The sequence below is a fragment of the Musca domestica genome, unplaced genomic scaffold (assembly GCF_030504385.1).
Source record: "Musca domestica strain aabys unplaced genomic scaffold, Musca_domestica.polishedcontigs.V.1.1 44, whole genome shotgun sequence".
Taxonomy (NCBI): Eukaryota; Metazoa; Arthropoda; class Insecta; order Diptera; family Muscidae; genus Musca; species Musca domestica.
Genome location: NW_026712334.1, coordinates 3,371,673 through 3,515,851, shown reverse-complemented (window position 1 = coordinate 3,515,851; position 144,179 = coordinate 3,371,673). Strand labels below are relative to the sequence as shown.

At 33.6% G+C, this 144,179-nt stretch overlaps 4 protein-coding genes and 2 non-coding genes across 9 annotated transcripts in view; 5 read left to right on the top strand and 1 right to left on the bottom strand.

Moving 5' to 3' along the window:
* Positions 1-45,148: 45,148 nt before the first annotated feature.
* On the top strand, positions 45,149-58,553 carry LOC101896821 (branched-chain-amino-acid aminotransferase, cytosolic). Its single transcript, XM_005182917.4, has 6 exons — positions 45,149-45,681; positions 55,088-55,519; positions 56,277-56,507; positions 56,576-56,882; positions 56,951-57,105; positions 57,169-58,553. Exons 1-6 carry the CDS (start codon positions 45,652-45,654, stop codon positions 57,355-57,357), a joined length of 1,344 nt encoding a protein of 447 aa, XP_005182974.2. The 5' UTR covers positions 45,149-45,651; the 3' UTR covers positions 57,358-58,553.
* LOC131804461 (U4 spliceosomal RNA) lies at positions 51,349-51,488 on the top strand. The gene has a single exon (XR_009343148.1). It is a non-coding gene; the product is annotated as a U4 spliceosomal RNA (small nuclear RNA).
* LOC131804462 (U4 spliceosomal RNA) lies at positions 54,698-54,848 on the top strand. The gene has a single exon (XR_009343149.1). It is a non-coding gene; the product is annotated as a U4 spliceosomal RNA (small nuclear RNA).
* Positions 58,554-66,572: 8,019 nt separating the features above from the next.
* LOC101896523 (NCK-interacting protein with SH3 domain) lies at positions 66,573-104,230 on the bottom strand. 2 transcript variants are annotated; one of them, XM_005182915.4, is made up of 8 exons: positions 103,362-104,230; positions 99,919-100,103; positions 73,100-73,249; positions 71,068-72,216; positions 70,693-70,999; positions 69,353-69,562; positions 69,113-69,285; positions 66,573-68,566 (listed from the first exon to the last, which is right to left on the bottom strand). In XM_005182915.4, the coding sequence occupies exons 1-8, from the start codon at positions 103,363-103,365 to the stop codon at positions 68,375-68,377; spliced, it is 2,370 nt and encodes a 789-aa protein (XP_005182972.1). In that variant the 5' UTR covers positions 103,366-104,230; the 3' UTR covers positions 66,573-68,374. The 2 variants fall into 2 exon arrangements, with proteins under 2 accessions (XP_005182972.1, XP_005182973.1); XM_005182916.4 differs by lacking the exon at positions 103,362-104,230 and adding an exon at positions 100,260-100,344.
* Positions 104,231-106,708: 2,478 nt separating this feature from the next.
* On the top strand, positions 106,709-120,608 carry LOC101896345 (uncharacterized). Of its 2 annotated transcripts, XR_002194543.2 has the most exons (3): positions 106,709-108,951; positions 117,781-119,168; positions 119,282-120,608. XR_002194543.2 is itself a non-coding variant. In XM_005182914.4 (2 exons), the coding sequence occupies exons 1-2, from the start codon at positions 107,635-107,637 to the stop codon at positions 119,095-119,097; spliced, it is 2,634 nt and encodes an 877-aa protein (XP_005182971.2). In that variant the 5' UTR covers positions 106,709-107,634; the 3' UTR covers positions 119,098-120,608. The 2 variants fall into 2 exon arrangements, 1 of the variants encoding a protein (XP_005182971.2); XM_005182914.4 differs by having other exon boundaries at positions 117,781-120,608.
* Positions 120,609-135,912: 15,304 nt separating this feature from the next.
* LOC101896067 (neurogenic locus notch homolog protein 1) overlaps positions 135,913-144,179 on the top strand; it is a 10,534-nt gene continuing 2,267 nt past the window's right edge. Inside the window, exons 1-4 of one of the 2 annotated variants that reach the window (XM_005182912.4) lie at positions 135,913-136,071; positions 139,845-139,995; positions 140,496-140,734; positions 140,902-140,983. In XM_005182912.4, coding sequence (XP_005182969.2) covers positions 136,069-136,071; positions 139,845-139,995; positions 140,496-140,734; positions 140,902-140,983 — 475 coding nt within the window. In that variant the 5' untranslated portion in view covers positions 135,913-136,068. Of the gene's footprint in view, positions 136,072-139,844; positions 140,077-140,495; positions 140,735-140,901; positions 140,984-144,179 lie in introns of both variants that reach the window. The other variant, XM_005182913.4, reaches the window with a different exon arrangement.

The following is a 144,179-nucleotide window of genomic DNA, read 5'->3' as shown; positions in this document are numbered from 1 at the left end:
CAAATTAGTTAAAGTTGCTATTATTCCAAAATTAGAGAACGAAACCTGATGGTTTTCTTTTATTATTTGTCACAATATCTTGTGGAATTCTTACGAGTATCTCGCCTATATAAACTGTATCACTTATTATAGTGTTGTAGGGTATTCAACGGTCGGCCCCGCTCGACTGTAGCCTTTGCTTACTTGTTTTCATTTTATTTAATAAAAGCAAACAATGTCGGAAATAGCATTAAATTTCTTCGAATTGGTCACCTTTGGCACGAATAATGGCCTTCAAACAGCCAATGAAATCGTCACATGCTGCCCAAATTTCGCTTTGCGGTATTTTGGCCTATTCCTGGCGAAGCGCTTGCTTGAGGTGATCGACACGTTGGTATTTTTTAGTGCCAACCTTGCATTCCAAAATACTCCACACACTATAGTCCAACGGATTGGTATCCGGAGATTTTGGTGGCCATTGTGCGCTGGAAATGAGCGAGGAACCTCATTTTGTAACCATTCTTGGGTGGCACGTGCTGAGTGTGACGGTGCTGAGTCCTGTTGGAATGTCCAAGGCCTGCGGCCAAAATGTTTAATACACCCTCCAGAATATTTTCGCAACAATATTCGGCATTTATTCTGATGCCAACGTAGATTAATACGAGCAGAGAGCGACCATCGGCTGTTATGGCCCACACCATCATCATGGCCGGCGCTTGAGTTCTGGTGCCCAACCGAAGGTGCACATTATTAGCTGACCTCTTTGGCAAGTAAACACGATCATTTTGTTTGTTTACAAACTGCTGGACAACAAATGTTTTCTTATCAGAGAAAACCAAGTTCGGCAGTTCACCACTTTCGGCCAAGCGAAGCAACTCTTTAGCTTTTGAGTCTATTTTCTTTGTATTGTGGTGTAAATTCTTGCACTTTTTGCAATTTCAACGGCTTTACCCCGAGCTCATTTTTCAATTTTTCCCGAATGGAATATTGCGATATGTTCAGCTTACGAGCCTTTTTTTGGCCACTGCGACCCGGGTTTCGATCAAGGCGCTTCTTTACTATTCAAACCATGTTGATGTGTTCTTCCGTCCGTTTCCTTGACGTCGGGCTACGCCAGCAGTGATGGTACGAGACACAAATGATTTGTTCACATTTAAATTGTGGAGTGCTCTAACGATAGCCACTTGTGATTCAATTAAATTCTTGAATTCCATCACGAATAATTTTTTGTTGTACGCTAATAAAAAATAGTCACTGGAATAGTTTTAACAGCTGTCGGACGAGTGGCTTAGAAATGACAGCAGTCTGAAGTTGGTAGCATTTTTATACCCTCCACCATACTATGGAGGGTATATTAATTTTGTCATTCCGTTTGTAACTCCTCGAAATACTCACGTCAGACCAAACAAAGTATATATATTCTTGATCAGCGTAAAATTCTAAGACGATTTAGCCATGTCCGGCTGTCTGTCTGTGTGTCTGTCTGTTGTAATCACACTATCTTTCGAACAAATTGAGATAGAAGGCTAAAATTTTGCACACATGTATATTTTGCCAGTAGGCAGGTTAAGTTCGTAAATGGGCCATGTAGGTCCAAGTTATCATATAGCCTCCATATAACGGTACCTCCCGATATTCGGTATTTTGATGATTTTAGCGACATTATTCACCGGAATTGTTTCAAATTTGGCATTTGAAGTTCGTAATGGATACTACAGCCTAAGACAGAAATTATCTGTGCAGGTATACTCCTTCGTATAGCCCCCATATAACGGTAGCCCCTATATTCGGTATTTTGATGATTTTAGCTACATTATAAACAGATTTTTCTTCAAGTTTCGCATTTAAATATCGTAATAACTTAAGTTGCCTATGCAGGTCTACGTCGTCGTATAGACATTCGGTATTTTTAAGATTTTAACAGAATTTTTAACGGATTTTTTTTATTTTATTTATTTATTTATTTTTTTTTTTTTTGAAATTGCCAAATTTGTACCAAATGGTGGAGGGTATTAAAAGTTCGACCCGGCCGAACTTACAGCTTTTTTACTTGTTTTCATCTCACCCTGTACATTTGGATGGAATTTAGCACATACGAAAGCCTAGAAACATGTATATCAAATTTGGTGAAAATCGGCTCAGATATAGCTATAGCTTCCATATATATTGGTTATCCGATTAGTTATATTTTTTCTCCACAGCCGTAATATGCACTTCTTAACATCGATTTTCGGGGAAATATATCATATACAGCTCAGAAATACCTTCGATAGAAATACAAATCGATGAGAGGAATATCCTCCAAACATTAGATCCATTGGACTTTAAATTATAACTTTAATCATGGTTGGTATAATTTAGTTCTCACAAATTCCCCATAAAACATTTTTTTATTATCTGAATCTCTACTATATATGCAAAGAGGTGTAGGATATCGTAACGTGGGCCTTTAAAACAGTAAAACTTTTTTTTACTGGTTTATGATGGCTCTTTATAAGAAGCCTATCAAGTTATTATGTTTTTTTTTTTTAATTTTACACAATTTTCCAATTAACCTACTGGTAATTCAAAAGGTAGGTAGGAAATCTTGTAGATGACCTCTTGAACTTCCTTCAGAAAGTCGGGTTTCTTATAAAATATCAATACATTAAAAAAATATTTTTCGAAAACACATTTTCTTTTTTCATGTCATTATCATTCTTCATTAAGCATGATTCTAAATCGCCAATAACATCTATTCTCTAGACATTTCTATGTAGCACGATTGATGATACTCACCACACACACGCAATTTTCATGACAATTGTTTTCCAGAGATTTCTTTCGAAATTGAAATCACCTCAATTGCATTACAATTCCATTTTCAATTTCTGTTGTCTGATGTGTGTTTTTCAAACTTAGTCAGTGCATCTGGAAGATACTCTGCATTTATTTGTGGCATGCCACAAACACTCGATTGTCTTCTCTGTGTCACAGATGCATCCATTGGGCATTGTATGTTGTGGCATTAAAGTGCAATTATGAAAATTGCTCTCAAGAAAAACTTAAAGCTTGTATAGTGTTCGAGAAGCTTACCAAATCAAAAAAAGCAACAACAACAAAAATAATAATAATGGTGCAACAGAAAACCGACAAGAAAACCTGTTTAGACACACCTCCTTAGTCAAGGCTTTACCAGTGAGTCCAATGACCGACCGCATTTCATTTCTGACAGCAATCGATCAACACAAACATCAATGTAGCCAATATTCAATGATGCTGGTGATTTTTGGAATGAAATTATTGTTTTTGTTGCTGACATGTAAACAACAATTGAAAGCTGTTCTGCGAGTTCCGTCAAAAACCCCTGAGTGGGAAAACAACTTCTATTTTCCACGGAAAATTGTGGTAAACAATAATTGCGGCAGTCAAGAATTCAGAAACGCTTTTCAGAAAAATGTCGGCTCGGGAATTGTCTTACGACTTTATTTGTGAACTACGCTTTGAATTCGCTTAAATTTGGTGTCGAATTAAAATTTTATAAGCATACATAAATACTATAGACGTATAAATAAATACAATTATAATCTAACATTCCGATATTATATTAGTTCGGACATTGTATTCATTATTTTTTGGATGCCTTTGAAAGATTGGATTAATACAACACCAAACTATAAATTGCGATGCGTCTATTTTAGTCGAAATCGGGAAACATACGAGCATTAACCATATTTATATATCTAATTAAAGTAGATATTTCTTCTCATTATCAGCATAAAATTCTATGTCGATTTAGCTAATAACGGTACCTCCAAATATTCGCTATTTGGATGATTTGTGTCACTCTCTTCACCGGAAATGTTTGAAATCTGCATTTTGAAGTGCCTAATGGGTACAACATCATATGACAGAAAATTGCTCAAACAGGTATACGACTTCGTATAGCCCCCATATAATGGTATCTTCCTTCATTCGGTAATTTGATGATTTTAGCGACATTATTCATCGAAATTTTATCATATTTTGTGTCAGAATTCTAATGGGTACTACAATCTGTGACATACATTTTTTATGCAGGTCTTCGTATAGCCTCCATATAGTAGTACCTCCCTATATTTGGTATTTTGAGAATTTAAGCGAGTGATGTCGAATTGTTTTAAATTTCGTATTTGAGGTTCCTAATGGGCTATGCAGGTTCACGTCTTCATAGGTAACTCCCTATATTCCATATTTTTATTGTTTTAATAGTTTATATCAACAGTTTTTTTTTTAATTTGCAAATTCTTTATAAATGGTGGAGAGTGTTAAAATTTCGACCGGGACAAACTTTTTTTACTTGTTAATATTCTGGCGTTTAGGCGAGACTTAGATTCTTGATGTACTCTTGGACGTATAGATGAATTTTATGGCAAATAATTGTAGAATTTTTCACTAGTATACCGTTTAAATGGAGTGTTCTACCTTATATTGAAAAAAGACCAAAAAGTCGCCTTTGGTCACTTGATTGAGAATCTCAAACAAAACTTCTAAAAAAGCATCTAATTTCGGCCGGGCCGAACTATCATTACCCTGCACCATTTGTAAGAAATTGCTGAATTCAAAAAAGTCCCTTAAAAATTCAGCGAAAATTTTCACAATCGGGATATCACGTGTTACATATATATAGTGTTCTATATTCAATTATCTGCCAGCGTGGGCGTGTATTATTACAAATTCACAATTCCAAGTTTGAGATAAAACTGTTGAAAAATTTAGCTAAAATCAGCAAAATGCCGAACAATGGAAGGTACCGTTATATTGAGGACAATTTTGTGTCACAGAAGGTTTTATCCATTGCGAACTGCAAATACCAAATTTGAAATAATTTAGGCGAAAAGTTTAGTTAGAATCATTAAAATACCGAATATAGAGAGATACCGTTATATGGAGATTATATGGAGACGACGAAGCAAATTTTATTTTATACAAAATGTTATCAACCCACTGGAGTGATATCTACAGAAGTACAGGCTGAATCGACATAGAATCTTATGCTGCTCACCAATATATAATTTGTGGGGTCTAAAATGCTTATTTCAAGGAGTTACAAACGGAATATGTAAAATGTAAAGAACATCGAACACTTATTTCCAATTTTATTTGAATAGTCGTTAATCAATAGTTTAACCCTTTGGGGGGAAGCTCCAGAAAGAGTGGGCTGATAAATTTCATTGCCACATCAGATCTGTGGTTGACAAAAATATTTAGATATATCATGTTAGAAAATTACTTATTTTGCAAGTCAGCTCTTGCGCTCGTAAATGAAAATCAGATTTTTTTTTCGTATTTTATGAGCATTTTGGTTATTCAAAATGTTGACCCATTTGTGGGGAGGTACCAGAGGGAGTGCCCCGAAATATCCCATCTTCAGAACAGATCTTTTGTTAATGAAAATATTGGGATGTGTGAAATTTCAAAAGAATCAGAAGCTTATTTCTTTAGCCACTATGTGAGGGAGGTAACAGAAGACGAGTACTGACATATTTCATCTTCACATCAGATCTTGTATAAAATATTGGGATTTCCAAAGTTTGCACGAAAGGTGCAAGGTAAAGGTAAATTATTTTCTGTGAAAATTTTAAACTTTTGTGGGGGACATACTAGAAGGAGTGAACCGGCATCGCCCATTTCCGAACTCAACCTAAGTTTGATAATAATGTTACAATATACCAATTTTGGACGAAATCGGATACTACCTTCGAGAGTTATCGTTCGCACCGGCCAGGCAGATGGTTTTGGTCCAAAGAGACTTATTCTAAAACCGTTATTTCATTGAGACACGTTTTGGCCGTTTCAAATGATGTATATCTTCTGTTGTCGTATGACTTAGGGTATAATGAACAATATCAGTCAACATTTGGGTGTAACTTCCCATATAACGGTATCTCTAGATTTTATATATTTTAATGCTCTCAACCACAATTTTCAACTAAATCGGTATAAATTGTGTTTCGGATTCTAATTAAGTAGAGTCTGGCCTTGTATCCAAATATCTGTTCCACCATCTGGTCGAAAACTCAATGTATTCTAAAATACGATATGATAGCGAAATCGACTAGAATCTAGGAATAAACCATTATTCTCAACCTACTTTTTATGGGTTATATGACCCAGCTCCGAGCTCCCATGTTTTTTTCTGGGTAGATTTTACTAAATTAAAATGTGACTCATTTATTGTCGAACGTATTGGGAACGGAACTATTTGCACCTAAATTTATGCCTGGCGTCCCTATATATGACGTACTTTGTATTTGTTTACCAAGTTCTGTGACCTTCTTTTAAATATTATACAATATTCACTGCGGCGTAGAAAGCTTCGGGAACGGGAGAACACTGGATCAAACCAAACAGAAAAAACACATATAAAATATCCAAGACCTTGTGGGTTTTTGGAAGCAACAAAACAAAGACATTTTGCGTATAGGTAAATGAAAGTAATGCAGATGGAAAAAAACAATTCGCGTAAGACTTCATCAACAAATTGCGACGACAACGACGATACACAATGTGGAAGAACGGAAAAAATCAAGAAAAAAATTAAGAAACTAAAGTTGCGATCGTACGATATCGAAACAACAAAAAAAACAACCCACTTGTAGAAAAACACACAAAACTCAGTTCGTTCACAAAAAAACACTGTTTTTTGATCAGTAAATGAACAACAAGAAGAGGAAAAAACGCTAACAAAAAATACAAAGAAATTCGTATATTCGCACATGCGTTTATACATACAACAGAAGAAACGTAGATATATATGTTTCTATATGTATTATATCTGCTGGGGGCAAATGTGGAGGCACATACCCATTATACATACATATACACACGAGTATACTTATGTGTGTGAGTATATTGTTGGCCCCTGTGTAACACAATGGATCGTGCTACCACCACACATAAATGCCATTAAAAACTCATAAATTATGCTCTGAGCATCCATCCCCCCAAAGTGAAGGTGGACTGATAGTAAATAATTCTTCACTTGGTTACTCAGCAAAATGAGAAATTCACACAACGCACGAGGGAGAAAGAGAGATCGCACATTTATATCAAGGCTATATAAAAAATCGGGTACTAAAAAATATTTGCCAAACATTGATTTCTGTTCTCTTCTGCTCTCGTTGTGGCGCTCTGAGCAAAACACAAGTACAATTTGCAAGCAATACAGCGCCGAAGATAAAACAAACAACAACAGCAACACCAACAACGAGAGACACGTTTGTTGTCACAGATAAAGCTGCCAACACCACCAATCCATCTAAAATTGGATTGGTTGATTTTCTGGGCTCGTCTGTTGAATATTGGGGGGCCCACTTCATGTGGGTCAGAGCCAAGAAATGTTGCGTCAGCAGCGGGCAGGGTGTGGAGGGAAATTTGAACAAAAACTGGAAAAATATTGTTTGCTGACGTATCTCTGATGTTCACATACCAAGTTAGGTCTTTTTTTTTTGAGTCCCATAATTAATTAAAAAATCATATATATGTATGAAGAACAAAATTGGGCGCAGGTAACTAGTTCTTGGCTGTGAAAAAATAGTCTCACGTGGTTAGAAAACTGGAAATTTTGCTATAATAAAAAAAACGCCGAACGTTTGATGCCCTACCTTCTATTCTACATTAATAAAAACTCTTTTAATGCCAGTCGTGGAAAATATTATTGAATTCCTATCACGTTCCATAAATTGTAAGCAATTTTCATTATTAGTGATTCATCTTTTATCTTAATCAAATATTGTACCAAAATCGACTTTTTTAGATTTCCGGTTTTTTGAATATAATATTGTTAGCAAGCTATTAAAAATGTTCGTAGACTAGTCTAGAGAAATGAATTGCAAAAAAGTAGGACAAAGCTCATATTATTTCGATACAAATAAAGTAAACCAAACCAGTAAACCGTTATTGTTGGACCTATAATGATTTTTTTCCATAATAAGGCCTCAAGGTACGAAAATTTGGCGAAATTAAATGGAAAATATGGCTAAAACGTAAAAAATACTTTAAATCGGATTTTTTCCGATATACGATTTTATACCAAACAAGTAAGCAAAGGCTACAGTCGAGCGGGGCCGACCGTTGAATACCCTACAACACTGTAATAAACGATACAGTTTATATAGGCGAGATACTCGAAAGAATTCCACAAGATATTGTGACAAATAATAAAAGAAAACCATCAGGTTCCGTTCTCTAATTTTCGAATAATAGCAACTTAAACTAATTTGCTCATTTCCAATTTATTGGTAGATGTTGCACGTAAATGGTCTTCCTAGATCTGGAACCAATATTTTTTGGTCCATTCCAACCCCTAAATATATGACGATCATCTCCAAAAAGAATAGGCTTTTATTCTGACCCTCATCTTATCTCCATGCAAAATTTCGTAAGGATCGGGCCATAAATGCGATCTGTATATGATATCCTGATATCCTAACTACTTAGTTTTGTTAGCTGTAGAAATATTAGCAAATGTTTAATTCAAAATGAAAATATGCCAAAAATATGACAAAATTGAAAAATATATGAGAAAATTTTACAAAATCAATATTTTCATCTTTAGAGAGATATTATATGCGATTTTTTTAGGCGTTTTTTCTTTCCTGCCAAGAGGCCATTCTGAATTAATGAGAACTGTCGAAATCAGTTCAGCCGTTCTCGACATATAAGAGATTTTTCAAGCATATCTTCTTTGATAAACATATATATCGCACATATTTTCTATATATCCGTTTTGTTGGATGTTAACATCAATGTAAAGATCAGAAGTAACCTTGTCATGGCTTTGTGATTTCGCCGGGATTTAAAATATTCGCGGTTTAATGAAAAATTTTGAATTTTTTCAACAAAAAAGATATGGTCTATTTTCCCGCTAAATATAATCCGAGGACCACCCAAATGGGTAGGCTTCTTGCCAGCCCCAAACTCTAGCTACATGCGAAATTCCGCGTCGATTGGTCTATAATTGCAACCTGTAGAGCAAGTGCAAAATCAGGAATTTTTTCAGTTTTTGGTCCATTTCAACCCCTAAATATTATGCGATCATCACCAAAAGAAATAGGGTTCTATTCTGACCCTAGCCCCACCTCCATTTTAAATTTCGTGAAGATCGGACCATAATTGCGACCTGTAGAGTGATTACAAATTAACATGGACAGACGGACAGACGGACAGACGGACGGACGGACATACATAGCTAGATCGACTCAGCTCGGCGAGCTAGGAAGATCCATATATACTTTCCTATGTGGGAAATCAATATTTCGTGGTGTTACATAATTTTTGGCCCAATCAAACTTATAATACCCCCAACACATAGTGTTGTAGGGTATAAAAATGTGACAACATGACCTATTTTTAAAAGTTAACAATTCTTGGAATGTACCATTTAACTGCTTAATAATATGGCCCATACTATCAATTCAATGTATTCCTAAAACTTTGCTATAGCTCTTAAAAAATCAACATTGATTCTGACTAAAACAAAGTTTTATTTAATAATTCTAGAAAAACATAGGAAATATATATTGACACCAAAAAATCTTCAAAATATTTCGCTTTGAAGTTCACAGAAGAGGATGTTAGTGAACTCATCGCACAATTGACCCACATCCAATTTTCTGTCCAAAATATTTTTGACGTCTCCAAAAAATGACCTCATCATCAAATTTCAGAATTGCATCTCTATCCCTTCATCCGATACCAAATTTAGTAAAACAATCTTTTGGCACTCATTTGCAAACCCGTTCCATATCTTAATCCTATACACCTTATGTCCAAATCCATTTTGAAAGAATTCGCTTTTGAAATTATGGCACCAGGGACATTTGCCCAATATTTACGCACACCGTCGTTCTTTTAATTGTCTGGTCCATTCTACAGCTAAATATAATCCAATGGTCATCCAAAAGGCTAGACATCTTCTTTGTCCTTAACTCTCTTCTCAGACGTGTCGATTGGCTTCAATTGTGTAATCAAAAATATTTTTCTGGTTTTGGTTCTTTGAACCCCGAAATATTTTGCGAAAGTAAGAGGCCCCACTGTATCTCCAAAATTAGACTCATCTATATGATATGCTTATCTACGATATTTGGCCATATTCGCCAACGAAATCAGCAAAAAAAAGCCAGAAATTCGCATTTTGTGTATTTCGGATATCGCCTGAAATAATGTTGGTAATTTTCTACACAAAAGTAATGGTCCATTCTACCCGCTGTCCTTAACTCTAACTTCATGCTAGATTTCGTGTCCATTAGTTTCTATTTGTGACCTTTATAACGGCAGAAAAATCAGGAACATTTTTAAATTTTGGTCCATTTCAACCCCTTAATATTATGCGATCATCTCCAAAGCAATAGGGCCCTAGTCCCACCTCCATTCTAAATTTCGTGAAGATCGGGCCATAATTGCGACCTGTAGAGTGATTACAAATTAACATGGACAGACGGATGTACATAGCTAGATCGACTCAGCTCGGCGAGATAGGAAAATCCATATATACTTTCCTATGTGGGAAACTAATATTTCAAGGTGTTACATAATTTTTGGCCCAATCAAACTAATAATACCCCCAACACATAGTGTTGTAGGGTATAAAAACTGCAACAAAATCAAAAGCCATAATTTTTAATATGTTTTTAACTTTTATTGAATTAATGCAAAAAATGTCGGAAATAGCATCCAATTTTAGAATAGGTTTAGATTTGATCGAATTGGTCACTTTTGGCACGAATTATGGCCTTCAAACGGCCAATGAAACCATCACAAGCTGCTCGAATGTTGCTCTGAGGTATTTTGGCTCATTCCCGGGGAAGCGCTTGCTTGAGGTGATCAACACTTTGGTATTTTTTAGTGCCAACATTGCTTTTCAAAATACTCCAGACGCAATAGTCCAACGGATTGTTATCCGGAGATTTTGGTTGGAGGATCCTCAGGATCCTGGAGGAACCTCATTTTGTAACCGTTCTTGTGTGGCGCGTGCTGAGTGCGATTTTGCTGAGTCCAGTTGGAATGTACAAGGTCTGCGGCCAAAATGTTTGCGTGCCCAAGGCTTTAATACACCCCCAGAATATTTTCACGATAATATTCGGCATTTATTCTGATGCCACAGTCGAATAATACGAGCTGTTATGGCTCCGACCGACTTTAAGACTTTCTTTACTGGTTTTTCAATATTTTTAGCAGTATTTTTATCTCACCCTGTAGATTGTCCGTTTATATTACTAATTTATTCATTCTTAAAAGGAGTTTCACAGCACCCAGATAATTTTTCTCTTGGTTCTCATTTGTATTCCTTTCTTTCTTCCCACTGCGTCAATAATAGTAAAAATCGTATTAATATTTTTCTCATTTCAGACAAATTTACGTCATTACCATTGTGTTGCTCAATTTGCAATACTTTTACATTCATATTGACATCTGATCCATATCAGTAGACTTGTTTTTGTTTGGTGTAAGGAAAAGGAAATGTTTTTAAAATGAAAAAATCTTTTAAAATATTACCATTTTTTTGCAGACACCCAAATTCTACTGTTTCCATAAAATAAAGCGTGATAAGAATAAGCATAATTATTACCAGTAGCAATGGTAATAATTATAATTATCAGTATTATAAAAAAATTTCCACAATCTAAATAATATTCTAAAATTAAAAAAAAAAGTCATTATTAAAATTTTTATGGATCTTCTAAAATGTATATGGCTTTTAAAAAATATAAATGTTCCACCTACGAAATCTCAATTTCTTAATTTCCGATGCATGCGGTGCTCGAAAAGAAAGACTTTTAATATTAGTATCTAAAACAACAGCAAATCCAATATTGAAACCAAATTACTTAAAAGCTTGGTCAATATTCTAAACACTTTTTTGTTTGATGTATATTTTTGCCTTTTTTTTGCATTTTTTATATTTAAATATTTTTTACGAATGACATTTATTGGTGGTTAGTATAAAATATATATGTATAACCTTGATACTGAACAAAGAACCATAAAATCATGTGAAATATATAAAATCGAATTCATTAGCCTAAAACGTAATTCTATTTGCATCTTTTTAAATAAATAAAAAATCGAAACGCTTAGACAAAAATGTGGGAAAAAGTAGATATATATTCGACGTCATTGCTCGGTCTCTGCGATATGTACACAAAAAATGGATTAACCAGACCCAATAAATTACGCTGAACATGCGTGTCTGCATTAATAATAATGCTTGTGGGGGAGGAGGTCAGGCGTCTATGGGCTTTAGAAAAAAATTAACAAAAAAAACGAAATATTTCACATCTGAAAGAAAAGCAGAAAGACGTAGTACAATGTGCAAATAGGAAAATCATGGGATCTTTGTGGAAGAAAATTTTTCCAATTGTGATTAGGTGCAAATTGCAAATTAACTGGAATAATAAACGTGTGGTGTTTATTTTTTGCCGAAATATAAAAGAAACAACGCTTTAATGCTAATTGTTTAAACTTAATACCTGCTTCTTTTCTGATAATGCCTTTTTTTTTTTTGTTAATTTGCATGACGAATGACTGCGTACATTTCCTGGAGGCTTTGTTCCGATATGATAATTTTGATGAAGTCTTGTGACGAATAGCAAAAGCAAAACAAATATCTTTAGCTAAATGCTTGTGGCAATTATGTGCTTTAAAGAAATCAAAAAAAAAAAAGATGGTCACAGGAGAGTTTAACATTAAGGTGTTTAAAAATAGCACAAGTTTTTATAGAGCCCAACATGAAGAAAACCACAATTTCTTAAATTTTGTATCGGACTCTTTTAACATGGTAAACCCCTATTACATAATATTATTATAAAAGTTAGACCGCGCTCGAAGATGGGTCCCGACCTTCTGGTACCTCAAAGAAAATAATTTACCGCAGTATCATCTGATGTTGTTCAATCTTTATAAATCCCAATATTTGAATCAGTACCAGGTCAGGTGCAAAAATATACAATATCGGACCACTCCATCAAACCATAACCGACTAACATTCGATTTAGTGTAATAGTGGGATATACACAGGGTGAGATGAAAAGATTGCAACCAACTTCAGACTGCTGTCATTTCTAAGCCACTCGTCCGACAGCTGTTAACAAGTGGCTATCGTTCGAGCACTCCAGCATTTAAATGTGAATAAATCTTTTGTGCCACGTACCGTGATACTGGTAGCGTAGCCCGACGTCAAGGAAGTGGACGAAGGAAAACAGCAACATCAGCAGAAATGGTTCGAAAAGTAGAGAAGCGAGTTGACCGAAACCCGCGTCGCAGTGGCCGAATAATGGCTCGTGAACTAAACATATCGCAATATTCCACTCGGCAAATATTGAAAAATGCCATTAAAATTCGAAAAAGTGCAAGAACTTACACCGCAACAGAAAGAAAATAGACTCAAAAGAGCTAAAGAATTGCTTCGCTTGGCCGAAAGTGGTGAACAGCCGAATTTGGTTTTCTCCGACGACAAAACATTCGTTGTCCAGCAGTTTGTAAACAAACAAAATGATCGAGTTTACTTTTCAAAGAGGTCAGCTGAAAATGTGCACCTGGCCATCAGAACTCAAGTGCCGGCCATGGTGACGGTGTGGACCGCCATAACAGCCGATGGTCGCTCCGCTCGTATTAATCGACCGTGGCATCTGAATAAATGGCGAATATAATCGCGAAAATATTCTGGATGGTGTATTAAAGCCTTGGGCACGCAAACATTTTGGCCGCAGACCTTAAACATTTCAACAAGACTCAGCGCCATCGCCCTCAGCACTCGCCACCCAAGAATGGTTACAAAATGAGGTTCCTCGCTTCATTTCCAGCGCACAATGGCCACCAAAATCTCCGGATACCAAGCCGTTGAACTATTGTGTCTGGAGTATTTTGGAAAGCAAGGTTGGCACTAAAAAATACCAAAGTGTCGATCACCTCAACCAAGCGCTTCGCCGGGAATGGACCAAAATACAGCAGAACAACATTCGGGCAGCGTGTGACGGTTTCATTGGCCGTTTCAAGACCATTAAGACCATGCCAAATTGACCAATTCGAACAAATCTTAACTTATTTTTAAAATTTGATCCTATTTCCGAAATTTTTTGCTTTCATTCAATAAAATTTAAAAAAATGTAAAAAAGATTGCGTTTGACTTTGTTGCAGTTTTTTTATGTCACCCTGTATGAAAAGGAATAGAGCAAAACTTATGAATTCTGCTATGGGGGTAACTGTGAGCTAGACAAGGGAACGTTTTTGGAACGACATGCTATATAGTGCTAAATTCGGAAGAGAGTATAAGAACAGAAGTGAAGACATTAATGTTTGTACATATTAGGATCATAATGAAGATGTAGCTTTTATATATGTCTGGGTCTATTTGCAAATGCGTAATAAAACGTGTACGAAAAATACTAAATGGTACTAAATTTATAGATGTAGCAGGAAAATTGTGCATTTTTGTATTAAGATCGCCGTGAAAAATACGAAATACATTTATTTTTTACAAAGGAAGTGAAATACAAAACTATATGTACCTATGTACGGTTTTGTAAACGTATGAATTATTTATATGCAAGGGAACTATTTTCAAGGTGTATTGAAATTAGTCGTTCAATTTATAACTCGAAACTAAGAAAATTTGGTCTTTTATAAAAATGTATCTGTTTGGGGTAAAAAAAATCACTCATAAATTAAATAAATACAAAATCCTTTTGTCCGTGTACGAAGTAGCGGGCATTTCCTAGTATATACATAAATGAATGGTGGATATTACGGGTGGGATATTACCAAAATTGTATTTTGGGTTCCATACCCATACAACATTAAGCCTTAAAAAAGTTATGCCTAAATTCAGAAGGTCTACTTGAACTCGTGTTCTTAATTAGACACCCAATTGAAGGTGGTGGTCGGGCTTAGGGGAAAAAGCCTATCGAGTAACCTCATGTTAAAAATGTGTTAAATTATATGCCTATTATTGTGCAAAGTCCACACCACAAATTCACCAATTTACAAAATTATTATCTAAAAATCTTTCGTATAATTGTAAAACTAATATTATAAATTAGATAAGTAAATATGACCAAAAGCTTTGTTGTTATTGCTATTTGGCTGCTCTTTTATGTTCGGTCACAAGATATCAAATATTTATTTTTTCGTTAGGCGCGTGTATGAATTTTTTACACCAACATTATGTACTGCTAGCTAGAGGGCTTTTAAAATGCCATCAACATACATATCTCTGTATACATATATATACAAACGAATGAAAGTATACACTATTCAAATGAGAAAGCAAAAAATTGAGCAGATATTCACATTAGTTTGAGTGTACATATTTACAAATTCAATTGTTTAAACAATTATTTTTTTTTGGCTATAAATGCTAACCGCATGTGGTATTTATTGTATGAGAGTGCCAAAGAACTAAGTGTTCTCTAATGCGAGTGAGTTGCGAGGGGAAGAACAATACAAAAGATAAATTCTTATTTCTTGAAAATATTTTAAAAGAGAGATACCTACACCACCAAGTGTATTTAATTAAACAAATACAAGAAAAAACATTTTAGCTTCTCAAAGAGGGTGTGTATTTCTGCTAATTTTTTTTTTTTTTTTTTTTTTTTTGGCAGAACCTGTACTCTAGGTTGAGATCACATAACCAGTTTGAACTGGTTTCGTTCGAATCTCACAATGTGATTTTAGAAATGAAATTCTTGAAAGAACATATCTAGAAAATAACATTTTGGAGTGCTTTACACTTTCTTCAAACAATTATGTCATAAGTCCCAATAGTCATTTACAATAATTTTGAAAAAATTGTTTCAATTTAATTTCGGTAAACTTTAATCAGGAAAATTTAATAACAAACTTATAAATATCTAGAATGAAGCTGTAGCATTATTTTTTCCTTCAATTCAAAAATTTGTTATTAATTTGATTTTCAGTTTCTTATGTATAAAAAAATCCTTCCATGTTAACTATAATTCCCCGCAGCATAAGCTGAAATATGCAATGTGTAGTTTGTGAACATAGTTTCATGTTTGTGCTATCCTCAATAAATCACCTTGTTCGTTACTTTTCAAGCCTTAAATGTTCGAATCCACTAAAATTTGGTTTTGAAATTTGAATATATTTATGTATGGTAAACAAGTAAAACACATTAAGTTCAGCCGGGCCGAACTTTTAATACCCTCCACCTTAGGGTAATGGAAACACTAGAACCAATTATGACCCACAAATACCAATTTTCAGACAAATCCGTGAAAAAATGTTGTAAAAATCATCAAACCGTGGACCCTTACATGCACAGTTTCACCACCGGAGCTAGAACGCATTATGACCAACAAATACCAATGTTCAGACAAATCCGTGAAAAAGTGTGGCAAAAATCATCAAAATACCGAATATCGGGATGTACCGTTATATGGGGATTATAAATATAAATAAACGTGGACCGATATATCTCATTTTCAATACCAACCATCCAACGGAACTAGAACTCATTGTAACCAACAAATACCAATTTTCAGACAAATCCGTGAAAAAATGTGGTAAAAATCATCAAACCGTTGACCTATACATGCACAGTTTCACCACCGGAGCTAGAACCCATTATGAACAACAAATACCAATTTTCAGACAAATCCGTGAAAAAGTGTTGCAAAAATCATCAAAATACCGAATATCGGGATGTACCGCTAAACGTGGACTGATATATCTCATTTTTAATACCAACCATCCTAGACACAATAAAAATTATTCTGCTAAATGTGGACGTTCTACGTCAAATAATGTGGGCTGTATCGTAATTTCAACAGACAGACAAATGGACATCGTTAAGTCGTTTTAGAATTTTATGCTGATTATGAATATATATACATTATGGGGTCTACGACGAATATTTAGGGATGTTACAAACGGAATTACAAATTTGTGATCATACCCTCCTTTCCAAGGTGGAGGGTAAAAAAACAGTATTTAATTACAAAACCGCATCCTAGCCACTTATTTTAACATGGATATGTCATTGGATGTAAGTAATTCCCACACTTCCAAAGAAATTAGTTAAAAAAGCAATCATTCCGTTTTTAGACCACTAGAATGGAATTTGAGCTTCATTTAATCACACTTCACACTGAGATTTTTGATTGATGGATTAAACTGGCGATCTTCTAATTGGTAGTGTCGCACAGAAACAAATTGGTAAAATTATGCGCTCATTTCCGATGTACACCTTTTTCCTAAGTACCTAAGAGAAGAGATTACAAATAACTAACTGACTGAATCAACGCCCAGACGAAATGTATAAAGCTAGAATTTTTAAATTTTACACGAGAGCCTGTCTTTGTGCGTAGGCGTAAATTCGTACTAAAAGGTTACGAAAAGTACTTAAATCTACTAAGAATTATATAATTTGTATTAGACAAACGGAATGAGCTCAGAATTCTGAAACTTGGATTGAGAGACACTGATGGAGTGTAAGATAGATGTACCAAAAAGTTTTTGAAAATTTCGAACTTTAAGGTAACGAAAAGTTCTAGAATGGTACAAAAGTTTTAAAATGGTACCTTTTGGTTTTTGTGAACGGATAGAGCAAAAGACTGGAGAATCCAGGTTGAAGTCGGTTTTGGAAATGTGTACTAAGTGTGCGAACTGTACTAACTGGCATTAATTTGAAGCAGTTTGGTTTAGGGTGAACGGATGAAGCTGGAATTTTGAAATTTTGTATTGCGGTCCCTGTTGCTGGTAGGTTTTTAGGTGGTTTTGGAAATATGTACTACAAGTGCATGAAAAGTATTTAATAATACTATTTTTGGTACAATCTGGTATTGCGTGAACAGATAGTGCTCAAAATCTGAAATTTGGTATTAGGATCGCTGTTCATGTATAGCCTGAACATATGGATGGGGTTGCGAAAATGTGTACTAAAATTGTACGAAAAGTACTGAATGGTACCATATTTAGCATTGGATAAAGATAGAAAAAAATCTTAAATTTAATGTACTGATCATAACGGTATTTGAGATTAGGCGGTGGTATGGAAACTGCGTTTGGTCTGAAAAATTGGATATGGACTCATTTTGCAATGATTTTACTAACCTCTAACTAACCTCCTCTGTAAACTTCAAAGTGAAAGATCTTGAAGACTTTGTGTTGTAAAAAGTAAACTTTTTCCTATTATTCTTTCTGAACAAGGAAGAAACTTGAATAATATAAAAAACCTTGAAAATCTGAAATACGATCTGAATCTGAAATACGATATACGATGCACAACGTTTTGATTAAAAATTTGCGTCGAAATGAACAAATTGTACATTTTGACGACTAAACAGACCTTAGACGAACTGTTGGAATGAATCTAACATTTTGTGGACTTTTTGCAAAGGAAAACGCGGGCCCTTGCTAGTTACCTACATAGCGGTATCTCCAAATATTTCGTATTTTGGTGCTTTTAGCCACATTTTGATTAAAAGCATTTTTTTCAATATTGGTATTTAAAACTCGTAATAGATAACAACTACTGTAGTAGAAAACAAGTAAGCAAAGGCTATAGTCGCGCGGGGCCGACCATGTGATACCCTACAACACTACAATATGTTAGAAGCCCCTTTAAGTCCAAATCCATTTGGATTTCCATCATGGAAATTTGCCCAATATTTACGCACTGCGTCGTGCTGTTAGTTGTTCTAGTCCATTTTACAGCTAAATATAATCCAATGGTCATACAAAATGCTAGAATTCTTCCCTGCCCTTAACTCTCTTCTCAGGCGTGTCGATTGGCTTCAATTTTGTGATCAGATTTTTTTCCGTTTTTGGTCCATTTCAACCCCTAAATATATTGCGGACATCTTTGAAAACAATAGGTCTAGTCCTTCTGTGCCTAACCCTACCCTTTTTCGTGAGGATCGGACGATAATTACAGACTGTGTATAATAAACCCAACCTGTGTTGTAAGGAGAAATAATATTACAAAATATACACTCCAATATTATAAGTCAAATTGAAAAAATCGCATGCGATAAAATAAATGAAAAAATAAAAAAATGTCACAAAATACTACAAAATCCATATTAACATTATTATTGGTTTCTGTTTATGCGATTTTTTTAGATTTTATTCTTTTATGCCAAGAGGCCTTTCTGAATTGACAAAATTTGTCGAAATCTGTCCAGCCATTCTTGAGATATAAGCATTCTAGCTAAAATCCCCTTCCTTTGTATATACACATTGTACATATTTCGCTATATATATCCGATATATTTAATATCGGCATTCACGTAACGGTCAGAATTGACCTGTTCGTCTATTTATGATTTCGCCGGGATTAAAAATATTCGCGGTTTAATGGAAAATTTGACTTTTATTGAACACAAATGTTATGGTCCTTTTCACCAACTAAATATTACCCGATGACCATCAAAATTGGGAGACTTCTGCCCAGTCCTGGGCTTTAGCCCCATGCTAACTTCCGCGTCGATTGGTCCATAATTGCGACCTGTAGAGCATCTGTAAAATCAAGAAATTTTTCAGTTTTTGGTCCATTTTAACCCCTAAATATTATGCGATCCTCTCCAAAAGAAATAGGGTTCTATTCTGACCTTAACCCCACCTCCATTCTAAATTTCGTGAAGATCGGGCCATAATTGCGACCTGTAGAGTGATTACAAATTAACATGGACAGACGGACAGACGGACGGACGGACATACATAGCTAGATCGACTCAGCTCGGCGAGATAGGAAGATTCATATATACTTTCCTATGTGGGAAACCAATATTTCGAGGTGTTACATAATTTTTTGCTCAATCAAACCAATAATACCCCCAACACATAGTGTTGTAGGGTATAATAAGCACCATGGACTTTTCGGAATTTTGACAATATATAACGGTACCTTCCATATATTCGGTATTCTGATCATTTTATCCACATTTTTAAGGAATTTTTTAATGTATGTTATCACAAGTTCATTATAACGATATTTCGAGAGAAGTCCACCTGTCTGTCATTCGATTTCTCTGTAGAACACTTTTATCTACCACTTGTGATAAAAATGCATCTGGGTCGACGTTAAATTTAAAGTAATCTCTTCGGAACTATTCTAGACTCAACGACAGACAATTGTCATTATATTGTGTAAATAAATAGCCAAGCATGCTGATCTTGTTCGCCAGCACAGTCTCGACTTTTCACCGCTAACATCAACCTTACATACGACAGATATGCATACATATATCAAGCACCCTCATTCACAGTATTCTGGCATATATTTTTATTTTTATTTGCACAAATAAACATCAGTGTGTGTGTGTGTATGTATGTCAGAAATGTGTAAAATAGTTTAGTCGTTACATGGTCATTCACTTTTCGTTCATTCACATTTTTGCGTTGTTGTTATTTTTTTCACTTTCATTGATTTTGAAAAAAGGGGGTGTGCTCTGTAAGACAAATAAACAAATAAAACGACAACGTGAACGAGAACAGTATTTGCCTCCAAATGACGTCACATTTTTTGTTTTCATTGAAAATTTTACGTTTTACTTTCTCGTTGTTCTTGCTGTTGTTGTCATAATTTTTCAATAGTACTACGAACACCACTACCACTATGCGGGATTGATAAATTATTACAACATTGACGTTTACAACAAGTTTGAAGGCAAAAACCAAATCAATTAGATGTTGGGGTAGGACGTATACATTATTAGATTTCATTGGGAAAACGTATGCGTAATGATTACAAACATATAATAACAACTATGTATGTATATTTTTGCGATTTGTAATCAAAGCTATATTAATTAATTAACAATAACAACATATATATATTTTGAGTACAAACAATAACAAAACGTCAAAATCATGGGAAATTTTTATAACCATCAAAACAATTCCATTTGCGTAGAGTGCAAATGTACTTGCCAATGTGTAGATGATGTGAATGAATATCACACTGAATTTATTGTTGTTGTTGTTGATTTGGGAATGGTGGAAAACGTCATATACTTTTATGGAAGATTGGGGTTAATTTGAGATCATATCAGATGATACACACGATGTATGAAGCTATAAGGATAGGGAAATAAAATTGTGTTGAATATGTATTACAAGCAGGTAACCATAAACCACCTGATCAAATCATATTCTAATTTTTTAAGCTTTAGCTGACAACTGACGATATTTATATTTTATTTCTCTCCCTTTTCTGTAAAAAGACAGCATTCATACGCCGCCTGGTATTTATTGTAACACTACTTATTTCAATGTAAGCACATTTCGCCCCCTTTTTCCGTAAAAAGACAGCATGTAGTGACATTTTATTAGAATTGAATACAGAAATTCGGGTTTTTATTTCTCAAATATAGAACTATCCTAATCTGACTTTTAGTTGTAATTTCGAGATACCTTGCCTGGTGTTTATTGTAAGAATATCACATCTTACAACTTTTTAGTAACTTTATGTATATATAACAAATTTTCGGGATTTCAGCTCTATGTAGTACTTTTCGCACAATTATAGTACACATTTCCACATACATATTTCAATTCCAGATACCGACATAGAGTTCAATTTTAAATTTGAGCATTCCAGTCCTTTTTCAATAACAAATTTAGTACTTTTTGTACAATTACAGAAGTACAATCTCAAAAACACCTCTATGTCCCAATACCAGATACCAAAAAACATCTCAATATAAAATTTTGGGATTAAAACTCTATCCCTTCACCCAATACCAAATTTAGTACCATTTAGTACTTTTCAAAAAATTATAGTACACATTTCCGTCCATATCATAACCACAGACACCAACAGTGATATCTATTTCGAATTTCAAGATTTCAGTTCTATCCCTTCACCCAATACCAAATTAAGTACTATTCGTACAATTATAGAACACACTTTGATAACCACCTCCATATCCCATTTCCAAATACGAAGAGAAACCTCAATATCAAATTTCAGGATTCCAGCTATAACTCTTAACCCAATACAAAAATTTAGTACCATTCAGTACTTTTCGAAAAATTATTGTACATATTTGAAAACCACCTCCATATCATAACCACAGACACAAAAAATGATATTTATATCAAATTTCAGAATTTCCGCTCTCTTCACCTAATACCAAATTTAGTACTATTAGTACAATTATAGCACCCATTTGGAAAACCACCTCCATATACCATTCTCAAATATCAACAGAGACCTCAATATAAAATTTCAGAATTTCATCTCTATTCCTTCATCCAATAGCCAAATTTAGAACCATTTAGTACTTTTCATAAAATTAAAGTACACATTTCCAAACCATCACCAAACTCACTTTCCAATCTTGATTCTCATACCAAATTTCAAGTTTTTACCTCTATCCATTTACATAATACCAAATGGTACCATTTTAAAAGTTTAGTACCCTTTGGTACCCCTTTGGTACATCTATTTTGCACTCGATCAATGACTCTCATTCCAAATCTTAAAATCCAGCTCAAATTTCCATTTTCCGATACAAAGTATTTAATTTTTAGTACATGTTAGTACTTTTCTTACCCTTTTAGTACGAATTTCCAAAAACCCGTAACAATACAAATTTTACTCCCACTCGAAAACGAGCAAATCATTCGAGTGGCATAGAAAATCCTCAATTTCTATTTTTATACAATCCACCATAGTATGGAGGGTATATTAAGTTTGTCATTCCGTTTGTAACACCCCACAAAGTATATATATATTCTTGATCAACATAAAATTCTATGTCGATTTAGCTATGTCCGTCCTTCTGTGGAAATCGTTCTAGCTTCCGAACGAAATGAAGTAGATTGATAAAATTTTACTCAAATGTATATTATGTCTGCAGAACTTTTGGTATTGAAAATGGGCCATGTAGGTAAACGTTTTGGTATAGCCCCCATATAATCATCAAAATACCCAATACCGAATATAGGGAGGTAATTCGGTATTGGGTATTTTGATGATTTTAGCGTTGATTTTGAAGTTAGTACTTAAAGCCCATGACAGAAAATTTTCTGTGCAGGTTCTCATCTTCGCATAGCCCCCATGTAATAGTTCAAGTTTCGCGTTTAAATATTTTATTGGCTTATAACAAACGTTTCTTATGCAGGTCCACGTCGTCGTTTAGATCCTAAATAACAGAATTCTTAACGGATTTTAATTTTTCCAAAATTGCCAAATTTGTTCCAAATGATGGAGGGTATTGAAAGTTCGGTCCGGCCGAACTTACAGTTTTTTTTACTTGTTTTATGAACTAGAGTACTGCCACTCGTTCTTGAGTAGAGCAAAGAAATGTAGTCCCAATACATTCTCAACACATTCTATGAGTGTTGCTTTTTAGTGTTATTATTTGGGAAGGGAAGTTGATGTTTTTTTGTACGCAACGTCGAATTTGAAGAAAAAATATTAAAAAAAATAAAAAAATAAATTTTCACTTAAAATAAAATATTATTAAAAAAAAATAAATTTTAATTTCTAAATTTTCATGAGACAAGAATCCTCCCTTTAGTTTATATATAATCTCATCATGTCACCCTTTGTTTTTCTTTGTGTCAAAACTTGTCGGTAAATATTTATTACACGAAAAATCTAAATTATATTATAGTAATTATATTATATAAATAATTATTTTTTCATTATTTTCAAAACAAATCTGACGTAAATTAATCTATATTACCCTAGAAATTATATAAATAGGTTTTTCAAATCTGGTATTAAAATTTGTTTAATATTTCATTGTTTCCAAGTGCTCTATTTCTCAGTGGATGATGACATGTACAAACACCGTGTTGTGATCATACGATTCGAAATGAAAATTTCTAATCTTCTGAATAATATATATATATTTTTTTTTTTTTTTGTTTGTCAAATACCTTGAGTCGCGTTTTGTGGGTTATAAGAGCTAATCGTTGATGTAAAAAATATTTTATTGGACATTTTTTTTTAATTTCAAAAAATGTTCCAAACAATCCTTCAATATTAAAATTTTCAATTTTGATTTATTTGTGAAAATTCCTGTATATTAATTATTAAGTGTGTTTTATTAATGAACACTTTTTAGATTTGAAAGGAAATAAATAATACTAAATTTGTCACTATGTATATTCGTTCATTAGATTTTCTCTGCCTTTTTCTGGGAATTTCAAATCAGGAAGATTTTTCATAAACTACCATGCAAAACGTTTATTTTAATTTATTTGTTTTGCTATCAATAACAATTTTTAATATGAAAATTTCAAACTATATATTTCTAAGTAATCAAGGAAATTATCTAACAGGAAATTGGTTTGAAGAAATATATACATATTTGCTACGCCCATAAACACATGGAAAATTCCCATAATTCATATGAATGTATTATTCTAGAGAACGTCCTTGTAGCCAATATTGGCAAAGTAAGCTTAAATACAATGTGCCCATAACAAGTTTGAGAAGCTTTGAGAGGCATTGTAGCCTAATACAAAAACATACATATTGAATTCGCGTTAAACAAATGTCTATGTATCTATCACAGCGACTATAAATTCTAAATCCTTCAAGTTTTAAGAACCAATGATTTAGGTTCTCAAAATCTTTTTTCAAACGTCCATCTAAATTTAATTTCCATATTGTTGTCATCGTTTTAACAAAGAAAAAATCTTCTTTCGGATTTCTCCTTAAAAATACCCTGCCAGACATAGCCCACTTTCAATCAAACGGATATTTGAAAACTACGTCTTTTCGATACTATTTTGCCATATTTCTGCAAATTTTCCAACTATTTCCCAAAGCTTATACTACAATACCTCTCAACACCTGATAACATACTTGGGCTTTGGATGAGTTTGTTTTTTTTTTGTATTTTGTTTTTGTTAATGCGTTTTTGTTGTCAATCGGACAAGCCTCCACGAAACCAGAAAAACCAGAAGGTAGTCCCCCCATTTATTGAATTGTTTACTTGGCGAAACTGGCGAAGAGGTAAACAAGTTTTTTGTTGTGCCCCTATTTTTTTGCGAATGTAAAAAATTAATAAAATTGTTTTTCAAAACGTGATATTATTGTTATTTTGTTGTTGTTATTATTATTTACTATGACAATGCGTAAACAATAAACGACGAAAACAAAACTTACAACATACGATCAAATCAAATGATGAAAGCGGTGGGAAGGTGGAATCGGGGGTATTTCTTCAGAATTGTATGTGCGAATTTCCTTGAGTATGTTTTTCAATGGAAGTATTGAAAAAAAAACGTAAAAAGATATTCATCAGCGAAGACGACCATGTGATACATCTACTACCATAAACTACCATTTAATGCGTAAAAACGGATGTCGGTATCAATGCGCCATAAGATGAATGGTATCTTCCGAGCAAAATTTCCCATTATCAACTAACTTTTTGGCTCGTGACATAATAATTGCGTTGAAACAACTTTGAAAATAAATTGCGTTGATATTTAATTTTGAAGTAATAGAGAGGGATATCAGTAAAACCATTGGATAATGTTCCCATATCCAAGTTTTCTGTCAAATTTAGTGACATTTAGTACGCTTATTCAAAATAACCTACACCTCTGACAACTACAGGGTGTGATGAAAAACTGCAACAAAGTCAAACGCCATAATTTTTACATTTTTTTTTTAATTGATTGAATGAAAGCAAAAAATGTCGTAAATAGCATCAAATTTTAGAATAAGTTCAGATTTGTTCGAATTGGTCACCTTTGGCACGAATTATGGCCTTTAAATGACCAATGAAAGCATCACACGCTGCCCGAATGCTGCTCTGCGGAATTTTGGCCCATTCCCGGCGAAGCGTTTGCTTGTGGTGATCAAAATACTCCAGACACAATAATTCAGCGGATTGGTATCCGGAGTTTTTGGTGGCCATTGGGCGCTGGAAATGAAGCGGGGAATCTCATTTTGTAACCATTCTTGGGTGGCGCGTGCTGAGTCCTGTTGGAATGTCCAAGGTCTGCGGCCAAAATGTTTGCGTGCCCAAGGCTTTAAATATTTTCGCGATAATATTCGGCATTTATTGTAATGCCAAGGCCGAATATTACGAACAGAGAGCGATCATCGGTTGTAATGGCAGCCCACACCATCGCCATGGCCTTGAGTTCTGGTGGCCAACCGATGGTGCACATTTTCAGCTGACCTCTTTGGCAAGTAAATTCTTTTACTTGTTTACAAACTGCTGGACAACGAATGTTCTCTCATCGGAGAAAACCAAATTCGGCAGTTCTCCACTTTCGGCCAAGCTAAGCAACTATTTAGCTCTATCTATCTATAATTCTAAAGCCTATTTTCTTTCTATTGCGGTGTAAGTTCTTGCACTTTTTGGAATTTCAATGGCTTTACCCCGAGCTCATTTTTCAATATTTGCCGAATGGAATATTGCAATATGTTCAGCTCATGAGTCATTTTTGGCCACTGCGACGCGGGTTTCGATCAAGGCGCTTCTTTACTTTTCGAACCATTTCTGCAGATGTTGCTGTTTTTTTTTTTTCGTCCACTTCCTTGACGACGGGGTACGTTACCAGTATCACGGTAACGAGTGATGGTACGAGACACAAAAGATTTATTCACATTTAAATGCTGGAGTGCTCTAACGATAGCCCCTTGTGGTTTTCCAGCCAAATATAAAAAATAACTTTTTTCTGGAAAGTTCTCTCCAAAATGCTTTTGTACGCTTGTAAACAATATAATGAGCTGTAACTGGAATAATTTTAACAGTTGTAGGACTAGTGGCCTGAAATTGGTTGCAGTTTTTTTCATTTCACCCTTTAGTACCTCAATATCAAATTTCGATATTCCAGCTCTAAAATTCACGCAATACCAAACTTAGTAACTTTTTTAGTACTTTTCGTATAATTTTAGTACTCATTTGCAAAATCGTTCCATATTTTAATCCTAAATAGCAACACTTGTGGCAATAAAAAATTCAACTCTATCCCTTCATGCAATGTCACATATAGTTCAAATTAGTACTTTTCGAACAACTATAGTACGCATTTCGAAGCCCACCAAATCTCAACCACAGATACCTGTGTAGTTATTTAATATTATATTTCAGAATTTTATCGTATCCCTTCCACCAGGACCAAACTTTTGTTAAATTATGTCAATGTCAACGTTACACATTACCAAATAAGTCTAAGAAAATGTTGATAGAACTACTTTATTTAGTTCGGCAGCTGCAGTGATTTCCACAGACGGACATACGAAAAGATATCGCCAAATAAACATAGAATTTTATTTTTTATCAATATTTCCAGGTGTTGACAAACTTAATGGTAAAAGGTATAATAATGAGTTACGCTTATCAAAATAGCAAAGCAAAAGAACTTACTTTTAAAATACCAAGTAAAGAGTAACGTCGGCACAGAGTGAGTGGTTCGTACACTACTGTACACTAAAAATCTTTAATTTGGCCAAGAACTTCATTCCATAAACATATTCCAACGGTTTTAGGCCTCATGTATCTTTGGATGAAATCTGTTTCAGAACATTTGGAGTTGATCTAATCATGACTGTATTTTGGCTTGATTTTGATTTAAATCCAATATGTTTGAAATTTGGTACTTCGTAAAATTTTTGTCAAACTTCATATTGACTTCAAATGCAAAGATTGTACTTTTTGCATTTAAAATTTATTATTGTACGAGTATCATGTATTTTTTATCCAATACTTATCCAAGGATTTCGACATGTTAATACCCTACACCACAAGGTGGTCAGGGTATTATGTCTTTGTGCATTTGTTTGTAACAGGCAAAAGGAAACGAGATAGACTCATAGTTCCTTTTGATGATCTGCATAGAATCACTTTCTGAGTTGATTTATGCATGTCAGTCCGTCTGTCCGTCCGTCCGTCTGTCCATGTATTCTTGTGAACAAAATGTAGGTCGCATTTATTATCCGATTGAGATGAAATTTTGCAAACAACATTTGTTTGGCCCAAGGACGAACCCTATTGAAATTGGAGATAATCGGTAAAAATTTAGATATAGCTCCCATATATATCTTCGTCCGATTTGCCTTTTATTGTGCACCAAACGTGTAATATCATCCCGAATAGTATGGAATTTTGCACATACAACCAAATTAGGCCTGAAAATAAGTATGCCAAATTTTATCGAAATCGGTTCAGATATAGCTATAGCTCCCATATATATTGTTCATCCGATTTGTTATTTTTGTCCTCCGCAGCCGTAATATGCACTCTGTAACAACAATATTTGGGAATATATATCAAATGCAGCTCAGAAATACCTTTGCTAAATTTTATCGAGATCGGTTCAGATTTGGATATAGCTCCCTTATATAACTTCGTCCGATTTACAATTTATTGTGCACCAAACGTCTAATATTTGTCCAAACGGGATGGATTTGGCACATACGACCGAATTTAGTCTAGAAGGTAGTATGCCAAATTTGGTGAAGATCGGTTCAGATATAGTTATAGCTCCCATATATATTGTTCATCCGATTTATTGTATTTGTTACCTACAGCCGTAATATGCACTCCGTAACAACGATATTCAGAGAAATATATCAAATACAGCTCAGAAATATATTTGCCAAATTTTATCGAGATCGGTTCAGATTTGGATATAGTTCCCATATATATTTTTATCTGATTTCAAATTAATTTCGCACCAAATGGGCAATAAAAGTCCGAATTTAAATGATACAAATGCTTCGGCATATTTAGTCCTTTGAATTTTAAATTATAATTGTAATCATAGCGTGTATGATTTAATTCTCCCATAAAAATTCTCCCGCTCAACTAAATTAGCAAAGTGGTGTAGGGTATCATAAAATCGGCCCCGCCCGACTTTAGGACTTTCTTTACTGGTTTTCATTTAACATCCTGACAAAAATCGTGGGCTTTTAAATTGTATTTTTAAAATAACTATCATATTGTGCCACGTCGGACAAATGATAGAGTCAAATAAAGGACGCTTAAAAAACATTATTTAGAAATTCCTTCTATATGAAAAAAGGGACTTCTGAAAATAGAAAACTTGCTCGAGTTATTTATATCCTCTTACGAAAATAAACTCTTTAAATACAATACCGTCAGTAGGGCAAAATTACTTCAAAACACATTGATGCAGATTGTAAATATTATTAATCATGATAACAACTATTTGTTTACATTTATTGTGGCGAATAACGTCACACATTTGAAAATGCAAAACAACAACATCAAATTTTCAAGAGTACTGTATTCTCAGAATAAAAACAAAACACACAAAGTAATTAACTGCACTCTTCCATGCATGCGTAGAATGCAGTCTCAATAATTTCATATTTCCGTAAGAGAATATCCAATATGAGAACTTTGGTTACAAAGAGCTGGCTCTATGAGGTTGTCGGTGGTGTACTAAATTATCTGGGAAGTTGTAACGCCACATGTGTGTGTGTGTGTGAGTGCGTTTGTTTATTTACATTTATCTAGCTCTTACAGGTAGATAGATTTTGTACTAATTTACTGCTTGTACTATGAAGTATGTTCTGCCAGAAACGACAACAACGTTGGCTTAATGACGCAAGCAGAGACCGCAACGTCAATGAGATTATTGACTTATCTATGTAAACAATCTCTCGACCTGAGAGCTGACAATGCGTTGTGCGTACCGAGGAAAACCTCAAGCGGTGCGATGTGTTAATGTGCGTAAGAAGTTCACGTTGGAAAAGCGTGATGCACCATCAACACGTGTTGCATCAGACAATTCACACGACAAAAAATCCAATGGACATGCTCATGTAGTTTGTTGTTTTCTTTTTGAGAGATTTAAAAAAAAACCTAATATGGTTGACATTGAAGTTTTTTTCTCTCCCTAAAATATTTAATGACATTGGATTTACACGTGTATTTTTGTTGTTGTAGTGCAACAGGTTTTCTTCTCATCGCCTGTTGTGATTGACTATTAAGAAGACCTATTAGCCAGGCAGAGACATAGGCAGCAAGTCATTGGGTGTCTTTCGATGGCGCAGTGAAATTTTGAAAAAAAAAAAAACACAAACGACAAATTATGATTTAATATTAGGTGTGTCTGATTACCCTAAAATTTGTAACAATTGTTACAAATTGTTACTGGAAGTCGTCTGTTAACCCGAAAGTTCTGCAAAAGAGAGCGGTTGGAGAGAGAAATTTTTGACAATTCTTTCAGTGATGGACAAATTTCTTCTTGCAATCTCTTGCAACTCTTCTTCTTCTCATTCATCGACATTCAATCAGATGTTTTCTATTGTTTATTTATTTCTTTTTGTGATTTTAATTTGAAAATATTGTTTTGGAATTAGCAAGACTAATTGTTTTTGGAGAGCAACTTTACAAAATGTTGGAACACATCATATCTATCTTCCTTTTATTGCTCATATTTTTATTTTATTGTCAATTTCCTTTTTATTTATAAAACTTGTGAAATTGGTGGTGGTTCCTTTCGTTTAATTCTTTCAATGGGGGACAAATTGCTTTATTTTGACAAATCAGCTGATTAGTTGCAAGCTTCTGCAGGAATACCGTCTGTTTACTTTTCGCAATTTCCTTGCAAAAGAGAATAAAACTACCTTTCTCTCAGAAAGATGTTGCTGGACAATTCCTGCAGGAAAAGTAACCTGACACACCTATTACCTGAAATTATTACACTCAGAAAATATGTTATTGATATGAACTTACGACAAGTAAAGCAAAAAATGCATTTGATGCTCTGCGATTGTCAGATCTCCGATTGAACAACAAAACTCTAATGGGATTTCAATAGGATTTTTATGAACAGACGACCTGAAAGAAAGGCAAAATACCTTAAAATGGTTTTGCGAGACGTTCTTATATACATCTTCGATGAATATACAGGGTGAGATAAAAGTCAAACGCCATAATTTTTACATATTTTTTAAATTTTATTGAATGTAAGCAAAAAATGTCGGAAATATCATCAAATTTTAGAATATGTTTAGATTTTGTCGAATTGGTCACATTTGACACGCTACCCGAATGTTGCTCTGCGGTATTTTGGCCCAATACCGGCGAAGCGATCGACACTAGTATTTTTTAGTGCCAACCTTGCTTTTTAAAAACTCCAAACCCAATAGTCCAACGGATTGCTATCCTAGATTTTGGTGGTCATTGTGCGCTGGAAATGAAGCGAGGAACGTCATTTTATAACCATTCTTGGGTGGCGCGTGCTGAGTGCGATGGTGCTGAGTCCTTTTGGAATGTCCAAGATCTGCGATCTAAATGTTTGCGTGCGCAAGGCTTTAATACACCCAAAAGAATATTTTCGCGATTATATTCGCCATTTTTTCTGATGCCACGGTCGATTAATACGAGCGGAGAGCGACTATCGGCTGTTATGGCTGCCCAAACCATCACCATGGCCGGCGCTTGAGTTTCGGTGGCCAACCGAAGGTGACCTCTTTGGCAAGTCATCGGAGAAAACCAAATTCGGCAGATCACCACTTTCGGCCAAGCGAAGTAACTCTTTAGCTCTTTTGAGTATATTTTATTTCTGTTGCGGTGTAAGTTCTTGCACTTTTTAGAATTTCAATGGCCTTACCCCGAGCACATTTTTCAATATTTGCCGAATGGAATATTGCGATATGTTCATCTCACGACCCATTTTTCGGCCACTGGCCAACCGAAGGTGACCTCTTTGGCAAGTCATCGGAGAAAACCAAATTCGGCAGATCACCACTTTCGGCCAAGCGAAGTAACTCTTTAGCTCTCTTGAGTATATTTTATTTCTGTTGCGGTGTAAGTTCTTGCACTTTTTAGAATTTCAATGGCCTTACCCCGAGCACATTTTTCAATATTTGCCGAATGGAATATTGCGATATGTTCATCTCACGACCCATTTTTCGGCCACTGCGAAAAAGCGATCAAGTCGCTTCTTGACTTTTCGAACCATTTCTACTGATGTTTATTCTGATGCCACGGTCGATTAATACGAGCGGAGAACGACTATCAGCTGTTATGGCTGCCCACACCATCACCATGGCCGTCGCTTGAGTTCTGGTGGCCAACCGAAGGTGACCTTTTTGGCAAGTCATCGGAGAAAACCAAATTCGGCAGATCACCACTTTCGGCCAAGCGAAGTAACTCTTTAGCTCTTTTGAGTATATTTTCTTTCTGTTGCGGAGCAAGTTCTTGCCCTTTTTGGAATTTCAATGGCCTTACCCCGAGCACATTTTTCAATATTTGCCGAATTGCGAAATGTTCATCTCACGACCCATTTTTCGGCCACTGCGAAAACGCGATCAAGTCGCTTCTTTACTTTTCGAACCATTTCTGCTGATGTTGCTGTTCTCTTTCGTCCACTTTCTTGACGTCGGGCTAGTCGGGTCAGTAACGAGCAATGGTACGAGACACAAAAGATTTATTCACACTTAAATGCTGGAGTGCTCTAACGATAGTCACTTGTGGTTTTCCAGCCAAATATAAAGAAATCACACACAGTCACACAGCGGTCTGAAATTAGTTGCAGTTTTTTCATCTCACCCTGTAAGCCCTTGAATATACGTTGATGCGAGCCACACACGATACAACTGGTTGTACAACTTGAAGAGGTTGTATTCAAATTTGTATCGTTTGTGGGCGGTTGTACGAAGTTGTGTCTTGGTTGTATCAAATCAAAATTTGTTGATATTTGGCATGCTGTACCAAAATATGCATCGGCATTTTGACAGTTCCGCCCACATTTAAATTTTTGAAAATTATCGCGTTAAATACTTTGGAATCTTTTTATTTTAGGTATTACTGGAAAAGCCCAGGGAATATTTATTTTAACAATTTCACCCTCAGTCATATTATTAAAGGAGAATTTTAGGTAATTTTCTTCAAAAACTCCACTAAGCTGTGATTGTATCAGACTAAAATATCATAAAATTTTAACATAGGTCTTTAAACATTATGCTTAAAGTCCTACCCCATCTAAGTTTATGCAAGTACAGGGTGAGATAAAAAATAACTGCAACCAACTTCAGACTGCTGTCATTTTCAATACACTAGTCCGACAGCTTTTAAAATCATTCCACTGACAGCTTATTATATTGTTTACAAGCATACAAAAGGATTTTGGTGAGAATTTGCCAGAAAAAAAGTTATTCGAAAATAGAAAATATTATTCAATCTTTATAGTGTGATTTCTTTATATTTGGCTGGAAAACCACAAGTGGCTATCGTTAGAGCACTCCAGCATTTAAATGTGAATAAATCTTTTGTATCTCGTGCCATCGCTTGTTACCGTGATACTGGTAGCAGATGACAATCCTTGCAGTATAAAATTATCTATGGGGGTTCCCGTTTTGGTATGGCCCCCATACAACGGCCTCACCCACTTTATGGTTTTTTGAAAAGTTTAACAGCATTATCTAAACTGTGTTGCTGGTATTTGCAAATCCTAATAGTTTTTTTTTTTTTTTTTTTTTTTTGAGTAATAGGTTACATCAATAAACAATATCGGACCACTACATCAACATCAAATGAATAAATATAACTCTCATAAAATAACAATATAACTCTTATAAAAAAATAAAAAATCCAATTGTCTTTAAAGTTTGCACATCTTAATACTTCTACTCACACAAGATCTGGTAGAACGGATATTGCGAATGACTCCCTCCCCCTCCACAACTGGGCAAAATTTTGAATAACCATCAGGAATTTAAAACGCGTAATAAGCATTAAATTTCCTATATTTCCATCAATAGAAGATCTGGTGTGATGGGATATATCGTGCTATTCCTTTTGGTAACTCCCCCACAAAGGGCCAACATTTTTAATAAATATAACTCTTATATAAAGTGTCCGATTCCTTTCAAACTCGACACATTCCAATATTTCTATCGATACATTATCCGGTGTGAAGATGGGATATATCGGCCTATTCTTTCTAATACCTCTCTGAACAAATTTTGCATATTTCAATTTTTTTATTAGAATATACAACCTTTTTCAAAAATTATCGAATATCTCATGTAAAGTGAAGGAAGTAATCGATCTAGTCCAAATTTGGCACCTTGTAATATTTATGTCAGATTTATGCCTGGTACAAGGACAATTTTGGCCTATTCCTTTCGGAACCTTCACTTCAGTAAGTAGAACAGCTTGACAGTGACTCGTTTGGGTGCACGTCAGATTTCGAACCCTTTACTATATAGATGGCGGAATGAGGAATAATAAGCACTCCATTCCATGAGTATTTTCATATCCAACACCAATTTGGTGAGAGCGTATTATATATTAGCTTTGGTCCAGAAATTTATAACGTCCAAATATATCGTTACTGTTACTAAATCTGTCATATCTCGACGAACTAAGACTCTCTACCTTTGTCTGTTTGTATATCCGTCCTGCAATTATGACCCAATTCCTGCGAAATTTTATATAAAGTCAGAAGAAAAGATTTTAAGATGATAAAATTTTTCGGGGAATTAAATGCATCAGAAACATATATTTTCCTAATTTTGCAGTATCTCCAGTACGATCGACGACATATTTGGCAGTAGATTAGTGTATAGGACAAAAAAGTAGCCCACCATTTGGAAAATGAATAACATTGCCCATTTAAGGCTTAAGTACACAATTGGTTTCAGATGTCTTCCTCTGCATGGTATAAATTAATTATATTATTCAATTAGAATTGCATTGTTAATGGACGAGCCCTTTTATTGCATAGGAAGACATAATCGAACATGCGATTTAAAAATAAAATTTAGAATTAATTATAAGGCAATAACATTGTGCTATAGCCTAAAGAAATTTCATCAGTTTCAGGTAGGAATATTAAGTTTGCCATTCGATTTGTAACCCATCGAAATGGACTAATCTTACCACATTGCCGGCCGGTCTGATTGAATGTAGTTATAAGGTCCATCTTTTTCCATCAAATACTTGAAGGATCCCAGACGAATCGCCTATAGTATGTTTACAATTTATTTAACAAATTGGGAATAGGGTGAGTTGGACCCAGGTCCCCACTGAAATACTTTTCTTATAAAATTCCAAAAAGTCAATTCAAAGTTCATCCGTGAACTGATTAATCACTTGACTTTCTAAGGTGTTATATAAAATCTATATTTTCTTCAAAACAATATGGAAATTGGAAAAGGGGCAGAAAAACAGCAATTGAAGTCGAATAACTTAATTGCAAAAAGAAAAACGACACGCGTGCAATATTTTTTTACCACATTATTTGCTAATTCAATTTCGAATAGGTGGAATTGTTAGGTGATTTAGTAAACAATTGTTTGAATTAACCAGAAAAATGTCCCACCGTTGCCAAGAGGAAAAGGTTACAACGAATGAATATGGAAATTTCGAGGGGATCTTGGCAACAAAATGAAAATTAATTTTCTGCATTTGATCGAATATACTTTGTTAACAGGAGCCATGGCCGAGGCAGAGTTGTTTTTTATACCCTCCACCATACTATGGAGGGTATATTAATTTTGTCATTCCGTTTGTAACTCCTCGAAATACTCACGTCAGACCCAACAAAGTATATATATTCTTGATCAGCGTAAAATTCTAAGACGATTTAGCCATGTCCGTCTGTCTGTCCGTCTGTCTGTCTGTTGTAATCACGCTATCTTTCGAACAAATTGAGATAGAAGGCTAAAATTTTGCACACATGTATATTTTGCCAGTAGGCAGGTTAAGTTCGTAAATGGGTCATGTAGGTCCAAGTTTTCATATAGCCCCCATATAACGGTACCTCTCGATATTCGGTATTTTGATGATTTTAGCGACATTATTCACCGGAATTGTTTCAGATTTGACATTTGAAGTTCGTAATGGATACTACAGCCTAAGACAGAAAATTATGTGTGCAGGTCCACGTCTTCGTATAGGCCCTATATACCGTACCCCCCGATATTCGGTATTTTGATGATTTTAGCGACATTATTTACCGGGATTGTTTTAAATTTCGCATTTGAAGTTCGTAATGGATACTTCAGCCCATGCCAGAAAATTGTCTGTGCAGGTCCACGTCTTGGTATAGCCCCCATATAACGGTACCCCCTATATTCGGTATTTTGATGATTTTAGCTACATTATAAACAAATTTTTCTTCATGTTTCGCATTTAAATGTTGTAATAACTTATGACAAAAGTTGCCTATGCAGGTATACGCCGTCGTATAGACATTCGGTATTTTTAAGATATTAACAGAATTTTTAAAGGATTTTTTTTTATTTTATTTATTTATTTTATTTTTTTTGGAAATTGCCAAATTTGTACCAAATGGTGGAGGGTATTAAAAGTTCGGCCCGGCCGAACTTACAGCTTTTTATACCCTACAACACTATGTGTTGGGGGTATTATAAGTTTGATTGGCCCAAAAATTATGTAACACCTCGAAATATTGGTTTCCCATATAGGAAAGTATATATGGATCTTCCTAGCTCGCCGAGCTGAGTCGATCTAGCTATGTATGTCCGTCCGTCCGTCTGTCCGTCTGTCCATGTTAATTTGTAATCACTCTACAGGTCGCAATTATGGCCCGATCTTCACGAAATTTAGAATGGAGGTGGGGATAGGGTCAGAATAGAACCCTATTTCTTTTAGAGATGATCGCCAAATGTTTAGGGGTTGAAATGGACCAAATACTGAAAAAATGTCGGATTTTGCAGTAGCTATACAGGTCGCAATTATAGACCAATCGACGCGGAATTTCGCATGTAGTCAGAGTTTAGGCTGGGGAACAAGCCTACCAATTTGAGTGGTCATCGGATAATATTTAGCGCGTAAAACAGACCATATCTTTTGTGTTGAAAAATTCAAATTTTTTATTAAACCGCGAATATTTTAAATCCCGGCGAAATCACAAAGCCATGACATGGTTACTTCTGATCTTTACATTGATGTTAACATCCATCAAATCGGATATATAGCAAAATATGTGCGATATATATGTTTATCAAAGAAGATATGCTTGAAAAATCTCTTATACGCCGAGAACGGCTGAACAGATTTCGACAGTTTACATTAATTCAGAATGGCCTCTTGGCAGGAAATAAAAAACGTCTAAAAAAATCGCATAAAAATATCTCTCTAATGATGAAAATATTGATTTGGTAAAATTTTCTCATATTTTTTCAATTTTGTCATATTTTTGGCATATTTTCATTTTGAATTAAACATTTGGTAATATTTCTACAGCTAACAAAACTAAGTAGTTAGGATATCAGGATATCATATACAGATCGCATTTATGGCCCGATCCTTACGAAATTTTGCATGGGGATAAGATGAGGGTCAGAATAGATGCCTACTCTTTTTGGAGATGATCGCCATATATCTTCATATATTTAGGGGTTGAAATGGACCAAAAAGTGCAAAATTGTCAGCAGGTCGGAATTATCGACCGATCCTCACGCACATTTGAATGGGGGTTACCGGACATTGCAAAGCCAAGCAGTTTTGGATAACCATCCAAAAATATTCAATTTTTGAAATAATTTGCCAACTTTTGTAGACAAAATACGAAAAGGTCCATTCCAGTGACTCTTTGGAGAATTCACAAATACAGGAAAGACGCACTTCTGACTATTTCGTTAACGCTGATTTCGTTGGAGAATATAGTCAAATGTCTGTATCTCATATAGATGAATTTCACTCAAAAACCAATAATAAATGTTAATCTTTTGCCACTTCTGAGAGATTATAGATCTTTGGGAAATATTGGTTCCAGATCTAGGAAGACCATCTACGTGCAACATCTACCAATAAATTGGAAATGAGAAAATTAGCTTAAGTTGAGAACGGAACCTGATGGTTTTCTTTTATTATTTGTCACAATATCTTGTGGAATTCTTTCGAGTATCTCGCCTATATAAACTGTATCGTTTGTTATAGTGTTGTAGGGTATTCAACGGTCGGTCCCGCTCGACTGTAGCCTTTGCTTACTTGTTTACTTGTTAACCTTAGAAAAGGGTGAGTAAAATTATTCTCTTTGAATGGCTACGTGAAGAAATTTAACATATGTGTGATATGTATGGTAAGTTCCCGATGGGCCGTTGCGATGGAATTTTCTGGACAAGACATTTGATTTTAGTTTTCTTCTAACAGACAAAAGTTATGCAAGCTTCGCTTGAAGTATGGAGTTGCTTTTTGACCATTTGTTAATCTTTTGGTATCAATTCGTGTGCCTATTTGACAAGAATTGTATCGTTTTGGTACTTAAAACCTATATATGATGTGTTAAGGGTATTATAATTAAAAGTCGATTGGGCCAAAAATTAAAAGTCTCTCTACTCTAATTTGATTGGGCCAAAAATTATGTAACACCTGGAAATATAGGAAACTATATATGGATCTTCATATCTCGCCGAGCCGAGTCGATCTAGCTATGTATGTCTGGCCGCCCGTCTGTCCATGTTAATTTGTGATTAAACTACAAGTCGCAATTATTGCCCGATCCTCACAAAATTGAAAATGAAGATGGTGCTAGGGTCAGAATAGAAACCTATTGTTTTTTAGTGGTCGAAATGTACCAAAAACAGTAAAATTTCCTGATTTTTCTGTTTCTCTACAGATAACAATTATAAACTAATCGACTTATTTTGCATGGAGTTAACCTTTATGTCAAAAAATACAAAAGTTTTCACTAAACCGCGAATATTTTTGATCACTTCTGACCATTACAGTGATGCTGATAGCCAAGTTAAAGATTAAATAGAAAAGTAGGTGCAATACATATGTAAAAGAAATATTCTGCTTATAAGTCAAGAACCGCTGGACTGATTTTTACAATTCTCATCAATTCGGAATGGTCTCTTGACAGAAAAGGATAAAATCTAAGAAAATAGCGTAAAAATATGACAATACAAAAGTTAATATTTTTTGTTACATTTTTTACAGTTTTTGTCATATTTTTTATCGCATGCGATTCTGTCAATTTGACTTACAATTTTGAATTGTACTTATTCTAAAGTTTTTCTACACCCTGCAACACCACGTCGTAAGGTCGTAATCATCGTCCAATGCTCACGAAATTTTTCATGGGGGTAGGGTTAGGGTCAGAATTGAAGCCAATTGCTTCTGATTCAAATGGGGTTCAAATGGAGCAAAAAAGATTAAAATTTCACTAAATATTAATATCCCTAAAAATAACCCCAGCAATAAAGTGGAAATATGATCTTTGACATTAGGAAAAAATTTCGAACATAATCCCCACAAAGAAAGCAAAACTTAAGTTGATTTTAAACTAGGTTCCGGAGCAATACAAGAATTTTCCGGAACTTTTTGAAAGACCCCTGTACTAAGTTTACGAACTGTACTAATCGATACTAAATTTGGAAAAAATTGATTTAGGGGAAACGGATGAAAATGGAATTTTAAAATTTTGTTTTCAGAGTACCTATAGTTGTTAGGTTTGTGATAAAGAGGTGGTTTTAGAAATGAGTACTACAAATGCATGAAAAGTACTAAATAGTATTATATTTGAAGCAAATTGATACTAGGTGAACAGATTGGGCTTGAAATTTGGCATTAGGATCGCTTTTCATGTGTAGCCTGAACATATGGTGGTGGTTTCGGAAATGTTATATAAATTGTTGGGTGAAGGGAGAGGGCTGGAATCCTTAAATTAGATATTGAGATCTTTGTTGGTATTGGGAAATGTGTTTTAAAATTGTGAAAATTGGATAAGTACTGACTTTGATATTGGGTAAAGAAATAGAGTTGAAATCCTAAATTGGATATAGATGTCACTGTTAGTATGTATGTGGTTTACGAAATGTGTACTAAAATTTTTCGGAAAATCCTAAGTTTTACTAAATTTTGCATTGGGTGAAGGGATAGTTTGGTTTCCTCAAATTTGATATTAAGGCCCCTGTTGTTATCTTGAATTGAGATATGGAGGTGGTTTTGGAAATCTTACACATTGTACGAAAAGTGCTAAATAGTACTATGGTTGTCACATTGGATATCTGTGGTTTAGAGAAGGAGCTGGTTTTGGGTATGCGTACTACAATTGTACTAAATACTACTAAATTTGGTAATAGAGGAAATAAAAGAGCTGACATTTTGAAATTTAATATTAGGGTCACTGTTGGTATTTGAGGTTGAGATATAGAGATTGTGTTGAAAATGCGTACTATAATTGTTCGAAAAGTACTATATGGTAATCACTGTTGGTGTCTGGGATGAAGAGATGTAGAAAATTGAAGAGTAATTTATAGCCTAGGAAGGATATCATATACTTGAACACATTCTGCATTTATATATGTATATTTCTTAAAATCGTTAGGTGAATGTTTGATAGTAGTCCATGTATGTGTTTCCCACACATCATTCTAACGCTAATGATAGCAGAGAATTGATATCACCAGTTATCTTAAATCCCAAGCATCAAAGGGCAGATTTTTGTTTCTTTATCGGAATAATCGTCTGTCATCTGTCTGCTTTAGATTAAATGCCATTCTCCAGACATATTATTCATTTTTATGATATCCAACGGTAGACCACATAAACTTATGATCTCTCGTGACAATGCACGTTCTCCAAAGTGATAAAAATATATGTATATGTAGCAATATCTTAATTGAAGGTACCAAAAAAACCATTGGACTTATGATGTCGAATTTTTTCTTCTACTGCCAGAACACAAATTTGTTTAATTCTAGTAATTTAAATACCTAAATGTCATTTCTTTTCGAGCTTGCCAAAAAACCAAATGCGTTGGCGTATTTTCCCATTTCAAAAATAGATAATAGATAAATGTGTGTATGTATGTTGGTTGGTTCGGTACATTCGAGCCATTTAAGAATTTTGTTTGTACACATGTTGAAAATCTGACGCAGTTTTCATGTTATTGTTTTCTTTTTTAGATCTAAATCACTTTCACTTTTTTTGTTGCTCTTATCTCTCGAGATTGCGATGGGTGTTTGTGTGTGTAGATTTTATCTCAAGATTATTTGGCAAAAAAATATGAAAAAAAAAAACAAACGCGAATGTCTAGGAAAATATATCATATTTAATTTTCGTTTACGTCGTTTTCTCACAAATGTAGATACATAATTATGTATCATAAATACATTGAAAGAGTCGAATGTTATTTTAAAAAGACGTAGTAGATAGAAGCTTCAAAAGCATAATATCAGCAATTGAAGTAGAGTCGACCTTTAATTATCGTCTTTCGATTTTTCCATTACAGATTTTTGGTAGATTTTTTATTTTTATTCTAAACAAAGATGCTTTGTTTCGGCAAAAAACGTCCTCAAAAAATCACCAATTGCTGAAAAATCTAAAATTTAAATCGATTTTCGCCGACTTTGGGTTTGGAACAAAGATTGATTTTGAACATATCTTCCATACAATTTTCATATATTTCTTGGAAAAATGAAAATGAATTCTTGGACGAACTATAACGGACTTTATGTGACCTTTAATTTGATGATATTTCTTTCCTAAAATGATAATATTTACCATTTAAAAAAAGTAAAAAAGAACGAAAAATACCGTTATACCTTTATACCTTTATACAGGGGCTATACTAAGACGTGGACCTGCGTAAGTATTTTTTCACAGGCTGTAGTATCCATTAAGATCTTCAAATTCGAAATTTGAAACAATTCCGACGAATAATGTCGCTAAAAAATAACGAATAAAGGCAGATACCGTTATTTGGGAGCTATACGAAGACCTGGACCAAATAAGTAATTTTATAGGCATAGGATGTAGTACTTCGAATTACAAACTACGAACTTCGTGGAAAGTTCGTATGTAGAACTTTTTAGGCATAGGCAGTAGTATCCATTACAATCTTCGAATAAGAAATTTCAAACGATTCGGGTGAATAATGTCGCTTAAATCATCAAAATACCGAATATCGGAATATGAGCTATACGAAAACGTGGACCTACATGACCCATCTACAAACTTAACATGTATACTGGCAATATACACGGACAGACACACAGACAGACGAGAATCTATAGAATATATATACTTTGCTAAGCTAATATACCCTCCATAGAATGGGGGGGGGGGTATAAAAATCGTCGAAAAGTCGTGTATACAAACTCCTTACTGTGTCTATGACATCGTCGACGACCGTCGATTATTAACAATAAAACCAAATAAGAGCCACAACAGATTTGAATATTTTAATCAATAAAGTCAATAACACGTTTCCACCTGATTCACACATTTTATTGTCATAGTTATGTATATATCTATCTGTGCGATACGAAATTTTCTTGTTTCAAGATGCACAAGCCGAAGAATATGCGGCACGTGATGATTATTAAAAAAAAAAAACTTGTTTTTGTTTCTTCTTATTTTACGCACCCACATTTTAAATGAATTCTCTTTCACACAAGGTGTCAGTTTATTGCGTATTTTATACGAAATCCACAAAAAAAAACAGGAAAGAATAAACCGAACACAATAACGGTAAACAAAATGATGAAAATTTTTATTTAATAATTTTGTTTACAACAATTTAAAATATATTATTAACGAAGTACGCAGACAACAAATGTGAACCAATTCAGAAAACTTCACGGACGACACACGACATATTTGACAGCTCAGTGTTGCATCAAAGAGAGAGAGAGAGTTCTCTTTTTGTTTGTTTGTTTATCGTAAGATACAAACTCCGAGAATTTATTCGCACATACAAGAAACTTCAATTACACCAGTTTACAAAAGTTGCCTCCAGCCCCCTCCCCTTTTTCGATATTTAAAATTTAAAATTATCCCCAAAACTTTGATGATTTTTCAGTCGGAAAGATTTCTACCTTCGAAGAAACTAAAATGCAAATATTCGACCAAATCGATTGGAAAAAATAAATAAAGTGGAATATATGACTAATAAAGTGAAATATATGTACCAAAAAGTTATCCGACATGATCCATTTTTTTACCCTTTATAAAATTTCAAAGCTATTATATGTTCCAATTATATCTCAAAATGTTGGAGTCCTTTTGTATATGATCAAGGCAATAGAAACACCCTCAAGAAGCTTGGCATAAGAACCCGAAAATCTGTTGTGGTTTTGATCAACAAACCGAATATTACCAATACCGATTGGTATTATCCACAAGCCAGACTGGAAAAGATAAATAATAAGAAATTGAAACGTGTTAAATTAACGGTAAACCAGTCCGACTTAACGATACCCACACAACTATGCATGTTAATGTGATGTGGATCGTTTCTTTTTTGAATGCGTATGTAGCTTCAGAGCAGTTTTAATTTCGAATCAGGGGAAAATAATATATGGGTGGTATATCCAACTCTAAATCGTTTGCCATCAAATTTGGCGGAGTCATTTATCCCTCTCGTACCAAATAACATTGCTGAAGAGTGCATTATATGACTTTGAGAAGGATCATATTAACTTGTTTAATATGATCCTTCTCAAAAGGAATAAATGACTCCGCCAAAGCACCATGTTCTGCCGGGTCGAACTTTGAATATCCTCCACTATTTGGAACGAATTTTTTGGAATATTATTTCATGGAAATGTTGACCACTACTGCGTCCAATTGGTCTTTTCCCTTAGTCCAATTTTGGCATACTCTCTCTAACATTTCGGTCGGTATCTCACGTGTAAATGCTTCAATTTTGACTTTCAATCTGACTTCAATTGAAGAGTTTTCGTCTAAATATGTAAACATGGGTTTTAAAGGCGTTGAATTGAACGATCTATGAGGACAATTGACCGGCCCCGAACGTGATGTAAAATTTTCACCGAACTCACACCTCCAAGGGTCCACATACGGAAAAATGTGGCTAGGATCATCAAAAAATGGAATATTGTTCGGTAAAAACAAGTCAAAACGCAGCTAAGTTCGGCCGGGTTGAATTTTTAATACCCTCCACCATTTGGAAGGAACTTGAAAAATTTCAAAAAATTCAGAATAATAGTAGTACCCATTAAGATCTTCAAATACGAAATTTGAAACAATTCCGGTGAATAGTGTCGCTAAAATCATCAAAATACGGAATAAAGAGAAGTACCGCTATATGAGGACTACACGAAATTTTTAGGCATAGGCTGTAGTACCCATTACAAACTTCGAATACGAAATTTGAAATAATTTGGGTGAATAATGTCGCTAAAATAATTAAAATACCGAATATCGTGAGATACCGTTATATGGGTGCTATACGAAGACGTAGATCTGTATACGAAATTTTTAGGCATAGGCTGTAGTACCCATTACAAATTTCGAATATGACATTTGGAGCAATTCCTGTGAAAAACGTCACTGAAATCACCAAAATATCGAATATCGGGAGGTACCGTTATACGTGGGCTATGCCAAAACGTGGACCGACATGGGCCATTTACGAACTTAACCCGCCTACTGGCAAAATACACATGTATGAAATACTTACCCCGAAAATACGGGATTGGAAAACTGATAAATGTTCCAAATTTTGCACATCATACAATTCCGAAATTGACAATTCGAAATTTTCACAAAAACTTCTGCTATTCAAAAAGGCAGCTATCTTAAATGCTATTTTCGGCAGACTGAGATCAACTATCGCAAAATTTGTAAACATTAATAATTACAACTATATTATAATAGAATGTTTTCGATTCCGATGTTAATCTACGTTTATATATTCGTCAGATAATTTGTCTAACACAAGTTTTCTCACGAAATGTTCATAGTAAATATTTAAAGATTTCTATTCTTACTAACTGAGTTAAAAAAAATTGCTGTATGCTGGTGTAAAACAACGACCTAAAAACCAACAAAAAACGTGTCACACATCGAACAAAGGCAATAAAATCACGACAAATTCTCTTAGAATACACCAGCTAAATACAACAACTACATAGATAATTGTACTAAAAAAATCATCTCATAGATACTCTACAGCGAACAATGGATGGGCCTCCTATACCTGCAACAATAGATTTGCCAAATGATCATAACTGACAGAAACCATGCGATACTAGTGGGTACGAATGCCTTTGTCATTTCGTATTCACCGTTGTTTTCTGATTAAAATTTGTTGTTGTTGTGAGTTTCTCCGATCAAGCGATGTGCGAGTGTATTTGTTCGCTCTCGCCAAAGAGAATGAATTGCGAAGTACGAGAGACGAATGTGCTGTGACGCGTTGAGTAAATATTACTGCTCGTGTCATTACCACATCGTATTCGTGTGCCGCAACGACAGTCCCAGAAGCCTATACATAGAGCCCGCATGCTAGTCGAAATTTCAGTTATTGCCGCAACTTGGAGCTGTTAAGACGTATTCGAATTCAAAAAATAGCAACTAAAGTGCATACTTTTCACAGCAACTGTAAGCAAAGTAGACGACGACGAGAAGAAGCAACACTCGAATCGTGTGTGTCGGATTTGAAAGAAGAATCTATAAGGAAATACCAGTGGAAAGAAGTAGAAGAAAAAAAAGAGCAATTTTAAAGCAGCTTTAAACGAAAAAATATATTGAAAAGAATTTAAAGCTTCAAGAGGCAATTAAAAAAAGAAAAATAATTATTTTTCTTTTTTAACAAATTATAAAGAACTGTGCAAAAATTGGGCAGTTTTTTCACAAAAAATAGACTTTTACGAAAGCCAAAAAAAAAAAGTAAAATAGATCCAAGTGCCAATTAAGTGGTGAAGAAAATTCTGGAAACTAAATCCATTTAAATCGATTTTATTCCATTGTTAAAGTTTGAATTATTTTAAAAATACCTACCATCAAGATGACAACCAAAATGGCCATTAATGCTAAGGTAGGTCAAATGATTTTTTTTAATTTAAATATTTTAATATTTATAAAAACGAAAAATACGATTCATCAAAATTCGTAAAGCCATAAAGCAGAAGCATGTAAAACAAAGTAAAATTGAAGCAATGAGAGCGAAATTGAAGATGAAGTCTTGTAAATAAATAATGGAAACAGGTTAAGTTATGTATTTCCTTACTCAATTCGCAAAAAAAAACAACTAAAGAAAACAATTTTATTTTCAATTTTGAGTTTTTTTTTTTTGCAAATTCATTTTTAAAAATTCAAAAATTAATGTATATTAAATACTTCATTTCATATGTTTAGCATTTCCCGCCAAACCCTCAGTTTTTTCGATTTGGTAATTTTAAAACTGTTCTCCTGCCGATTAAATATTAGAACATATAAAAGATTAATGATTCGATATACAAATTTTATTAATGATTTAGGTGTATTAAATTATTCATTAGGAAAATTTTAGTATATCCTTTAAAGCATGCAAAAAAGACCGGTTTTACCCATAAATGTCTTCAAAATTATGAAAGACGCGAAATCGTTTTTAACTGGAATATTTTGTACCCCCATGGAACAAAAATTTGCATAAATAACACACGGCATTTTAAGTTAAAGAAACGTTAATTTATGCATCTCTCTAAGGTCTATGTAATTCAAACAGTACCTAGCAACCAGGTTTAAAACTTTCAAATGGTTGGACGGCTAGCTCAAGCCTCAAAACAAAAACGTACCCATTTATGTCTTTAAAATGTTTCAATTCATATAAATATTGTCGGTAAAGCTTTCAAAAATTTTCTAATCGGAAGTATTTTCTGAATATTTTTTCACTCACTGGGAATAGAAACCAACAAGTAAACTCGGTAGTTTTGTGATGCCGTGAAAAAATCCAAACGTTTTTTGATTATCATTTTTTTGCAAAGGTGTGTTCTACCCATTTAGACTTCATGCCTTACTCTCTTTGGCTGAAAATATGGCTAGGTGCTTCAAACACCCAACATAATGCCGTACCGCTAAAAAAAAAAAAAACCGAAACTAAAAAAATAAAAAATATATATTTTATGACTCCGACTCTATTGAAGAATACTTTCAATAACAAGCCTTGATCATCATAAAGTTAGGACATAATTGAAAATGAGTCGGAAATATTTATATATCGAAAATGCGGTGGACTTTTTTTTAAATTTTTCTAGGACCTTAAAATGCTAAAATACAAGTAATATGTTTGGAAAACTAAAATATTTACATATTTATTTTATGTTGGGCGCCACAAACCCTCAGAATCCATTATAGAATATTTTAGGGGAGTTCCAAATTTCTGCCAAATTTTATAACAATATTTAATGATCTTGCATGTTTTGAAGGAAATCATTTGCATACCAAACTACAACTATTTTATTTGAAAAATGTGTCTGAAACATTAAATACATCACAAATTCCGAGATACGTCTACATGGAGCAGTATTGCAGATTTTTACAGACATAGTCTACAAACATTGGGAAACATTTTTATTTTATTTAGAAATTCGCTGAAATGCTGACTGCGTGTCATAAGTTTGTTGCCAGAATAGCCTATTTACCCAAAAATACAAATTTGTGTTAATAGAGAGTTCATTTTCAATTAAAATGTATTAAAATCATCGATTCTATTTTTTTGGGCGCCAGATTTTTGATTTTCAGAATAAAAATTCGAAAAATTTTTAATTAGATTTCGGGGGAGAAAAGAAACAGTTTTTTGGGCCAACCCTGAATAGAATTTTTAAAAGTCTTCAATTGGGCGCCATCAAGTCCAATTGCCTAAAAATCGACACTTATTTTAGGTAAAAAGCGCACAAATCTCAGTTTCGCAGACATGTACAAATTAGATTTTGTTATTACTAAGTATCCTAAATGAGAATGTGAGTGAATTGCATTGTGAAACAAGTATGGAGGTTAAGGAGTTTGTGTGTCAGATTATCCAGCCGACGGTTCAAGGCTCGGCAACGTCAAGAAGTTTTTTATTCTCGACCACTTAAATTTATACATTTATTATTAAATTATAAATTTTGTATTAGCTATGGAATGATCACAAAATTCTGCTGATAATATTGATTTAAATTTTTATAAATAGGGGTCTTGGAAGGAATATTTACAAAATGATAATATTAATAATTACCTGACATCACTGCAACATAACATCCGTATAATTTGCATTACTTTCCGTAACAGAAAAGTCAAGTAATGAGGGATATAAATATATGTATGGGGAACTAAAATAGATATTTTCCGTATTTTAACAAATTTGAGGAATTTCAAATAATTTTGCACTTTTGCAATTAAAGATATTTATTTATTGTTTTTTTTTTTTTTTTTTTTTTGAAAATTTAAAAAGAAGACTTCTATACGGGAAAACAGTTTATATGAAAAATTTTACAGACGAAATATTCTAAATGTCATAAAACAATAATCCAGCCCCTAATCAATATTTGAATAGCTCTCGTATGTTCTGGAACACCCTGTTTTGTTTACATTAATACATATATCAAAATTAATAAATAAATACGCAGCAAAATACATTTTTTAGCTAGACATTGTCCAAAAATAAGTTATTTTTAGAACAAATATGTCTGCAAGTGAGTGACAGTAACCAAATGATTCAATTCAAATATCCATCGATGCCAAAAAAAAAACAGCAACAACATAATTCATTGTCAACATCAAAAAAAAAAAACAAACAAATTTTTTGTATTGTTGTTTTTTTTTATTTAAAGTGAAAAACAATTTCCCACTGACGTCAATAAGAAATTTGAGAGTTTTATAAAATAAAAGGAATATGGTGTGTGGATTAGAAAGAAATAACTGCGTCCTAGCAAATTTTAAATTACTTAAAAAAACCCCTAAAACATTTTCATTCTCCACAAAGGTATTTTTGGGATATGTCATGAACAGCAGATTTTTGAGTTTTTTTTTTTATTATCAATTGTTATCAAACTTTAATAGTGCGGCTATTCCCGTTTTTACTGCTTCCGAGTAGTTTAAATTTTTTTTTATTTCTGTCTGGTCTATTTTTACTTATCGCCATAGAAATAGTTCCGACTAACATCACATGCTGCAATAAAGCAATGCCATTTAATAATTAAATATGTCGGGAAGTTTGTGATTTAATTAGAATAAAGAACAGATGGATTTACAGTCCATAAAAAAAAATAATCTTAAATTCACTTTAGAAATCTCGTGTGTTTCCTAAAATAATCCATTGATAATATTTTGCAAGTGTTCCTAAATATTATATTGCAAATATTTGTAAATTTAATATAAACTATATTTTATAAAAAGTGTACAATATTTACGATATAGTATATAAAAACTTTATATCTAGAAAAATGTATAAAGATTTAAAATAAAAAAATAGGTTAAAAGTTTAAAAATTAAATTTATGTCTTCAGATATTTTAAAAAAATCCCAGTGAAAGTGTTGTCAAATGTTAAATGATAAAACAAAAATTGAATAGTGTGACAAAAGGTACAAACAATTCGTTGCCGAATATATTTATTCCTAAATATTTTAAAGTTGTGTGAACTTTTTATTTTTGCTTTTATTGAAAAGAATTTCATTTTTTAACAAATAAAAAAAATTGAAAATGAAGAAAATTCACAATTTTTAAATGAAATGTGAAAAAAAATGTGTGAACTATTTAATTCTGAACTTTTTTGTTTTTAAAATATTTGAATAATTTGTGAAATGTTTTAATATGAAAATATGTTCGTAAATTGTTATTTAAATCTAAATTTTAGCCAAATTTGTTACATATTGGAATCTGAAATACTCGTACTCTTATACCCGTTACCCCCTTTAGACCGAAATGAGTTTAACTCGAGTCCATATCGTAGAGTCGAAAAGAAATTTAATTAGCATTTAAGCAATTTAAGAACTATTTTTAAAGATTTGGATTTTTTCCGAAAATAAAAATTAAATTAATTTTCCGTTTTACAACCTCAATTATAGTATGGAGGGTATTTAAAGATTGTCATAAGGCGAAGAAAATTTCAAAAAAAAAAAAAAAATATTATGCGAAATCATTGATCCCCATTTAAAGTTTAATGTCCGATAAATTGCCGCCCATTGCAGAAAATTCCTTTAAAATGTAAATTGCCTTTTTTGGTTTAAAATTGTGTAAATTACTAATTTTCAAAAGGAACAATTATGTGCGTATTATAAATGTAATTTTCTTATATTTTATTCTTATAAACAAATGTCTTATTTTTTTGGCAATATATTTCAGCGCAAAAAAAAAATCTTTCCACAAAGAATTGGATAATTTATCATTTGTGATATTTTAATGGACAATTTAAATACTTTGTGATCGCCAAATATTTGTGTATAATGAATTATATACTTACATACATAGTTGTATTTAACATAGTATAATAGGAGGGAAAATTTTTAATTTGTATTGTTTTTGCTATTAATGAAACGAGCACAAAGAGAAAACAAATGTCACTGACCTATGCCGAACCGAAAGATTTTCAGAAAAATAAGTCCTGGGCAGTATTTGTTAGAGAAAAATATAAAGGGAAAATAATTAAAAGCCCATTTTTTAGAATATGATTTTTTTTAAGAAGCAATGTTTTTGAAAAGTCATACTTTAAGGAAAAATTAAATGGAAATAATTTATTTTTTTTTTTTTTTAATTATTTTTTGCCATAAAAACCATATCAAACTAAAAAAATCGGAATCATTTCTAAATGGCTTTTAAAACAAAAAAATCACTGCACGTTTTGACATTATCTTATCATTAAATAAACATAGGTTAGTAACAAGATATACCTATTATTTATACCTACATACATATGTAAACACTGCATCAGTAGCAGCGATTTGAAAAATTCATTCATAAAATTGTGACATTTTTGAATTTTACTACGCATTTTTATTGGCTATATTTAAGTTAGTAGCAAGAAACCACAAGTGGGCTCATAAAGATAAGCTATACAGAAAAAAAACTTGAAATGGGTTGATAATAGGGGGGCTCGCATAAAAAATTTAAAAATAAAATAATTTTAATTTAAATGAATGTCTGTCCGTCGTTTAAATTAAAATTATTATTTTTAACATTTTTTGCGAGCCCTCCTTTAAATTAGTGTTTGAAAAGGCTACAAATAGAGATGATCAGGCAAAAAGTGATTTCTGACTTGTTTTTACTTTAATATCCACCATTGACCAGGAGTACCCTTATTACATTTACACTCCCCACTTTTTTGTTGAGAAAAGACACAACAACAAATCTGCAAGTAAATGCAGCACTAACAGTCATACAGCATCTACTGCACGGCAAATTGGATGCAATACAGCATTTGCATTTCTATCTCAAACTTAGCTACCAATAAAATGCATTCAAGTACAAAACACTAAGAACAACAACCCTGCATTTTGTTAGTCAGTCGCACTTACACACAACTTGTCCCAACAACAATTCTACACTGTTCTCATACCTTTAGGCAAGGCACTCCGCAGCCTACTAACCAACCACCAAGATTTGAAAGAGAACAACACACAAAAAATACACACATTGTTTGTTGATTGTGGGTTTCGGTGTATTTCATCGTTATGCCTTTGCATTAAAATTCTCATTCACATTGTAGTGTTGTCGACGGAAATAGTTCTGATTATCGCCGAAATCTTTAGCTTTGCGCAGAGGCGATATCGTAACCAATGAAGTTCTACTGAGGTGCGATTATTGCTAGTTGAAAACTTTAACCAATACCCCGCCATGGGGACGTGAAATACCGTCCACTACGGCAATTTTTGCAAGCCCGAGAGGGCTAATATTTGAATAGATTTGAAGAGGAAAAAAAAATAGCAGTGGTTTGGAGAATAGAGTTTGAAATATTGGGGGAGTAAGTAATTCAATTGCGATAATGTAGAAACGATTTTGTGATAACATTTAACTTCGGGCTTGACTGTGATTTTACTTAATTTAATAAATTATTTATTGTATTAATTATACGTTCGTGGAGTCAAATTTGAATAGAAATGAATAATAAGAAATAATTAAATTTTTCAAATAAAAAACGTTGAGCAAATATGTGGAATAAACTCTTTCCACATATTCTCTAGTTTTGAGTGGGCTTCTGTGTATAATCATAATATCGAACATAGTGAAGGCTCGTAGTGAATTTCGGTAACTTTTTTGAAATGACCGGCAATCGGTAACATTTAGAAAAGTAAAATGTTCATGATAAAAGTGAAGTAAAAATTTGAGCAACAATCTGCTTTCGTCGCTTACTTTTGTAAAAATGTAATCAATTCTTCCTTTGTGAAAAAAGATTGCAAAACTAGAAGATTCTTGCAAATTCTGGAACAAATTCTTTAACTTTCGAAACAAATTGCTGTTATCGAAAATTGTTACTATCAGTTTGAGTTATAAAAAGTGCATTAAAATCTTATGACAGATTTCAAAAGAATATTGCATCATTTTTTATTTCAATTTTTTTTTTAAAGAAATTAAGCAGAAGCTTCGAATAGTATATATTTGTTCTCGCTTCGTATTATCAGATTCGTATGATTATCGTCGTTTTTTGCAAAAGTCATTACTTCTGGCAAAACAAACAGCTTGAAACAATCGGATTTTGAAGGTATTATTTAACGTCACAGAGATTATTGGCGTTGATTGTAATAATAAAAATGTTTTATTCTTCTATCTATGATTTAAATTATTTGTTTGATCTGAATTCGTCCCATTTTTGTTTAAACATTTGCTCTTTTCCCGAACTGTAAGAATGTAAGAGTTTTTAATACGATAAATGATTTCTCCTTAATAGCTTAAAAATTGCAAGACTTGTACGTTCTTGCAGGTCCTCGAATAGAGCAACTGTTTCTAATCCGGTTCTAACATACTAAAAACAATGAAAAATAGTTGTCTAATTTGAATTTTTCCAGTTAGCGAACCCATTTTCTTTTTTTTTTCCTTCCTTCGCCTCTACTTCTCTGTGTAAAAATTATGGACTTTAAATCCTCACTATATTTGAAAAAGGTTCAAAATTATTTATTTGTCTAATTTGAATTTGTTCGATTTGTGAATCGATTTTTTGTTAATTAGAACACTTTTGTGTTCTCTCTTCCCTACTTTGGGAAATTAATCACCATATCTTTTCACTGCGCAAAAAACAATTGACTTTAAACCCTTTCCTACAGTTCAAAATGGTCAAAAATATTTGTCTAATTTTAATTTGTTCGGCTTGTATTAATCGTACTTCTTACGTTTCGTTTTGACTTTTGATAAAATTACAAATCGGACTTTATTGTCAGTTTTATATTTTAAATTCAACAGGAAGGTCTATGTTATTCAGGTTCTGAAGCCTGTTGCTTGAGGTGATCGACACTTTGGTATTTTTTAGTGCCAACCTTGCTTTCCAAAATATTCCAGACACAATAGTCCAACGGATTGGTATCCGGGGATTTTGGTGGCCATTGTGTGCTGGAAATGAAGCGAGAAACCTCATTTTGGGTGGCGCGCGCTAAGTGCAATGGTGCTGAGTCCTGTTGGAATGTACAAGGTCTGCAGCCAAAATGTTTGCGTGCCCAAGGCTTTAATACACCCTCGGCTGTTATGCTTGGAAATGACAGCAGTCTGAAATTGGTTGCAGTTTTTCATCTCATCCTGTATAAAAGTATGGTATACATATTTTAAAAATCCAAAATCTGGCTCAAACTTTTTTTGCTGTAAACCTCTTTTTGATTCTTATGGTATCGATTTTGAGGCTGCTGTTTAGAAGGCCTTGCAACATTTTTTTATTTTTGTTGTCAAAACTGGAACTAACAATTATGATACATTTCACAGCAATATTGCATCATATTTTCGTTAACAAAAAAATCAAATAGAAATATGCCTACTATATTATTAAATCAATTAAATATAATTGAAAAAATATAACCCAGCTAAATGATAAGCCGAATATCATGTAATCTGAGTATGGCCAGTGGCATAAGAAATTACAAAATTTTTTCTACAATTAATTAAATTCAATAAAAATATGTAAACTTAATTCCAATTATTCCCCTTATATTTTTTCTGAAATTACTTGACAAAATTGAAATGTGCACTTCGGAAAGGTTATCAAAAATTACATCAGTATTTTTTTTCATTAATCAAACATCATCGAAATTTGTAACACGTATTGTTAAAGATTATATTTCTGGATGAGATCAGTGTAAACCAGATGTTTTTTTCTTTTCAAAGGAAAATAGTTTTGAAACATTTAAACGTTTATTTTAAATATACATTTTAACAATGAGACAATTACCAATCAACTCTTTCATCTTCATCCGACCTTTTCTTCATTACAAATCGTAATTCACGGTTCTTCTTATGTTGTTAAATAAAATTATAATTTCTCACTCAGTTTTAAAAATAATTAAATATTTCTACGGGTCATTGTTCTGTTGTTTCCAATTGGAAAGAAGAAAAAAGAAAACAAACAGAAAACATTTAATTATAATGCAAATAATTACTTTCAATTTCTTTGGAATTGCCATTAAGTCACGCATAAATTCTAGAATTGCCATAAATATGTATGGGAAATGTCTGGCATAATTAAAATGGCTAAAATAAAAACAAAACGAGCAAAATATATAGTACTGTTATACAAAATTAGTACAGTTTGAAATTTCGACGATGAAGGCGCCGAAATTAAAATCAATTAATAAATAAATGTTTTATTGTGGGGATCAGTTTTTTAGCCAACATCAGTTTTGGTCACTATTATGATTTTTTGGATCTTTTCAGATGATAAGTGGCAACACTGCGAGGAATAACACCTATTCAATCATCCCTTTCTACCTAACTTCCTACTCAAATCATCTGAGGGATGATCTTTAACACACACACAAAGTGATCTTCATCAATTGTGCGTTCACTTTGCCTTTATAATCATTACTTTCATTAAATTCCCATTCATTTATGTGTGAATATAATTCGCATTCACTCTGTAATGACTGAAATAGAAATATTCGAGTTTTTTGCTCAGATCTTTAGCTTTGCGCAGAGGCGATATCGTAACCGATGAAGTTCTACTGAGGTGCGATTATTGCTAGTTGAAAACTTTAACCAATACCCCGCCATGGGGACGTGAAATACCGTCCACTACTATGTTCGTTATATGTTAGAAAAAGCCAACGAAATATTGGGAACAAATTTAAACAATTATTTTTCTTTGCATTTAAAAATAATCAGACGGACAAAGGGCGATATGAAAATTTTGCAAACCCAATTAATTTGAGACCCTATCTAAACAAAAGAGGACTGGCTCAAGATCCCAGTTTAATGACCACAAATGATTTTCTGCTTTTTGAATTTTGATGAACAATTCTCTCTCTTTTCCGTTCCCACCTAATAAAAATTTCTCCTTTCGTTTTATTTTCAGGAACTTTTCCGCAACCAACACCGATTGATTCGAATTATTGAACAATCAATTCGTATGTGCAGCAATCAATCCTTGAACGCAGCCCAACAACAAAAATTGCAACAACAGAAACCTCAATTGGATACCGATTTCAAAATTACCAAATCGATAGCATCAAAATTGATCACAGCCGCACCCGAACCCATTGTACACGATGAAGAAGTGGGCCAACAATTTTCCGCCTCTTCCCTGTCCGTACGATTGGCCATGCCACAGCAATTGCAGCCCAAACCCGATATCGATGACGAATTGGGCTTTGGCAAACTCTTCACAGATCATATGTTGAAGATATACTATCACAAAAGTTTGGGCGGTTGGCAAAAGCCCGAAATTACACCATTGGAAAATCTAGTTATGCATCCCGCTGCCAAAGTATTACATTATGCTGTTGAGGTGAGTACGAAAGGGAAAAAACGACCAAGAAACTTTGTCGAAATTGGCCGTTAAGGATGGGGTTTTCAAATATCTGTCTTACTTTGCAAATTTAAATTTGTTTATTCAAGTGTTTAATTTTCAATAAAATTAAACGTACTTTAAATTTAAATTTGCACAAATTATTCATCTTCAATTATTCATGTTTGGAGCCATGACAATATAATACAGCTAACCCACAGCTGATGGTACAATGAATTGTCAAATAATTTTTGGCATACCAAGCTTCAAAATTGGTGATGCATCTACATATATTATTCTAGCATTGTTGGAGGAATGACCGCTTGTCGCTTTTTCTTTATTTTTCAATCACAAAGTAAAATAATTCAAAAACAAAACATTCTGAAAAGTACTTCCTGTAAAAATTTAGACTATTATTAGTTCAAATCCAAACAAAAATTTGCTTGTGCAGCGAAAAATTCCGATTAAAATTACGATCAGTTTACGTGTTTTGTCTCCTGTTATCAGTTTCAGTTTTTACAAAGCCAAAGTTTTTTAAACCTTAATTGATAATGCCATAACCCCAGTGTGAAAGCTATTATCAGTTCGATGTTTTTGTTTTGTTGTAACACCAGGAGATTTGGTGTCATCATAGGCTTTTATAATTGAGTAGATGATGGGAAAAACACCTTTGTTTACGTTAATTAAACTATTTACATAAATAACTTTTAATACTATAAACAAAAAACAATTAATGAAATATATTTTTCCATTGCAGCTTTTCGAAGGCATGAAGGCCTATCGTGGTGTCGATGGCAAAATCCGTATTTTCCGCCCTGACATGAATATGCATCGCATGAATTTAGCTGCCAAACGCTCCGGTCTGCCCACATTTGAAGGCGAAGAGTTCATCAAGTGCCTGTGCCGATTGTTGTCAATTGATTCCGAATGGGTACCCCATACCGAAGCTGCCAGTTTATATATTCGCCCCACATTGATTGGTATTGATGTGAGTATTAATTTGAAACCACTTTTCTCGATCTAGATCCTAACATATTTCCATGTTATCCTTTATAGCCTACCTTGGGTGTTGCCGCCTCCGATTCCGCCTTATTGTACACAATTCTCAGTCCAGTTGGTAGCTATTTCAAGAGCGATAGCACCGGCGCTGTTTCCCTCTTAGCTGATCCCTCCTACACAAGAGCCTGGCCAGGCGGTGCTGGTAATCGTAAAATGGGCTCAAATTATGCACCCACCATCAATGTCCAAAAAGAGGCTTCCCGCAAAGGTTTGCAACAGGTGTTGTGGTTGTATGGTGATGATCACCAATTGACCGAAGTTGGTACCATGAATATTTTCATGTTGTTCGTCAACGAGAAAGGAGGTGAGTTCAAACAAAATCCATTAGTTTTAAAGAAATGAAAATTAAATCATATTTTTCTCAAATTGCAGAAAAAGAACTGAGAACCCCACCCCTGAATGGCCTCATCTTACCCGGCATTACCAGAGATTCAATTCTTGCCTTGGCTCGTCAATGGGGCCAATTCAAGGTAACCGAAGATATTTTCACCATGCCCGACATTAAACATTTGCTGAATGAAGGCAGAGTAAGTAAAGATTATTCCTACAAAAGAAATTTAAAAAATATTAACCTCTTGTCTGCCTTGCAGTTATTGGAATTGTTCGGCACCGGTACCGCCTGTGTGGTTAGTCCGATTAATCGCATTAGCTATTTGGGCGAAGATTTGTACATCCCCACCATGGAACAAGAGAAACCCATTCACGAAACGATTCGTGAAACTTTAATGGACATTCAATACGGCAAAGTGGAACATCCCTGGGCAGTAACAATTGATTAAGGCGGTCACACCCATAAAACAACAAAATCAAAGGAGAGAAAAGATTTTTTGACAACAAGAGATCATTTTTCATCACAGCACCCACATTTGTGTATTAATAGCTTTTAATTAGCTCAACATTAGTTCATAGCATTTAGGCCAGTAGCGAATAGTTGTCTTTTTTAGAAAGGCTATACGGGAATAACAGTTGTGGTCGCCCAGACATTAAGTTAGGTTAGTTATTGGGAGTAAAGAAAGTAACAAGCGATAAAATGCTCGAATTTTTTTAAAATGCATTTAAAAAGCAATATATTTTTAATAGTTAGTTGTATATGTATATAAGTTAGTTGTACTATATGTAACGACAATGGGACAACTGTTCTTCCCAACAACGAGTTGGCTTTTCTAAAACAAAGGACCCTACCTATTTATTTATTTTATCAACGAAAATCTGTACATATTAGTTATCTATGTATGTGACGTACTGTTAATTGTCCTTTCTTGACACTTCCTCGCCTTTGGAGTCGAAAAGTCAAATTTTGTCTCGAAATTCCGAAATTCAAACTCGACTTCACAGGCCAGCAGGATTTGTATTTGTTTTGTTATACAAGCCTCTATCTCTTGGTAAACATCACATCACTTTTTTTGTACATATTCGTACATATATCACAATACATTTATATATTTATAATAATTTAGTTTTATATACTCAGGGGCTATAATTTGTATGTGTAAAAAGCATATTATAGGGTAATTATTTTCTTTTCCTTAATTAGCCATTGGTCTTGAGAAACATTTTCAAAAGACTTTACGTTTAGTAGACAAAAAAAAAAAAAAAAAAAAAAACGAAAAAAAGAATCCCTTTTGAAATTTTCCTAACGTACCGGAAAAAGTGCATTTATTAACATTTAAGTTCAAAATTCTTTTTGTAGTCTTGGTTATCTCTGAATCCACTACCTACCCTATTTTTTAAATACAAAAGAAAATATATCAAAACATTGTTCATTTTTTCCCAATTTCGCAAAATATTAAGCGTATTTACACATATTTATTGCCAAACTAAATGAAATGAAGTATATATATATAAATAATTGTAAAACAATTGATAATCGTCTATTTTGATAAATTGTAAGATACAAAAATATATAAAATGAAGAAAATATACATATAAATAAATTTTTGTTCGAAAATTGAGTTTTCAACAACAGTAAAATCAATTCAGTTTTTTTCTTTTCATGGGATTAAAATACTAATGTAGAATCGTGCCTTATACATTTTAAGGCTATCGGACTAATCAAGACCTGGTTTACTGTCAAAAACATAATTGTGATTTGAATTTCGAAGAGTGTCCAATCACAATGGCGCAAAATCTACTAAGTTTATTGTCGAATCGTTGTCAAAAGTAGTCTTCATGGAGCTTGGAGTTTCAAAAGAATATGATTTTATGGACTAACAGACCAATAAATTATAAAGAATTTCAGATCGTGGTTTTTTAAAGAAGGACCAACAGGCCAACAATCTCGGATTTTTAAAGAACAAGTTTTCAAGGACTGACAAGCCAATAATCGGGGATTTTTAAATAACATTTTTAAGGACTTGTGGCCAAAAATCGTAAAAATTTAAGTAATACATTTTCTAGGTCTAACAGACCAATAGACGTGGATATTTAAAGAATATAATTTCAAGGACTAACAGACCAACTGTCGTGGATTTTTAAAGAGTATTACCGATGATTTTTTTGTACCCTCCACCATTCATATAATGGAGGGTATATTAAGTTCGTCATTGTCTGTTGTAATCACGCTACAGTCCAAACGAATTAAGAAAGATATCGGTCCACGATATCGTATAGGCCTCATATAACGGTACCCCCCGATATTCGGGATTTTGATGATTTTATCCACATTTTCCAATGGAATTATCTGAAAATCCACACAAGGAGTTTCTTGTGAGCACTTTTTCCTTCGGAAGATAATTATTCATGTAGGTCTACGATATCATATAGCCCCCATATAACGGTACCCCCCCATATTCGGTATTTTGATGATGTTAGCCATATTTTTCAACGGAATTCTACACAAGGAGTTCTTTGTGAGTACTTTACCCCCTGAAAGAGAATTATCTAAATAGGTCAACGACATCGTATAGCCCCGATATAACGGTACCCCTGATATTAGCAATTATGATGATTTTAGCCACAATTTTCAACGGAACTGTCTGAAATTCTAAATTTACCCGCAGACATAGATCTGTATAAATAGGTCCACACTATTGTATATCCCTCATATATCGGCACCTTACAATATTCGGTATTTTTAAGATTTTAACAGAATTTATTTGTTTTTTGAAAATTTCCTAATTCGTTCCAAATGGAGGAGGATATTCAAAGTTCGGCCCGGCCGAACTTACTGCTTTTTTACTTGTTTTTTTTTTGAGGCTTACTACTCTAAAAATCGTGGAAATTTAAAAAATACCTTTTCCGAAAAAAAGACTTGAATAATATATAAAACCTTGAAAATCTTTATGATTAAAAAAATCTTGTCAAACTGAATAAATTGTGCATTTTGAGTACTAAAAATATATTATTAAAGTTTTTTCTTTTTCGAAAAGAATAATGGGAAAATATTTACCTTTTACACCAAAAAGTCCTCCGAATCTATCATTTTGAAGTTTAGCGAGGAAGATATTAGTAAAACCACTGCACAATGTGCCTACATTCTGTCCAAAACTATTTCAACGTCTCCATAAATTTCGAAGATTTTACCACTGTCAATTGTAAATCGTACCAAATTCATTGCATTTTAATACATTTCGTACTTGTATTGTTAGACTTTTGAATAGTTTGTCTATCCTACAAAATATCAAAGACTATCACTCAAAATTTTAGATTTCCAGATCAATTCGTTCAACCAAAACCAAATTGTACAGTTGTTGCCATTAGCAATCATTTCCAAAAACACCTACTTATATCAAAACCCTACTTCTCAAATAATTTTTACACCAAATTTCCAAAAACCCAGCCTTATCTCACCCTTAAAAATGAAAAAAAAAATATTACTAACATATCAAAAAGCCTGGATTTTTAAACAATATTTTTTAAATAAACGTTAGATATACGGGGTGAGATGAAAAAACTGCAATCAACTTCAGACTGCTGTCATTTCTAAGCCACTCGTCCGACAGCTGTTGAAATTATTCCAATGAGAGCTCTTTATATTGTTTACAACCGTACAAAAGCATTTTGGTGAGAATTTTCCTGAAAAAAAAGTTATTCGTGATGGAGTTCAAGCGTGATAGCGTGATTTCTTTATATTTGGCTGGAAAACCACAAGTGAAAATCGTTAGAGCACTCCAGTATTTAAATGTGAATAAATCGTTTGTGTCTCGTACAATCGCTCGTTACCGTGATACTGGTAGTGTAGCCCGACGTCAAGGGAGTGGACGGAAGAAAACAGTAATATCAGCAGAAATGGTTCGAAAAGTAAAGAAGCGACTTGATCAAAACCCGCGTCGCAGTGTCCGAAAAATGGCTCGTGAGCTGAACATATCGCAATATTCCATTCGGCAAATATTGAAAAATTAGCTCGGAATAAAGCCATTGAAATTCCAAAAAGTGCAAAAACTTACACCGCAACAAAAAGAAAATACACTCAAAAGTGCTAAATAGTTGCTTCGCTGGACCGAAAGTGGTGAACTGCTGAATTTGCTTTTCTACAATGAGAAAACATTCGTTATCCAGCAGTTTGTAAACAAACAAAATGACCGTGTTTACTTGCAAAAAAGGTCAGCTAAAAATGTGCACCTTCGTTGGCCACCAGAACTCAAGCGCCGACCATGATGATGGTGTGGGCCGCCATAACAGCCGATGGTCCCTCTCCGCTCATATTAATCGACCGTGGCATCGGAATAAATGCCGAATATTATCGCGAAAAAAATTCTGGAGGGTGTATTAAAGCCTTGGGCACGCAAACATTTTGGCCGCAGACCATGGACATTCCAACAGGGGTCAGTACAACCCAAGAATGGTTACAAAATGAAGTTCCTCGCTTCATTTCCAGTGCACAATGGCCACCAAAATATCCGGATACCAATCCGTTGGGCTATTGTGTCTGTGGTTTTTGGAAAGCAAGGGGTTACACTAATACCGCAGGACAACATTCGGGCAGCGTGTGACGGTTTCATTGGCCGTTTGAAGGTCATAATTCGTGCCAAGGTGACCAATTCAAACAAATCTAAACTTAATCTAAGATTTGAAGCTATTTCCGACATTTTTGCCTTCATTCAATACAATTAAAAAAATGTAAAAAAATTGGCGTTTTACTTTGTTGCAGTTTTTTTTTATCCCACCCTGTATATTCTTAAATTTTTAAATCAAATTTTTTAAAAGAAATATCAGAGCTACATCCCTAGATTTTTACAGAATATTTTCTGAACAAATATCAGAGTTATAATCGTGAAATTTTAAAGAAGATTTGCTCAAGAAATATCAGAGCTATAATATTAATTTTTATAACATCACATTAAAATCAAGGCAAATAGCTTAGATTTTTCAACTCCCGCCATATGTTGCAAGTTTTAAAGTAAAAGTCTTTGCATTTTAATTTATATATTTAATTTTGTTTTCTTGATTACCTTAAAAAATTACATTTCTTGGTTTACATAAAAACACAAACAAAAAATACAAATAATTTGATACATATTTTGCTTACATAAAAAGTTATGTAAAATTCTAAACTTAATAATGATTTTAAATCTCGGTTTCGTTACACTTCTTTGTTTTTTTCTCTTTAATATTCTCTCTTTAAGATTTGTCGTCATACATCAACAATTATATCATTACTACAATTCGTTCATTTATTTTCTTTTATAACACTTGTTGGAGTAGTTTAATACATATATATATATATGTATATATATCGTGGAGAAAAGCCTTAAAGGATTTCCCATTCATTTCGCATCATTTTCCTGGTTTGAAGGAGGTGAAGGGGAAAAAATAATTTGATTTATTGCAACATTCAATTATTTTGTATTTATTTTCTTAAAATAATAAAACACTCTACTTTTGAAGGTACACTGAAAAATTGTCATTTGTTGTTGCTGTTTTGCCAATTTTATTGAATTTGATTCTTTGTTATTGTGTGTAATTTTTTTTTTGTTTTTTTTTCGGTTGAGAATAAAACAAATTTATTATTTTATAACAATTAAAATTGAAATCAATAATAAATAACATTTTTACTATTAGAGGAGTTTTTAATTATTATTAACAATTTGTCTTTTTTATATGGTAAATGGTAAACAAGTATTTTGATTGTGATTCTTAGTGTATATAATTTTAACTCTTTTGTTATTTTGTTTATTTTGTGCTCGATTTTCAAAAAAGTGCTTCGTGTTGAGAGGTTCTTGTTGTGAAACTTTAAAATTTGTTTAAATCTCTTGTCTCGAGAAAGAGAGAGAAAGAGAGGGGTTTCAATCCTTGAGCAAATTGGTTTTCCTTAACAGACGGGGTTTCTTATTATAACGTGTAATAAAAGTCATCAATTGTTTTTCTTTAAATTTGTATTAACCAATATCGGTGTCTGTAAAAACTTAATGAGTTGTTAAAATAGTAAAATTCATTTTTTATCTTAGAAATAAAAAAAAACTCACTTTTTAGGAAAGATAGTGGTTAGACAAATGTTTAAATGTCAAATTTCGCCTTAATATATGTAGGCCAGCATGTGATCGTACGATTAAAACTAAATGTCCGGTTTTGCGGCAGGACATTGTTGTGTTCTCAACGTGGAAACAAATGAAATATGTATATAATATTTTTAGCATTCTCATCAGAGATTTTTTTTGTTTGCTATATTTCATTTATGATATATTTTTTTAACATTTCTCAAACCAATATCTCTCCTTTCTCAATATTCTTTATCATACCATTTTGGTTTTTACTTTAGTTCAGTTCTTATTTCTTAACATTTATTTTAGAATACTTGATGTTTTTTGAATTATTATTTGTTCTAGATCATTTTTATTTAATTTATTTAAAAAATGGTTTTATTTTTTTTAATTAAATTTTGGCTTTCTAGGATTATAAAAATTCATTTGTATTATAATCAATAACATTTTTAATGGGTTCGGTTTTAATAGTAGCTTTATTGGGACTTGGATATTAGCTAGACAAATACAAGATTTTTTTCACGTTTGCAATCGAAGTTAATTTTTTAAGATATTCAAAACTTTTATTTCATTATTAAATATAGAATGCATAGAAACTTATAAAGGTGCAGAAGTTAAACAGAGAAATCAAAGAGAAAACGGAATTCGTGTTATCTGTGTTTAGTCGAAGGATTCTTAATCAATTAAAATTTTTAATACCTTGACCTTGTATCAAGCTCTGTGTTCAACTGGACATATTCGAAATGATCCTGGATTTTTTTTTTCTAAGAAAACTGTTAAATTTTTTTCAACATCTTTTTTTAAGGATTAACAGACCAAGAATCGTGGAATTAAAAAAAATTAAGGACTGACTGGCCAATATTTTATAGGGTCTAAACGGTAAATTTCGAGGTGATATACAGGGTAAGATAAAAAAACTGCAAGCAAATTCAGACTACTGTCATTTCTAAGCCACTCGTCCGACAGCTGTTAAAATTATTCCAGTGACAGCTCATTATGTTGTTTACAAGCGTACAAAAGCATTTTGGTGAGAATTTTCCAGAAAAAAAGTTATTCGTGATGAAATTCAAGCGTGATAGTGTGATTTCTTTATATTTGGCTGGAAAACCACAAGTTGCTATCGTTAGAGCATTCCAGCATTTAAATGTGAATAAATCTTTTGTGTCTCGTCGTTCGTTCGATAACGTAATGCTGGTAGCGTAGCCCGACGTCAGGACGTGGACGGAAGAAAACAGCAACATCAGCAGAAATTGTTCAAAAAGTAAAGAAGCGACCTGATCGAAACCCGCATCGCAGTGGTCGAAAAATGGCACTGGGCTGAACATATCGCAACATTCCATTCGCCAAATATTGAAAAATGAGCTCGGGGTAAAGCCATTGAGATTCCAGTGCAAGAACTTATACCGCAACTGAAAGAAAATAGCCTCAAAAGAGCTAAAAAGTTGCTCGATTGGCCGAAAGTGATGAACTGCCGCAGCTTGTAAACAAACAAAATGATCGTCTTTATTTGTCAAAGAGGTCAGCTGAAAATGTGCACCTTCGGTTGGCCACCAGAACTCAAGTACCAGCCATGGTGATGGTCTGGGCCGTCATTTCAGCCGATGGTCGCTCTCTGCTAATATTATTTGACCGTGGCATATTATCGCAAAAATATTCTGCAGGGTGTAAGGGGCACGCAAACATTTTGGCCGCAAACCGTGGACATTCCAACAGGACTCAGCACCATCGCACTCTGCTCGCGCCACCCAAGAATGGTTACAAAATGAGGTTCCTCGCTTCATTTCCAGCGCACAATGGCCACCAAAATCTCCGGATACTCATCAGTTGGATTATTGTGTCTGGAGTATTTTGGAAAGCAAGGTTGGCACTAAAAAATACCAAAGTGTCGATAACCTCAAGCAAGCGCTTCGCGGGAATGGCCAAAATACCACAGAGCAACATTCGGGCAGCGTGTGATGGTTTCATTGGTCGTTTGAAGGCCATAATTCGTGCCAAAAGTGACCAATTCGAATAAATCTAAACTTATTCTAAAATTTGATGCTATTTCCGAATTTGTTTGCTTTTATTCAATAAAATGTAAATACAAAATATATAAAATTTATGGTGTTTGACTGTGTTGCTGTTATTTATCTCACCCTGTACACTCTATACTGGGTTGGAGGGTATAAAAGCATTTTTATCATTTCAAATTTCACAATTTAGACACTACAATCTTCGTTTTTTATAAGGGATCCATTCATAAAATTTCATAAATATTTCTTTTAAGTTCTTCTTAACCGTTAAACCATTCAGTATTTAAATTAAATTATGATATCTTCATTAAGAAGAAGAAAAATTAATAATCTATTTATCTGCTTTGTGTACTACACTCAATTCGATTTTTTACAATTACACAGAGAATTTAAAATCCTGTATTTGTTTAAGCTTTTTTCTGTTGCCTCAAAAAACATTTTCTCTTTTATTAGTATATTTTAAAATTACTCTATTTAAGATTTCATAGATTATATAGACAAATTTAACCAATTTATTTAATTATATTCTTAGCATGATAGTCTAAAATGTTATTGATTTATTTTTTCTTTTGGTTTCCATGCATTTGTTTCGTTGATACATTTTTAAAATGTCTATCAATGAAAGAATGCACTTCCTTTTTTGTCTTAAACTATATATATTTTTTTTTTGTATATGACTAGAAATTCTAATAGAATATAAATAATGGCTGTTCTACGAATTAATCGTAAATAAAAAAAAACTACTATAAATTTAAACGCTGTTGTTTTGTTATAAAAAAGTCTAAAAACATAAATTTAATTATGAAGACATTTTCCTAATAAAAGTATTTTTTTATTAAACACTAATTACTCTTTTTTATAATACACCATTAAATGCAATTGAAAATAACAGGTTTTATTTAATTATATTTAGGAAGTGCTTCTATATACGGCGATTGTTGTTTGTTTTCTTTTTATAGGACCAATATTTTCTGTTAACTATTTTGTTAGGATTTTGTAGGTTATGTTTTGCATTATTATGTGAATAAATATTTGTTTGAGTTACGTATGAAAAACGAAGTTCGATTATTTTTGATGTTGATTATAGTAGTAGGTATTTAGGTAGGTATATGAGGATTATTTGGAGTCTTATGTGTTATATATGCATGTATATGTTTTTGTAAATAAAATATGATTGGTTTATACTTATTGACGAATATCCCTAAATCCAACTTGTGATTATTGATTTGTGTTCAAAAAAAAAAAAAAAATACAGAAACAACAACCATAAAATGGCTAGCTTAAATTGGACGATACATTTCATCCGACAGACTAAATACATTAATACAAGAAAATAATGGCAAAATAAGCAACAATTTTAAAAGGTGATGTAAAATACTTGTTTATATTTTTAAAAGTCGATAAATCCCTATTCTCTTGGAGTATTTAAATTTACATATCATAATCTTATATCAAGTAATAATTTATGACATGGATATTTTTAGAGTTTTACCTCAAGATCTTTTCTCAATGTCTTACAGATATTGGCATTATTTCTTGAGGAGAAGTTTATTAATAAATGTTCATCAGGGCAATAAATGTGAATTTAAAAAAAATATAGTCCATCAAGGCAATGAATGTAGATTTTTTAAGAATTTTTTCTCAAGGTCCAGTGAATGTGTTTCTTAAAGATTTTCTTTGCAAGGTTTATCAAGGTAATAAACGGGGAGATTTTCTTAAGATCCTTTAAGTCTTTTGGATTTTTTAAGTTTTTTTTTTCTCAAGGCCTACCAGGGCAATAAACGTGGATTGTTTAAAGATTTTTCTTCTTAAGGCCAGCAAATTAAATTGTTTTTTTTAAGTATTTTTAGTAAAGGCATTTTTCATTGAGCTATTTTCTCAAAATCAAATAAAGTCAATATAAGGAGATTTTAATGTCCATCAGGGCACTGAATGTGGATTTTTAAAAAAAAAAAAAATTTCTTAAGGTATATCAAGGCAATAAACGTGAATTTTTTAACATTTTTCATTAAGACAATAAACGTGAGTGAATGCTGATTTTTTTGAAAATTCTCTCAAGGTCGATCCAGGCAATAAACATGATTTTCGTTCTCAAATCCCATCAATTAATTAACATCAAAAAATTAAAAACTACGCATTGTTTTACCGTTCACTATCTCGTTAGTTAAGGGCATAATCCGGCTTTATTACCGGAATAATACTTATATAAAGAGGGGCAAGATACCATTCTATTGTCAGGTTTCCATACATGTAATCATTTGCTATGAATCCTAAGTAGGCAACCGTGGTTTTATGGATAGGAAACGGAATTTATAATCTAATTTAAAGAGCATTTATGAATTAGACCCTATATTGGCGGAATGTTCAGTCAAAAGTTTGAGCTCAACCATGAGTTGTTTCGAAGAAAAATACCGGATACATTTCAATAATTCGAACAAGTTTAAAATTCAAATTCATGCACAATTGATTCATAATTCATAGTAGAAAACTATTTTTGAAACAATTTTTCGGGTAAGATAGGTGAGAAAAATGTAGATGCCTCAACTCCTCAAAAACACGATGATAATTGCGGCAATTTTAATTTCACATTTAAATTCTGATAAAGATAGAAAATGGAAAAATGTATATGATTTGATCTTCCATGACCTTGAATCTAGAAGCTCTATGCTTTAATTTATTTTCGAAAATCCACGAACAAAAAGTTAGGTTCTCATTTTGGCCAATTTTTTATGTACTAATGTATATTCTTTAGTCGTATGAGATCAAAATATCATAGATGTAATCTCAATCTCAATTGATGTGTATGTATGTGAGTTATATTGTAATAACTACCAGATTTTTTAAGTTTAACTAATTTTCCATTAGCGATACAATCTCAATGGAGATTTTCAACCATATGTTATGCGTACATGTTTATTTACGTGTGTGTATATAAGATGTGGTATTAAATATAAATAAATGTTTTCATAACCAAAATCAACAAATGTTATTAACATAATATTACGCTACAAAGTTAAGATCGTGATTTTCATTTGAAATAAATAGTATTATCTTAAATATAACAGGATTTTTTTTTTATAAACCAACATGGATTAATTTCAAACTATTTTTTTAATTATAATATTTAAATTGAATAAACAAAATATTGGCATTTACTTTGGTGTGATTTCATAATTGAAAATTAAAATTTCCAAACTAATATCATTATATTCAAAATGTTTCTGAACCTCAATATCCTTATATTATAACAACAATGTCATGACATGTCATCCATGTAAATATAACTTAATAATACCTTACTTATACATAATTAATTGCTTACGTTCGCCATTCGCAGTTGCCTTCATTTTTTGTTGTGTCCTAACTTAAGCCTTAAATATTTGGGGAAATTCATTGGCTATTTCGCGTACTAACTTCTGATCGGAGGCACTACATTCGGTTTCCTCGCAAAATATTCGTGTAAAGATTTTCATAAAATCTTGTTTACGATGCTGATGTTCCTGATAGTCGGTATTGCGTAGAATTCGTCGACATAGTTCCAAGTAACAGCGTCTCATCTAAAAAAGAAGAAATATTATTAATTGTTGATTAAAGTATTCACTTTAATTAGTTGTAAATGACGTAAAACATCCCATTTCAATCAAAACTTAAATACAGTTCATTCAAATCGATATATCTACGTGCTTGTTAAAGATATTTTGCAAAGAATCTTATCATATAAACCTAAACACTAGAGATTAATGACCTATTTCTCTAGGGCAATCGAAAGGCTTCCTTCGATTCCACTTTGAAGGAAATCCAGTTTGGGTTCCAGAAAATGTCTTTTTTTTCTCTTTACTCGAATGGTGACAAGCATCGACAATTCAATAAGATAAGCATTTTTGTCATAAAAATAGCTTTTAGCAAACATTTTTTTCGAAATTTAATATTGAATTTATTTACTTGTGTTGTCGACTAGCATAACGTAAAGTCAGTCGAAACTATTTAAAGAAACTTTATTTAGCTCGATTTCAAGTGACTGCCATCGAATAGTTTTTATTTTCTTTTGCCTGAGTAAAACTGGACACATGATCCATTCTCGAATCGAAGCAATTTGTACTCACCGAATTTCCAGCACATAAATCCGTCAATTGTCTCACAATAATGTCAATTAATACTTTGGTATCGTTGGTGTAGAACATTGCTGCCGTCTCGGCTACACTAAAGATATCAATAAACATTTTCAATACTGAATTCATGCAATCCGTTGAATGTTTTAGAACTTTAATGGGATCCTCTGTAAAATATATATTTTTATTATAAGAACATAAAATATTGATTGAATATCCAGCATTATTACATACCTTCACGATTCAATAATAATAGAATTTTCTCTGTAAAAACTTTGGCCGAGGGTAATGTTTGCATTGCTTCCACCACAACGTTATGATTGCTATCATTAAATTGTAAATTAAAGGCTAAAACTAGCGATATAACCATGTCAACTAGAATTTCGGGGTTATTGCCTTCGATAATTTCCAATAGGAAGGAGGCAAAATGAACGCCAAGATAATCTAGAAATGGAATTAGAAAAAGAATAAAGAATGATTAAGTTTTTAAAGAATATATTGTGGATTATTCAAAAAAAAAATACAATTTCGACATGTGGGGAGGCGAAACATCTCTTAGAAATATAATTTAACCCGCCAAATGTTTTTTTAAGCATGTCGATGGCCCAATGAAACCATAATAATATAATATCTATACAATTCAATTTATGTGTGTGCGTGTGCATGTTCCTTACTGACTCGAAAACGGCTAGACCGATTTTCCGACAATTTTTACAGAACGTTCAGGAATTTAATGATGTGAAAATGGATTATTAATTGTAAAGGAGCGTGTTACAATTCACTCGTCCCACTCAAGTCAAACTTTTTCTAGGGAATGTAAATATATATACATACATAAGGGGAGAGATCAAAGATGGGTAGTGTCGATCCCGTCCCTATATAAGGCTAAACCCTGATTTCAAATATGTTTTTACGTTTTAGTCATATTTCCAATTGAATTCACCAAATTTTGTATTTCGAGTTCTTATTATAAAAGCCAAGTTGCATGTTACGTTAAATACGTAGAAAATAACAACTATTATGTAAAGTTTTATATGTGTACTAACTTAGAGTTGTCCTTTACACATCGGAACTATTTCTTTCATGTTGTGCAGTGTTAAAAAATTAAAAACCACAAAAATTAATGCAGATCGCTTCATTTTTCCTATAATATGACCTATAATATGACTTAGAGGATTGTCATATTTAACCTGGAAAATCCTAATTAGTTTAAAGTGTACTTTTAACTCGCTTTCCATAATAAGATTTTGAAAAGATATCATGACGTCATATGGATTATCTTACAGATTTCTCAGGACGTATAATGAATAAACCGCATTTATATGATATGATAAAATACAAGGAAATATCAATAAATTTGGTTGAACAAAATCCTTGTATATCTTAAAAATATTAATGTGAAAGCATTCATCTGTCCTAATAAGAATTAACATAGTACGAATTGTAATGGATTCACTTGAATAAATAATAATAAGGACAAAGAACTTAAAATTGAATCTTGAATTTCCATTTCAGTTTGATTTCTTTCCAAAATATCAATCAAATTCAATATAAAATTGAGGCACAATGCTTACCCTGATGATTAACTGGCATCGGTTGGCCCAATGAAAATATAATTGTTAACATTTTGACTAGTTGCTTAAAACGATCTAAATTTGCAAAATTTGTTTTCATATCTTCCACAATTTCCAGCGGCAATACCGACGTCAATAAAATATCGACAATGATGTGATCCAAATGACAGGCTGCCGTAAAGGTTTTCAGCAATAGACGTTTTATGTTCCATCGTGTTTCCATTTGATAGTATTGTACCAAATTGACTAGGGCCTGATACTGGTCACAAGACATTTCATAACAACAAATCGTTTCATCGGCATTGCTCTGCAAAACCAAAACATTAAAAATTGAGTCATTTCAACTACAAATCGAAAATACGTGATCCCACTCACCAATATATCAATAAGATCCTCCAAAAATTGTACAATATCATCTTCATCCTCATACAACATCCATGTGCGCTGTTCCGAATCATTTTTACAATCGGCCAATTGTGAGAAAATATATTGCAGCTTTTTGGCATCGTGTGTCATACCGAGCAGTTCCTTGGGCGTTTCCACTTTCTCGGTAACGTGTATAGCCACAGCTTCAAGATAGGGATTGATGGCACCATTGTATAGTTGTTCCAAACTTGTTAGAACTACACGTAAAGCTTCGCAGGATAAATCAAAACTTAAATTGGTGTTACGTCGAATGACATCAACAATTTGATAGACATCTGATGACTCCACCTTTAAATTTGGTCTTGGATAGCCTCCAGTGTGGGCCAAGGCGGCTGCAGCAGCGGCAGCATGCAATTGTTGCAAAGCAGCTGCACTATCTTCACTGTCCAGGGCTTGACTGTTGTCATTACTGTCACCTTTTACGGCTGAGCCATTGGCAGCATTTCTGTCATCACTGCCACCATCGGCCCCCTCACTACCCTCGGAACGGTCGTTAACAGTCTTATCATCCTTGTCAGCAATGCCGTTTTGTGTCTTAACATGATTCCGACCGCCGTCGGCCTCATTATTTATTTTTGTGGGTTTTTCTTTAGACTTTCGTTCTTTGGTCGCCGTCGTCGATGTCGACGTCAATGACTCTTTGTCCGACGACTTGAGTGTTCCATTTTCTTTCGAATGTGTATAGGAAGCTGAGGAATCATTTAAACTTGGTTCTTTATAGGTGGTGATTACATCTTCACTTGTTGTTGTAGTTGTTGTCGTGGTCTCCGAATGCTCGGAGGTAACACTATTATCTTGAGCTACATCATTGACTTTATTTTGTGCTGGTGCAGGTGATGGTGATTGAGCTTGTTGTTGTTGCTGTTGATTTTGTTGTGTCTGAACTTGCATCGAACCCATACTGGGCGATTCGGATATCATTAGAGGCAATGTGGTGGCCATGGAAGGACTTGATATTGATTTTTTACTACTATCCAAACGTTTCGAATGTGGTGGACTGTGGGGCCGATGTTCCTGGGCATGTGGTGCACTATGTTTGCCATCGCCAATGCTCTGTGAAAATGATAACGAGGAATCGGCATCTCTTTCGGAGTTGTCCTGAAGGAAAAACCAAAAAAGGAAAGAATAATGTGGGAAATTTTCGATAAAGCATGAAAGCTCATAAGACTGAAACATTTTCAGCTATTTGGAGAAGGCCTGGATAGGGTTTTCTATATGTAGAAGATTTATATTTCTATGTATAAGAGATATAAGGAATTTCTGTAAGTTCTGATCTAAGTAGAAGAGACATAGAAATCATCTAGAAGGCCTTTTATTAACAAAAGAATCTAAAATAAATCGTGGATGTTCAGTAGACCTAGCATAGATGGCCCGTTCGACAGATTTATAAGGTTTTTGACTGTCGACAAGTTGCAAACGTCATATACCTGTATAAAACGTAGAAATAGTACATAACGCCATAAAATTCTAAAATATTGTAATATCTCACATAATATATTCAAAGTTGGTTGATAAATATAATACCATTCACTACTTTTCATACAATTATAGTATACATTTCCGAAACTACCTCCATATGTCTAGGCTACTCATGGAAACCAAACCCTAATACCAAATTTCAGATTTAATGCAATATATTTTCATCCAATATTAAATTGTAGTAAATATAGTACTATTTAGTACTTTTCGTGAACTTTAAGTACACCTTTCCAAAACCACATCTTTATCACAAACCTACCAACAACAGGGACCCCACACAAAATTTTTAAATTGCATCTTCATCCGTTCACCTTAAATAAAACTGTTCCAAACTAAGTACCATTTAGTACAGTTCGCACACTTAGTACACGTTTTTAAAACCACTATCATATATGAAACTTACTTTCCAGCTTGATTCGCATGCCTAATTTCCCCGTTTCTGACAGCCGCTTCGTTTTGGAGTTGATTCCTGGCAAGTCAGTCAGTTATTTCATTTACTTACCAAATACATTCTCTCCATCGATATTTTCTTTTCTCTGAGTCTTTCGAGCAGTTCCTCTTTAGGCATAATTCCATTTATTTCGGTTTCTTTGGATAGCTCCAGTGATTCAATGGAAGAATTTAAGAAACTTATTAGAAAGTCTGGTTCAACCTAAAAAGTAAAAAAAAAAACGAAAATATTAAAAATATATTACCAACAAGTTAAAAAGTATCAGTCGGTATTGCCGACAGATATATACCCTCAGCCTATGTTCGATTAACTAATCGAAATATATTTGACTAGTGTTACAATTATTCAAACGTTTGACCCTAGAAATATTACCTAGAAATATTGAGATGTACCAAGTCTAAATGGAATCGGATCTTAATTTGGCGTTTTATGAGCTTGGGTATTCAAAATTTCGACACTTTGTGGGGGAGGTACCAGAAGGAGTGGACCGATACATTCCATGTTAACACCAGATCTTGGGTTTATAAAAATATTGGAATATGTGAAATTTGAAGACGTTCGGACTCTTACATCACATTTTATAAAAGTTATAATTATTCAAAATGTTGACCCTTTGTGGGGGAGGTCCCTGATGGAGTGGACCGATATTGTCCATTTTCGCACCTTACCTAGCACTAATGAAAATACTAGCATTTGCAAAGTTCGAGCAAAATCGGATTATCCTTCCTTTATAGCAAAAAAATATTTTTTGAAATTTCGACCTTTTGTGGGGGAGGTACCAGAAGGAGTGGACCGATGTATTGCCTCTTAACACCAGACCTTGGGTTAATAAAAATATTGAGATATGTGAAATTTGAAGACTATCGGACCCTTACATCACATTTTATAAAAGTTGTAATTATTCAAAATTTTGACCCTTTGTGGGGGAGGTCCCTGATGGAGTGAACCGATGTTGTCCATTTTCGCACCTGAACTAGAACTGATGAAAATATTAGGATTCGCAAAGTTCGAGGAAAATCGGATTATCCTTTCTCTTTCTGTGCAAAAAAATTTTTTGAAATTTCGACCTTTTGTGGGGGAGGTACCAGAAGGAGTGGACCGATACATTCCATTTGCGCACCAAACCTTGTGCTAATAAAATTATTGCGATGTATGAAATTGGAAGACTATCGGGCTCTTACATCACATTTTATAAGAGTTGTAATTATTCAAAATTTTGACCCTTTGTGGGGGAGGTCCCTGATGGAGTGAACCGATATTGTACATTTTCGCACCTGAACTAGAACTGATGAAAATATTAGGATTCGCAAAGTTCGAGCAAAATCGGATTATCCTTTCTCTTTCTGTGCAATAAATTATTTTCTATGAAAATTTGGACATTTTGTGTGGGAGGTACCAGAAGGAGTGGACCGATATTGCCTATCTCTGAACTCGATCTAAGTTTGACAAAAATATTGCGATGTACCAAGTTTGGACCAAATCGGATACTCCCTTCGAGAGTTATCGTGCGCACCAGCCAGCCAGACAGACAGACGGACGGACGGACATCGGTAGATCGACTCCAAATGTTCTGAAACGGATTTGATCCAAAGAGACCTAGGGTCTAAAACCGTTATTTCGACTAGGCACGTTTTGACCGTATCAAATGCTATATACCCTCTGTAGCCATATGGCTGAGGGTATAAAAATATCAATATAATTTTAAAACAAGTAAAATAGTATCAGTCGGTTTTGCCGACAGATGTATACCCTCAGCCTTGAGTTACGAACGTGACAGATTTGGACTATATCGACTACTTCTTGTACTTTATATGAGGTATGTGCACCTTTTCGGAAAATGGAAATATGCCTCAGGTAACAGATACAGCGGACCGAAATATTCCATTTTCACACTTCATCTAATACAGATAAAATACATCATCCTAGTTTGAATAGAATCGGATGATAATTTTGCGTTTTATGAACTTCATGGATACTCATAATTTTGACCTTTTGTGGGGGAGGTACCAGAAGGAGTGGACCGATATATCCCATCTTCACACCAGATCTTGAGTTAGTAGAAATAATGGGACGTGTGTAATATGAAGAGAACTGGATGTTTATTTCGGATTCTTTGGAATGGAATCGTGTTCAAGTGTTTTAAGAGCGTGATGAATATTCAAAATTTCGACCTTTTGTGGGGGAGGTACTTGATGGAGTGGACCTATGTTATCCATTTTTGCACCTGACCTAGAACTGATGTAAATATCAGGATTTGCAAAGTTGGAACAAAATCGGATTATCGATTCTCTTTCTGTGCAGAAAATATTTTTTTTTATATATTTTATTTTTTTGAAAATCTTGATCATTTGTGTGGGAGGTACCAGAAGGAGTGGACCGATATATTCCATCTTAACACAAGACCTTGGGTTAATATAAATATTAAGATGTGTGAAATTTGAAGACAATCGGACTCTTACATCACATATTATGAGAGTTGTAATTATTCAAAATTTTGACCATTTGTGGGGGAGGTACTTGATGGAGTGGACCGATATTGTCCATTTTCACACTTGACCTAACACTTACGCAAATATTGAGATTTGCAAAGTTGGGGCAAAATCGGTTTATCGCTTCTCTTTCTGTGCAAAAAATATTTTTTTTTGAAAATTTCGACCTTTTGTGTGGGAGGTACCAGAAGGAGTGGACCGATATTGTCCATTTTTACACTTGACCTTGCACTTACGCAAATATTGAGATTTGCAAAGTTTGAGCAAAATCGGATAATCGTTTCTCTTTCTGTGCAAAAAATATATATTTGTTAAAATTTCGACCATTTGTGGGGGAGGTACCAGAAGGAATGGACCGATATATTCCATCTTAACACCAGACCTTGGGCTAATATAAATATTGGCATGTGTGAAATTTGAAGACAATCGGACTCTTACATCACATATTATGAGAGTTGTAATTATTCAAAATTTTGACCATTTGTGGGGGAGGTACTTGATGGAGTGGACCGATATTGTCCATTTTCACACTTGACCTAACACTGACGCAAATATTAAGATTTGCAAAGTTGGGGCAAAATCGGTTTTACGCTTCTCTTTCTGTGCAAAAAATAATTTTTTTGAAAATTTCGACCTTTTGTGGGGGAGGTACCAGAAGGAGTGGACCGATATTGCCCATCTCCGAACTCGATCTAAGTTTGACAAAAATATTACGATGTATCAAGTTTGGACCAAATCGGATACTCCCTTCAAGAGTTATCGTGCGCACCAGCCAGCCAGACAGACAGACGGACGGACGGACGGACGGACGGACATCGGTAGATCGACTCCAAATGTTCTGAAACGGATTTGGTCCAAAGAGACCTAGGGTCTAAAACCGTTATTTCGACTAGGCACGTTTTGACCGTATCAAATGATATATACCCTCTGTAGCCATAAGGCTGAGGGTATAATTAATCGTATAAAATATGCTGAGCGTACGTTTATGTTCCCACCAGGAGATTATTACCTATACCACACAAGCATGTAAGGATAATATATGTTTTTACTTAAATGCTAACAAACTTTCAACTCAAATTTGTTAAAGTAAAACCGCCTGTGTGCTAAAGAACCCTTTACCAGCAATATACACAGTATAAACCCCAATGTATGTATGTGTGAGTATTATGTCCTTGTTTTCTTGTCTTCCTCGACAACATTTTAATATCCTTGTTATTCTCTTTGCGGATGATGACAGCTAATTGAATTTGTTTGCTTTATTCTTTTTTCCTGTTTTTAATTACTCATAATTTACATGTTAAGTTTTTTTTTCCTGCCTTCGCCCATAACTACATTTACCTACATACATAGTTGACTGACTACTCGTAAAGGTACAGCGTGCCATTGGTGTTGATATGTTTAAAGAATAAAAAATGAGGCTTTAATAATTTTTTTAATCGGGCATTTTAAGGTCTGAGGTGAAGAAGAATTTGTGAACAAAATATTCGATGTGCCTAAGAATCTGATAGTCAAGAAATTATTCCTTAAAAATCCAGGAATCGTATTCCTTAAAAATATTAGCCAATAAAATAATTAAAAGCCACAATTTTGGGTCTGTTGGTCTTTTAAAATTGTCCTTTAAAATCCGAGATTTTTAGACTGCCAGTCCCTGGTAAAATGTTATTTTAAAATCCACGAATATTTGTCTGTTAATCGTAAAAAAAAATATTTTTTTAAACTAGACGATGATTGGTCTGATGAAAAACAGTCTTCACAAATTCCTGGTTATTGGTCAGTTTTCTTGATTTTTTTTAATCCACCATTATTGGACCTTGAAAAAAAACCAAGGTATTTGGCTTGTTGATCTTTGAATACTATTCTTAAAAAATCCCTTATTATTGTCCTTGTAAAATATTCAAAAAATATCAAAGATTATTGGTCTGTTGATCCTTCAAAAATTTTCTGAAAAAATGCAATGCAACTGATCTGTTGGCCCTTGAAAAAGAAAAATATTTTTAAAATCCAAGATTATTGGTCCTTGAAAAATATTCTTAAAAAATTCGCTATTATTGGTCTGTTGATCCTTGAAAATAATCAAGAAAAATATTCTTAAAAAATCCAAGATTATTTATCTGCTGTAGATCCTTGAAAAAATAATCTTTAAAAGTCCACGATTATTGGTCGGTTGATTCTTCGAAAAAATTCTTAAAAAAAGAATATATATATTTTAAAAATTCGTGGTTGTTGATCTTTGAAATTCATGGTTATTGGTATGTTGTCCTTAAAAATTATTCTTAAAAAATATTTAAAAAAAATCGAGTAATAATTGTGGCCTTGATAATCGAATGATGGATGGATAAACGTGGACCTGATATTTCAAAATACACTGAAAAAATCCACGATTGATCTATCAAAAATATACTGAAAAAAATCCACGATTGATCTATCAAAAATATACTGAAAAAATCCACGATTGATCTATCAAAAATATACTGAAAAAAATCCATGATTGTTCCATCAAAAATATACTGAAAAAAATCCACGATTGAACCATCAATAATATTCAGAAAAAATCCACGATTGATCCATCAAAAATATTCAGAAAAAATCTACGCGTATTGGTCTGTTGATCCTTCAAAAAAAATCTTGAAAAAGACTTGAAGAAAAATATTCCTTAAATCCAAGATTATTGGTCCTTGAAAAATATTCTTAAAAAATTCGGTATCATTGGTCTGTTGATCCTTGAAAATAATCTTGAAAAAGATACAAGAAAAATATTCTTAAAAAGTCCAAGATTATTTATCTGCTGTAGATCCTTGAAAAAATAATCTTTAAAAGTCCACGATTATTGGTTGGTTGATTGATCCTTCAAAAATCCATTTATCCAAATCTGTTGGTCCTTGAGAATTGTTCTTTAACAATTCGCGATTATTGGTATGTTGATCCTTGAAAAATATTCATGAAAAAGACACGAGAAAAGTATTCTTGAAAAATTTAATATTATTGGTCTGTTGGTCCTTGAAATATCTTCTTAAAAAACGCAACGAAATATTCTTTAAAAGACCAAAATTATTGATCTGTTAGTTCTTGAAAAATGTTCTTAAAAAATCCACGATTGACCCTTCAAAAATATTCTTAAAAAAATATCCGATTGATCCTTCAAAAATTTTCATAAAAAATCCAGGATTGATCCTTCAAAAATATTTAAGAAAAAATCCACGATTGACCCTTCAAAAATATTCATAAAAAATCCACGATTGATCCTTAAAAAATATTCTTAAAAACTCCACGATTGATCCTTCAAAAATATTCAAGAAAAAAATCAACGATTATTGGTATGTAGGTCTTTGCAAAATATTCTTAAAAAATCCACAATTATTGGTCTTTTGGTCCTTGGAAAATATTCTTAAAAAAATCCACGATTATTGGTCTGTTGGTCCTTGGAAAAAATTCTTAAAAAACCACGATTATTGGTACGTTAGTCCTTGCAAATTATTCTTAAAAAATTCACGAATTAATCTGTTGGTCCTTGAAAATTATTCTTAAAAAAATCCAGGAATATTGTTCTTCTTATTCTTCACAAATATTTTGAAAAAATCCAAGATTATTGATCTGTTGGTATTTGAACAATTCTTAAAAAATCCACGATTATTGGTCTGTTAATCCTTCAAAAATAGTCTGTTGATATTTGAAAAATATTCTAAAAAATCCAGGTATATAAGTCTAGTTAATTCACGATTAAATCTCCAAACGTCCTGGAAAATCTGTTTAATATCTGTAAAATCTGTTTTCTATACAAAAAGTGTCCTGACAAATGTATGTGCTTCTACTTTTTCTGTTTTGTTTGAGTTCTAAAAGTTAATTTGTTGTCTGTCTTGTTGCATTACAAGTACAGACATACAAATATAGTCACAAATACATTATCTGCTGAGTATGTCATTAAAAGTTAAGAACCGGAAGCTATTCAGAATGGAAAACAGTCCCTAGAATAATAGACACATTGTGCCACATGTGACATAGCGGCGGCGACAATAGAAGCAGCAGCAGCTGCAACACCACTAAACGTTAACCTTGAGGCTGGAAAACTTTGCCATGCTATGTGGCTGCAATGAAAACAACGATAATCGGAAACAAGAGTAATTTACACACAATTATCTGGATGTGGAAATTAATAAAGCCCCTGGCCTTAAAAAACAAATCTTTTGAAGACACACACAAACAGAAAACATACAGCAACAACAACATTAGAAGGATAAGATTTTGCATACCTAGAGAGATTATGATATATTTGATACTTGATACGCAAGGATCCAAGGATAATCACAACAATGGCAAAATCATAATCTCACACATACGCAAGCAAGTTCACCCGTATATGAGTAAAATAATAACATGTCTGTTTTTATTGTTGTTGTTCTTGTTGCATTTTCTGTTTTTCATAGTCTTATGAATTGTCCTTACAAGTCAACACACAACATTTGCCTGTCTTACATGCATAACAAACAAAGTCATCAAGCCAAGAAGAAGAAGAAGAAGCTGGCAGACCAAACCCAACCAACCAAACTAACCAACTGCAAGCAGACAAACAAAGGGATCCATGGCTATGTAAGTGTGTGTGTCTGTAGTATAAATGGGATGTCTTTCCTTCCTTAGCCAGTGGCAATAAAACAGTCAAGGACATTGTGGCAAAAACATATAATGCAGGCATGTCAACAAACATCCTTATAGAGACCCCGACCGACCATCATCCTTATACAACAATCACATATGCAAAAATATAAATGCAGTGGCAATTGCTGGATATGTGTGCCTCCAAAGGTTATGTGTGTCTGTGTGAGAGAATATGTGTAGAGTAATTAAATTGTATTTCCTGAAATAAAGATTAATTCACTTTCAACCATAGCATAAAGAGACAGAGAGCACTCAATCACTCGCCGAGTGACTGAATGGATTGTTAGGTGGAACTGACTAACAAGCAGGACAGGTCGTGTCAAACATATACATATGAATAAGTTGGTGCTATGGAGCCATCATAGTGCATTTAATACACTGATGTTGAAAAACATAGCATTCCATTGCACAGTGGATTTCAAGAAAATATATTTGACTGAAATAGGAACATGCATACGCCACAAAAATTAATAATTCCAGTAACGACTCAGTAGATTATGAAGAGCTAAGAAGACACATTTATTGGCGTTTTGACATTCAAATCCCAAAATAACCTAAATAGAGCGTACAAAATCTTTCATAATTTTTGAAAATTTCAGATTACGATTTGTCGAAATATTTACATTCTAGGTAAAGAGTAATTTTTAAGAGGCATAGGAAAATTAAAAAAATAAAAAAAAGGTTAAGAAGTATCGGTCTATTTTGCCAAGACATGTATACAGCTGACGCTTTATGGAGAGGTTTCGAAGAGGTATGATATAAATATTGTAACGTGCCATATTTGGACTATATCTACGACATGCTTCACATTTTATGAGATGTGGATAATTTTGTAAATGTTGAAATATGCGCTAGGTACCATATATAGCGGACAGAAGCATTAGACTTCATCCAATACTGATAAAAATATTGGTATGTGCAAAATTTAAATAATAAAAATGGAAAAGTACCAGAAAGAGTTCACCGATTCCAAAATTCCATATTCACATCACATCTTTGGTTCGGAAAAATAATAACATACCAAGTTTGAAAAGAAAAGTTGAAGAATATTGAAAATAGTGACCCTTTGTGGGGGGAGGTACCAAAAGCGGTGGGCCGATTTCTATCATCTTCCTTACCGGATCTTGTGTTAGTATAAATATTAGAATGTCCGAAGATTAGAAGAAATATGATGCTTATTTCGCATTCTATAAGATATTTTGACCCCTTTGTGGAGGAGGTATTAGAAAGAGAGTACCGATACATCCCACCTTTACACCAGATAATTCGTTAAAAGAAATATTGGGATGTGCGAAATTGAAATAGAATCGGCTTTTTTGAGCGTTTTGTCACAATGTTGACCCATCGTGTGGGAGGTACCACAAGAAGTGTGCTGATATCTATCATCTGCAGATATTTATCTTATCTTATTTCGCATTTCATGTTGATCCGTGGTGTGGGAGGTGGATGGAGTTGTCCGACATATATTTTATCTTCATACCAGATCTTGCGTTGGTAAGATTGTTGATGTGTGTAAAACTCAAAGAATATTGGATTTATGATAGGAATATTGGATTTGCAAAATTGGCTGATACTTTCTTGTTCGAAATCGCTAAGCAGAAGGCCAATACAAAAACATATATTTTTTTGCACTTACTAAAAACTCAAATGTTTAAAAAATACTTGAAATCGGGGAATACCCTTATATGAGTGCTATGCCAAACTCTATCAAACACCATCAAGTTTCTGCTAAGAAAGTTCATTGTTCGTTTCTTAAATTTTTTGGACAGTTAAAACCACTGCTTTCCAGCTACTCGGGCAATTGCGACTAAACTTCACACCAAATTTACATTGTTGGACATTAATAGGGCATAGTAGAGTGCGAACTGAAGAAAATATAACAGCTCTATCGCCCAGTGTTAATAATGACCATATGAAGCCAAACGACACATATATTTTCTTGAATGGGCTCTCGGAAAATTGGCAGAAGATCAAACTTTTTATCGAAAAGTTGTGTTTAGCAACGAAGCTCATTTTTGGATCAATGGGTACGTAAATAGGTAAAATTGTCTATTTTTAAGAGAAAATCGGACAGAAGCATTGTCAAAGCAATCAATTTCACAGTTTGGTGCGGTTTATGGTCTGGTGGCATCATTGGACGTAACTTTTCTGCAATACTGTGAATCGTAACTGTGAATTATGAGCGCTACCGTAAGATGACATCCAACCTGCAAGAGCTTGACTTGCATGACATTTTGAGGTGAACTTTTTGTTTCATGTTACCTCTCCTTTTGGCACCTCCTCCACAAAAGGTTAAATTTTTCATAAAAAATAATATTATAATCAGCTATTTAGAGGGTGTTGTTCACATATTCCAATTGATTCAGTTCTTATTTTGGTATTTTGGTTTCTCGGGGAGTAGAACACTTCCTCACAGACATTTTTCAATGTAAGTCTTATTTTTGATATTTCGAAGATCTTTGGATTTGGCTAAAATTCGTATTTGGTTTGGTTAAAGAATTTCTTTTTTTCGGAGACTCATAATGAAATTTGATCTAGAATAATTCTCCCTTTTACACTTCTCCCAAAAAAGTAATAATAGAGTAAGATCTTGACCCAGATTGAATACGCTCGGTTTAAATTAACAGTAAAAAGGCAAACACATATTTTCCACTTTTTGTTCATAAGTTTTGAATGTAGTTCTCATAAAAACTATTCTAAAGTCAAATGTTGTTTAGAATATTTCTTCTATTAACACATTCCACCTAAAACAAAATTTTATATTTTTTTCGGGTGTCAACTCGAAAAAAGTTAGAGAAAAATATAATAAGAAAAAATACCCTTCACCATTTAAAAACAAATTTGCAAATTTTCAAAACTCTTGCAAAATTCTACTAAAATCATAAAAAACCACACACCGGTAACTCCCTATTACTATTATATTTGGGCCTATACGAAAACATGGACATGTATATGCAATTTTGAATCAATTCCAATAAATAATGCCGCTAAAATCAAAAATACCGAATAAAGGGAGGCACGCATACAAACACGTGGATCTGCATAGGCAATTTTCGGTCACAGGCTGTAGCACCCATTATGAACTTATAATACGAAATTTCAAACAATTTCCTTGGATAATGTTGCTAAAATCATCAAAAAGGGAGGTACCGTCATATGGGTGCTATACGAAGGAAGACGTAGACCACTTTTCTTTCATAGGATGTAGTACTCATTAGGAACTTCACATTCCAAATTTGAAACATATCCGGTGAAAAGTGCGACACAAATACCGAATATCTGGAGGTACAGCTATATGGGGAGTGGGATAAGGAAGGAAAGGATATTTCTTCCATAATAGAAACACATAATGTCAATTTACAAAAAAAATCGGGGTTAAATTGTGACCTTAAATCTGTCGGTACAGTTATGTGCGGGCTGTATCATGTGGACCTATTCAGTACGAAAATTCCTGCAGACCTTCCTTTCGCTTGGAAGCTAGTGTGTCTTTTACAGACGGACAGACAGACGAACATCGCTAAATTCACATAAAATGTATGCTGATCAAGAATATATATATATGCTTTGTGGCTTCTACAATTAATATTTCGAGGGGTAATAAACGAAATAACAAACTTAATATACCCTCCATACTACAGTGGAGGGTATAAAATTGGGGAATATATTCGGTTTTTTTGTGAAAATTGATCCAACGGATCAATGACGGACTTAACATACCCTCTATACTACAGTGGAGGGTATAAATATTAGGGAATATATTCGTCTTTATTTTTATTTGATCCAATAATAGATTTCCTTCCTTTTGTAAGTTATAGTGAAATTTGATTGAGAATATTTTGGTCTTTGACTTCATCCTTCTAAAATGATGCTTCGTTGAAGATTTCTGCACAAACTAAAAAAACACGACTTCAATCCTAGACTCTTGAGATCTTCTAGGACCTATAGTAGAAATAATTTGTACAATATTTTTATTCAAAAGGACCAAAAAGATTTCTTTTCTTACTCCCTTGAGGGTTAAAAATGTCGACCAAAATATTTCTTAATCTCTAATATTACCGAAGACATAATATAGCTAAAATGTACGCATTCCGAGGAATCTTAATACGAAAATTTCGAAAAAAAAAGATAAGAGCTTTCCACGAAAGTGTCTAATAGGGTCTTAAACAAAAATAAAGCTACAGAACATTTTAGTCCAAAACAAAAAATAAAAAAAAAATTATATATATAAAATTTTCATTTATGGCAATATTTTCAGCTCTCGAAAATTTTAAAAACTATTTCAAACATCTCATTCTATTTCACAGTACTGTGCGAACATATGTGGAGTGCATTTGGTATATTTTCAAAAATATACTGGCCGTTGTCAGTTTCACCGAACAGGATCATGTATGTGAGGCTATATGCTTGTCCTCTTTAGACTCTTAACAGCAGCAGGACGACACATAACATGGTCACGATGATGTTGAACATCTTGTTGTGTATACGATGGATGGGTGTAGGTGTGCCATACTTACGAATCACATCTTTACAGCCATACTCATCGTCATGTATAATTACTGAAAGGATGGGGCTTGGAAAAAAGGAAGCCAAAGAAAATGCAGATGAAATCATACACAGAGTGATAATAAAAAAACCATAAAAACAGAAGCCTGAAAATTCCCTATTGGCAGCAAATCTGGCATGAAACAAGCCACTGAAAAAAAGAAAAAAAACTCAAGAACTATAATGGAAAAGCTACTTCATACATATTCATTCTTCAATCATATACAAGGTTGTGCAGGAAAATAAAAGGAAATTTGGACTTCCGTTTGTCGGCTACAAATGGAGAACAATTATTTTGCTACAATTGGATAAGGGAGAAATTTTGTGGCACTTTTTTTCTGGAGAAGAGAATTAATTGTAATTTTAGAATATTTTCTTTGCAAAAAGTCTAAAAGTCGGGCGTACCCGAAGTGGTATCCTACTTCCCTTTGCATATTTGCATAGAGCTTCACAAATACAAATAATCGTTTTTATGATATGATTATAATAATTATAAGGTAAAGTCCCAAGCAACTAATATGTAAGAGGAATATCCTCCTCTGAATTGATTTCAACTAAATTTGCCGAGGCATTTGTGCATTTTCATTTCGGTCTTACATGTTAATATATTTGGTGCACAATTTTCTTGAAATTCGATAAAGATATATATGGGAGCTATATCCAAATCTGAACCAATCTCGATTGTCGAAGGTATTTCTGAGCTGTATTTGATATATTTCCCCGAATATCGTTGTTACGAAGTTCGTATTTATAATCGAATGAACAATATATATGGGGGCCATAGCTATATCTGAACCGATTTTCACTGAATTTGACATACTTGTTTCTAGGCTCAATTTGGTCGTAATTGCCAAATTCCATCACATTTGGACGTTTGATGATTTGATTTGAGCTATAGCTATATCTGAACCGATTTCGATAATATTTGGCATACTTATTTCCAGGCTGAATTTGGTCGTATGTGCAAAATTCTATACTATTTGCGCTGATATTACACGTTTGGTGCACAATAAAAGGCAAATCGGACGAAGATATGTAGGAGTTATATCTAAGTTTTGAGTATCTCCAATTTCAATAGGGTTCGTTCTTGGGTCAAACGAATTACGTGTGCAAAATTTCATCTGGATCGGTCAATATCGAAAGGAACTATGGGTCTATCTCGTTTCATTTTACTTTTTACGAACAAGTGCACAAAGAAATAATACCCTGAACACCTTGTGGTGTAGGGTATAAAAATTATATTGATAGCCGACTGAATTATGAAATTAGAACTAAAAGTAGAAGACACGTCTACTGCTTTTTGAAAATTGACATCGAAGGATAAGCAAAACCCTACTCTAGTTCAGGTTAACAATTTTTAACACATCTATATATTTTGGCAACCATGTAAAATTGTTGTAAAAACTTTTGTAGGACAATTTAGAATTAAATTTATTCACATCAAACACCAAGAAATCAGGCTAAAAGTCCCCTGAAAAGCTTGTAAATGGCTTGTTAACGAATGCCAGAACATGCATATGTATGGATATTTTTTATTGTAATCACAAACCTTTGTTTTTCTCCTTCATCCTCCACTTTTCTTTGTTCCTTGGGACTGTTGTAACACATTTAAAAAAGCATCATCAAAAGCAACTACCAGCCAGCCAACAAATAGTTGAGTGTCTTTTCCGATTACTCCCCATATATATTCCTGCATTTGATGCAAAGGACCTAAAATCCAAAGACCACCTAAACAAATTCAAAGGATTTTTTGTTGAGGTTCGGTTTTAAGCTTGGTTGTAGTTGTACGTTGCATGTCTGCCTAAGGCATGTGCCCCTTCGTGTTGGGACAGACGCATCTTTTCATTGAAATGGGATCATTGGTTTCTGGCACCACGATGCGGTGTTTCTGATGCCCTGCAGCATTTTAAGTTTGGGTCGTCCTTGCATTGCCTTTCTATCTGTCTGTCTGTCGGTTTGTCTGTTGGTCTGTCTATTTGTCTGCTATTTAATGGATAGATTTTTAACCCAAAAAGGCAACAAACTGCAACATGTGTACTTTGGTTGGTGCACAGAACGAATATTTAAACAAGATCTTTGTAAATTGTTGAATTTATATGGCCCAATTCCAATAATTTGTTTAGTGGCTATTTGGAAGGCGGTATACATATGTTGGGGCAATGTAGTTTATTTTTAATTTTTTTTTTCTCTTTTAGAAGCCACTTTTAATTGTCCTTTTTATATAGGAATAAAATGTCTGAAATGTGGTTGCAAGGAAAATACGACATGAGAATTGCCATATATCCGCCAAAAACCCATTACAAGGTAATGTAAACCATTTGCTTTTCGATTTACCAATAGATTGCTATACACAAATAAGAAAAATCCTTAAAAGAGCCTTCTTTAGAGGATCTCTTATTTTTTATATAGGAAACATATTCAGAAATAAGGTTCCGAGGAAAGACGACATGAAAAATGTCTTCTATCTTGGAAAACCCCATTACAAGGTTATGTAAACCAAATATTTTTTGATTTACCAATAAATTTAAAAGGTTATAAACATATTTTTCAAATAATCTTCTTTAGATAGAGGACCTTTTAAATTTCATTTTATTGCCCTTAAACGGTCTCTACAGGTAGAAGACGCTTCACATGGTTCTCAGTGGTAGGCCTTTTTTTATCAATGTATTCACATTTAATAGACCTCCTGTGTATAGAAAACCCCTCCAATAGGCTTTATAGAAGAAGAACTTCTTTAAAATTGATCCTTTATTTCTAGATGGAAGGCACTTTAAATTGCCCTCTTTAGACAGAAGTGCTTTTAAAGGTTATTCTTTAGAAAACAATCCCTCAGATGGCCTTCTATATATGGAAGCACCTCAAATTGTCAACTACAAAACGAAAGGACATTCTATAGACAGAAGGTTATTTAAATAATAGTTTTAAAAATGAAAAACCTGAAGAACAGTTTCATAGAAAGAGAAATTTTGGAAATAGATGATTCTTAAGGTGGCATGGAAAATGGAGGACCCCTTAAATTGCCCTCTATAGATAGAAAAACCTTCCTGGTCTTTCATTAATAGAAAACATTTCCATGTCCTTCAATAGATTGCGTGTATCTAGATGACCTAATATAGCAGAATATTCTTTAAACGCGTCTTCGAGGAGACCATTTGATTGTTCTTTTATATAAGAAAACCTTCTTTAAATAGAAAATCCTTTAGGTGGCATTATGTAAATAAATGGAAGTTCCTTTAAATTCCCTCATTTGATAGCAGAGCCCTCAAAGAATATTTTATAGAATAAAGAGTCTTTTAAAGATATTTCATAAATTGAAGGTCCTTGAAAAGGTCGTCTATAGATAGGGGAACATTTAGATGACCTTCTATAGACTCCTTTTATCAAATGAAGGATAAGTAGGATGCAGATGAAATGGCATTTCACAGACCTTTCATATGTCCTTCCATAGACCGTTCACATGTCCTTCTATGGAAAGAAGTCTCATCACATGTCACAAAGAAGACCCTAGAAATGGTAAGTTATCGAAAAAAACTCATTTAAATAGCCTAATATCCTAAAATGGAATACTGAAGATATGAAATCCTTCCAATGATTTTCTGGGATTAGATGAGGTACCGTTATATGGGGAATATAGAAAAACGTATGTAAAATGTTCTTCGTACGAACCACAGAACATTGCAGAACATTTTACATACGTTTTTCAATATTCCCCATATAACACATATAACATACATATATATATTATTGATTATATATGTAATAATTTTAGTTTGCTCAGAACTTATTATAACGTAATGTTTTTGGCTTTAGAGGCTTTTATTACATGAATGAATTTAAATAAATAAATAACTTTCAATTTTGAGACAAATTCGATAGAAAATGTGACATCAATCACCAAAATACCGAATATCCGAAGGTACAGTTAAATGGGCGCTATAATAAAAACAGAGGTAGAACAATTTCGGTTTAGAACAATTCCGTGAAAAATGTGATTAAATTAACAAAACACGGTATATCGGGAGGTACTGCTATAGAGGCTATAGGAAATCTTGGATTTAAATACACAATGTGCTGCCACCGGGTCTAGAACCCATTACCGAATTTAGGAAGGAAATATACACGCCACTTCGTTCGCGAACATGGGAAATATTTATATCCTTATACGAAACATTTTTATTCAACTACTTTTCTTTTCCAAATGCACCCATTGTCTAAATCTTTTACACTCCCTTCTAGTACGAATTTCGAAAAACATTTCCCTATATAAATACTCTAAGATCACAGTGATCCCTATACAAATATTTACAGTTCTAGTGCTTTTCTGGTTCGCATTTCCAAAAACTGCACTGTCTAAGTCCAACAAACAACCACTGTGACCCTTACACCAAAATTTATAATTCTACTTCAGTTTCTACAAAATTCCGCTCTTTTCGTGCATTGTACAAGTCACATTTCAATTTCATTATCTGAACGCTGGAGTCCAGCTATTTTCCTTCAATACAGGGTGAGATAAAAAAAAACTGCAACCATCTTTAGACTGCTCATCATTTCTAAGTCACTCGTCCGACAGCTGTTAAAATTATTCCAGTGACAGCCTATTATATTGTTTACAAGCGTACAAAAGCGTTTTGGTGAGAATTTTCCAGAATAAAAGTTAATTGTGATGGAATTCAAGCGTGATAGTGTGATTTAACTGGGAATAAATATTTTGTGTCTCGTACCATCGCTTGTTACCGTAGCTCGACATCAAGGAAATGGACGGAAGAAAACAGCAACATCAGCAGAAATGGTTCGAAAAGTAATGAAGCGACTTGATCGAATCCCGCGTCGCAGTGGCCGAAAAATGGATCGTGAGCTGAAGACTTAAAAGACTGAAAAGAGCTATAGAGTTGCTTCGCTTGGCCGAAAGTGGTGAACTGCCGAATTTGGTTTTCTCCGATGTGAAAACATCCGTTGCCCAGCAGTTTGTAAACAAACAAAATGATTGTGTTTACGTGCCAAAGAGGTCAGCTGAAAATGTGCACCTTCGGTCGGGGAATGGGCCATATGCCAACATTAGTACCATTAGTACTTTTCAAACACTATTTCCTTCGCATTTCCAAATCTTCCTCCATATCTAACAGCTACATACTCACAGTGAACTAATACCAAAGAAGCCGATTTTTTTCATCCTTTGCAGACTACGAGTCTCGAACTCACAACCTTCGATTTTGTGGTCGGAGGCGCACATTATATGCCGATGGTACTCATTGGTACTTGGTAATAAGAAAATAAAGTACCTTTGCTTTGTAATTTTTGTTAGGAATTACACTATGTTTTCATTCTACTGGTCATACAGAAGGTAATTCGTTTATATTACCTTATAATGGGTTATTCGTCTCACTGAACGCCCAAGTATTTGCTAGGTACTTTTGTACATATTTTCTTCCATTTACTTTTGTCGATGTTCGTCTGATGGAATTTTTAGCCAAATTTTCTATACAATTTTTCTTTAAAATCTCACTTATATCAAAACACACCCCACATCTCACCCCAACAGCTAACCTAAACAAATTAAATTTTTCGCATATCAAAAATCAAATTACTTCCCACTTGACATTTTGTCCTTGTCTACGAATGGTGGAAATTCTAATGATGAGACGATGAGGCATGACGACATTTGTGTGCAACGACTGCTTGAGTGAACCTCCACTTGAATAAATTTCTTAGGGGCTGCTTTAAGGTGCAGACGAAATCTTAGTTTAAGGTTATTGACATATTTTTTTTCTTTAGGTGTCCTCTCATGGTTTGGAACACACGGAGCTGCCTTATTAAAGAAAAGAAAAGAAAAGAAAAGAGAATTGAATCATGATTTCTATGGGCCTCCAATAATCAAATAACCACCTCTGAAATCAACACTGAATAATAAAACAGATTTTATTTGTTGGACATAAAAGTGAGAGGAGGAGGAGGTTGTGACATTTTATTTTTACTCTAGCAATTTTATGTGACCGCTGTGGCCCGGCAACAACAATTTGTCCTTTCGTTTCTTTTGTTTAGGCAAGGAAGTGCAATAGACGAGCCAAGAACGCCGAGGAGGTTAGTTTAGTTTGTATGCAAAACAAATTTCAACAAATTTCAACATTCTGTCAACATTTGACAATCATTCCATCATTCACGTTGTTCGTCTTTTTTTTTTTATTTGTTTCTTCTATTTGTTTCTGTTGCCCATAATCCTAAGGATGGATAAAATCTACTCCGCAGCATAGTTGTCTTCAGGTCTATTTGAGAGAGTGTTTTGTGAAGAGTGCATTTGACAATTAAGTGATTTAGTAGTTTAGTTTTTTTTAGTTTTAGTTTAGTTTAGTAGTAGGATTTTCATAATGCTATTGTTGTTGTAGTTCGGTCGTTTTTTGTGGCACTTCATTGAAAGACCACTTTTTAGGTCACATGTTTATAAAATTTATGGCACTCTTGGGACCAGAGAAAAAACTGTGTGCAAGTTTATTTGAACTTCTTAACAATTATCAAAATTTATCCGATTCGTCTCTAAGGAGAACTGGTACAACCCCCATCTATATATATAAAAAAATTAGTGAAATGACTGAATAACAACGCCCAGACGAAACGGCAGAAACAAGAATCTTAGCTTTTGCACAAGGGCCAATCTTGGTGCGTAGCCGTATGATAAAGCTGGGTTTTTGGAAATTCGAACTAAAAAGGTAAGAAAGTACTAAAATTTCTTAAAAATTGGATACTTTGTATTGGACAAACGGAATGAGCTAGAATTTGAAATGAGAGTCACTGATGGAGTGCAGGATAGACGTACAAAGGGTTTTTGGAAATTCGAACTGTAAGGTTTCGAAAAGTTCTAAAATGGTAATATTTCTGTGAACGGATAGAGCAAACAACTTGAAAGAAAGAAAATAGCAACATCAGCAGAAATCGTTCGAAAAGTAAAGAAGCGACTTGATGGAAACCCGCGTCGCAGTGGCCGAAAAATGGCCCGTGAGCTGAACATATCGCAACATTCCATTCGGCAAATATTGAAAAATGAGTTCGGTGTATAGCCATTGAAATTCCAAAAAGTGCAAGTACTTACATCGCAACAGAAAGAAAATAGACTCAAAAGAGCTAAAGAGTTGCTTCGCTTGGCTGAAAGTGTTGAACTGCCGAATTTGGTTTTCTCCCATGAGTTTGTAAACAACAAAATGATCGCGGTTACTTGCCAAAGGGTTCAGCACCTTCGGTTGGCCACCAGAACTCAAGCGCCGGCCATGGTGATGGTGTGAGCCGCCATAACAGCCGATGGTCGCTCTCCGCTTGTATTAATCGACCGTGGCATCAGAATAAATGCCGAATATAATCGTGAAAATATTCTGGAGGGTGTTGTGCAAGTAAACATTTTGGCCGCAGACCTTGAACATTCCAAAAGGACTCAGTACCATCGTACTCAGCATGCGCCACCCAAGATGAGTTACAAAATGAGGTTCATCGCTTGATTTCCAGGGCACAATGACCACCAAAATCTCCGGATACCAATCCGTTGGACTATTGTGTCTGGAGTATTTTGGAAGCAAGGTTGGCTCTAAAAAATACCAAAATGTCGATCAACTCAAGCAAGCGCTTCGCCGGGAATGTGCCAAAATATCACATAGCAACATTCGGGCAGCGTGTGACGGTTTCATTGCCCGTTTGAATGCCATAGTTCGTGCCAAAGGTCACCAATTCGAATAAATCTAAACTTATTCTAAAATTTGATGCTATTTTCGACATTTTTTGCTTTCATTCAATAAAATTAAAAAAAAAAATGTTAAAATTATGGCGTTTGATTTTGTTGCAGTTTTTTTATTCCCACCCTGTATATATGTGAAGACTTTTCAATCTACTATGAATGGGTCTTCGATAGATAGAATTCTCCTCTTCCCTTCAATTGGTATTTTATAGAATTGGATAGAAGAATCCCTTTCACATGGACTTTTGTAGAAACCGTTTAAAGGTTTCCTATCAAAGACTTTTAAAAGTAGTTTTCTATGGACAGAAGACCCTTTCATAAAAAATCCATTAAATGGGTCTTTTAAAAGAAGGATGATTTTTCAACAATTGTTTAATGGAAATAATGCCCTTTAAATGGTTGTATACGGTATTCTATAGATAGTAAGCCTTTCAAGAAATTTTCTCTACAAAGGAAATAAAATTTTCTTGTCGTAATATCAAATATTTCAATTTGCAAATAATGATTTTTCTAACTAATTTTTGCAAATCGTAACTATTTTCCAATTAACTTACCATAAATTTCAAACAATTGCGATCTAAAGAGCAGCAACAATCATCGAGGTTCCTTATATTGAGAGGCTACACTGACAGATGGATATGTTTTAGCCACGATATAGTATTTTACGTTGATCTGGAATATATACACTTGGGTGGGTCTTAAATAATTATTTTGATGAGTTATAAACGTAATATGCCTTCCATAGGGTACGAAACGCATTTGTTTTACTTTAAGAATACACTTTTCTATTCTACATCTGTTATTGAAATAGCAACGTTATGATTTGTGGTAAAACAAGCTAGATCTATGCCAATAAGGGTCTGTTAAAAGTGTTACATACACATCAACTCAACGTACTTAATTATTATACCCTACACCACAAGGTGGTAAGGGTATTATGTCTTTGTGCATTTGTTTGTAACAGGCAAAAGGAAACGAGATAGACCCATAGTTCCTTTTGATGATCTGCATAGAATCACATTCTGAGTCGATTTATGCATGTCCGTTCGTCCGTCCGTCCGTCTGTCCATGTATTTTTGTAAACAAAGTACAGGTCGCATTTATTATCCTATCCAGATGAAATTTTGCACAGATCATTTGTTTGGTCCAAGGACAAACCCTATTGAAATTGGAGATAATCGGTCAAAATTTAGATATAGCTCCCATATATATCTTTGTCCGATTTGCATTTTATTGTGCACCAAACGTGTAATATCAGTCCGAATAGTATGGAATTTTGCACGTACGATCAGATTGGACCTGAAAATAAGTATGTCAAATTTGATCGAAATCGTCCTCCGCAGCCGTAATATGCACTCTGTAACAGCAATAGTTGTGGAAATCTACCAAATACAGCTCCGAAATACATTTGCTAAATTTTATCGAGATCGGTTCAGATTGAGATATAGCTCCCATATATAACTTCGTCCGATTTAAGAAAATAAGTATGTCAAATTTGATCGAAATCGGTTCAGATTTGGATATAGCTCCCATATATATTGTTCATCCGATTTGTTATTTTTGTCCTCCGCAGCCGTAATATGCACTCTGTAACAACAATAGTTGTGGAAATGTACCAAATACTGCTCCGAAATACATTTGCTAAATTTTATCGAGATCGGTTCAGATTTAGATATAGCTCCCATATATAACTTCGTCCGATTTACCTTTATTGTGCACCAAACGTCTAATATTTGCCCAAATTGGATGAAATTTGGCACTTACGACCGAATTGAGTCTAGAGCTAGTATGCCAAATTTGGTGAAGATCGGTTCAGATATAGCTATAACTCCCATATATATTGTTCATCCGATTTGTTGTATTTGTTACCTACAGCCGTAATATGCACTCCGTAACAACGATATTCAGGGAAATATATCAAATACAGCTCAAAAATATCTTTGCCAAATTTTATCGAGATCGGTTCGGTTCGGTTTGGATATAGTTCCCATATATATCTTTATCTGATTTCAAATTAATTTTGCACCAAATGGGTAATACAAGTCCGAATTTAAAAGATACACATGCTTCGGCTTAAAAACTTTTAATTGTTGTGCGCAGCTCTACTAGATTAGCAAAGTGGTGTAGGGTATTATAAAGTCGGCCCGCCCGACTTTAAGACTTTCTTTACTGGTTTTTTCTGTTTCGTTTGATTACATCGGGTCTCAAACTCAATGAATCTTCAGTTTTTTGGTCGGACGTACAGCCCTAATGTTACTCATTAATTGGTAATTTGAAAAATATTTTCCATTGCTTCGTAAGTTCTCAAGGAATATACCATTATTTTCCGCCTGCTGATAATTTTACATTGCCTTGTAATGGAACATTCGGCTCATACATCTTCCAAATATTTTACTGGTTGTCTTTCTATCATCTCTATTTTCCAACGCTCATTTTTCTTTGAGTCTATATGCCAATGTGATGTGATGTGATGAAAATGATTTAAAAGGCGAACAAAAACCCAAACTTTTACTTTCAAAATAGTTTTGTTCGCCCGTCGTTCCGACAACGTGTGTGTGTGTGAGCCTGTGCATGCTGCTTGTCATTCGTTTTGTTCTGTGACTAGTGGCATGTTAAAAAAGTCCTTTTTTGTTCATTTTGTGGCTGACACAATTGGGGTTATTTTGTAGCACTGCGCTCTGTTGTCGTGTCGTGGACGGTCGTCCGTCCGTCCGTCCATCTCATATAACGGCTAACACACGGCTTTTTGGTTTGATAATGGTTTTGGGGCTTTTGAGTGCCGTTTTTTGTTTGCAGTAGTAAATAACAATTAAAGTTTTTCATTTTCGTTGTTGTTGGTGTTTTCTGTTGCACTTTAATAATGATAAACAACTGTTTTGTTGGCTGGTTGGTCGGTTGGTTGGTGAGTATGGTGGAATGTGTGTTCACGTCTGATTTATTAATGAATAACTTCAGTTTTTCTACGGTAGACTCGCCTCCCCTTCCCAAAAGAGGGTCAATTTATTCGCCATTATTGTCTAGTAGGTCTCCTACGGGAATATGTGAATGAGAGAAAGCCATAGCATGCAATGGACACACCAGATGCGAAATAATTGCCATGGAATTCCGCGAAATGTGATTAAATGGAAAACACATTTAATGGTACCTTAAGCTATTAGCATATCTCCTGGTAGGATCTTGGTCAAGGGTGTAACATTTTTTTTATACCCTACACCACATAGTGGTAAGGGTATTATGTCTTTGTGCATTTGTTTGTAACATGGAGAAAGAAACGAGATAGACCCATAGTTACTTTTGAGAACCTTCATAGAATCACTTTCTGAGTCGATTTATTCATGTCAGTCCGTCTGTCCGTCCGTCTGTCCATGTATTCTTGTGAACAAAATGCAGTTCGCATTTATTATCCGATTGAGACGAAATTTTATAACCAATATTTTTTTGGCCCAAGGACGAACCCTATTGAAATTGGTGAGAATCGGATCAAATTTAGATATAGCTCCCATATATATCTTCATCCGACTACGGGTTAAATGTGCACCAAATGTCCACTATCAGTCCAAATTACCTGAATTTTGGCACACCCAACCGAGATCGGCCTAGAAGCAAGTATATCAAATTTGGAAATCGGTTCAGATACAGCTATAGCTCCCATATATATATCTTTCATCCGATTTGATCTTTAAGTCCCTCACATTCCAACTATGCACTCCACAACCGTGATATTTGGTACCAGGTATTAGATGGTGCACAGAAATACCTATTTTAAATTTTATCGAAATCGGTTCAGATTTGGATATAGCTCCCATATATATCTTCATCCGATTTCGGGTTAATTGACCACCAAATGGCCAATATCAGCCCAAATGGCCCGAATTTTGGCACATGTGACCGAGATTAGCCTTAAAGCAAATACAACAAATTTGGAGAAAATCGGTTCAGAAACAGCTATAGCTCTCATATATATGTTTTATCCGATTTGGTGTTTAAGTCTCTCACATTCGTAATATGCACTCCACAAGAATGATATTTGGTACCAGATATAAGATACAGCCCAGAAATAGCTGTTTGTAATTTTTTCGAAATCGGTTCAGATTTGGATATAGCTCCCATATATATCTTTATCCGATTTCGGGTTAATTGTGCACCAAATGGCCGATATAAGTCCAAATGGACTGAATTTTAGTACATCGGACCAAATTCAGCCTAGAAGCAAGTATATCAAATTTAGTGAAAATCGGTTCAGATATAGATATAGCAACCATATATATGTTTCATCCGATGTAGTGTTTTAGTCCCTTACATTTGTATTATTCACTCCACAACTGTGATATTTGGTACCAGGTATTAGATGGAGAACAGGAATAGCTGTTTTAAATTTTATCGAAATCGGTTCAGATGTGGATATAGCTCCCATATATATCTTCATCCGATTTCGGGTGATAAACCACCAAATGGCCGTAATAGCATCAATTTTGGCAAATCCGAGCGAAACCAGCCTATAAGCAAGTACAAAAATTTTAGTAAAAATCGGTTCAGATATAGCTCTAGCTCCCATATATATGTTTCATCCGATTTGCTCTTTAAGTCCCTTACATTCGTAATATACTCTTCACAGGAATGATATTTGGTACCAGATATCAGATAAAGCCCAAAAATAGTCGATTTTAATTTTATCGAAATCTGTTCAGATTTGGATATAGCATAGCATAGCATACTCTTCACATTATTCTATCGATTTCAGGTTAACTGTGCACTAAATGTTCAATATCAGCCCAAATCACCTGAATTGATGTCGAAGTGATGTCGAATTAAATATTTCGAAATCATTAAAAATGCATATAAACGATTTCTGCGAAAGAAACATAAAATGACAGCGAGCTATTGAAGACCCATCGAAGGTCTTATATCTACAAGTTACTAATTAAAGATATTCAAAGAATCTAAAGAATATTCTATTCGCACAAACAGAATATTATGAATATAATGAAAATATTCGAAATAAACCATAGAAGGAAATCAGTTTGAAGAAAACCAAAAAAATATTTTATACATAAACAAATGAGCAAAGGCTATAGCCGTGCAGGGCCGACCATAGATAGTTTTCTATCTTCAAAAGTCCTATAGAAGTTGTAATCATGAGGAATATTCACAGAAGGTGTTTTATAAATAGGTTTTTATACCCTACACCACATAGTGGTAAGGGTATTATGTCTTTCTGCATTTATTTGTAACATGGAATAGGAACCCTATTTAAATTGGTGAGAATCGGTTCACAATTCAATATAGCTCAATATATCCAACCGATTTCGGGTTAATTGTGCACCAAATGGCCAATATCAATTCAAATGACCGAAATAAGTCTAGAAGCAAGTACATCAAATTTAATTTTGTTGTTTCAGCCGTTTTGGGGTTTTAAGACCCTCACATGCGTAATCAGATTCGGATATAGCTCCCATATATATCTTTATAAGATATCAGGTTTTTTGAGCACCAAATGTCTAATATCAGCCCAAATTTTCTTACTTTCGGAAATTATGAATGAATTCGTCACAGAAACAAGTAATTCAAAAATCGGTTCAGATGTATGTTTCATCCGATTTGGGATTTTAAAACCCTCACATGCGTAATATGTACTCCACAACAATGATTTTTGGTACCAGATAACTAATGGAGCTCAAAATTACCTTTGTCAAATGTTATCGAGATCGGATCAGACTAGAATATAGCTCCCATATATATCATTATTCAATATCAGGTTTGCTGTGCACCAAATGACCAATATCAGCCCAAATGGACTGAATTTTCGTACATCCGACGGAATCAGATATAGCTATAGCTCCTATATATATGTTTCATTCGATTTGGTGTTAAAATCACTCACATGTGATAAATTTGCCCTCCACAACAATGATATTTCATACAGAACATCATACAGAACATTTCATAGCTTCGATATACATCTTCATCCGATGTACGGGAATTGCTCACCATATATGTAATATCAGAGCAAATTGAATAGATTTTTTCATATTCAACCAAATTCGCGCCAGACATTGGGTCTGGACTCTTACATCACATTTTATAAGAGTTAAAATTATTGAAAATTTTGTCCCCTTGTGGGGGAGGTACTTGATGGAGTGGACCGATATTGTAAATTTTCGATACCAATATTAAATTTTTATTGATAATAGGTATTAGTTCATAGTTCATACAATTTTATCCACTCTTTAGTTCACATTTCCAAGCCCCCAGTCCGACCCCATCCTTATACTTGTAGTTCCATTAGAATCCACATAGTTCGACTTTCCAAACATTTGAGGGTTTCAAAAAGTACCATTTTTATCCCATATATTATATAGTTATAGATCAGCTCCATCTCTTTCGTCTGGACCACCCAGTGATACACTGGTTTTGACCACACAGTGATACACTGTGGAAATTTATGATGCAAAAAAAATCCTTTGGGAATAATTGCTTTTTCTGAGTTTATTAAAAAATTCCAAAAGGGACATTTCATCAACGATAAAGTTTCTAAGTTTTTGGGGAATAGAGTTTTCAAAATGTCAGCATATAATATTTCAGAAAATAGATTCATATATCTTGACCCGCTTAATGCCGAATTTAATATTCCCCAATTATATGATTATAAAAAATCTGGTAATCTGTGATTATGTTTTCACTAAATCACAGTCACTGTCAGATTTCGTCCTTTAACTTTCGATTCTAAAGATTGGCACACATAGATAACTTTCCCTTATCTGTCATATTTATGGTTACATATGCACATACATTTAAAATCAATGACCCAATGACCACCATCATATTATCGTTATTATCATTGGCAGGATATCAATACCGGTCATTAAATTTTAAAAGCATTTTTACGAATGTGTGTGGCAAAGCCAAGACGAGCAAAAAATACCATAAATATTTTCAAATAAACCAAAAAAAAATGGCTTTTGATTTAAAGGTAAAAAGCCACCAACAATTCCGCATGGAAAACAAGAAAAGTGGGTTGATGGCATGGTGATATGATAGCAATTTATCAAAAAAGAAAACGGGGAATACTTCAACCTCAGCCATGAAAGAAATAGAATGAGAGATCAATTCAAGAGCTGTACAAATATTTGAATTTCTAAAATTACATGGAAACCGTAGACGAAGAGGTATGGTAGGGTGGGGGCCAAGGGAAAACAATAATTCCTGGAAATGGGGCATTCTCGTTATATTTGGTTCACAAGCAATTTGGGTTAGGGTGGAGGAAAAGTCATTGTATATATTATCCAACAAGGTGTGTGTAGTACACTTGTTCAGTTATTGTTGTGGTTGTTTTTGTAGTATTTCTTATTTGGTATTGGTAATGATGATTGTTGTTATTATCAGTTGTATTTCCTTTTAACCCCAATCATTTGCATTTGTCTCCTCCCTTATTCCTTTCCCATCTTTTTGTTTATTTTTTTTTTTTTGTGACTTACCTTAATTTTCATTACGTAATTGGAGGGCACAAAGCCAATATTGCCCTTCATGCTGACCACTTGCCACCAGTTCCTTTGTCTTGCCGAGGTCTGATATAAAATAAAATATTCACCCTCATCGAAGCTAATCGTCTTGGGATAGGCGGCTTGAAAATCATATAAAGCTTTAAGCATTTCGATGTTATCTGCAATGTAGGAAAAACAAACCACACACACAAACACATTAATACTTATTTTTATTATTAATTTGTTTTTTATTTTAAAAATTATAATTTTTATTTTTTAATTATTTATTTCAAGGTTCTGTTTTTCTTTTTCGTTTTTGCCCAAATATTTTTTACCCGAAAAAATATATTGTGTCAAATAAACAACACCCAGAGTCAACTGCACCAGCCAACTCAATTACAGAGAGAGACAGCAGCTGACTTATCAACGCGATAGAAAAATTGCAACTACTGAGGAACAACGAACGCACTGCGAGACCAGCTGGGGAGTGTTTACACACGACCAGGACAACGACGTGCCAACAACGGCATTGGTTTTGCTGACGTTAACGTCGGTGACTGGCTGAAGCAGTCGTCAGTAGCAGCAATCCTTGCAAGGATATGCGGTAACAATTGTCAAAATAAAATACTACTACAACTACTAAAGGAAAACAAGAGCAATAACAGGAAGAAGAAGACATCAGAGAGAATAGAACAATAATGACAACAACAACATCAGTCAGTAGTTATGGCATACATTGAAAATAGTTGACGTTGAATGAGCAAGGCAAAGGATAATCACAAGTGTAACGAAAAGGAAATCAAAGAGAATGCCAACAAAAACACACAAAACCGACCCAGGCTCAGTTCAGCTCAGCTCACTCAACATAAATAACGGTAACGACGGCAACAACAATGCCATAATGAAGTAAAACTAGCAGAACAAAACAAAATAATACGGATTGAGAGAATGTAAAAGGGAAAGAGTTTCAAGAATGAGAAAGCAAAAGAGTAAGTTCGTCATTGTAAAGGGCTGCCAAATTATATGTTTTGAAATAATGCCTATATATTCATTTGAAACGGGACCAGAGAACTATTCTATGGTGAGTAAAAAAAATGGAGCAAAGTCAAAAAACATAATTTTTACATTTTTTTTTTAATTTTATTGATTTAAAGCAAAAAAATTCGGAAATAGCATTAAATTTTAAAATAAGTTTAAATTCGTTCGAATTGGTCACCTTTGGCACGAATTATGGCCTTCACGTCCAATGAAACCGTCACATGCTGTCCGAATGTTGCTCTCCGGTATTTTAGCCCATACCCGGCGAAGCGCTTGCTTGTGGTGATCGACACTTTGGTATTTTTAGTGATATCCTTGCTTTCCAAAATACTTCAGACACAATAGTCCAACGGATTGATATCCGGAGATTTTGGTGCCATCGTGCGTAGTTTCATCTTTAATACACCCTCCAAAATATTTTCGCGATAATATTCGGCATTTATTCTGATGCCACGGTCGATTAATACGATCGGAGAGCGACCATCGGCTGTTATGGCGGCCCACACAATAACCATTGCTGGCGCTTGAGTTCTGGTGACCATCCAAAGGTGCACATTTTCAAGTAAACACGATCATTTTGTTTGATTATTTGGACAACGAATTTTTTCTCATTGGAGAAAACCCAATTCGGCAGTTCACCACATTTGGCCAAGCGAAGCAACTCTTTAGCTCTTTTGGCTCTATTTTCTTCCAGTTGCGGTGTAATGTCTTGCACTTTTTGGAATTTCAATGGCTTTATCCCGAGCTTATTTTTCAATATTTGCCGAATGGAATATTGTGATATGTTCTGCTCACGAGCCATTTCTCGGCCACTGCGACGCGGGTTTCGATCAAGCCGCTTCTTTACTTTTTAAATCATTTCTGCTGATTTTGTTTTCTTCCGTCCACTTCCTTGACGTCGGGCTACGCTACCAGTACCACTGTAATGAGCGATGGTACGAGACACAAAAGTTTTATTCACATTTAAATGCTGGAATGGTCTAACGATAGCCACTTGTGGTTTTCCAAACATAAAGAAATCACACTATCACGCTTGAATTCCATCACGAATAACTTTTTTTCTGGAAAATTCACACCAAAATGCTTTTTTACGCTTGTAAACAATATAATGAGCTGTGTCTGGAATAATTTTAACAGCTGTCTGAAGTTGGTTGCAGTTATTGCAAGTGAAAACTATTCCAAGTGGATTTTGTAGTACTTTTTATGTAGATCAAAACCCGAAAAGAGTTTCGGGTTTCGGTCACACTTTTTTGGTAAGTATTGTTTACGTTCTTTTTAATTTCGCCAAAAATTTTAAATTTTGGTGTTCTAAGTTATTATTTTGTAAAAACACTAAGTATTTTAGACGAAAAGTACAAAAACTATTCTCTTATTATACCCTAAGTCTTATGGCTTCAGAGGTTACATGTCCATTGATATGTACAAAATGCGTGTTATTTAAATTAGTTTCAAAACATTTGGAAACGATAGTTAACGAAGGAAGTATCCGATTAGTTAAAACGTGGTACATTCTAACATTTTTAGACAAAATTTATGTCAAGGTCAAGTTTAAAACGTTGAAAATCAAGCAAAAAATATCAGGCGATTTGTCGACAGATGTATACCCTCAGCCATCAAGTACTTCCTTCACTTTGTGTGCAAAATATGCAAAGTTTAAGAAAAATCGAACAATTATTTCCAAATTTTATTTATTCAATTTATTCAAATAATTGTTAATCAAAATGCTAATCTCTTGTGGTATAGGTCCAAGAAGAAGTTAACCGACATATCCCATAATTACAATCGATCTTTGGTTGATAGAAATATTGAGATACACGAAGTTTGAAGAAAATCGCAGACTTTTCCGCACCTATAAGGTTTACGATTATTCAAAATGTTGACCCCTCGTGCTAAAGGTACCAGAAGGAATAATCCGATAACTTCCATATTCACATCAGATCTGGTTGAGAGAATTATTTAGATATACCAAGATTAAAAAAAATGAAACCTTCTAAATTTCAAATGAAACTTAAATTACAATGGGTTATCTGAATTTCAAAATAAATTTTTGAATTTAAATTGAAAAGGTTCGAATTTCAAGTAATATGTTTGAATTTCATTACATTTGGAAATGTGTGAATCCTCTATTAAAAATTTTGCTTCTTACAATTTTCTTTGAGTTTCATTGCATTCGGAAAATGTGTGAATTGTCTATTAAAATTTTTGTTCCTTTACAATTTTGTGAAAAAAACGAGCAAAATTGTCAACTATTTTGCGACACACCCTGTACCATAACAAATAAATAAATAAACAAGTATACGCCGCAGGGCACAACATAATAAATCATAGAAAACTTGGCGAATGCATATTGCACTGCTATTTTGCATTTCAATCCCACCACCACCCGCTCAACTACTTACCCATGTTTCTCTTTTAACGAATATTGCGATCAAAACAACCTTTAAAAACAATGACGTCCGAATTGAGTACTGGCAGCGAACACCTTCAACACAATTTTGATTATATTATTTAATTTTGTTTTCGTTTGTATATTCGTCGCTTTGCACGTTTTTACTTGAAAACAATCTCACACACACGCACACACGTTACAACGAGCTTTATCTGATTTTTTTCTTTTATTTTGACCAACTTCTTTCTTCAACGCGCATCAACTAAAACAAATTGAAACATTCCCTCCTTTTTCCTGGATGTTCAAGAACACACACGAACGTACAACGCACACAAGCTCTACATATATATTTGTATATATAGCAGTTTGGTATATACATATAGCCAAAGTAGGAGACACTCTTTTTCAGGGCGGAGGCCAATAGAATTTTTCTTCGAAATCTTTATTCACACAAACATTTCCTGCTTTCCATTCAATCCGATGGGCACAATAATTTTCTTATTAGCCACACTAAATTGTTGTTATACTAACAGCTTGCTTGTGGCATCCGTTCAATTACCTATCTTCACTTGACTTTTGTTGACAATTTCACTGTGTTGATTTTGTTCTTGTATCGCGTCAAATGCTATTTATAAATAAAAATTCCGGGGGACTATTTATAAATGCATTAAATTGAGATGAGAGCAAATAAAATTTATGGCAGACTGAATATTTTGCAAACTTCTTTTTTCCAGCACTATTAGATTTTTAGTATAAACAGCGGTTCGCACACTTTTGATCTCCGACGCGCACTTCCTTGTTGAGATGACTGAAATACAGGATAAAAGGATAAGGCTATGATGGTTGTTGATGAGTTTGTTTGTCTCCCAATTAGATGTCAAAGTTGGAAGTTGGAAAACGAATCATATGTTTAGTGAGAGTCCAATAGGAGAAGTAACTAAAAGAGAGCGAGAGTGTAAATACAAATAAATCAGAGAAGTGCTTAATGAACACAGCTGTAAATCCAACCGGATAGTGAAACGTAAACAAAACGTAAGATAGTAAAGTGACGTATGTAGCAACAAACTTCATTTTTAATAAAATATTGCTACAAATCATCGCAAGACTACGGAAAAAATGGCGGATCACTTAATAAAACGGGAATTTTTTTTATAAAAAGATAAACCATAGTTTATATTATCAGATTTATTCCTTTTTTAAAATAAAATTTATCACCTTTTTACAAATTAAAATTTATGAGCTTAACTTTTCTTAATTTCTGTGCGTGAAGCATGGTCATTTCAAAATAGCATACCCATCTCTGCATTTTCTTTAATTTACTTTGTCACATTTCTCTACATAAAAACAGGTTCCCATCACTGATTTGTGTATGTACAATGGATTTATAAATACAAATTTTGACAATGAGATGTTGTCAAATGAATAATCTTTTTTTAAAAAAAATGTAAACATATGTTTGCATGACTTTACCTCCTTGATTCTAGCATGGCGTGAAGATGCATAAGAGGATTTCTCTTTATGACATAACGGCATCCGGCTGGCTTTTTCATAAAAGAAAGACTTTAGAGCAGTAATTTAAATTCATGGACCGAAATTAATCCTAAACCCCTTTTTTCGAAAAATTGTGTTGTGCTGCATTTTGGTTGATAAAACCACATAAAGAATTAATTTTTAAAAGTTGCTCTGAAAGGACTATTTTACCTGGAAAGTTCGAGAAAGATAAACTAATACAAATATGAAAACTAGATGGCAATTCTTTAAATTTAATATCACCTCATCTAAAAAATCCAATATGTGGGGGCAATACCAAAACCTGGAATCTCCTGTCATAGCCTGTAGCATCCATTAAGAACACCAAATACCAAATTTTAAAGAATTTCGGTGAATAATGGCGCCAAAATCATCAAAATACCGAATATCGGGAGGTGCCGTTATATGAGGGCTATACATAGACGTAGACCTGCACAGACAATTTCCTGTCTTACGCTGTAGAATGAATTACGAACTTCAAATACCAAATTTGAAACAATTTCGGTGAATAATGTCGCCAAAATCATTAAAATGCCGAATATCGGGAGGTATTGTTATATGGGGGCTATACGTAGACTTATACCCAGACAATTTCCTGTCTTACGCTGTAGAATATATTACGAACTTCAAATACCAAAGTAAACAATTCCGATTAATAATGTCGCTAAAATCATCAAAATACTAAGTATCGATTTTCTCTCATAGGCTGTGGTATCCATTACGAACTTCCAATACCAAATTTGAAACATTTCTGGTGAATAATATCGAAAATAGGGAGGCACCATTATATGGAAGCTATACCAAAACGTGGACCTACATGCCCCATTTTCAATACCAAAAGTCCTGTAGGTATAATATACACTTGAGTAAAATTTTATCAACCTACTTTATTTCGTTTGGAAGCTAAAGTGATTTCCACAGACGGACGGACATTTCTAAATCGACATAGAGTTTTATGCTGATCAAGAATATATATCCTTTGTGGGGTCTAAAATGTATTTTAATATACCCTTCATGCTATAGTACAGAAATTCAAAAAAAAAAATCTTGCATGTACTGAAACAAGGCTTTTACCATAATGGGGAAGTTGAATGTTTGTGTACGCTACGTCGAATGTTAGCAAATTCTGCTAAAGTGAAATTTCCTCCCTTTTACTATTCACCGGATTAATGGGATGATTGTCTTTTTGATCACTCGTTAAAATCAGCAGATTTCCACCAATTATAATAGATATAATAACTGTAAATTGATAGTTTATACAAACTCCAAATCCACTCGATTTAAAATGTCAATTTCATTTCGTATACGTCAAATATGTGCCAAGATTAACACCTCATTTTTTCAATTATTTTGTCGATATTTGACGCCCTGAAATTGACAATTGAAATCAACCTGATTTAGTAAGTGCAAATTAACGCTTGGGAACATCGATATGTCAAAAGTTCTAAAATTGTTTTTTTTTCAGAAACAAGTCGATTTTTATATGATGTCTTATATGACGGCAATTGGAGGTTCCTATGAGATGCATTTATCAACAATTTTAACGAATTTGAATAATTTTTCATTTTAAATTGATTTGAAAGTTCATTGGTCCAGCAGATATGTCAACGCGATTACCTGTATTTTTCTACCATGAAGTTTAACTTTCACTCTGAATCGTGTAAACGGCTCTGATATTACACGACCTATTCAGTAGATCTTGATGTAAAATATTGTTACAAAACATATTCCAATGTGAGAACCCCCTTTATAACAAAAAACGAACATCAAACTAATTGACACCTCAAATAATTGCCGCTGACATGCAAACAGGTAACGGCGTCTGGATCGCAAAACACATCAAAACATAGTCGACTTCGTTCTCTGCCTAGTGGTAAAAATATTAAAATTACAATAAAAAAATCAAAAAAATCATCCCAATAAGAAAAAAGAATTAATATTAATTACTTGTCGATGTGTGACGTCAAAGAAATATAAGAAATATACAAACAATAAGAAAGTGTATTTATGTGTGTTTATGATAAATAGAAGAAATTGTGAACAGAATTGAAAACAGAAAACTGGACACGCAACCACCAACAGACAAATTGTCGAATGGCTGGATTTTAGGTGAATTGTGTTTCGACGACGGCGACGAAGGGAAAGATGTTGATGACGGTCGTTTATTGAGGAGGTGGTAGGTGGTGGAGCAGCCAGACAGACCGATAAATTGTTGATAGAAGAGTAGAGGGTCAGCTGAGACGGAACGACAGACATCAGCAGGGTGAGAATTAGAAGGAAGACCTTGAAAATCAAAAACTCGCATAAACAACGAAACGAATAGAACACAATAGAAACGAATTAAAAAAAGAAAGCGAAGAAGAAATCAGTTTAAACAAAATAGAGTAAGGCGACGACGACGACGAAAACAACATAAAAATCATCGTAGCAGCAGCGACAGCAACAACATCTATGAAAAAATACGAATAAAAGCGATAAGAAGGTAGAAGAGAAACAAATAAATACACAATATTTATTTAAATTTCCATGACGAAAGCGGAGGGATGAACATAGTTGATGATAAAATTCAGTACGCATAAACAAAACAGAAATTGGAAGTAGAGACAAAACGAAATTCGAAGAAAAACATCACCTCCGCTGCCGACGACCGCCTCTTCTCTAAAGTCTTGCCGAAGCTTTGGTGGCCGAGAGCTGCTGGTGCGCGAGCAAGCAACAGTGAAAACAACAAAATAATTTCTATTGCTCCAAGTAGAATGGACATTATGCCATCCCAATCGATTGTGCATCATCCCTTTAATATAGTAGTCAATACTGCCATGGCCAATTCGTCCGACAACTCCACACCCACTTCGCCAGTGACACCAACCATTATTTCGCCCACAGCAACAGTCGATACGAATTCCTCTACAACCATAAATGGACGCGAGGCCCGTAATTTGGCCGAAAAACAACGTCGCGACAAACTGAATGCCAGCATAAATGAATTGGCAAAAATGGTGCCACATGTGGCCGATTGTCCACGACGTCTAGATAAAACTGCAGTATTACGATTTGCCACCCATGGCCTAAGACTGCAGTATGTATTTGGAAAGGCGGCTGCTGCTCGCAAGCGAACCCTATTTAAGGGTGATAATCACAATGTAACCGATGCCCTGTTGCAGCTAATCGATAGCTTCTTCATAACGCTCACCTGTCACGGACAAATAGTATTGATTTCTTCAAGTGTTGAACAACTATTGGGTCATTGTCAGTCCGATTTGTATGGACAAAATTTATTGCAAATTACCCATCCTGAAGATCACGAGCTGTTGAGGCAACAACTCATTCCCAATGATATTGAGTCCTTATTTATGGATTATCATCATCACCACCACCATCAAAGTACAGCTGCGCAATCTCAAATAAATAAACCACATTATCACCAGCAATGTTCCTATACAACACATCACCACCATGGCCATCATGCACCTGCACCGAATTCACCTCACCAACATCATGCGCATACGCAGTATACCACGCCAACGCATGCGCAACAGAATGATATACAAAACGATGAGAATTATTTAAAGCAAATAGATGAGAAGTTACGATTAGATAAGAGAAGTTTTACAGTGCGTCTTGCGCGAGCCTCAACACGTTCCGAGTCGAAAAAAGTTTATGAGTGTGTTAAAATCGATGGCTGCTTCCGGCGCAGTGATTACTCGGCCATAGCAACAGGTGCCAGTAGTTATCCTATTGTTTCGCAATTAATACGGCGTTCACGAAGTGCTGCTTCTTCGGCGCATATGAGTGCTGGTGGTGCCAGCGGTGCTGGGGGAACTATGGGTGGTGCAGCTACATTCATACCACATCTTTTGCCACATGATGCCATAGCGCAGGCCGCCCTACACGGTGTCAGCGGTAATGATATTGTTTTGGTAGCAATGGCCCGAATTATACGTCCAGCGAAAATTATCAATTATCCATTGGAGGCAAATCGTTTGGAATATAAAACACGACATTTAATCGATGGACGTATTATTGATTGTGATCATCGTATTGGTTTGGTAGCTGGCTATTTACAAGAAGAGGTAAGGGTTAATCTAATAAGCTGAATATATTGTGTAAATAGCTTTTTTGTAGAGTAATAAAAATGCCAAATGCTGTTTTCACACAAACCAGGGACATAACATTTCTACGAAAGAGATCTATGATGAGGGTGATAATTCCTATTTCATATCGTTTCGTTTGTTTCTAAATTTTCTTTTAACGTGGGTTTTGCGAAAGAGCTCAATATTTGACAAAGAACATTTCCAGTGAATTAAAAAAAAAACAGTTTATGACTGCAACGAACAAGAGGGAAGTCATATTTATTATTTCTATTATCCTACACGATGTGTAAGGTAATAAAAAAAACATGTTTGCTTAACATTTAAAAGAGAAACATTAAATGTTCCCAAAACAAAAAAAGGAAACTGTTACTAACCAAAATCTTTGAAGAACAAACGATGTTTGTTGCATTCCACAACTGCACCGGGTTTAAAAAAAAGATTATCAATCAAAGAATTTTTCAATTTTCAAAGAATTCTCGACACCGATTGAGACATCTCCAAATGTTGCGCTGTTACCATAAACAGGAGGAGGTTGATGATTGATAGTCCAACGTATATTCCACGAACTTATATAAGGTGTGTCTGGTTACTTTTCCTGCAGGAATTGTCCAGCAACATCTTTCTGAGAGAGTAAGGTAGTTTTATTCTCTTTTGCAAGGAAATTGCGAAAAGTAAACAGACGGTATTCCTGCAGATGCTTGCAACTAATCAGCTGATTTGTCAAAACAAACCAATTTGTCCCCCATAAGGAGAATTAAAACAAAGGAAGCAATACTAATTTTACAAGTTTATTAAATAAAAATGTTGGAAATAGTCTTTTATTTTCTTATTACATATTAAAATTTACGTTTTTCACATTAGTCTATTAGTCTTGCTAATTCCAAAACAATATTTTCAAATTAAAATCCCAAAAAGAAATAAATAAACAATAGAAAACATCTGATTGAATGTCGATGAATGAGAAGAAGAAGAGTTGCAAGAGATTGCAAGAAGAATTTTTTCCAGCAAGAATTTGCAAACTCTCACTGAAAGAACTGTCAAAATTTCTCTCTCCAACCGCTCTCTTTTGCAGAACTTTTGGGTTAACAGACGACTTCCAGAAACAATTTGTAACAATTGTTACAAACTTTAGGGTAACCAGACACACCTATAATTTTAATATTAAACCGTTATTTTTGTAATTTGTAACTGCAATTGGATATAAAGGGTAGTCAGCTAGGTCTAGGGCTGGTCCTGAAATTGCATAAAAGATAAATCTACAGCTAGCACGGAATACATGGATATATCTTGTAAAATACCAAAATGACATTTTAAAATATACTTTGTATGAAAGAAGTCAAATTTTTATGAGGGCAGGATGCAGTCCATTGCGTTATATCACCTATTTTGCATTAGGACATTGATATGCATAAAAAGGCATTCACTGGAATGTTTTATAAATTGGACTATGATACAAAACATAAACTCTCCATCAAAGCATTTTAAATACAACAGCGTCATTTTTTTTAAATTGCTTTTATGTCTGCATATTATTATTTTTTTTTTTTCATAATAATAAAGTAATTTAGCCCGGTCGGGCCAAATGTTTAGTACTCTCCACCATGTGATAAAGAAAATATTTATAAATAAAACTACATAGATTTAATATTCAAACGAGTTCCATTTAAAAAGGCAAAGGTCCGCAAAATCTGTTTGAGAAGTATCAAAGTGGGCGTTACCGTTTTTTTGAATGCTATATCAATAAGTGAATCTATATGGACGATTGTTCTGCTACAGGGCTTGTTATAGATTGTGAGTTTCAAATGTCAAACTGGAATCCTGCGGCCATATACCTCATTTTGAATGCCAACCACCCCAAATACAATTCAGAGCTTTTCTCTATGTCACATAATTTGGGATGTATTTTGTCTGTCTGTTGAAATAGACAATCAGGCCGACAGTCATAAAGATAATTAAACTTAAAATTTTAGGCTGATTAAAAATATCACTAATATTTAAAAGTGTTACAAACGGACTGACGAATTCGTTCTATGTGGTACACTTATTTAACTGGTTCATTTGCACGAGTTCTGGTGAGTTCACGAGTAATTCAATCTTTTCTTTAAAATTTTAACCAATTCCTTGAATGTTAAACACGCTTCTGAGAAGAGCAATTTTTGGCAAAAGTTGTGTCATTATTATGTCTAGTATTTGAGCAAATGTTTGCTGATGATACCATGTTAAGGATCAGGAAATAATTCATTCATAACGGACACTCCTTTTTATAAAGAAATAATCAGATGTAATCTTTTTCAAAGTATTTTCCAACCAGCAAAATACCGACAAATTACGTATAAAAAATTAACTTACGCCTTCTAGAATCGTCAATTTGGGTACTGTTTCACATGGAACAACGCTAAATTGTTATCATCCTGTAATGACATTTCTATCTGACCTAATTCCTTTGTTCGCCAATATACAGTTCTGTTCAGGTTTTGGCCAAAAATCTAATCAAACCCACATTCAGTAACAATAGGTTCCCGGAATACCCAGCAAAATAAAATTATATTAGTTCAGAATGAAGTAGTACTTTTTCTGACATGACATGCTGCTCTCCATGTTTCAAATTCTGATTTCAATTTAAATTCTTAGTAGCATTACCAATTGCTAGGAAAATGCTTTTAATTTTTTGCATTTCGAAAAAATAAATTCTAATGAACCATTTCCTGCAGCATCAAACATTTCTAACATTTCAATGAATGTTTTGTAAAGATCAATATCACAACAAATGAAGTCAGAAACAAGTTGAATTCCTGATTCAACCACTTTTTTGAATTAAACATTTTGTTGGAACTGACTTTGAAAGGACTCGCAAACATTGCTTGTAGAGTGTTTTTGAGAAATCTATTATCTTCTACGATTTTAGAGCCAGTTTGGTAGAATATGAACTTTATGTTTTCAGGAAGATTAGTAGGTATGGCCAAAAAAAACAAAACTTCAACAGAATGGCAGTTATTTGGGGCAATTCGCTAAGATAAGTTTTGGCTTATCCATCGGAAGACTACAGCAAAGAAATGGTTTATAGATTAATTGCAATCTAGAGCGTTCCTGTCTCATAAATCTCCTGGACTTGATGACATCTACACAGATGTGGTGCAAAATATAGTGGATAAGCTGGTCCTTTTAGTGTATATTCCTGCTCTGTAAAGAGAATTGCTAGCCCAAATACCATCAAACCCAAATACCTTCAAACATTTGGGTAGGAAAATGCTTTTAATTTTTTGCATTTCGAAAAAATAAATTCTAATGAACCATTTCCTGCAGCATCAAACATTTCTAACATTTCAATGAATGTTTTGTAAAGATCAATATCACAACAAATGAAGTCAGAAACAAGTTGAATTCCTGATTCAACCACTTTTTTGAATTAAACATTTTGTTGGAACTGACTTTGAAAGGACTCGCAAACATTGCTTGTAGAGTGTTTTTGAGAAATCTATTATCTTCTACGATTTTAGAGCCAGTTTGGTAGAATATGAACTTTATGTTTTCAGGAAGATTAGTAGGTATGGCCAAAAAAAACAAAACTTCAACAGAATGGCAGTTATTTGGGGCAATTCGCTAAGATAAGTTTTGGCTTATCCATCGGAAGACTACAGCAAAGAAATGGTTTATAGATTAATTGCAATCTAGAGCGTTCCTGTCTCATAAATCTCCTGGACTTGATGACATCTACACAGATGTGGTGCAAAATATAGTGGATAAGCTGGTCCTTTTAGTGTATATTCCTGCTCTGTAAAGAGAATTGCTAGAGGAAAATTTTGTCACTCTCACTAGAAAGGCTTTAGACCTTGCCAGAGTTTATCAAAAAGCGGATTGACATAACCCATATTCTAAACCAATATTTCTTAAAGTAACCCAAATACCTTCAAACATTTGGAGTTCCTCTAAGTAAGCTTAGGGCATATAAATGCCCTAATAAGTTTGGACAAAAGTTTTTTGAGAATTTGTCTCTACACACGGAATACTATATATAATTGGTAAACTATTTCCCGGACTCATGACATATCTGCTACGCAAAGATCTCTGATGTTTCTTAAAAAAAAAACAATTAATTTATCTAGAAGATGTAAATTTCATAGAATTACACTGTATTATAGCATGCGGATATAACTCTGAACCAGATTTCCAGTCAATCAATGAACTTCACGCAATATAATAATAACTGTTATCTTCTTAAAATATGATTGGTATTTTTAAAATATATTATCCAAGTTACATTTTTTTCTGAAATTAACAGGTGTAAATGACCTATAAATTCGGCGTTTATTATCCGAGGCTCGTGTATGGAATCAAAATACTTGCAAATTAATTTGTGATTGTCTAATGACAGCATAAATAACTTATTAGTCATTTTCTAGCACAAGGCTATAAATCTCCAATTAAATTTCTAATTAGAAAACAAAAAACGAGTAGGTTTTGAAAATACCCGGTGCTCTCTAACATGGTACAATGAAGAGAAGGTAGGTCAACTTTGAAAAAATTGCAAGTACAGAGGTCTACCTGTTTGGCTTGTAATGTCAAAATTAGTATCAAAACAATAAAAAATCAAACAACTTGTTGCATTTATTTTGAATAAATAATTGAAAACCGCGATAACTGAATGAAAGGTCAACACTTATTTTCAAAATCATGTACTATATATCTCTAAAGGATTATTTCGCTACAAAAACTCTAGATTTTGTCGATGCATACGTTGAAATAAACATTTTGAAAACATCATAGCCCTACCTTGATATCATTGTACCATGCTCTCTAATACGTTTTGAAGTTTTTGTTTTGTACTCCTTTTAAACCGGCATTTAAATAAAGGCACATCTGTTTTTTCATTAGTAGACTTACACCGTTGTAGACATAATTTCATCCCAGGAAAATGTCCAAAAATTAAATTTTATAATTAAAAATTAAATTACTATTATTTTTCTGTTCTCCTGACAAAACATACTCAAAATAGTCCTTATGGACTCAAAAGCATTTTCAGCTATTCACATAGCTGCAAAAGTACATTTCTATTTTAATTTCAACACTAAAATAGAACCCCTTTGATGATTTATTCAAAATCAAACAACAAACACACGTAGGCATCGTAATAATTAAATATGTAAATACAAATTTGCAAATTTATTTGTAGAACAAACGTAACATGAGAAACAAATTCAAAATTATTCTTCCAAACAAAGTTCAGTTCAAATGCAACAAAAGAAATAATACAGTTTTTAAAAAAAGTAAAACAAAATTAAACTCAGAAGATAAGCAATATGTATATATGTATGCTTTGTACAAGCCTACTAATAGATAATAATATAATATGAAATTTCTTTATGAGACCTTACCCAAGTACAAAGCACTTCACCCCAGTTTTCCGTCATGATCTTAGTTATCAAAACAAAAAAGGAAAAGAAAGAAAAAAAAATAGCACTGGCAGGTATAAAATGCAAAAATTAATTATTGTTTTTGAGAGTTTGTGTATGTGTCGTCTGCCTTCTAAATGGCAACAAAATTGATAATGAATCGCAATTTGGCCACTAATTTTTCAGTGACGATTTATAATTTATTTTTAGATTTCTCGAATAAAAAACAAAAAATGTCGCTTTTTGGGGGAAATATTTTAGGCAGATACGCTAGAAATGCCAAAAATGCAGTAAACAACCACAATCACTTGAGCAAATGGTCGGTCTTCTGCTAACGACATATTAGTGTGATGTGCAATGGTAAAGAAGTGACCCATGCGTTGCAAAGCGATCCAAAATTACCCAATGTAGGAAAATTCCTACTGAGATTTATGTGCTGCGTTAAGTAATCTATTCAATATTTTTAATATAAATTCCTGATTATTTGCTTTGTTTTAGGCCAGGCTAGAAATATATTCCTTTAAGAATATTAGTTTCTTAACACTGCAATACCGGGGATGGTTCTGTCAACATGAAAATAAATCATACGATGCCATAGGGGCATAGTAAGAATCAGTTTTTGCTCAACTTTTAAGGCGATGTGTTTCGAATAGAAAGAACCTGTCGTACTACAACACTATGTGTTGGGGGTATTATAAGTTTGATTGGGCCAAAAATTTTGTAACACATCGAAATATTGGTTTCCCATGGATCTTCCTATCTCGCCGAGCTGAGTCGATCTAGCTATGTATATCCGTCCGTCTGTCCATGTTAATTTGTAATCATTCTACAGGTCGCAATTATGGCCCGAGCGAAAATTTTCCTGATTTTGCAGCTGCTCTACAGGCTACAATTATAGACCAATCGAAGCGAAAGTTAGAGCTTAGGGCTGGGAAGTAGCCTTCCAATTTTGATGGTCATCGGGTAATATTTAGTGGATGAAATAGACCATAACATTTGTGTTAAATAAAAGTCAAATTTGCCATTAAACCGCGAATATACAGCACATGTTGGGGTTATTATATACAGATTGCAATTATCTTCCGATCCTCACGAAAATTTTCACAAGGGTAGGGTTAGGCTCAGAAGGGCTAGGCCTATTGTTTTCAAAGTTGTCCGCAATATATTTAGGGGTTGAAATGGACCAACAACTGAAAATGTTCCTGATTTTGCAGCCGTTATAAAGGTCACAAATAGAAACCAAAGGACACGAAATCTCGCATGAAGTTAGAGTTTAGGACAGCGGGAAAAATGGACCACTACTTTTGTGTGTCAAAAAATAACAGCATTACCCGCAAAATATTTAGCTGTTCAAATGAACCAAAAACAAAAAAACATTTCCTGATCACACAATTCAAGCCAATCGACACGCCTGAGAAGACAAGGAAGAATTCTAGCTTTTTGGATGACCATTGGACAATATTTAGCTGTAAAATGGAACACAACAACTTACAGCATTACGGAGTGCGTAAATATTGGGCAAATGTCCCTGGTCAAAATGCTAAGGGTAATATCTGGACAGTGCTCCACGTCATAATTTCAAAAGCGAAATCTTCCAAAATGGTTCTGGACATAAGGGGGGCTTTTAACATATTGTAGTGTTGTAGAGTATTACATGGTCGGCCCAGCACGTCTATAGCCTTTGCTTACTTGTTTTATAGATAGCTTTTAAGACAAATCTGTAATCCCGCCAAATTTTGACTTTGAAGGAGAGTGCATTGATTGGCATAGGTCAGAATGTATTTATTAAGTGGTAGTATATTCTTCGGTATTCAAACGGTTTAACGTTGAAAATCAATCAACTATCAACATAATGTTTAATTCCTACATTATTTTGTGTGAAAGAAGTCATGATTTTTAAAATTTAGGAAGAGGTTCGTGTCTTTTGTACTGCTCCTTGGAAGAGTAAACAAACATTCATTGAAGTTTATAAAAATGTTTGTTGCTGAAGAAAGGGGTTCCTTCGCATTTATTTTTCCGAAATACAAAAGTAATTAAAAAAAACATTTTCCTGGTAATTCTGTACTTCTACTATTATAAGTATGGCGTTCGCTGAATAATCTTTTTCCTTTTTTTTGAAAATCGAATGTAGCTTCGACTTATGCCACGTAGCGCCATCCAGTTGAAATCAAATGTTGCCAATATCCTCCTCTTCAATTTTTGTGATTCAGAAATATCAGATGCTTCCATGACTTGATCAGAACTCATGCAAATGGGCCAGTTAAATTATCGTATCTCAAAGAAGCAATTTCATTTAATTTAGTTCGGTTTGAACTAACTATATTTAAGACAAATTTGGTATTCAAAGTTTTAAGCCTATTTTGATGTAAATGTCTCGTCCGGAACATACATATCATACAATAGCATTGATATTATATTCTCCATCTAAGTCTCTAATCTGAACGGACATTTTTAACAAATGTGAAATTTCATTGTCATTGTAAATTGACATGTGCGCAGACTAACAAAAAATTGACTACCATTTTTAGAATGACGTACTTTTTTAACGCACATTTGTCGCTTTGATATTATCTTTATTTTTATTTTATATATCTTCGTCGGCATTCTTAGTTATTCCTTTTTTTTAAACAATTCCGTACGACAAATATTATTTTTTAGCCATTTCTTCGAATTAATTTTCTATTGGAATTCAAGTTAAGCAGAAAAAAAGAAGATGGAAGCCATTGAACTCATTTATTTTCGCAAATTTAATCAAAAGATGTCTACACTTTTTTGCGAAGGAAGATAAATAGAGAGAGAAATTACCATTCCTTACTCCTCCTCTACCGACGTTTTGGACAATTTCAATAGCGACAAATAACGAATTTTAGTAGGAGAATTATGTATATGTTAATCGTCAGCAATATTCATTATTTTAGCTGCTGAAAAAATGAGTGCATTTGCTAGAACGTTTGTTTTGAAGAGGATTGTTTTTTTATTTTCGTATAGCTGTGTTTTGTGTTATAACTGGTTTAGGTTTAAAACAACGATACGTCACTCTAAAGTCTCGTTAAATTTTTTATGATCTAGTCAATTTTTAAAGCCAATTATTTGGCTTATTGTGTTGAGGAATTGGTAAACAGCAAAAAAAAAATAATAATAATTGTTCTGTTTTATTTTTATTCTTTTTGCAAAATGCAGTTGTTTAATAGGCCAGAGATTGAAAGTTGGACTCGATTCTAAAGAGCAAGAATTTGTTTTGAATGTGTTGCTTTAAAAGTCATATTTGTTGAGTTTATTTTTGGAAAATAACCTAAAATTTAATTATTCTAGTATCTCAAAGCTTTTGCTTTGTTTGGAACCAGACGAGTTCGGCTTCGCAGATTCTGAAAATATAATCTAGATCCCTTATTAACTTTTTTGTTTTACTTTCTTTTAGGTTCGCAATTTGAGTCCCTTTTCGTTTATGCATCAGGATGATGTACGTTGGGTAATTGTGGCCCTACGTCAAATGTACGACTGCAACAGTGATACCGGTGAAAGTTTCTATCGTTTACTTTCACGAAATGGCAATTTCATTTACCTTCGAACCCGAGGTTATTTAGAAATTGATCGTGCTACTAACAAGGTACATTCATTTGTCTGTGTCAACACTCTGCTGGACGAGGAGGAGGGTCGGAGAAAAGTGCAAGAAATGAAAAATAAATTTTCAATTATTATTAATGCCAAAGTTCCAACGGGAACAGTGCAAGATGCTACCGCCTCACAGAATCCACAACAACTGGAAAAGATCGTTTTATATTTAATTGAAAACCTACAAAAACGACAAACAAATACCTGTGTTGTGGATGAAATTCATTCAGAAGACGATGTTAAGCGGCATACCAGTACACCGCCACTGGCTTTGGTGCCACCCGAACCATCATCGGTGAAAAATTCAATATCAAAATCGGTTAGTGTGGTAATTGCAACGGCAGCGAAAAGTCTAGTCTTGAAATCTAATGCCCAACAACAGAGTCCAAGAGGCAATGAGACCACATCGTCGGCCTCAGAGGATGGTGATCAGGCCAATACATCGACAGAAACAATTGATACTGGTTATGAATCACCCACTACAGCACCTCAGCGTCCCAGTGTTTTACAAATGCGTAGCAACAGTAGTAGTAGCACCAGCAGCAGTATGTGCCAAGATACTAACGCAAGCGAATTAAATATCCCTCACACACCTGAAACTCTTGAAACTGCTCAAACAACAATAACGCAACAAAAACAACAACCTGATAGATATAATTCTCAAACGTCAGTTCTAAAACGTTTGCATTCAACAACAGCCACAACAACAGACCCCGTGGAAATTGATGCCCATCCAGCCACAAAACGACGTCCCTCCAGACTGTCACCATTGTCTCTTATGTCTGAAACAACAATGTCCTCTCCCCAATCAACATCTTGTATTTCTCCTGCCATCAAAAGTGATAATAGTTCCGATATTCACAATTTCATTAACGATTCATTACGCCATGTCGGTGATACATTGAGTCACATTGACGTCCAAACATCAAATTTACTGCAACATCGCAGCGTTACATTGGCCGCAACAGACCTCAACAGCCAATTGGATGCAATTATTGTGGAACAACAAAAACAAAATGACTTTTTAGTAAACATCAAAAACGAGTATGTCTATAAAAAACAATTTGTAAAATCATCGCCCAATCGAACAGAAGAAGATGTTTCTTCGCCTGAAAATTGTTAGTTATACAAAACAAAAACAACAAAGAAAAAATAATTAATTACTTATTTATAATGATAAAAGGTGTTTTGTATGTAAGTAACTTATTATATACATATTGTTAAAATTTATACATAAATAACTTATATATTTAAAATTCTATGTAAGTTTTGTTTAAATATATATATTTTTTTGATTTCCTTAAAAGCACTGTGCCGTAATGACCCAATAATGGAACGAACTTTTAACAATTCTTCCATCGACATAACTGAGAATTTCTTCTAAATATTTCAGAGGAAATGAAATTTGAAGTTTGAGATATTAATGTGAGAGAGACTTCATTTTCTTTTAAATACACATCGCAAACCTATTCAAAGAGTATCTTAACGCAATATTGTCTATTTTACAGGAAACGCATTTATCTCATTTGGACAAATTATAAACAGATGATAACTCATTTTATATCATCGCCGCAGTTCAAATGCCAAAGTAGTTTCATATCATGAATAATGTGGCATCGACATGTAACATATTATGTAATTGAGAAAATTATGATCCAAGATAAATATGTTCTAGATATCAATATAAAATTTGTACAAAATATGAAATAGAACATGGACTACAATTTTGCATGGATAACAAAGCATGGATAAGCAAAAAACTAAAAAGTTTTGCTTAAAAATACCACTCAAAGTATTCAGGTTATTTTCATTGCAAATTCTAACGGGGTTGTAAGGTACGGTGCATATGTTTTGCAATTTTTTTTATCTATGGATCCATATATAAATTTCATATATTTTTCAACAATAAAATTTATTTAAACTATGTTATGAAATTTATAGTATAATATTAAAAAACATATTTTTCAATTTATATAAAAATTATATTGCAATTCCTTAAATAATATTCATAAGTTTTTTTTCTTTTTTTAACATTGAAATATGGAAATTTTATATATGGGTACAAGAAAATTGATAAATATACATAAATGTTTATAAAACAAAACTTTACGACCAATATCTTAAAGAGAAGATAATTTTGTGTATATCAATTATAAATGTCATTGTTATATCTAAAACAATAATATTACAATATTAATACAAGTTTTATGAGCAATTTCAAAAAGCATTCGAAAATGAAATTGGTTTAAACGGCACTAGAATTCGAAATGTTTAATATGAATTTTAAAAGAGGAAGGGTGTCAAATGAAATTAGAGATTGTGGTTTATGTTGGTTTAAAACTTCAAAAGCAAACACCCAAATGCAACGTTTTAAAATGCTGTACCAATTTTATATTATTTTCGATAGATTGCCATTGCCGATAAAATTTTTAACTCCTATGTTTCCTTTGTCTTCAATAATAATATTGTAAATAGTGATTTTTTTTCTTTATATAGAGCTCGAAACTTGTTATTTTCATATAGAGTATATTTAAAAAAATATTTCTTTTTAAAATGTTTGAGAGTTTAATCTCTTTTTGGGAACTTTGTACAAAATAGTAAATAACAACAAAAATACAAAACAAAAATCCTTAATACTGCCTTTTTTAAAACAAAATAAAAAACTGTTATTTTTTATATTTTAGAGCTTTATGTTTCTAAATCATAATATAAATAAAAAAAAACATGTCTAACAAAATTCAACTCTTATGTTCTATTTTAACATACAACATTGTTAACAATAAATCGTGTATTGTGAATGTATGCCTAGTAAATATTAGTCAAAATTGTCCTTTATACATTTTTTGTTGTTTTTATATTTAAACAAATACTAGTTTTGTTTTTTATATCATTTGTTTTATGTTAAATGATTGTTTGTATATTTCGTAAGCTTACAAATAAAATTAGATTTAGGTATGCATTAATTATATAAACTAGTAAATTTATATGAATAGATTATATAGAATATAATAAATAAATAATGAGTAATAAAATATACTAAAATGGAAAAATTGTGTTTATATTCGAACAAAAAACAAGAACTCAATTCTTATGCTATGTGAACTAAGGGTGCTTTTTGAAAATGAGAAGAAGTACAGGGTGAGATGAAAAAACTGCAACCAACTTCAGACAGCTGTCATTTCTAAGCCATTCGTCCGAAAGCTGTTAAAATTATTCCAGTGTCAGCTCAAGCGTACAAAAGCATTTTGGTGATAGTGTGATTCCTTTATATTTGGCTGGAAAACCACACGTGGATATCGTTAGAGCACTCCAGCATTTAAATGTGAATAAATCTTTTGTGTCTCGTACCATCGCTCGTTACCGTAATACTGGTAGCGTAGTCCGACGTCAAGGAAGTGGACGGAAGAAAATAGCAACATCAGCAGAATTGGTTTGAAAAGTAAAGAAGCGACTTGATCGAAATCCGCGTCGCAGTGAACATATTGCAATATTCCATTCGGCAAATATTGAAAATGAACTCGGGGTAAAGCCATTGAAATTCCAAAAAGTGCAAGAACTTACACCGCAACAGAAAGAAAATAGACTCAAAAGAGCTAAAGAGTTGCTTCGTTTGGCGGAAGTGGTGAACTGCCGAATTTGGTTATCTCCGATGAGAAAACATTCGTTGCCCAGCAGTTTGTAAACAAACAAAGAGGTCAGCTGAAAATGTTCACCTTCGGTTGGGCACTAGAACTCAAGCGCCGGTCATGGTGATGGAGTGGGCCGCCATAACAGCCGATGGTCACTCTCCTCTCGTATAATTTGACCGTGGCAACAGAATTAATGCTTGTTGTAATTTGAATGTAAAACTACCTTTAACACTACTACTTGTAATTGTTATATTATATCTTGTATGCATTGAATTTGTATTCATACGAATTGTAAATTAGAATACACATTTTTTTTCAGTTTTCAATAAAACTTTAAACACAATAGGTTATGGGCCTCTAGACACATTAAAAGAAAATTCAAATTTTGAAAAAATAGTGAAAACTATGGCAAGCAACCAATTATTGTGCCCAATGGAGAAATTGCTGGGCCGCGAGAATTTTGATGTCTGGAAAAGACAAGCAAAATCGTTATTGGTGATAAAAGTTTGCTGGAAAGCTGTAAATGAAGAAATGCCGGATACCGAATTGAATGAAAAAGCCCTGGCAGAAATTACATTGATGATAGATCCGAACAATTATGGTCACATTGCGGCTGCTACAACAGCGAAAGATGCATGGACTGCCTTGATTAATGCATATGAGGATACAGGACTTACACGGAAAGTGGAATTATTGAAACAATTAGTCAACATCAAGATGCAGAATTATAAAACAATTCAGGAGTATGTGAACGACTTGGTCATCATCGCATTAAAGTTAAAGAATGCAGGATTAAACATTGATGATGAGTTGAATGCCTCATTGATGCTAGCTGGACTGACCGATGATTTCAAACCATTAGTTATGGCCGTTGAAAATTCCAAACAGAAGCTAACCGTGGATACGGTGAAAAATCTGTTGCTACAAGATGCGAAATTCGATAACGTTAATAGCAGAGACTCAGCTTTTCAAGCTAAATTTTCAAAGAACAAGAAGCAAATTACGTGCTACAATTGTAAGAAGACTGGTCATATATCCAAGAATTGCCCAAACAGAAACAATGTAAGTAAGAGTGAACACGGCAAGCATGTGAAGAAATCTGAAGTTTTATTTGCCACAATTGATGGAATTTCTTACGCAAAAGCCACGTCCGATATGAGTTCTAATTTAAGCTCTTGGTACATCGATAGTGGTGCAAGTAATCATATGACAAATGATGATAGCAAGATGTATAACAAACGGCATGTAGAAAACAAAAAAGTCATCGTTGCAAATAAGGAAGAACTTCAAGTTGAATGCATTGGCGACATCGATCTGAAAGTTTCTGGTAAAGATGGGGCAAAGAATGTAATTGTCAAGGACGTTGAATTTGTTCCAAATCTTTGTACAAATTTGTTGTCCGTGCGGCAAATTACAAAAGGTGACAAGTCTGTGATATTTGAGGGCGATTCCTGCAAAATTCGAAACAAGCAAGGAAAAGTTATAGCCTTTGCAAAGATGCGCAATGAATTATACAGATTAGAATGTGAATCTGAAAACTCGAAAGATAAAGTATTTGCTGTTTCAGGTAACTTGAATTTGTGGCATCGCAGAATGGGTCATATTTGCCATTCGAAACTCAAAGATGTTAAAGAAGCCAACTTTGGATTAAATTTTTCGGAGAAAGAAGATGGTACATGCACAATCTGTCTACAAGGAAAGCAATGCCGAAAACCTAATGAAGAAGATGGTACACGAGCTACAGAACTTTTGCAAATTATACACACTGATGTTGTTGGTCCGTTGAACCAGTGCTCGTTTTCTGGAACACGTTTCCTTGTAACCTTCATTGATGATTTCTCTAGGAAAGTTGTGGCGTATCCCATAAAAAGTAAGTCTGAAGTGTTTTCAAAATTTGTGGAATTTATGAATATGGCTGAAAACCAGACTGGAAAAAAAATAAAGATTTTCCGATCAGACAATGGTGGAGAATACGTTAATCGCCAATTTGAGAAGTTATGCAAAGAAAAAGGCATTATACATCAGAAGACGTGTCCATGCACCCCGGAGCAAAATGGTGTGGCGGAGCGTATGAACCGCACAATCATTGAAAGGGTCCGTTGTATGCTCATCGATAGTGGTTTAGATAATCGTTTCTGGGCTGAAGCAGCAGTTACTGCAGCATATCTCATAAATCGAGTGCCATGTCGACAACAAAAGAAATGTCCAGAAGAAATATGGAGTGGTCGAAAATCAAATTTAACGCACCTTCGAGTGTTTGGCTGTCCTGCTTTTGCACACATACCGAAAGATAAAAGATCGAAGTTAGATCCGAAGTCAACCGAATGCATAATGGTGGGATATAGTGCCGAAAGCAAGGCATACCGCTTGTTTAGTCCCAAGGATAGCAAGATAATAATCTGTCGTGATGTAACATTTATGGAGAACGGGAAAGTCAACAGAACTGAGCCAAGAAATGAAGACTTTTATTATCCAGAATTATTGCAAAACGAAAGCGCTCATTCAGGGGAGAGAGAATCCTATTATCAAGACAATCTTAATGAATCAACACCTTCCGTAATAGCTAATGATCCAAGTATGCAAAATTCATCTGAAGAAACTCTAACTCCGAATGAAACCCCTGCTGAGGAATCCGATACAGACAGCGTGTATTTAGAAACAGATTGGCCATCAAATAGCGATGAAGTCAGCGCACAAAATCGTGCATGGACTCCTAGCAGAAGCTACAGGCAAGAAAGTGTGGAGGAACCACAAATTCGGAGATCAGAGCGTATTGCAAATCAAAACCAAAATTCGTCATCATTCTGTCAATGGCACAGATCCGTTTCAAATGATCCAACAAGTTATAAAGAAGCAATGTCGTCGGATAATGCTAATAAATGGAAACGTGCAATGGAAGATGAAATTGAATCATTGAAGCTGAATAATACATGGATTTTGACTAAACTACCACCAGGTGAAAAGGCTATAAAATCGAAGTGGGTTTTCAAGACAAAGAGTGATGAAAACGAAAGCCACATTAGATGGAAAGTAAGACTGGTCGCTAAAGGTTTTAGTCAACGAGAGGGTATTGACTATAATGAAACATTTTCGCCAGTAATCAGGTATGACTCTATAAGATATTTAGTTGCATTGGCCGCAAAAGATGGTATGGAAATTCATCAAATGGATGCCGTAAGCGCGTATCTTAACGGAAATCTCAAAGAGGTAATTTATATCGAGCAACCTGAAGGATTTTCCGATGGCACGAAAAAAGTTTGTAAACTGGAAAAGTCAATATACGGTCTCAAGCAATCTGGAAGAGTCTGGAATGAGACGATAAATTCAGAACTTATTAAAATGGGACTTGCACGCAGTGAAGTCGATCAGTGTATATACCACGACTTGAACAATGGGTATAAATTGTATGTCGCAATTTACGTTGATGACGTCCTCATATTCTGCAACAATAGCAAGATTTTGAGAAATATGAAGAAGAAGCTTTCCAAAATATTTAAAATGAAAGATATGGGAGAGGTGTCTACAATACTTGGAATAAAAATAAGTCGAAATCAGGACACTATAAAAATAGATCAAACAAAATATATCAATGATGTCTTATACCGTTTTGGAATGAGCGATTGCAATCCAGTTTCTACTCCGATGGATACTAACCAGAAGTTATCAATGTCAATGAGCCCAAAAAACGAAGAGGAAAGACAGGAAATGTCGAAGGTTCCCTATATGCAAGCTATTGGGTGCTTATTATTTGCAGCACAAGTATCACGTCCTGATATTTCATATGCCGTAAATATGCTAAGTAGATATAGCACTAATCCAGGGAGAGCTCATTGGGAAGCGGCGAAGCGTGTCATGCGATATTTAAAGGGAACAATTGAGAAAGGCCTTGTATACAAACCAAATTTGGATAATACAATTACTGGTTACTGTGATGCCGACTGGGCTGGTAATATTGATGACCGGCAATCAACAACTGGATATATATTTGTATATCAATCCGCAGCAATATCATGGTCAACTAAAAAGCAAAAGACAGTAGCGCTATCATCAACTGAAGCAGAATTCATGTCAATTACAGCGGCTATACAAGAATCAGTCTGGCTAAAACGATTAGAAAACGAAATAAATCCTGACGCCAAGAAGACCATGAAAATATTTTGTGATAACAAAGGAGCATTACATGTGGCAATGAACAATAATTATTCTAATAGAACTAAACACGTCGACATAAAGGCAAAATTTATAAGGCAAAAAATCGATGAAAAAGAAGTAGCATTAGAGTACATTTCTACTAACGAAATGTTGGCAGATGTTTTTACAAAAGCTTTACCATGTCAAAAATTAAAATATTTTAGAAATAGGTTTGGTCTTTTGTAAAACAAAATAACATTTTCTTTAATTTAATGAAAGGAGTTTACATTCAGGGAGAGTGTTGTAATTTGAATGTAAAACTACCTTTAACACTACTACTTGTAATTGTTATATTATATCTTGTATGCATTGAATTTGTATTCATACGAATTGTAAATTAGAATACACATTTTTTTTCAGTTTTCAATAAAACTTTAAACACAATAATGCTGAATATTATCGCGAAAATATTCTGGAGGGTGTATTAAAGCCTTGGGCACACAAACATTTTGGCCACAGACCTTGGACATTCCAACAGGACTCAGCACGCGCCACTTATGAATGTTTACAAAATGAGGTTCTTCGCTTCATTTCCTGCGCACAATGGCCACCAAAATCTCCGGATACCAATCCGTTGGACTATTGTATCTGGAGTATTTTGAATAGCAAGGTTGGCACTAAAAAATACCAAAGTGTCGATCACCTTAAGCAAGCGCTTCGCCGGGAACAGGCTAAAATACCGCAGAGCAACATTCGGGCAGCGTGTGAAGTTTGAAGACCATAATTCGTGCCAAAGGTGACCAATTCGAATAAATCTAAACTTATTCAAAAAATTTGATGCTATTTCATTCAATAAAATCTGAAAAAAATGTAAAAATTATGGGGTTCGACTTTGTTGCTTTTTTATCTCACCCTGTATGTACACAAACATTTAAAATGTAATTGTACTTGGAAGAAATGTTGGTTGCAGCCGGATCCACAACCAAAAAAAGGCCAAAATTCAGATTGTAACGCCAATTGGTTTCATCTGGGCGTTTTTGTCAGTCACTCTTTAACCTATATTAAAAAATATTTACCTTTAGATTATGTTTTTGAAGTACCCACTTTATTATGATAAAAATCAGTAGGAAATTGGGGGAAATTAATTACCAAATTTATAAGCCTAGAAATACAATCTATATTAATACATGTTTGCCCAAAAAAAATTTTAATCAGCCAATCGCAGACTACTTACTGGACCATAGATGGATAGCCTTTTTACCCCTTTAAATTTGGCTATTGATATTTGTCGTGTTTTGTTGTTTTTTTATTTTGATTAATAAGAGATGTTCGCATGTTTTTTACCTGAATATTTTCAATCAATTTTTATAATCTATTGTGTGCGTATCATTTCGGCCCACGCAAAAATTTCTACTAATAATTGCAGATTTGTTTGTATGTCATACACTTTAGCGTAGCATGTTTCAATTTCTAAAAATAAACATTTTGAAAAAAATTAAACATTTAATTGGTCCGAACGATTAATAAATATATATTAGTATCAAGGTATTCAGCATATTAGCGTACATGCACATAAATTTGTTATTTTTAGTAACTCATTTGGGAGCATTTTTTCTGATAAATACAAATCATAATTTTGAATTGTACAATTATGGGGTGCACTTTTAGTATTGGAAGAATGACGAAAATGAGGAAAATTTGTAAATGAATATCAGGAAATATATGTAACGTTTGTTACTTCAAAAGTACAATCATTTACAAAATATTTGTTGTGGTCCCATACTTTTTTCATGGTGAAACTAGTAAAAGAAAGCATTTTAGATTATCATTAAGAGGAACTGCATTGTCCAGAAAATACGGGAACGAACAATCAAAAATTGAATCAAAACAATATATCAGATACTCAGAAGGTTGCAAATCATTGTACTATACTTTATTTGAGTAATAAAATGTAGTAAAATAGATCGCTATATTTGCGTGTCCTCTTAATATTGCCTATAAACCTTGCTAGCGTTTCGTGTACACTGAAATAAAAAAATTATTAATTTTTTATAGGGTTCGGAACACTGTTATCGCTATTGGTTGCACCGGTATACATGGGAATCTGAAATTTGGCAGATGGATCAATCTTGGTGTTTGGACAAATCTTTCTAAAATGGCAGGAAAAATAAAACAAGTAAAAAAGCTGTAAGTTCGCCCGGGACGAACTTTTAATACTCTCCACCATTTGGTACAAATTTGGCAATTTCCAAAAAAAAAAAAAAAATAAAATAAAATCCGTTAAAAATTCTGTTAAAGTCTTACCGAATACTTATACGACGACGTGGACCTGCATAGGTAAATTTTGTCATAAGTTATTATAATATTTAAATGCGAAACGTAAAGAAAAATCTGTTAATATCATCATCAAAATACCGAATATGGGGGGTAACGTTATATGGGGGCTATACGAAGACGTGGACCTGCACAGACAATTTTCTGGCATGGGGTGAAGTATCCATTACGAACTTCATAGCAAAATTTGAAACAATCCCGGCAAATAATGTCGCTAAAATCATCAAAATACCGAATATCGGGGGGTACCGTTATATGGGGGCTATATGAAGACGTGGACCCACATGGCTCATTTTTTGACTTAGGATGTAGTATCCATTACGAACCTCAAATACTAAATTTGAAACGATTCCGGTAAACAATGTCGCTTAAATCATCAAAATACCGAATATCGGGGGTACCGTTATATGGGGGCTACACGAAGACGTGGACCTGCACAGATAATTTTCTGTCTTAGACTGTAGTATCCATTACGAACGTCAAATGCCAAATTTGAAACAATTCCGGTGAATAATGTCGCTAAAATCATCAAAATACCGAATATCAGGAGGTACCGTTATATGGGGGCTATATGATAACTTGGACCTACATGGCCCATTTACGAACTCAACCTGCCTACTGGCAAAATATACATGTGTGCAAAATTTTAGCCTTCTATCTCAATTTTTTCGAAAGATAGCGTGATTACAACAGACAGACAGACGGACAGACAGACACACATACAGACAGACGGACATGGCTAAATCGTCTTAGAATTTTACGCTGATCAAGAATATATATACTTTGTTGGGTCTGAGATGAGTATTTCGAGGAGTTACAAACGGAATGACAAAATTAATATGCCCTCCATGGTATGGTGGAGGGTATAAAAAACATAATAAATATAGAAGTTGATAGGTCAATATAAAACAAGGATTTAGGGCAATTTTATTAAAATATACGGAAAATACCAAAAGGTATTATAAAATGGTACAGAAAGTACATATGTGTACTGACTATTCTACGCTTATATATTACGATAAATGGGGAAGCTACAAAAATATATATTTATTGAAAAGAATTCATTAAATGGGGAATTGTTTGAAAATTGGTATTGGAAAAGGTTGCAAAAGCAATAGCACACTTAACATCGTATGCATGTTATTAGGGTAAGTAGAAAAAAATATTTTTGGTAGCGAAAAAAAAAAAAAAAAAACATTTGTCTCGTTTTAGACGTAGCTGGTCTTAATCCAAACTACACCTCCCTTTAATATTTTTGCTTTCTGCAATAGAAAGGAAGAGAGATACTGAATCATCAGGAGCAAGTGAATCAAGAGTAGGACAAAACTAAGAGTGAACGAACGAACATCTTCGATCTAACCAATATCATGGATTTGATAAAGACTTTTCAAAACACATCTAAGTTTCGGCGAAAATAGCGATGAAGCACACAAAGAAAGGTAGTTTAACATCGAAGTAAATGTGAAAAATGTTACTCTGGTCTACAGATTTATTTGTCATATAACTCTACTATAGGTTGCAGAAAACATCAAAAGTGTAAATCTCACCTAAACCGCCAGTAATTCATATATATTAAAAACAGGGTTAAAGTAGTACCTTATATGAGTCTATGCAACATTCTCTTACAAAGCATTATTTTAGAAGGATGACGTCAAAGACTAAATTATTCTACATTAATTTCACTATAAATCGCGAACTAGAGAAATCTCTATCAAAAAATATTAATTTCAATTTTGCCAAAAAAAAATTTTTTCCTATTCTTTTCCACGAATTTTTCTTCGGTCTCTTTTCGAGTTGATGCTTGAAAGTAACATTCTATGTCAAAATATCTATAGAACATCATTTTTTGGGAAACATTTAAAAAAATAAAAGGTTTCGAAGTGTTCCATATGAAATTCGAAGAAAAAAATAATTGAACAATAGGTATATCATCTTTTTATATAAAAGAAACTTGTGTTAGTTACTACGCTAATAATGATTTTAACGATTAAGACAATTGTCTCTTGGCAGAGAACTTGTCTCTTTGAAATTTGAAAATTTTCATTTTAACTTGTGAAATGTACAATCGTAATGTTTTATATTGCATGATTTTTTTTTTTTTTTTTTAATTTTGACCTGCTATTTTCGAATGTACATATGTAGTGTTTTTTTGTGTTAGTTACTACGCTTATAACGCAAAAACGGCTGATGTTCTTATTTGAAGTGTAATTTTGTTATTGTTTTTTGTTTTGAATTCTGAATGTAAAATGAAGACAATGAAATAGGTGCACAATACGATTTTAAATGGCTATCTTTCCTGACTATAAATGTGCATATAGCTTTCCAGCCCCAGAACGTTCACCATGCTTCAGCTGGAAGATGCAAACACATTCAAATGAACAAATATGACTGACACAACGGTATGGGGCTCATATCATAACGTGGACTTCTTTCATATGGATCGCAGGTATCGTTATACGGGGGACTATGCGCAATACCGAATAATGAAATTGTTCAACAGCTTCTAAGTGGAGGGTATTCGGTTAGTAGATCAAAATCCCCAATGGGGTTTCCAGGCCAAACTTTAATATTTTTTTTTTTATTTTTTAAAACATTGTTTATATTTATCAAATTAATTTTGGCAAAAGTTTGTATTTTGAGAAGGAAGAAAACATCCTTCCAAAAATAATAAGTATAGGCCACTGTTTTGATATAACCCTTATATGAAGGTATTCCCTGATTTCAGCTATTTCCGGGGAGTATTTGGCATCATGGCTTATAAGGGGATAGAAAACCTATTCGCAGATGTAAGTAAATATTCTGGGGTAGCGCCCATATAAAGGTACCTTCTGCATTTTACCTATTTCTAGAGTCTTGATCACATTTCCAAAACGATTTGGTTTAAAATGGCTACTTTGGGTAAAAAATTTCAACATGGGTACATATTTTGATATAGGCACCTAAAACAGTACCTCCCGTATCCACCGATCTATAGTGATTTTAACCGATTGGCGAACAGACAGATATTCTTTAGTCGTCATTGAATTTTACTATGATCAAAACAATAGACGTTATGGGGATTTTAACTCACAATTTAGGGTGTTATAGTAGTGGGTGACTACTCTGAAATCATTCTGCCTGCAATCGAAAATTCCAAATTAAAGCTCATTTGAATGAAAATGTTGCTAAACTCTGTGCACCATTTAAAATTGAGCTGAAGTCTTACATGCCTATTTTAAACAGGTGATATATACCTTTTATTAATAGTATAATTTAGGTTTCTAACTTTCAAATTAAACCTTTTCTTTGAAAATAAATCGACCGGTATGTGAACATGTTTGACATTTTTGCCATTGTGAATTATAATACCGAAACCAACGAGTTTAAAGCAAATGTACGCTGACACTTGACGTGTAATCAATGGAATTGACAATCTAAATAAAACATGTTTGGTATAGACTACGCTTTAACTAGATCCGTGCGCAAGCGGTAATATGTTAAGGAGAATTTTTGTCTTGCTTTGGTCATTGTAGAATATTAAACGAATGAATCTAACCGCATGTACTCTTTCACACAACCAACCATTTCTCTTAGATTACTTTTAAAGGCAAAACGTGTTTCTCACATTTAAATCCCACTCATATTTTGGTGTTATCAAATGTCTTTGGCTTTGATCCATAATAAGAAAATATGTACACATGATTGACATTGTCGCTTCTGGTGAGATAAAAGGAGATTAATACCATCTATTTATTAATGTTTATAATTTCTTTGTTAATAGTTGACACTAATAAATGGCAGAAACAAAAAGAACTTAGATAAAGCCTATGATGCAACATTAAGATCAAATAATGTTAATTGATGTTAAGACTTTGCAATCTATAATACTTAGTGATAACACCTCACAGTTTTTATTACACCTCAGAACTGCATATACATATACACTCATCCATATTGCATTAAAATTCCATGTGGAGCCTACTCCATGGAGGGTCACACATTTGAATAATCATAACAGTAGTCAAAATATATTTAAATAATCGAACATTGGCTGAGGGTATACATTTGTCGGCAAAACCGACTGATACATTTTAACTCGTTATTTCATCTTTTGAATTAGATAGAATGGTTATTATGGTTATGTCAACTTCATAATAAAATATCAACATTTAACATCAGACTCATCAACAAAGAAATGTGTAAAAATGTGACGTTGAAGTTTTTTTTTAATACAAACTGCCAATTTAACTTATGTCCCAGTAGTTTCCGAAATGATAGATATTATAGGCAAAAATAGACTACTGATTCTGGCCTTATTGGTATTGGTTAATATCATTTCGGATATTAAATATGTCCATGTATAGAGTTTAGAATTAAGTCAGATGTAAATGTATTAATCTTATGTAAATTGGTGATAACCGAAAGTAAACTAGTCTAAAAAAAAAATATTTAAGACAAAAATATTAAATCATACAATAAAAAGGTAAGATAAAGCGATCTGGTAATTACAATTTTGACGGGTTGCGCTCACGAAATATAAACCATTTTTGCCTTATATTTGAAATATTGAAAAGTTTCGATCATGTTCAACGCTTTTCGCCCTTTTTAACACATTTAAAAAATGAGGAAGAAAACTTGTTGCATATAATTTTGAATAATTCGGCGAGCGAACACAGCCTCAGAGTTGTATTTCAGTAGTTTTATGAAGCTGCTTAACCTCGTTATTGCAGCATGTATGAAATGATCCAAATATATCCGAAACAAATTCTTACTGTGTTATATAACCTATGCCATGGAATCGGACTAAGCTCATTGTAGTCTATTTTTAGCCATTCCAACTGCTTAGCCATTCCAACTGCAACTGCGTAGAAATATTGGGATGTATAAATTTTGGATCAAATCAAGGTATAATTTCGTATTTGACCCTTCGTTTGAGAGATACCAGAAGAAGTGGCCCGATATTTACCTTCTTCATAACTGACTTAAGTAAAAAAAACAAGTTAAAAATAATTAGTCGGTTTGTTGCCAGACATATTCCCTTCGCATATAACCATTTAGGATATTCGGTCAATACAGTCATATTTCTCATTTAATTTCTATATATTATTGTATTTTAAGTTCTTAAAATTAAGAAACAGGACTATGTTTTGGTATACCCCCTATTTAAATATTCCACCTGATTTTAGTCATATTTTTTTGAGTATAACAAGCAGGGCTGCAATATAAACTTATATTCAAAACCCTTGTAGTTTTGCTTTTCTGACGTAATATTAACAAAAACACTCAGAATTTGTCACACGCCAAATTTGTTGTAAACGTGAACTTGGGGTGTACCGTTTTATGAAGGATATTTCGAAATTTATAGTGTTCCTTCATTTTAAGAACTCAAAATACTAAACTTTATGGAAATTTAATGGGAAATATGACTGAAACGAAAAAAACACTTGTAATCGTTGTTTACCCCAATGTAGAGACAACAACAAAAAGTTATTATACATATAAAGGCCTGAAACAAGTTATTTATATACATATAAAGACCTGAAACAAGTTTGGCCTGAGAACTCTAAACTTTTTTGGAGCTTTAATCTGCAAACCTTGTTAAATTAGCGGCCAGAAAGTAAACACATAATTTTGGAAATATTTTTAGCGTTCTTTTTTTGCATCATTGCCTTGCTGAAGAATAATTTTGCCTTTGACGATATCTTTTTAAACTGATACTTTTTACGTACCGTTGTATGAGAGCTATACGAAGTCCTGGCCGAATAATAATTCTCTACCAGGGGGTAAAGTAGTCACAAGAAACTACTTGTGTAGAATTTCCCAAAGAACTCTTTGTGTAGAATTTCAGACAATTCCATTGAAAAATGTGGCTAAAATCATCATCATATCGTTATATGGGGGCTATACGATATCATGGACCGATAAAGCCCATCTTCGAATTTGACCTGCCTGCAGACAAAAAACAGACCTGTGCAAAATTTAAGCTTCTTATCTTAATTCGTTTTGACTGTATTGTGATTACAACAGACGGACGGACGAACAGGGCTAAATCTTGCAATTTTACGCTGATCAAGAATATATATACTTTGTTGGGTCTAAAATTATTATTTCGATGGGTTACAAACGAAATTGCGAACTTAATATACCCTCCACACTATGTATGGTGGAGGGTATAAAAATATTATATTTTGATGATTTTAGCTACATTTTTCAATGTAATTTTCTAAAAATCCATTCTAGAAGTTTTCTCTAAGCAGGGGGTAACCTTTGGAGAGAAATGTCTATATAGGTCCACAATATCGTATCGCCCACATACAACAGAAATTGTCTATGCAGGTCCAGGTCTTCGTATAGGCCCCATATATAAGTAACTTCCTATGTTCGGTATTTTGACGATTTTAGGTACAATATTCACGAAATTGTTTGAAATTTCGTATTCGAAGTTCCTAATAGGTACTACAGCCTGTGACAGAAAACTGTCTATGCAGGTTCAGGTCTTCGTATAACTTCGATATAACGGTACCTCCCTATATTCGGTATTTTGATGATTTTTGCTACATTTTTCACCTGATTTTTTTCAAGATTCGAATTTGAATATTGTAATGACTTATGACAAAAGGTTCACATGTTCGTATAGAACCCAATATATGTTGTGTAATTTCAAGATTTTAACAGAATTTTTAACGGATTTTATTTTTTGAAGTTTTCCAAATTCGTTCCAAGTGATGGAGGGTATTAAAAGTTCGGCCCGGCCGAACTTAATGTTTTTACTTGTTTGTAATACTTGTGGAGGTGCGTATTTTGAATATAAAATAAAACTAGAATGAACATTGTAAAATTACGAATTTTTGTGATTCAATATACAATTCTGATGACGTCAGGATGAGTCATATGCTCCAGATATAGTATGCCTTTAATTTGTACGATTATAGTCAGATGAAAATATAGAGAAAGATAGATAGATAGTGATCATTAAGATTCAAATCATTTATGATGATTTTTTTTCAATCGTGAAAAAAAAAAGAAACCAAAAATGAACTATGTAAAATTATCTGAAATTTCTGAAATGGTTATTATTTAAAGAGAAACCTGTAGAAAAGTGTAGCATGCAGCTAAACTTCTTCAAGCTACGAAATCTACATATATATTTGATATTGAAAAATTCATACAAATTTACATATTTATGATTTCCTTCTGAACAATTTAATTAATTGACAATGTTAATATGGCTTCAAATACAACACCTAACAAGCATTTCCTAATTATTCTTAAAAAATAACACTCTTCTAAGAAAGTAAACGAATTAGAAACGATGTTGGGTGAATGAATGTTTTGGCAAAAAAATAAAATAAAAAAAATCGGAGAATATATTCAAAACCCACGCATACAAATTAATTCACCCAAATTCAACGATGATATAGCCATACTGGTTGGTAGATAAGTAAATTGCTTGATTGTTAACGTTGTTGTTGCTGATGGTGATGCGATGGCAGTTGGGCGCCCGTCTACGGGAAGTTCTACTCTTGCTGCTGATGTACTGTGTGTGGTTCGACGTGACAGCAAAAGCCAGCAAATTTATCAAATAAAAAAAAAAAACATTATTAAAACAAAAAATATATTCAAATTGTTTTTTTTTTATCATTTGTTGGATGTTGTTAACATTTACTCTTCCCTTTATAATATTTGAAAACAATCAACTTTTTTACTTAAGAAAATACCTCAATAAGGCTTTCGAGACGCCTTCACTGCGTTAAATTGTTGGTGTATTTAGAGTTTTGTTGGTTGATGTCTGCCTGTATGCCTGGCCATATACATACGTCACAAGCGCTCATAGTTTATCAACAACAACAAAAACGGACGACTGCCAAACACTACTCAATGCTTATAAAAGCCGGTGCTTAACTTGAGAACAGATCAGTGTTCAATATTCGCTAAACGGCGATATCGATACATTTACATCGCCGTCGCGGGCAGTTTTTTATTTAAAAAAAAAAAAAAAAAACAAAAGAAAATTACACGAAATGGTAAGTGTGGTCGGTTCTGGTGATTCAGTGTAAATGTAAAGCAGGGAGCCAGTGTCTGAACGTAACGCATAATTGGCCTATAAACTAAAGTGTTTATATAAAAATTACGTTGTTTATTTGAAATGGACATTGTATTTGTCATTTAATACGCGAGGAGTTCGTGAGCGGAATATGAATTAAGAACAGTACGCTGATATTTTAATGAAATGAAAACGAAAAACACACAAAAGTGAAACTATTCAGTTCGAAGTTCTAAAATTCTACAAATACAAACTTCATTTTGTTTGGATAATGAGTAATTTCAAATGTTATTGCCAGCTGTGTGTCAACATCAAAGTTTAACATCTTCAATGAATATGACAAAAATATATTTTACATTTAGAAAACTTGTAAAACGTTGAAAACTAACGAATCATCAGCAATGCCGGAAATATAAACTCAATAGTGCAACAATGACGTTGTTGAAATTGTGCAGGAAGCATCTTTAGAGAATGAATATTTTGGAGAGTTGCATGACATTTTTTATATTTTATTTCATCAAGAATATTCAGTTTTTAAAACTAAGAATCCTTTCGCAATGATAATGATATACAAACGACTCTTATTAAATAGTGTTGATAACACCATGCGACAATCATTAGAAGGATGGCGTCATAGACAAAATCATTTTTCATCAAATTTTACTATAAGTCATCAAGGAAAATAAATCTCTATTTCCATCATACACCCAAAACATTTCCTCGATCTTTTGTGAGTTGATGCATGAAAGTAAAATACAACTTCGTTTTAGATAGAGTTTCAAATTAAGAAATATTCTAGACCAAATTTCAATTTAAGTCTCATGGTTGAATCAAGAAGGTAAAGTCATGCAATCATAAGTTTACATTTTTGTTTTTAAATTATTCATTTGTCAACAACATATTGTCAAAATACAGGGTGAGATAAAAAAACTGTAACAAAGTCAAACGCCATATTTCTTACATTTTTTTTAAATTTTATTGAATGAAAGCAAAAAATGTCAAAAATAGCATCAAATTTTAGAATAAGTTTAGATTTGTTCGAATTGGTCACCTTTGGCACGAATCATGACCTTCAAACGGCTAATCAAACCGTCACACGCTGCCCGAATGTTGCTCTGTGGTATTTTGGCCCATTCCCGGCAAAGCGCTTGCATGAAGTGATCGACACTTTGGTATTTTTTAGTGCCAACCTTGCTTTCCATAATAGTCCAGACACAATAGTCCAAAGGATTAATATGTGGAGATTTTGGTGGTCATTGTGCGCTGGAATTGAAGCGAAGAACCTCATTTTGTAACCATTCTTGGGTGGCGAGTGCCGAGTGCGATGGTGTCCTGTTGGAATGTCCAAGGTCCAGAATATTTTCGCGATATTATTCAGCATTTATTCTGATGCCACAGTCGATAAATACGAGCGGAGAGTGACCATCGGCTGTTATGGCGGCCCACACCATCACCATGGCCGGCGCTTGAGTTCTGGTGGCCAACCGAAGATGCACATTTTCAGCTGACCTGGCAAGTAAACACGTTCACTTTGTTTTCTCATCGGAGAAAACCAAATTCGGCAGTTTACCTCTTACGGCCAAGCGAAGCAACTCTTTAGCTCTTTTTAGTCTATTTTCTTTCTGTTGGGGTATAAATTCTTGCACTTTTTGGAATTTTAATGGCTTTACCCCGAGCTCATTTTTTAATATTTACCGAGTGGAGTATTGCGATATGTTTTGCTCACGAGCCATTTTTCGGCCACTGAGACACGGGCTACGCTACCAGTATCACGGTAACGAGCGATGGTACGAGACACAAAAGATTTATTCACATTTAAATGCTGAAGTGTCCATCATGAATAACTTTTTTTTCTGGAATAATTTTAACAGCTGTCGGACGAGTGGCTTGGAATTGACAGCAGTCTGAAGTTGGTTGCAGTTTTTTCATCTCACTCTGTATATGTATAGATGACACTTTATGTTGACCTTTTTGAAAGTGGCACCCGAGGGAAGTGTGAATATATCCCACGTTTGGTATTAACGGTTACATATTTCACACTTTATAGAAGTTTTGATTATTTACAATTTTGATTATTTTAAAGCTTGCTGCTTTTTATAAATACTTATTATTTTCTTTCATTATTCAAAAAATACGTCCTAAATTTCAGAACTAAATGATTCGTATATGTATTTTATTATAGTATATATTCGTTCTCTATTCTAGAAAATGAAAGCTTTATTTTTTTTAATTAAAATTCGTTGAAATGTATAATTCAAATTTGCTTCTAGGAAACATTAAAATTTTTGTCATCACAATGATACGATTTTCAAATGGATTCCTTTAAAACTGGTTATCAAAACTGCCAAAAATGAGTCACTTATTACGAATTCTTTTAAATTCCCACATAAAAAAAAAACAAATGTTTGAAAATATCCGAAATAATGACAAACAAACCAACCAAGTAAATGAATGACTTAATCGGCTCAAATGCGAACAAAATAAATATGGAAATGAAGTCAAAATCAAGATCGCCGTCATTATACTGCACAATATTATTACTACGGGATTTTACTTTGTTCCGGTTGAAATAAGGTGTGAATTCATTAGAAGCATTAGTTAAATATTGAACAAAATGTCAACGAGTGGGCGTGAATGAATAATATCGAAACATTTATAATATTAATATTGATGGCAGTGACCATCGTTCGTTAGGATTTCAGCTAATATTCTTGTAGATTAATTACAAAAGATTTTTTTTTTAGATTTTCATGAATAATTTATTAATTTTTTTAGTGATTGTTAATTTTGTATAGAATATGTTTTATGTATATAAGAAGGGTGTTAACCCTATTAAAAGTGTGAGTTCTTTTTCTAGAAGTATTAAATATGGTTTGAAAAATGTATTTAACATAAAGATCTTAATCTAAAACATGATTTTGGTTTGTTTAGATAATCTTCTTATAAAAGATTTGCTAATCGTGTTAGAAAAGATTTGTATATAAAATCTATGTTTCTTCCCATGCTTCTGTAGGTCTAAAAGAAAATCTGCTGTGAATATTGAGCATTTTTGCCAACCTTCTATCCGGAGAGGATTTCTAGTTAATTTCATAGAAGATTTGTAGGTCATCTCATAGAAGACCTGAGGATCTTCTCTTAGAAAACCTGTGGCTTTTTTTATAGAAGTTCTGTAGATCTTCTCATAGAATTTCTGTAGATATGCTTGCGGAATAAATTAAAGATTGATCTGCAAACTTTCTCATAGATGATCCAGAGATCATATAGATGCTTTAGAGATCTTCTCCTAGGACATCTTTACATTTTTCGAAAGAATAACTATCGAATTTATTAGTTATTAATTTTAATTTTCTTTAGTTATTAATTTTACATATTAATATCACTGATCTATATGTTTCACTCATATATTTATCCCACAATAATACATACCACTATTATAAGATCGGTAGTTATTCTCATAGAAGTTCTGTAGATATTTTCATAGAAGATCTGCGGAGCTTCTCATAGAAAATCTGTAGATCTTTTCCTAGAAGATGTGTAGATCTTTCCATTAAAGATAGGAGTAGGAGGAGTAGGATAAGAGCTCTGTAGATCTTCCCATAGAAGATCTGTAGATCTTCCCATAGAAGATCTGTAGATCTTCCAATAAAAGATCTGTAGATCTTCCAATAAAAGATCTGTAGATCTTCCAATAGAAGATCTGTAGTTTTTTGCACTGATTGCAAAATAACATTCCCTTTCTGATTTATTTTCCAGATGTCAAGGACGTTCGCAGCGGTGCTGTTATTTGCCATCCTAGCCTGCATCCATGCTGAGGATAAACAGCTACAAACTAGCAATTCTACAGCTGTAGAAGATAAAAAGTTGACCAAGCGTGCAACATGCAGTACATGCTCATACGATGGACGTACGTATTATACATATGCCGATGGAACGACAGTGGAGAGATTAGTTTACCGGGATCCAATCTATCATACACATTCACGTGGTATTTAAGAACAATTCAATACGATTTTTCTGGGACACTTTCAAAATTACTCTTTGTGTGATTGCACTTTTATTAAGCACTTTTCCAATGATTTTCCTCTTTCTAATCTCTGATTCAAGATTATGTAAATACTGACTGTATTCACTTGTGCACTTAAAAAAAGGACATCCAAATCTCCATGTTTTGTATCTATGTCTGTGTGTGTAAATAATCATAGCTGTAGGCTTCCCATAATATTCTCCAAGCCTTTCTCCACTATCCACCATTTTATTAGTAATGTTCTAAACTATTCTAAAATTATTGAACTTCAATTCAATTAGATTGTGTTTTAACCGATATTGAATAATAACATGACACTATTTTCCCTTTTGCACATTTCCCCCCCTCCCTCGTTTCCACTTTTGTATTTCTCCCAATAGCTGATTTACGCGTTAATGGTTGCCACGGTAATCCCTGTGGCGTTAATGCCGTATGCCAGGAGACAGCAGGCGGCCGTCCTGTCTGTTCCTGCCCACCCGGCTACAGTGGTAACCCCTTGACTCACTGCAACCGCGGTGAATGTTTGGATAACATCGATTGTCGCAGTGATTTACAGTGTCAAAATGGGCGATGTGTTAATCCTTGTGTTGGTGCCTGTGGTTCAAATGCCAATTGTGAGGTAAGTGATGGGAAGAATTCAATAAATGCGGTTAGAAAATAAAAATTCGCTTCTATGTTTTAGTTTGTTATAACCATGTTTATATATGAAGGCTTTAAGCATTCTAAATTTGTTTTCTATTCTATGCAACTTACGATAAATTTTCATCTTCGTTCTTATATTTTTAGCCCAGAAATCACGTTGCCGTATGCAGTTGCCCACCTGGTTTTAATGGTGATCCATTTGTTTCCTGTCGCCAATCTGATCCTGGTAAGTTCATTTTGTACAATATATTTTTAATAGGAATATATATACATTCAATAATAATAAGGTTGTAGTAGAAAAACGCATGTGTCTTAAGTCTTTCGTTTTATACATTTTTTATACCATCACCAATAGGAGCCCGCTAATTCGCCAACGAAAAGTCGGCCTTTAAATTTTAAATTCCTTCCAAGAGTTCATATTAGCCGTTTTTAATACTCAAAATGCAAAATTTGTTTATTTTGACAAAATTTTTTTAATAATACATGAAACTAAATTATCAGACTTTTAAGATTTTTTATGTTATACAAGTTTTTCTTTTTCGAAAAAATAATAGGAAAGTTTTTACCTTTTACACTAAAAAGTCTTCAAAATCTTTTATTTTCATGTTTATCGAGGGGACAATAGGAGAACCATTGCACATTGGACCTACATCTAATATCCGTCAAAAACTATTTCAACCTCTCCATATGTAAATCCCACATGCCGAATTTCTGGATTTCAGCTCTATCTCTTCATGCAAACTACTACTTTTCATACAATTATAGTATACATTTCCAAAAGCATCTCCATATCGTGTCAGATACCCCAATCCTATCCTTTCATCCAATACCAAATTTAGGACAATTCAGTGCGTTTCGTACAATTATAGAACATATTTCCACCTTCATATGTCCAGGCGACACATGAACAGCGACCCTAATACCAAATTTCTGATTTCAAGCACAATATGTTCACCCAATACCAAATTGTACCAAAATATGGTACTAGTTTGTACTTTTCATGCAATTGTAGTACACATTTCTAAAACCACCTCTTTATCACAAACCAACCACATCAAAACTAAATTTTAAAATTTCAGCTTCATACGTTTCAGTGATTCTAATTCGACATTTCAGAATTGTAGCTCATTCTGTTTGTCTAATACAAAGTATTATTTTTTTCAAATTTAAGTACTTTTCGTACCTTTTTAGTATGAATTTAAAAAAACCCAGCCTTATCACACGTTTACGCACCAAGACTAATACTCGTGCAAAATTTCAAGATTCTTGCTTCATCCTTTTCGTCTGGGTGTTTATTCTCAGTCAGTCAGTTATTTCATTACTATTTTATATATAAATAGATTTACATTTATTATATATTACAAAAAAATCGTTCATGGAAGAATCTTGGGTAATTCCTTTGAAATAACAAAACCTGGATAAATATATGAAAAAAACTGCACAAGAATAACACACATTTTAGCTGCCCTTCTCAAAGAATCTGGGTTAAAATGAAAGAGAGAGAGAGAGAGAGAGAGAGAGCGAATTTAACACATGTGCCTTAAGTCTTTAGTTTGAAATATCATTTTGCATTTGCAATAAACTTCAAAATTGTTAAATAAAAATTGGAATTAAATTAAAAAAACAATAACAACAATAAAAGGTTACATGTTGCATACATGAAGGTGAACTAGAAATCAAAACGAAGACGAATGGCCACCAATTACGTTCGTATACAATGTTAATACACAAATCTTTGCCTTAATTGCATTTCCTTAAATGTGTTACTTGTTCAATGTGGTGTGGTTGTTGTTGTTTTATATCGATTCTTGTGAAATATTATGAAATTGCAACAGCTAGGTTGAAATGTTTCTTATGTGGGTTGTTGTTATGGCCAAAACAAGATCCCATCAGATGTGAAGAACACTGATGCAATAAAATATACATTTTTTTCAGAACAATGACAGCCGAATATGGTTATATCGTAAATATATCTGAATGGATGAATGTATGTATGAATTGTATTAATTCATCGCAACGTTCAAGATCAAGGTCAATTATAGAGAAGTGGTTATACTTATTTTTGGTCTGTCGAGTGTTGGATGCTCAAAGTTATTTTTTTATTGGCTGTTGAGATTTTTTTAACCAATAGAAATATAAACAAATCAATATTTATTTAATAACATCACACTTCCAGTGTGATTAGAACTTCCTCAAAGTTGTTGAGTGTGAGTTATTTTTTCACGGAAGATTTTAATTATTTGACGGAATAATACAAGAAGAAATACTGTAAGGTAGTATCCTCTTTAAATAAGCAGTCTGTATTGGAAGTTAAAAATTTTATAATAACAACATCTTTTGCTATTTTTTGTCATATTTTGGTCCAAAACAAGTATTTTTTATAGCCCTACTCCTTCTAATATTCTATTGTGGGACTGCGGAAATATTTTGGCGCCTTCTTGCATTGACTTAAAGTTTAAAAATGCATAACAAAAGTTAATTCACAATACAATAGAAAAGTTCTTTGTCTCTTAGATGAATCGACAACCTACATTTAGAATTTCAACCTACATAGAAACAAAAATACAAATTGTAAACAATAACAAAATTAACATTAATTGTTACGTAAAATATCTAATTTAAAAACCAGCAATAACTTACAAAGTTCCGGTACGTTCAATGAATTAATAGTAAATTATCTTTGAATGTGGGTGTTGTGAAAGTAAGACTAATAAATGTATTATTACATGTTGATTGACATTATTATCTATGTTCAATGGAACAGATTTTAATACATTACACAGTGTTGCAAATTTAAAAATATTGCAAAACTATCAGTTCCGTTTTGAAAAACTGTTCTCAATAATAGAGGGTAACATAGAGAATACTCCAGAGAAAAAATCTAAAAGTCGGATATCCATTGTCCATTCAATTCATATTATGGACTTTAAACTTTTCAAAAAGCCGACACCTGTATACCATCAATTGAAGTTCGAGTCTAGTATCATTTGAATTTGAATAAAATAAAATAGCTCACGTGTGTGAACACTACAGTTATCTTCTTAACGAATCTAAACGTAAGTTTGTACATACATTTTTATTAGGGTTGATAATGATAACACGGTGCAACACAAAAAATAAAATCCTTAAAAAAATCTGTTAACATTTTAAAAATCCCGAATATAGCCGTTATATTGGGGTCTATACGACGTGGACACACAGAGGCATTTTTGTCATAAGCCATTACCATATTCAAATTCGAAACTTGAAATAAACGGTGCATAATGTAGCTAAAATCATCAAAATATCGTATATAGGGAGGTACCGTTTTATCGGAGCTGTGCGAAGACCTGGACCAGCATAGACAATTTTCTGTCACAGGCTGTAACATCCATTACGAACTTCAAATACGACATCTCAAACAATTTCGGCGGGTATTGTAC

Bases quoted from the DNA above. Each gene is read 5' to 3' on its own strand.
- LOC101896821 (XM_005182917.4), top strand. From the start codon at position 45,652: ATGACAACCAAAATGGCCATTAATGCTAAG. The intron at 56,508-56,575 runs GTGAGTATTAAT...TATCCTTTATAG, and splicing joins CCACATTGATTGGTATTGAT to CCTACCTTGGGTGTTGCCGC. The intron at 56,883-56,950 runs GTGAGTTCAAAC...CTCAAATTGCAG, and splicing joins GTTCGTCAACGAGAAAGGAG to AAAAAGAACTGAGAACCCCA.
- LOC101896345 (XM_005182914.4), top strand. From the start codon at position 107,635: ATGGACATTATGCCATCCCAATCGATTGTGCATCATCCCTTTAATATA. The intron at 108,952-117,780 runs GTAAGGGTTAAT...ACTTTCTTTTAG, and splicing joins CTGGCTATTTACAAGAAGAG to GTTCGCAATTTGAGTCCCTT.
- LOC101896523 (XM_005182915.4), bottom strand. The intron at 72,217-73,099 runs GTAAGTAAATGA...TTTTTCCTTCAG, and splicing joins CGATGGAGAGAATGTATTTG to GACAACTCCGAAAGAGATGC. The intron at 69,563-70,692 runs GTAAGCATTGTG...TTCCATTTCTAG, and splicing joins GATGCCAGTTAATCATCAGG to ATTATCTTGGCGTTCATTTT.